Source organism: Ammospiza caudacuta, chromosome 25 (assembly GCF_027887145.1).
Source record: "Ammospiza caudacuta isolate bAmmCau1 chromosome 25, bAmmCau1.pri, whole genome shotgun sequence".
NCBI lineage: Eukaryota > Metazoa > Chordata > Aves > Passeriformes > Passerellidae > Ammospiza > Ammospiza caudacuta.
The window spans coordinates 7738792-7843008 of NC_080617.1; the positions used below are offsets into that span (position 1 = coordinate 7738792).

Sequence of the window (104217 nt, forward strand, 5' to 3'; positions counted from 1 at the left end):
AAAAAGTGCCTATTAAAAATTCCTTCCTAAATAACACAAAAAGACCGTTTGAGGGGCAAAGCGGGGGCCGGGGGCTCACGGGGGCCCCTCTGGCCAGGGCAGCACAAGCACTGCACAGGGCAGCTGGGGGGGCGGGGGAAGGAGGGGGTATTTCGACCAAATTTGGGTAGTTCTCCCTTTTATTTTTTTTTCCTTTTTTGTGAATTTTGCCTTTTTTATCCATTTCAGGGTGGTTTTCTTCTCTTTGTGTGTGTGTGTGTGTGTGTGTGTGTTTTCTCTTTTTTTGCACAACCCACAAAGCTGCACAGAGATTGCCAAACTCTCGAGGGGGGGGGACACACACAGGGAATCTGTGGGAGGAGAGGACCCCAAAGCCCACCTGGCACCCACACACGCACCCACACCCTGAGCTCGTCGCCGCCACCGCCCCGGGGACCCCGGGAAAGGGACCCCCTTTACCCCAGCCCCCCATTCCCCCTCCCCACCAAGAGGGTCTGTGATTGATTTAGTCCTTATTTTTTTACTTTTTTTTTTTAAAGTTTTTTTTCTTCTTTTTTTTTTTTTTTTTTTTTTTTTTTTTAAACTCCTTTTTGTTTTTATACAAATTTGGATCTTTGGGTGTGTACTGCCAAAAAAAAAAAACCCAACCAAAAAAAAAAAAAAATCAAAAACCCGCCTTCGTTCTTCAGAATAATAATAAAAATAAAACTCAAATCATCATTGAATCATTAAAAAAAAGGCAACGGAAACCCAAGGAACCCATGCGGAAGTTGCACACCACAAAACCACAGCAGATGTACAGAATGCAATATACAAGACACGATTTATAATAAAACATTATATACAATAAATAGGTTATTGTCACTTTTTTCTTTTTTTTCTTTTTTTTTTGTTGCTCGATCTGTAAATAAATTTTTTCTCAGTGCATACTGGGGGGTTTTGCTCTTTTCTGCTGCATATTAACCTCTTGGATGCTTTAGACCAGTTCTCCATCATTTTTGGATTCTCCCTCCGGTGCATGATTCTCTCTCTCTTTTTTTTTTTTTTTTTTTGTGATTTTTCAGCTTTTTAATTTTTTTTTTTTTTTATCCTTAAACATTTTTTTTAACTTCTTTTCTTCAAAAGTATTTACAATTGCTGGTTTTGTGCAGAAAATGAAAATTAATCAAATAAAAAATAAAACTTAAAGAGTCCCTCTGCTGCTTCTGGCTGGGAGGAGAGAGAGAACGCGGCGCCGGCGCCACGGCCGAGGCGGGGCCGGGGGCGAAGCGGGGGCGGCGGGCGGGGTCCCCTCCGGAGGCGCCCCCTCCTCTCCATCTCCTCTCCATCTCCTCTGCTCTGCTCCGCTCCGGCGGCCGCGACGGGCGGGGGGCGCAGCGCCGGGGGTGCCGGGGCTGGGGGCAGAGGGAGAGAGGGGTGAGGGTCCCACCCTGGGCTGCCTGCCCGCCCCCGGCCCCCCAGCACCCGCGGAGCGGGGGTCTGGCACCCCCATACCCAGGGGCTAGGGTCCTGCCCACGTCCTTCATCTGGCACCCCCAAACCCGGGGGACGGGGTGCTGTACCCCAAATCTGGCACCCACACACCCGGGGACTGGGGACATGCCTACCTCCTTCATCTGGCACCCCAACACTCAGGGATCTGGGGGTCCCATTCACCCCAACCTGGCACCTCAACACCCAGGGGATCTGGGGTCCTGCTGATCCCAACCTGGCACCCCAACACTCAGGTATCGGGGGTCCCGTTCACCCCAGTGTGGCACCCATGTCCCAGGGGATCTGGGGGTCCCATTCACCCCAATGGGGCACCCATATCTCAGGAGATCTGCGTCCTTCCCATCCAGCCCTGCACTCCGGATTCCTGCTCATTCTTGTCTGGCACGCACGTACCCAGGGTTCTCGGGTCCTGCTGGCCCCATCTGGCACCCGAACAGGGGTCTGGGGCACCCACACCCCCTCGCCTGGCACACCCTGCACCCCGCAGCCCGGGCCCCAGCCAGCCCCAGGCTCTGCAGCCCACAGGGTCCCCGGTTTGGTGCTCGGTGGGACAACACCCAAGGGCTCACAGCCCAGCAGGGCCAGGGGCACCCTGAGGCTGGGTGCAGGTGGGTCAGGGAGCCCACCACGGAGCACCCAGCACAGCCTGGCTGGGGGGCAGAGTTGGCACAGGTGGCACTCACCTGGTGACGGTGGCGTCTCCGAGCCCCGCTGGCGACGCTGCCAAGCTGGAGGGGTCAGCGCTTCAGCAGCACCCATCGCTGTCCGTCCGGCGGGAGCAGCCCCAGGCGACAGCGGGCGGGGAGGGACCAGAACAGAAAAGAATCCCCAAACAGCCTCCCCGGGGCGGCCGAGGGGCCCCGGCCGGGCTGCGGGCAGGGGGCACCCAGCGCTGACCCCCAGAGCCCCCCTGCCCTCCCTGCCCGCGCCCCCTGCGCTCTGTCCGTCCGTCCGTCCGTCCGATTGTCCTGCTGCGGGGCGGGGGGGGCGGCAGTCCGGGAAGCAGAGCCGGAGCTTGGCAGGCGGAGCGGGTTTGAGTGCGGAGGGGGAAAAACGGGGGGTTTCTCTCTTCATCCATTATTATTAATTTTTTCCTTTTGTTTCACTTATTTTTTATCTTTTTTATCTTTTTTTTCTCCTTTTTTTCCTTTTTTTTCTCCTTTTTTCTTTCTTTTTTTTCCTTTTTTCTTTTTTTTTAAGAAAACAAACAAACGGTTCCAATCCCAGTTAAATACAGAACTTGAAAAGTGTTCCAGAAAAAAGTGCTGGCTAAATTACCTCTGAAAGAGAAACACAACATGGAGAGAGAGGGGGACACGATGAGAAGGGCCCTGAGGGTCCCCTGTGTCCCCTCCTGCCACCCTCGCTCCCAGGTTCTCCCCCACCTACCCTGTAACAAAACCTCGTTGTCCCGTTGGCACGTCAGCAGACACTACAATGAGGTGACCGTAAAAGTGTCCTCAGGGTGCTGTTGCTCTACCATGGGTCCCAAAAACCCGCTCTTCTGGCTGGGGGCCATGACGGGGTGCCCTTGGGGTGCAAAACTGGGGTACCTGTAGTTGTCCTGCAGCTGCAACATTGAGTCTCTCGGTACGGGGGAGATGTTCAAGTCATTGATCAAGGGACAAGCGTAGGGTCCCCGGTGGTGGGCCCGGGACATCTCCAAGGGCTCCTTCTCGCCCTTGGAGGGGTGGGTGCTGCTCGGGCTGCCCAAGTGGGGGTTCAGACACGGGGGGTCCGTCCTGCCCATGAAGTCCACCAGCATGCCAGCCCCCGCCTTGCCGTCGTAGGAAGGGCTGCGGGTGCTGGCGTTGGGGGAATACCAGTACGGGGGGTTTTTGCAGCTGGGGGAGTCATAGTGCGCTTGAGGCATGGGGAGGTCGCGGCAGGCCAGGTGCGGGGCGTGGGGCAGGGCCCCCCCCTGCATGCTGTGTTTGAGCGAGTCGCAGGCGGGCAGCTTCCGCATGCTGCCTGCCCGCAGGTCCTCCTTGAAGGCCAGGGTCGGGGAGCAGTTGGGCGAGAAGGCTTTCTGCAAACCGGCCTCGAACACAGTCTGCTGGCCGGGGGCCGCCAGCTGGTGCGGGAGGGCAGGGAAGTGCTTGCTCTCCAAATCCGGCTGCCCCAACCCGGGGGAGTCGCTCTGGAACCCCTGCACAAAGGTCCCATCCGAGGGGGTGGAGGGGTTCATGGAGTAGGGGCCGCTGTAGTCACAGGGGTCCCGCTCCCCCACCCCGAAGCCCCGGGACTGCGAGGGCAGGGGGGACATGCTGCTGTCCCCGCTGTAGTAGTCCAAGCCCAGGTCCGTGCTGTCCTGGAACAGGGGGTTCACCGCCTGCGACTTGGTAGGGAACTTGGCTTTGCCCGTCCCCCTCTCCTTCTTGGAGGCACAAGCCCCTCGGGAGCCCCGGGGCTGCCGGGGTCCCGTGTTCCTCTTGGAGGGGTACACAGAGGAAGAAGAGGAAGAGGAGGAGAAACTCAGGTGGGAGGTGTCGAACATGTCCACCTTCTTCCGTCGGCCTCGACCGGGCTTGGAGTTGCTCTGGAAGAGGACGCTCTGGTTCCAGTTGTAGCCAGGGGCGGACGATGCCTCATTCCAGTCCATCATCAGCTTCTCCAGGCTGGAGAGGCTGGACTGGCCCTCGCTGGAGGACGCCTCGCTGTTGGCGCGCCGGTAACCAGCCGGCTGGTTGAACTGGGTGCTGTCAGAGGAGGACTCTGAGAAGGTCTCGGAGACCGTCTGCTGCTTGGCTTTCTGCGGGGTGTAGTTGGAGATGTCCAGGATGACGTTGGGTTCATTGAGGTGACACTCGAAGCCCGGGTTGTAGAGCTGGCTGAAGGCTTCTGAGCTCCAGTCCAACCCTCCGTAGCCCTGCCGGAAGGCCCACGGCGCGGAGCTGGGGAACTGCCGGCAGTTTTCAGGGGAGGCCTGGAAGGACGCTGACCCCTTGGGCACCATGTAGCCGCCGGGCGAGACGGTGCTGGCGCGGCTGTCGCAGCGCAGGGGCGTGTGCGCGGCGCTGGAGAACTGCCCCCCCTGCTCGGCACTGTTGAAGAAGGCGGCTTTTCCCAGCGGCAAACTGGGACCAGCTGTCGGTGGCGCGTAGCCGGCACTGTGGGCACTGCTGGGCGAGGACGGGAGGCTGCTGCCGCTGCCGTAGGCGAAGCTGCAGTCCTTGCTGTTGGGGCAGTCCTGTGCTGATGGGTACTGCTTTCCTGGCGGGAACACGCTGGCGGGTGCCACGCTCTGCCCGGCGCTGCCGTAGCTGCCATACGGGGAGTAGCCGGGGGTGCCACTGGCTGCCGGGTGAGCCGTGGGCGACCGGGACACGGCCGATGGCGGAGCCAGTTTGGGGAAGGACTCGGTGCCCCGGCACTCGGAGGAGCCCTGGGTGACCCCGTAGGCGCTGGAGGCGCGGCCGGGCGGGAACGCTGGCCGGCCCTGCATGGCCGCGTGGAAGGCCTCGGCGCCGGGGCTGGCCGCCGGCACTTTGCCGCCGCGGGCAGCGTAGGCAGCCATGCCCCGCTGGCCGGGCAGCGCGGCCGGGGGCGCCGAGTAGGCGGCCGCCGATTTGCGGGACTCGGAGCGGGACGCGGAGAGGGCGAAGTCCAGCAGGTCGGAGGAGTCATCGGAGTCCAGCAAGGAGCGGAAGTAGCCGGTGAAGAGGCTGTGCCGCTCCGGGCCGGCCTCTGTCTGCGAGGACGGTGCGCTGCCAGCATAGAAACCAGCGCGGCCGGAGGAGCCCGACTCCAGCCCCGCAGCGTGGAAGGGCCTCGCCTCGGCCCCTTGGTAGCCACCGTTGCGCCCAGGCTGGCCGCCGGGGTGGCCGTGGTGGGGGGCCCAGGGGCTGCCCTTCTCGCCCCCACCCCACTCTGCGGCCGGGCCGTCCCCGAAGCTCTGCCCGGAGTTGGGCTCGGGGAACAGGGCCCCGTTCTTGCGCGCCCGTCGCTTCCGCTTGGGCTTGCCCACAGGGTCGGGCTCCAGCCGGCCGCGCTTGCGGGGGTGCACGGGGTCAGCGTGGAGGGCCGTGGGCGCTTTCTTCTTCTTCCCGATGCCCTCAAAGAAGTCGCTGAAGGAGCAGCGTGCGGCACGGGCGGCGTGGCCGCCCCCGCGCCCACCGAAGCCCCCGGCCTTGCCGCCGCGCCGGCGGAAGCCCTGGACACGGTGCAGGAAGTGGGAGATGCTCTGGGTGTCGGGAGCCTGGTGGATGGACTCGGGCTCGCTGGGGGTCCAGCAGCGGGGCGGCGAGCAGCGCCCCGAGCACTGGCTCTGTCGGTTCAGGAAGGCCAGCTTGGCCAACACATCCGAGTAGTCGGCCTTGCTGTCATTGGTGTCCGCGATGTAGGAGGGCTGGGGTGAGGCCAGCTTCTGCTTCCTCCTCCTCCTCTTCTTCACTTCTGGGGTGGGCTCCTTGGGCTTGGCTTGGCCCAGCAGCAGGTTTTTGGGAGGCCGGCCCCGCTTGCGCTTCAGGATAATGGGCATCTCACCAGGGGGGAACACCACGACCACGTTGCGCCCATTGTTCTTCATCTTGAGCAGTGGCGTGGGCTCCATGGAGCTGCTGGCTGCCAGCTCCTTCCCCTCCAGGTTCAGGTTGCTGCTGAGCGATGACACCTTGTAGGTGGTCTTGTTCCTCCTCCCCAGGGACACGGGGATCTTGGCCATCTTCACCACCATCTTCCTCACGCCCCGGCACTTGCTCTTCTTCCCTGCTGCGGGGGCTTTGGGCATCTCGTTGGGGTCCAGCGTGGTGGGAGGCGGTGGCAGCGGGGGGCTCAGCACCGGCGTGTCAGGCTCAGGCTCCTCGGGCCCGGGGGGCAGCTCGGCGGGCAGGGTGAGGGGGGACAGCACGTGGCTCTCGGGGGTGATGTCCACCCGGCGCCCTCGGCCCGCCCTCCTCCGGCGGCACAGCATCTTTGGCTTATCAGTCCGGCGCAGGGCGTACTTGCGGTGGTCCTCGCCGCACCGCCCGGCCCCCCGGCCCCCGCAGGGACCCCGCTTCACCATGGTGCTCAGGGGACACCCCCCGAGCCGGGGCTGCAGCCCGTGGGGCCGCAGAGGGTCCCCGGCGCCCGGCTGTGCCTCCAGCAGCTCCGAGACGGTGCCCAGTGGCTGCGGCTCCAGCAGCGAGGGCTCAGTGGGCAGCAGCGGGGGCTCCAGCGCTCCGGGCAGCGGCTCCAGGGTCTGCAGCCCCAGAGGCTCCGCCAGTGGCTCCAGTGACTGCAGCTCCAGCGACTCGGACAGAGGCTCCAGCGACTGCAGCTCCAGAGACTCGGACAGCGGCTCCAGCGACTGCAGCCCCAACGGCTCCAGGTTTTGCAGCTCTAGCGACTCTGGCAGCGGCTCCAGGCTCTGTGAATCAAGCAGCTGGGGCTGCGACTCCAGGGACTGGGAATCCAACAGCCGGGATTGGGAGTCCAGCTCTTGGGCTGGCAGCAACTGGGGCTGCGGCTCCATCGCCTGCGACTCCAGCAGCTGTGTCCCCGGGCAAGCCAGGGAGGCCAGCTCGTTCAGGATGTCAGCCTCGGCCAGTTCCGAGTAATCGCTGGCATCGGGCTGGGAGCAGCCAGCTTCGTCCGCCGGGGCTTTGGAGACGTCCCCCACACCCACAGCGTGTCCTGGGGGCTGCGGGGTGCTCCCCCCGCCTCCCTCGGGCTCTCCGTCACGGGCCGGGGGCCGGGGGTGCCGGGACGGGTCGGATTTGAGGAGCACCCCCCGCTCCTCGGGGCTGCGGATGCTGTTGGCCAGGGAGGGCGAGGAGAAGAAGCTGTACTGCAGGTCCCGGTCAGCGGGCAGGAGGCGGCTGTCCTCGTGGGCCCCGCCGCCGCCACGGAGGCTGCCACAGTCCAGGTGCACCCCGCTGTTCTTGAGGTCCTCGGAGAGGCGGTTGAGGTCCTTCATGATGTCGATGAGCTGCACCACAGGGTGGAGGTTGATGTGCCCGTTGCCGCACTTGCTGCGGAGCAAGGCGAGGATGCCGTCTACGTTGCAGCGGCCCGAGGCCAGCGTCGCGTTGGGGAAGGTTTTGGGCGCCCGGTCGCGGGCAGAGGCCTCCTCTGTGCTGCCCCCCAGGATCCGGGGCTCCCCGGCGCAGCCCAGCAGCTCCTCGGCCGCCTTGGTGCCCCCGTGGACGCTGTGGCAGCGGTCGGCCGGGTCCCCGTGCAGCAGCGAGCCTGGCTGGTGCTCCCGGCCGAGCGCGGGGCACGAGCCCTCAGGGAAGCTGAGCACGCTGCAGGACAGCGCCTTCTCGGCCGGGCAGGCGGGCGGCCGCTGCACCGGGTGTCCCGGCGGGTAGAACTTGGGCTCTCGGACGTAGTCGGGCGAGCCACGCACAACGCTGGTCGTTACCACTGGGCCCGGGGGCTTCACGCGCATCCTGACCTCCTCCTCCCCCGCGTGCCGCTTGGCCGAGCAGTTGCTGACATGGGGGTCAGGGAAGGTGACACCAGGACCTACGGCGGCAGAGAGGGGCACAGTGAGGCTCCGCAGGCACTGCCGGCCAAGCACAGCCAGCAGAGCCTCACCCCAACCCCCTGTTCCCAGGGATGAGGTGCCCACAGCCATCCCCCAGCTCCCTCCGCCCTGCCAGCAGCCATGACCCGACTGGCACCGCGGGAATGTGACAGCCCTGCTCATAGCTGGGAAAACGAGGCCCTGGGGGACCTGGTGCCTTCCCCAGCTCAGGAGCAGGGGGCTGGATGTCCTCCCCACAGCAGGAACTCCGGCACACTCCCGCTCCCACGTGAAGAGGGGTGAGGGTCTGGGATTTCCCACCCCAGGGGCAGAGTTTGGGTGGCTGAGGGGAGGGCTGGGGCTGGAACTTACCCTCGGCTTTGCTGCTGCTCCTGCTATTGCACTTGAGCTCTCTGCAAAGGAAGGGGTGTGCAGGGTCAGCCCCACACAAGGGGGGCTCACTTAAGTGCCCCCCGCCCCTGTGCCAGTCCCTGCACGGGCCGAACCAGGGGCTGATCCCCCCGAGCTGCCGCGGCCCATCATCGGGGCACGGGCAAACAGGGGAGGCTGCCTCTCCTCTGGGGGACAGGGGGGCCGGGTTTGCGCCCCCCTCCCGTGCCCAGCAGCCCCTCTGTGGGGCGGGGGTCCTTCGGTGGCGCTGCCACTAGGTGTCCCCGGCGAGCCGCGCTCCCGACACGCGGGGGGGCTTCGCCCGAGGTTCCCGCAGCACCTCCCACCCCGCATCCCCCCGGCTCCCGCCCGCCCCGAGCGCAGCTGCAGCCCCCGCCCGCGGGGACACTGCCCGGGGCCGCCCTCCCCTCGCCGGGACGCCCCTCGGTGGCGCCTGCCTCAGTTTCCCCTCTTGGGAAGGGGGTACAGCGAGGGCTGTGCTGGGGTGGCTCGGGCACTCACGGGTGGGTGCCGGGCACCACCACGTGCTCACTGCACAGGGCCTGCAGCCCCTCTGTTCACCCAAAAATCCCAAGCCGGGAGGCTGTGCAGAGCCGGGGATCCTCCCTCACCCAGGTAGGGATGGACAGAACATGGGCAGCAAGATGTGCCACCAACCCCCCTGGTGCCGCACCCCATGTTTGGGGTGCGCCCCCAGGTACCTGTTCCGGGGGTGTTTGCAGTGCAGGTTCACTCGGAAGCTCCTGCTGTCGCCGTCGCTGCCGGGCTGGCGGGGGCCGGAGCCCTGGGCACACGGGAACCACTCGGCTGGCGGGCTGGCACCGTTCTCCAGTGCGAGGGGCTGGCAGGCGACCGAGCTCCCATCTGCGCGAGAGAGACCCCGCACATCAGCCCAGCCGCCCCCTCCCCCGGGAGCGCCCCTCGCCCCGGCTGCCCTGGGTGGTGCCCAGGGGCTGGGCACACCGTGCGCCGCCCGTTGACGCCTCCCCTCGAGGCCACGGCCCACGGGGACACCCACGGGATTGTGCCCTTGGCCCCGTCACGGGATGCCCAGGGTGGCGTTTTGGGGCAGGACAACCCTTTCCTCCCAACCGTGTCCCTGCCTCGAACAGGGGGCTGCCCCTATGAGATACCCACAGCATCTCCCACCAGGCTGTGGGCACACGTGTGCTCATCGCCACGGATGTGCACATTGCACAGGCGTGTGCAGAACGCTCTGGCCCCCCGCTCTCCTGCAGAGGCACCTCCAGCCGCTGCCCGTGCGGCACAGGGGGGCACGGTGGAGCCCCCGAGCCCCTCGCAAGCCCCCCGTGGCAGCACGTCCGCCTGTTCTCCCTCCCCAGCGCCGCGTGTGAATCCCTGCCGGTTGGCTCCCTCCCCCAGCACACACCCGCAGACACACACACGCAGCCGCTCGGCGTGATCCAGGCTCTTCCCGGTGTCTGGATTAGCGTGACAACTTATCAACAAGGCAGGGAAAGAGAATTCAAACCTGTCAGTCCATCCGCATCCCCCCCTTTCCCCGTCTCCCCGCCAGCCTTTGGGCGCAGCGCTGGCACCGCGGAGCTGCGGGCACCTCGGTGTAAAGTTACACCAAGGGCTATGTGGAGCAGGAAAATATGTGCTAGAAAGACCGGTCTCGTCTCTGCTGAGGCTGCTGGTGTGCCCAGGGAGCTGTCGGAGGGGAGGCAGCAGGAAGGAAACAAACGGGAGGTTTTCCAAAGCAGCCGCCGGGAGCTGGTCCCCGCTGCACAGGCAGCGCGGCTCCAGGGGAGGTTGGGGTGTCCGGCTGTGTCGGGGGTGTCGGGGGTGTCCGGGGTGTCGCGATGCCCCCCCCGGCTCTTCGCCGCCGTCCCCCGCTGTGTCCGCACGGAGCTGCGGCTGCTTGGGCAAACGCTGCGGGACGCCCGAGGGTCCCCCCCGGGTGTGGGGGTCTCTGGACACGTCATCGCCCGCGCTCGGCACGGTCCCCGCTGCCCGCGTTCATCCCCGGTGTCAGGGGATGCCGCAGGCTCAGGTCGCGGCCCTGACCCCACAGCCCCGGTGTCCGGTCCGGCTCCGGTCCCACCGGGGCCACACGTGTCCCGTGACACGCGGGGGTCACTCCGTGCGCCGGGACCCCGCCCTCGCCCCGTGCAAAGCGCCCCCATCGCGGGGACCACCTGCACCCCCCGAGCCCCCACCCACCCTTCCAGCGCGGGGCGCGGCGCAGGTGGGAGCGGCGTGGCGAGGGGGCTCCGCGGCGTTCGAGGGGGCGCACCGGGATGCTCGCTGCGCCGCCGCGCTCACTTTCACCTCCCCGCTCAGCCCCAGGCAGCCGCCACATGTTTCCCATTAGGCTCTCCGGACCTCGCCATTCCTGGCTTCCTCGCCAGGGGTAGGGCCTTTTTCCTTATTTTTTTATTTCCCCCTTTTTTTTTTTAATTTCTTTTAATTTTTTTTTTCTCCTCCCTGGTTACAAAACACCAGCCGAGACCACACAAGCGAGGAGGGACGGAGGGAGAAGGGGAGATAGAGATGGGCGCCGCGGGCGGGGGGAGCCGGCCAGACCGGGCGCTGCGGCGGGGCCGGGGGGGTGAGGATGAAGAGCGGGGGGATGAAGCGGGCGAGATTGCAGTCACCTCCGCTTCCCACCTCCTGACCCCGCAGCCCTGCAAAGATAACAGCCCCCGAAGACTGCTGACTCGCCTCGCAGAAATCCAATATCCTCGCCTGGTGAACTAATCGACTACCTGGGCTCCCACCTCCCCTGCCCGGGCTTAATCCTGCTGCTGCAAAGCTTTAATTAGTTTAACGGTTTCAGGCTTGACGGAGGTTGGCGGCGAGAGGAATCAGAATCATGGAATGGTTTGGGTTGGAAGGGACCTTAAAGCTCATCTCCTTCCAGCCGCCTGCCAGGGCAGGGACACCTTCCACCAGAGCAGGCTGCTCCGAGCCGGCAGGATGTCCTCCCACCGCCCCCGCCCCACCCAGACCGGGCTCCCCTTTGCTGGGAAGGTGCCGTGGGGTGGCAGCAGAGCGTGCAGGGGGCTGCGGGCGCCCCGAGCCCCCCTGAGCTCCCCGAGGCCGCTGGCACCCAGCCCCGGCCCGCAGCGCTGGCACAGGGCGGGCGCGGAGGGGCCGCCTTGGCACCGGCGCGGCGGCGGGGGGATGGAGGGACGGCCCCGCAGGACACGGACGTGGTTTGGTGCCCGGTTCCGAGGCCACCCAGACGTCAGGGTGGGGCCGGAGATGCCACCGGGAGCCAGGCAGGCGGCAGGGACACAGCCGCCACACAGATGGGGACACGCTGGCCCGCCGCCTCCCGCGCCCCGGGCGCCGTGCCCGCGGCCGCAGCGCTGGGGACGGGGCGTCCTCCCCGCCGCCCCCGAGCCTCGGGGCTCCCCGGGCGCCGCCACGCTTTGGGGGGGCCCCAAGTGCCCCTACACGGGCGTGGGGCCGTGTCCGGTCCCGCTGTCACCCGCGTCCGTGGGCACAGCTGGCATTCCCGGCAGGGGTACCCTGCCTGCCCCCAGAGCGGCGCGGGGGTGTCCCACTCGTGTGAACGCGGGGACGCCGTGGCGGTGCCCGTCCCTTGCACTCTCACACACCATGGTCACACTCACACACCAGGGTGGCTTTCCTCCCCATCTGGGGGCACCACGGGGGTGCGGCTCCCCCGCACACCACCTCCCCCACCCCGGGGCATTGGGGAGCCTGTCCCACCCGCACCCCGTCCCTCGCATCCCCTGGGCCCCTCCCCGGCCCCCCAGCCCCCGCCCCAGCAGCTCCCCGGGCCCGTCCTGCGCTGCTGACACCAATGGAAAATCCCCTCCAGTGACAGCTTCCTGGCAGGGCTCGCCGAGGGTTTCCGTGTTCCCCGCCAGCCCCACGGCCACCTCCTCCCCGCGCCACGCGGGGGGTCCCTCGGCTTCCCCCCCTGCACGCCGAGCTCCGCATCCCCCCTAATTCAGCATCACGGAGCCCAGAGCACGCGGGCCCTGCTCCCTCCTCCTCCTCCCCTCCCTCGTCCCTGCCCTCCTCTCAAGTGGGGCACCCATCGGTGCCAGGGGTGCTTGGGGTCCTCTCCGGTACCTCTGGCAGCTCCCAGAGCCCCCACCCACCCTGGGGACCCGCCACCCACCCTGGGCTGGGAGCAGGGCAGGACTGGGGGTTCGGGAGGGTGGGCACAGATGGGTGCTGGGGCACACGGCGCCTGCAGGCAGCCCTGACCCTCCCTTCAGCTGTCACCCCACGGCTGGAGCCCCGCTGTCACATCCCCCCTGCCATCACCACGTCCTCCCGCTGCCCTGACTCCTCTGCCATGCTCTTAATTAGGAGATGGAGCAGATGGCGCCTGGGTTTCATCTTAGGTAACGGGTCCAGACGAGCTGCTTGGCCGCCAGTTCCCTTTGTGGGGCTGGAGAGGCTTTTCTGGGGTGCCCCCCAAGCAGGGAGCTGCTGAGGGGCCCTGTGCCTCCAACGCACCACGGGGATGCTGCAGGGACCCCAGTGCCCGAGGGAATTGGCTGGCATGGGGGGCAAACATCCCTGGGTTCTGCCCTCTCACATCATCCCAGGGTGTGACACCCCCAGGGCAGGCTCAGACACCCGCCCTGGGCCTGGGAGGAGGGTCTGGGACCACTGGGCTATGAACAACGGGTGCCAAAGGTCTTGACACCTCCTCATAACCCAGAGCTGCAGGAAGGTGGCTGGGGGGTTCATTTCCCTGCAATCCCCGTGGTCCTGGCTACAGGGACCCCAGGGATACCCCCATGCTGCTGGGGACGGTGCTGAGTCAGGGACACGGCCCTGAGCCTGGCTCTGGATGTGCCACTGGGGTCTCCTGGAGCAGGGGAGATGCTGGTGGCATCCCCAGGCCTGGGGCTCCTGGGGCTGTGGCACCCTGGATGGGCTCCACCCTCAGAATGTGGCACGGTGCCCTGGAGGTGGGCAGGCCTGGCCAGGCTCCTGTTCCTGCTGCTGCAAGAAACCATCTCCCTGCAAGGACCTTCTCCCTCAGGAGAAACCATCTCCCTGCAAGGACCTTCATCCTCAGGAGAAACCATCTCCCCTGCAAGGGCCATTTCTCCTGCAAGGGCCGTTTCCCCATGAGCCATCTGCCCTGCAAGGACTCTCCCCTGCAGGAACCACGTGGCCTTCAAGCACCATCTTCCCCACAAGGACCGTCTCTCCCGCCATGACCACCTCCCCTGCAGCGATCATCTCCCCCACGAGAAACTGTGTCCCCTGCAAGGACCATCTCCCCCGAATGACCATTTCCCCTCCAATGACTGTAACCCCTCAAAGACCATGTCCCTGTAATGCCCATCTCCCCACAACAACCAACCCCCTCCAGGGACCATCTCTCCCAGCAATCATCCATCCCATCAGTCAGGAGCCCCTTCCCTGGTGCAAGGACCCCCGTACCACCCCCCAAAGGTGGGTGCCCGCTGTCCCCGGGTGCTGGGGGCGCTCCGGGGACCCCCGTGCCGCCGCCCAGCGTGGATGCAGCCCCAGCTCCCTTGGCGGCGGAGGGGTCTGAGCGCCCTGCCCGGCCGGGGGGGCTCGGGAGCGGCTGACAGATGGACGGCAGCGATGGTGGCACCTCGGCCGGCTGGAGCCCAGCGCCGCAGTTCAGAGCTAGCAGGGAGCGGGCTAAATTTAGCTCTTCCCTCGGTGCCAGCTTTGTTCCCCCGCCCCGTGGAGCCGGCGCGGGAGCCGAGCAGCCCCGGGCCCCCGCTCTGCCCTCTCCGTGCCTGCGGGAGGGTTCGGGGCACACCGGCGCCGCTCCCTCGGGGTGCGGGCTCGGGCACCGGGCGCTCGGGCCGGGCCTGCCCGCGGTCCCGGTGCGCCCGCCGCGCCCCGGGGGCTGTGCCCGGGCGGGGAGCGCACCCCAGGGCCCCGCAGCGCGCTGGCAGCCCTGAGGCCGCGCAGATGGCCGCGGCCCCGTGCCCCGCTCCCTGTTATAGCCACGGCGTGAGTCACGGCCCCGCCGCGTCCCTGCCCAGCGCCGGGTCATGTAACACCCGGGCCGCGGAGGGGGCTCCGACGGCCGCCCCCGGCCCGGCCCCGGCCCCCGGCGGCTCAGAGCCCCCCACGCCCCGCTGCAGCCCCGGGGGCCCGCCGCGATGCCCCCCGCTCCCCGCTGCCCGCCGGGGCGCCGCGGGTTAACGCCGAGCGAGCCGGGATCCTGCGAGGCCAGTAACATTTGCAAGGCGCCAGATGGACGCGTGCCCGTGCCGAAAGCTCGCTCGGCACAGCCGTGCTCCCCCGGCTGGGGCTGGGGGCTGCCCGGGCAGCGCAGGGGCGCCCGCCGGGAGGGGAGGATGCTGACAGTGCCCACCGGGGCCCGCCGGTGCCCACGCACAGCCCACGGCGGGCACCGGAGCCGCCCGGCCCGGCCCCATCCCGCCGGCCATCCATGGGGTGACCGCTCCAGGTGCTGACACCGCGCCGGGGGGACCAGGTGGGGACCGAGGGGGGGTCTGGGTGGGGGGAGAGCAGCCAGTTGCCTCCCTGGGCCAATTTTAGAAACTGGCTAGACAAGAAAAGCAGAATGAGCCGGGCAGGATTAACGGCCGGGCTGGTGTCAGGGTGGGTTTTTTCTTTTTTTTTTTTTTTTTTTTTTTTTTTTGTGGGAGGCACACACGAGTTGAGCGGAAACTCCTGGCTGTGGATCCTGTTTCCTGGGAGATGCGGCCGGCTGGGGCCGAGCCGGGGTGTGGGAGCCGCTGGGGACGATGCCAGCCCCGGCGGGATGGGGCAGGGCTGTGGGGAGGCGGGGGCAGCCCCTGCCCCATCACACCGGCGGCCTGGCACCCCACAATATGCGGGCATGGAGGGGGTGGCACCCACTAACAGGCCTGAATGCACACAAGATGGTTGAGCACATGCAGGTGTGTGCACAGGTACACACACAGGGGAGGATTTGCACACGCGTGTGCACACAGGCCTCGCACAGGTGCACCACACACACCCACAGCGCTGTGGGCACACACAGGTACAGGAACACATAAGGAACCAACGGGCACACAGGTGGGTCACACATGTGCCAAGCATGTACAGGTACACACAGACAGGTCCAGGAATATGCACTGGCTCTGGTGACGCACTATCAGTGCACACCTGTGTTACAGGTACACAGACAGGTGTGCCAGCCCCTGGAGGTGCAGCACCCACCTCTGTGGCACAGGATCACACCTGCTTGGAGGTACAACACCCCATGGCAGCACACACGAGCTGCAGGGACCCCCAGGCACCCAGAACACCAGGACAGCACTGCACACCCCCATCCCACACCCTGGTGCAGGCAGGGGAAGCCCCTCGGGTTTGACCCCTAAACAAAATTCACCCTCCCCCCTTGAGAGACCACGGTGGTCCCCCAAAATCTGGGGGTGTGAAGAAGGGGCCTGCCAGTGCCATGCAGCGGGGACATGGATAGCGACAGGGAAACTGAGGCAGGAGCAGGGTGGGCAGCGCCCGGGCGCTGATGGGAACAGGGAGCTGCAGCCAACTGTTCCAGAGGTCCTGTGGTGCCCCAGCCCCGGCCTGGGCTCCCACCCAGCTGCCTCCATCTCCGGTTACAGCACAGCTCAGGCTCCCCAGGGAGGGGGATTGGAGCACCCGGGTCTCTCTGCGCCCACCCACCCACACCGGCACCCCCGAGCCAGCCCCCGAGCACACACACCCACAGACACACCAATGTTTGCTCTCCCCCCTCGCCGGGGAGCTCTCCATTAAAATTGGAAGAACACAACTTGCCGGCAGAGCCCCGGCGCGGATCGTACACAGCCTGTCACTCACACATCACTTTGTAGATGCCCATAAATTGCTTCATTACCTCTTCTAATTGAGGAGAACGCAGCTGCTGTGGGGCGGTGACGGAGCGCCTTCCCTTTGAAGGATGCCTCGCTCGCCAAAGACGGGTCCGGCAGAGCCGCAGAGCCCCACCAACATCCCAATAATAATAATAATAGTAATAATAACCATAATGACAGTATCCACGCAAAATCCCCCGGAAAAGGGCAGTGGGACTCGCATGTGATGGATTCTGCTTGAGGGAGGGGGCTGAGGGGCTCGGTGGCCCTGAGTGGTGGGGAAACTGAGGCACAGGGAAGGATGCACCACGCACATGGAAAGGGCGGGCACGGAAAGCCTTGCATCGCATCGGGACCCTGAAGGGGAACACGGTGGTGACAACATTCAGGGAAAACCCAACCTCAGGGGACTGAGCATCTCCCTACTCGCAGATTTGGGGGGCCAGGAGAATGCACAGCACCACCCAGAACTCCCTGGAGAACTTCCCACCCTGCTCAAGGGCTTCATTCTCCCATGCTGGCTGGCACGACGCCGGGGTCCCGCCACCTCCGGGTGCCCTGTCCCCTGCACCCCATCCCCACGGGGGCCCCCTCTTTGTCTGGCGGCGGCGGGCGGCTGCGGCTGGGCTCGGTCCCCTTGCAGGATACTGCAGAAGGATTTACTGTATTGCAGCTTGTGCTGGCTGCAGCCCAGCGCACAATAGATTAGCTGTAGCCCAGGGCAGCACGTTGCGGGGGAAGGAAGGTGGGATTCATCCGGCTGCAGATTGCAGGGCATTTGCTGCAGTATCCTGCAGGATCCGGACACCCGCTCCGGACACCCCAGCGCCCTGCTCCAGCCTGGCACGGGGCCCTCGAGGGGCTCCTGCAGCCCCCTCCTCATCCCCGCCACCAAATCCGACAGCAGGAACGTTTCTCGTGGCCACACGGGCTGGGGGACACGCTGCTTGTCCCCTGTCCCCATCTGGAGGTCCGGAGGGGCTGCAGTCCCCGATGGCACACGGGGGGACACCGGGGCCCCCCTCGCTGGGTGCACAAAGCTGGTGCAGGGAGGGAGCCGGGGACTGCAAGCAGCACTAATTGATCGCGATTAATTCAGCTCCTACCTCCTCGGGTGGCAGGAGAGATGCTGAGACACAAGCGCAGCCCACAGAGCTCCCCAAACGGGCTCTGCTCTCCCTTGTGCCCCCCTTCCCCGCTGGGGACCGGTCCCTGCGGGTGTGAGGGTCTCTGGTGGGCGTCCAGCTCCTGCTGCTGCCCCAGAGGCGCTGGGGATGGGTCCTTGGCGTGGAGCCACATTCCCTGGGTGAATGTTTGAGGGTCCTGCTCGCCCACCAGCCTGTCCCCCTGAGGCGCAGGGATGGCACACAGGGAGAGGATACTGGGGTGATGGCACAAGGGAGCAGATGGGCCAGGGGTCACTGGTGGCCTCGTGGTGACACCGTGACATCTCCAGCATGTCACCAGCCAGTGGGCGCAAACCAGGAGACGCAGGAGCGCTGCTGCCACCTCCTCCAGGAGCAGATGCCACCCCAGGGGGACATCAGGCACCCCGTGGGCTCCCCGCAGGCGCCGCGGGCGGGGGGACCCCGGTGACCGTCTGGATTTGGAGGGGTTTGGAGCCTGCAGATTCCGGCTCCATAATCCTACGTGGGATGCAGTTTCCACAGCAACAGCGGGTCAGAGGGCAGCGAGGGGAGCCGGCTGCTCCGCTTGGGATTGCAATGCTGCCGCGGCTGCCGAGCGCCGCCGGGCGAGGTGTCGGGGCGCGGTGCCGGGTGCGGTGCCGGGTGCGGGGTGCGGTGCCGGGTGCGTTGCCGGCCGGACCGCGGTGCCGAGGGCAGGCGGCAGAGAGGGGCCGCGGGGGCGGCCGGGCTGGTGCTGCCGGGGAGGCGGCAGAGGCTCAGTGTGGCGTTGTCAGCAAAGATGTCACTAATTGTCTGCAGGAGCAGCAAACTCTCGTTAACCCTTGGGCAGCCGGCGGCGGGAGCGCTGGCGGGGCCGGGGGCACCCGGGCACCCACGGCCGAGGGTCCTGGGGCCGCCCCAGCCCTGCCACCGCCCCCTCGCACGGCCCTGGGACGGTCGCTGCACACACCGGCCCCAGCGTCCTGCTGGGACAGCAGCGTGTCCCCGCCGGGGGCCGTGGGCAGCCCCCTTGTCCCCTGGGTTCTGCCTTTGTCCCCACGGCTGTGGCTGTGCCGCCCTTGGGCAAGCAGGAGCACAGCGGCTGTGCCAGGGCCACTGAGCAGGGTCACCTCCATCCCCGGGCACTGCCATCCCCGGTCACCTCCCCTACCTCCGTCCCTGTTCACCTCCGTCCATCGCTGTTCGCAGCCATGTCCCACGGGCACGCCCAGCGAGCTCAGGGCGTGCAGAGGGTGCCGGGTACCCACCGCGACCCCCTCCCGCCTCACAGCACACTGCACACCCCACGCCGGCTCCGTCCCCACGGGAAAGGGCCCCAGGAGCCCGCGGTGAGCTCGGGCACAAGGCACGAGTGCCCACCCTGCCCCGGGGGGCTCGGCCGGGGCTGGCACAGGCGCACGCACCGGGCCAGAGGCAGGAATGGCTTTTCCACCCCAGGCAGCCCCAGGTAGCCCTGGAAGCGCTGCCGGGAGCGGCGGGGGGAGCCCGGGGCCGGGCCGGGGTCAGCAGAACGCCTCCGGCCCCGCTCGGCCCTGCCCGCGTTCCGCGGAGCTTCTGCTCCCATCCCGCACCTTCCCCAGCGCCTCCTGCTCCCGGGGCTCCTGACAGGGGCCAGGGCAGGGGCCCGTCCGCTCCTGTGGGTTTGGTGGGCAGGATGTGCCCAGCGGGCTCAGGGACCCAAACGGTGAAGGGGACTGGGCACATCCAGCCCCAAGGTGAGGCGGCTGAAGGAGGCTGTGGGGGCTCCGTGTGGGGGATCTGAACGCAACCCTAAAAACCTGAGCCCCAGCTCCCTGACAGCCCTGGAGGGGTGAAGGCGAGGAAGGTAGCACGGCTTAGCATCCCAGGGAGCCCATTCCAAAGCACAGCCAGCCTAGTGAGCTCAGTGAAGGGGATGGATCCTCCAGTAGAAAATGTGTACAAAACCAGTGCTCCCACTGCAGGCAGCCCCTGGGACTGGAAAAATGCAGGCACAGCCCTCTGCCCCCCTTGCTGGCACCCCAACAGGCAGCAGCACGCAGGGACACACAAGTGCGGGCTGAAGCCCATCCTGCACCCGGGAACAGCACCGGGACCCCAGGAGGGAGCCCAGCTCCCCCAGAGCCGCCCTGGTGCCGGGGAGGAGCCGCGCTGGGCAGGTCTGGACACGGCCAAGGACTCTCCCAGCCTCCAAGGACTTTCGGCTGGGATTTCCTGTGAGGGACGCAGGTCTGCAGATGTCACAACGCTCCGGGATTTCTGCTCCGTGAGCTCCTTGGACCCACACTCGTGTCAGCCCCGTGGGTGCCCATTGGTGGGGAGCCCTTTTGCCAAGGCTCCCGGGGTAGCACTGTCAGACTGGCACAGCAGCACCCTGCCCAGCACGGCTCACTGCTCCTGCAGGGCATCCTGCAGCTGGCACTGCCTCCCAACAGCTCCTCAGTGCAGCCCTGCCTGGGGGCCTCCTGGTCCCTGGCATTCCTTCCATCCCTCCCAGCTGCAGTGCAAACACTCCCCTGGATGCAAATTCATCCCACTGCAGTGTGCGAACCCATGGCTGGGTGAACCCCTCCCCTGGATACAAATCCACCTCCAGATACAAACCCACCCCTAGATACAAACCCATCCCTGGGTTCAACTATTCATCCCTGGGTGCAAACACATCCCTGGGTGAAAATTCATCCCACTACAGGGTGCAAAGGCACACCTGGGTGAAAATCCATCCCCGAGTGATAATTTATCCCTGGATGCAAACTCATCCCTGGGCCCAAATCCAGCGCCAGGGTGCTGCACCCATTGCAGTGCCGTTCCAGCAGCTCCCTCTCCTGCCCCGGCCCAGCCCAGCCCCTGTGGCTCTGTCCCCAGCACCGCCACAGCCTCTGCTGCCAGCCGCGCCCTCCGGATCCGCAGACAGGTCTCTCCCCCCAGGCTCCCTGCTCGGTGTCTGGCTGAGCTAAGCGTATTTAGCGCTTTTAATTGTTCTTAATAAATCAATCCCGCCAGCCCCTTAAATCATTTTTGTGGCTTCCCTCGCAGCCGTCCCCGCGGCCGTGCCGGTGTGGAGCCTGCTGTCTGCAGCGCTGCCGGGGCCGTGGCTGCAATGGGGCACTCAGGACACACCCCAGCAGCCACCCCAGCCCGCCCTGATGCCACTCTGGGGCCGTCAGGACACAGAACCCACCCCAGCAGCCACCCCAGCCCACCCTGATGCCACTCTGGGGCCGTCAGGATTCACCCAGCCCACCCCAACAGCCACCCTGATGCCCCTCTGGGGCACTTGGAACACAAAACCCACTCCAGCAGCCACCCCAGCTCCTCTGGGGCACAGGACGCACCCAGCGCTCCCCAGCATCCACCCTGCTGCTCCTCTGGGGCCATCAGGACACAAAACCCACCCCAGCAGCCACCCCAGCCCAACCCGCTGCTCCTCTGGGGCTGTCAGGATGCCCCCAGCCCACCCCAGCCCACTCCACTGCCCCTCAGCCCCAGGAGCTGCCTGAGGGGGGCTCTGCCTGCCGGGCAAGGGGCCCCATGCCTCAGTTTCCCTCCCTGCGTGGGTGTTTTGGGGATGCAGCAGCTGCTCGTCTGCTCCCTGCTGTGTGTTCAGTCACCCCAACATCGCAGTTTTTGGGGACGCTGAGGGAGCACAGGTCCCTTCTCTCGCTTCTCCCCACCTCAGGGCCAGGTGCTGTGGGGACAGAGATGGTGACAGTGGGTGTCACCCGTGTGGCACTGCTGTCCCTGGTGTGTGGAGGTGCCTGGACAGACGTGCCCTGTCCTCCACGCCCCTGGTACCACATGGACCCAGGGACACGTGCCATCCATCCCCTGCCATGCCCAGAGAGAGCTGAGCCCCCGAGGGCACAGGGTGAGGCCAGTCCAGCTGTGACACCCAACTGGGATCAGTGCAGGCCCAGCCCAGGTGATTCGCTGAGGCTGGGATGATGGTGGCACCCAGCTGGACGACAACACTCCTTTTTGGGGTCACATTAACACCCCACACCTCCTGAGCACCCTGCAGCATCTCCCAGCCCCACCTCCTGCTCCATCCCACCATCCAGCAGTGCATCCCCACCCATCCTGCCAGCCAAGGTGCATCCCACCCACTGCACCACTCAACCCTGCATCCCACCACCTCATCCTGCATCCTGCACCATCCCACCACCTCATCCTGCATCCTCCTTCATCCCACCACCAAATCCTGCATCCTCCTTCATCCCACCATCAAATCCTGCATCCTGCACCATCCCACCACTGAATCCTGCATCCTCCTTCATCTCACCACCTAATCTCACATCCTGGACCACCCCACCACATAATCCTGCATCCTGCACCATCCCACCACACAACCCCACATCCTATCCATCACCATCCTGCCAACCACTCAGGCCCTGCTGGCATTTCTCATGGAAAGATGAACACCCAGCACCCAAGTGGGATGAGCACAGCCCCCAGCCCTCTCCAGGCTCTCAGGGCTCAGAGCTGCACAGGGGTGACAGTGACACCCAACTAGATGGCAACAGTCCTATTTTTGGGGACACACTTTGCACCCCACCCCATCACCAATACCCTGCAGCACCTCCCAGGGCACCCACCCCACATCCTGCTCCATCCCACCGCCCAAACCCACACCCTGAAGCATCCCATCCCCTAAACCCTCGTCCCAGCCATCCCAGCAGCCCTGCAGCCCCGCTGGCGTTCTCCATGCAGAGATGAGCACCCAGCACCCAGGATGGCTGCCGGGGGACATGTCACCGAACAGACTGCACTGGCTCTGGGCAAAAAACAAACCCGGCAGGGCTTGGAGGGAGAGAGCTAACCTTGACACAGTTGCAGCAGTCACTAATAGCAGGCAATATGCCTGTTCTTGGGGGACTGTTGCAGTTGCTAAGATACTGGCAGCCGTGTGAATGGAAATGGGTCAGTAAACCTGTGGAGAGATAGTGTGACACTGTAACCGGCACAGCTGTTGCAGCCTACATCGAAATCCCACCCTTTCAATATTTATCACTCTCCGCCTTCGGTTCCTTCCTCCCAGCAATTTTTTCCACGTTGGTTTTGCCCGGGGTTGGTGAAATCACCCCGAAGACTTTAATGAGCTGAGGGGTGGTGGAGCGATGGGATGGGGTGGGAAAGGCGCCGTGCAGGGGGATGAGGAGAGAAATTGAAGCCCCCACTTGGGGTGAGTGCCCGTCCCCCCTCCCCGCCCCACTCCATGAGCAGGATGGAGCCAGTTCTTGGAGAGATTTAACAGGAAACAGGCTATAATCCCCCTGGTAGGAAAACGGGTGAAAAGGTCAATTTACTTCTGTCCCTGGTTTAGGCACTGTGGTGAAATTACACACTCGCAGGAGCCGCTGCATGGCGGGGAGAGGAGGGAGAGTCTGTCCTGGCTGTCCATGTGTCCATCCTGAGCCTTCCCAAGGCACCCCGACCCCCAGCAGCACCCACGAGCCCCAGGGCAGCCCCACGAGTGCCACCCACGGATCCCAGCTGCCCATCCTATGCCCACAGGTGCCCAGTCCCGACCTCAGTGCCCCAGCACCTCCCCACGTCCTCCAGCACCTCCCCAAATGCCCCAGCACCCCCTAAAATGCTCCAGCACTGCCCCCATGCTCCAAATTGAGTCTCCTCAGTGCTCCAGCACTTCTCCAAGTCCCCCAGCATCCATCCAACACTTCAGAATCCCCACCCCAGGTACTCCAACATCCCTCCAGTGTTCCAGCATCCCCCCATGTACTCCAGCGCCCCCATGACAAACGCTCCAGTGTCTCTGTAAATGCCCCAGCATCTCCCCAAAAGCCCCAGCATCTCCCCAAAAGGCTCCAGCACCCCCACAACACCAAGCCCTGATGCCACCACCCCCTGCCCCACACTGGGCTCAGCTCCTCGCTGCCTTTGGTGCTGCCACAGCCCAGCTGGGGTGGGAAGGGTTGGGCTCTGCCTCCCAGCTGGGCCCTGGGAGCTGGGAGAGCCACGGGAGGACGCTATGAAGTGTCCCTGGTCCCTGTCCCCCAGGGTGTGTAATGTCCCTTGTCCCTTGTCCCTGTCCCCCGGCCATGCAATGTCCCTTGTCCCTGTCCCTGGTCCCCAGCGCTGTCCAGGTGCAGGGCAGCCTGCTGCTGCTGCTGCTGCTGCTGCTGCTGGGCTGGGCTGGGACCCGCTGCAGGGAGGAGGGTGAGAACATCTGGTCGCAGGGAAGAGGGACAAGTCCAGGGAAAAATGCCGAGCTCCTGGAAGAGGCCCTCCCTGCCTCGGCTGGGGTGGAACGAGCCCCAGCACCCCTCGTGCGCCACAGCAGCGCCGGGGAAGGGAAACTGAGGCAGGCAGTGCTTTGGTGGGGTCACGAGGCCGCGGGCACCGGGGTCACCCCCGGCTCCCAGGCTGCAGGAGCATCAGCCGTGATTTACAGCCCGGGTCTGGCACCCGGGGGGCTGCAGGGAGCGGGGGGAGCAGCGAGAGCGGCTCCTCCCAAAGACGCTCCTGCCGCCCCCCTGCAGGTGGCTGGAGCAGAACGGTTGATATGGAGACAGGGAAGCACAGACTGTCTGGGTAAGGTGACATTCGACAGATGCCAGGTTCAGACTCGCTCCAGCCAGTATTCCCACCCCCTCCTCCTGCTCCAGCCCCCACGCAAAGGCATCTGCGGGGGGAGGCTGGGCAGGGGCAGGTGGGGCACGCTGCCATCTGCTGGGGGGGAAATGCCCCCCTGTCCCCATCCCGGGGTACCAGCACCATGAGTGTCCCTTGCCAGGGCACGCTGGCAGCCCCCGGATCCCCAAGCCTGGACCCCGGGGTGCCAGCCAAGGTGCCACGTGAGCACCCACCCAAAACGATGGGGACCCTGCCCCGTGCCAGGCAGGCACAGCTGGAAGGTGTGGGGGACACATCTGGGGAAAGGATCGCCCCCCAGCACCCCGATTGCACAGAGGGCAATTAGCTGATGCCTAAAGAGAAATGGCCCAACTTTGGGGGGAGCACAGGCTCGCACCTCCCACCCAGGCAGGCTGACACTGGGCAGGGCAGCCCCTTGTCCCCTGGTTCACTGCCCAGGAGGGGTCCCAGGTGCCTGACCCCTCCCCAGCTGCAGTCCTGTCCCTCTGGCCCTCGGCAGGATCCTGTGCCCTCTGACCCCTCCAGGCTGGAGATCAAAGGGATGCTGCAGGGATTCCTGGCATAAACCCTGCTGCAGGCGGGCAGGGAGGGACAGGGCAGCGGCAGGGGATGGGCATCCCCATACCCAGAACAAGGCTCATTGGACGCGCACCCCCTGCATCCAAAACAAGGCTCATTGCATAGGCACCCCCTCACCCAGAACAGGCTCATTGCACAGAAATCCCCACACCCAGGACAAGGCTCCCGGTCTGCAGGGAAAGCAGTGGGATGGTTTGGCGGCGAGGGGAAGGAACAAACACTGGGTGGGTGGGGGAGCCCCCAGCAGTCTCTGTCAGATCCCCTCTGTCAGTGCTGCACCCCCAGAGCCCGGGGGCTGGAACGGCTCTGGGGCCCACTGAGCAGATGAGGGGGCTGCAGCCCACACAAAGCCCCTCCAGCCTCTCCCCTGGCCCGGCTGCTGCTCCCTGACCCCCTGTGCGGGGAGTTGGGAGCCGCTAATGAGCTCCGAGCCCCGGGCCCGGTGGCCCCGGCAGGTGAGGGGCAGCGCTCAGGGACTCGGTGGTGTGGAGTGCTGGAAACGGGAGGCGCCTGCTGAGGGGCTGCAGAGCCTCCGGCATCGGCGGGATGGGCTCCAGCACCGGCTCGGGCTGCTCTGCCTCCCCTTCCTCACCCTCTGCCTCCCAAACACCCCCCGTGATGCTGGCACAGCCCCAGCTGGACACGGCACTAACCTGGGCACACCCCCAGAGGAGGGGACAGAGCCCCTCTCCCTCCTGCTGTCCCCACTGCATCTCCCACCTTCCCCCTTCTCCTCTCTGCCCTAAAGCCAGGCGGATTTCACCGCTCTGCTGAGCTCCAAACTCCACTTCCAGATTTTCAGAGCGACCTTCTGGCTACCTGGATCCGGCACTGCAAGATGCCCTCTGTGATCTCCCCTCCCCTCCGGCCCCCCAGCATCCCCGGGGAGCCAGGGCTGGATGCAGCCAGGAGCGGGATGCAGGGGGAAGCCAGGGGTGGCCGAGGAGGAGGAGGAGGAGGAGGAGGGAGAGGCCGGGCTGCACCTGGATGCAGGGACCAGCCTCAGGAGGCCTGGGTTGTTGTGTTTAATCCAGCCTGGCCCAGGGAAAAGCAGGAGCACGGTCAGAGGGAGCCTGGCAAACCCGCTGCCCGTGTGGGAGGTTCCTGGGCCAGCCTTTGACCTCGCTGCCCGCACGGAGGGTCCCCCAAAAGGGCCCCTGCTCTCCTTGGGACACCGTTCTGCAGGGATGGGCTCAGTCCCCAGGCTGCTCCTGCCTCCCCAAGCCCGGATCCTGCCCCAGGGACCCCTGCGGTTACCACTGATCACAGATAACCAGGGGGAAGAGGGAGGAAAGAAGGGAGGAAAGACATAAAGCTCACAAAATATCTCAAACCCCCATTCAGGCACATGAGGCACCATGAGGTGTAGAAAAGCAGCAAAAGAAAAAAAAAAAATCCATGGAAACAGCTGGAAAAAGCCCCAGAGCCCCAGGTCACCCCCGCACGCTGCCCCCTGCCCTCGCTGCTCTCCCCGCCGGTTATTTCCAGCCCTCTGCATCCCCCCCGCTCCTCCTCCTCCTCCCGTTCCCTCCCGGCACCCCGCTCTCCTCCGCTCGCTCTTGCATTCTGGTATTTGGTGTGTTCCTCAGCTGCAGGAAATTCCTGATGCTCTCCATCATGCAGGCTGTGCTCGCATCCCCCGCCCTGCCCGGCTCCCCTCCAGAGGACAGACAGCCATGTGCCGGACAGCCAGCCCAGCGCTGCCGCCATCCTCCCTCCAGCCACCGCTCTCGCCTCGCCTGCTCCTTCTCCTTCTCCCTGGGCTTTTCCCCTTCAATTATTCTCAACCCCAACCCTGCACAACTCCCCCTCTCCATCTGCGCCAGGGGCTGAAGCCGCCCAGCTCCGGCCATTCCCCTGCCTGGCTTTTCCCTCCTCGTCTTCCTCTCTTCGCGAGACCGCTCCTGATCTTATTTTAATTCGTCTCAGACGGTGTTGGAGTGTTATTTTAAGAGAGAGGATATGCACAGACATTGTGTTTTCTGCTTTTTCCTGGCCCCAAGCCAGGCTCTCTGGGCTGTCAGCTACCCACTGTGTTGCAGTCACGTGTGGGAAGAGGCAGCCAGAGCCAGCCTCACAACTCCTGGTAGCAACATGGAAATCAAGTGTGCACTTTCTTCCCTCTGTATGTGTCTGTATTATTAATAGCGTCTCTCTCCGTGAGTTATCCATAATGTATCCTAATACCTGTCCGTGGGTAAATGCTGTATCGCGGAGCGCTCCCGCCCTTGGCTCCGTGTGCCACCGAGGGGGGACAGGCAGTGCCACCACCATCCCCGAGGTGTGCCACGGGCATGGGGACAGGACAGAGGGATCCGAGGGGGGACAGGCAGTGCCACCATCACCCCCGAGGTGTGCCACGGGCATGGGGGACAGGACAGAGGGATCCGAGGGGGGACAGGCAGTGCCACCATCACCCCCGAGGTGTGCCATGGGCATGGGGACAGGACAGAGGGATGGGGGTGGAATCTAGCCCCGAGCAGCGCCGGTGTGTCCCAGGCTGCTGGCAGCTTGGTGAAATGGGCATGTGGGGAGCAGCGGGGTGTGCAGGGAGGATGGGGCCAGCTGGCACTGGGATGGCACTGGGATGGCACCGAGCGATCCCTGCCACCGGCCAGGAGGTGCCAGGGGACACCCATGTCCCACGCTGTGGGCACTGAGGCTGGCTGCCACGGGCTCACAAAGGAATGGGGCAGGTCACTGCACACCCGAGGGACTGCAGAGGCCGGTGGGCAGCAGGGAAGGTGCAGGAGAGACACAGGGCATGGGCTGGAGGGATGGACACAGCACAGAGCCCAGAGCTTGGCTTTGCAGGACGCAGATGAGTCCCAAGAGGCTCCACTTTGGAGGAGATGCCCAGAGGAGTCCAGGGGCTCCCAGCCCCAGGAGGCTGAGCAGGCTCCCCCCAGGTCACACACATACACCCAGAACCAGCAGCACCCAGGCCCTGCACGCAATGACAGCTGCTGCTGCCCCTCTCCGGGCTCTGCATCCTGGGGATGGAGACACCAGGGCAGGTAAACAGCCCGGGACTGGGATCTTCCCAGTGCCAACCAGTAATAGAGAGACCACATATTGATCCATACTGTGCCTACACCCCATTACACCTATACAGCAGATGTGCCTGCAAGAGCACACGGGCACGTACATCCCACCCAGCCCTGTGCACCACCTTGACACACAGATGTGTGCAGGTGCTGTTTGACGGTGGGGCTGCCAGCAGCGTCCCCAGGCAGCAATGTCCCCAGCCTGCAGTGTCCCTCCCTGCCTGCAGTGTCCTGTTCCCACAGTACCCCCACATCCCTGTGCCCATGCCCACACACCATGCCCAGGGTGCTGCAGCGTGCAGGGACAGAGGAGCACTCCAAGCCCAGGGGGTGCCCAGGCAGGGCAGCCCTGCCCCCTGCACACAGCGGGAGCAGCGTGGGTGCCAGCACCCAGCTGAGGTCACGGGGAGCAGGAATCCAGGAAGGCAAACTGGAGCTCAAAGCTTCACATTTCTGGATTCTGGTTCCCGTTTCTGCTCCCGGCTGTTTCCATGGAAACTGGCGTCGGACCTGGGAAAATAAGGTTAGGGTTTGCAGTGGAGGCCCACTGCCAGCCTGCCTGCCTCTGCGCCCTGCCTTTCACTGGGGCACACGCCCGGGTACCCCCCATGCCTGCACCCACATGATGCCCAGGTCTGGGGGCTGAGCCACACCGGCACCCCCTGGCATCTTCCAGCACCCTCCGTCCTCCCAGGTGACCCCTGGGAGCCCGGCACACACTGGGTAATTGGGGAACTGGAGCCACCACGCTGCTCCCTGGTGTGCTGGTCAGGGTGGCGAGTTGCCATTGGCACCCACCGGACCCACAGCCCTCCCCTGCCCTCCCACTCCCTTCCCTGTGCTCCAAACATGGCACAGCTCAGCCTCCATGGAAACTCCCCAACAGTGCTGATGTGGCCGTGGCACCCCAGCAGCCCCACTGGGACAGGGACACTGGGACTGTCCCACTACTGCCGTCCCATTTGGGGGTTTTACAAGGACCCAGCCTCAAGAGGAACATCATCCTCCCCTTCCCCAGCTCAGGATCCCCAATTGCTCCAGGGAAGTGGGGAGTTGGAGGGGGGAAGAGAACCAGGACACGACACCTCAGGGGAGCCGTGAAGACTAATGAATGGAGGCTTTTAAAAAGCACTTTGACTGAGAAGTGCTATAGTAGGAACTAATTATCCCTCCCGCCTGCGCGCACCCTCGCACGCCGGCGCAGCCGCGTCCTGCTCCCTCCCGGAGCCACAGCTGCAGCATCAGAGCCAGCCCCAGCACCGAGCACCAGGCAGCCACGCCAGCCAGCAGGCACTGCCCTGCCTGGGGAGCATCCCCTGAGACCCCTCCTGTGCCCCCGTGCGCCTGTGCCCCCACTTTGCCCCATGGACCCCTGGCAAAGCTGGCAGCTGCAGGCTGGGGGCACAGGGAGGTGCGCACCCCCTCCCTGCACTGGGGTTTTGGGGAATGTTTCCTTTCTAATTGAAATCCGCCATTTTGCAGGGATGGCAGGTAGGCCCCTGTGGATGCTCAGGGATGGACGGCACCTGGCACGGCGGGGAGGGCGGCGCAGCTGGCACAGACCCTGTCCCCTGTCCCCTGTCCCCTGTCCCCTGTCCCCTGCAGCTGCGACCCTGAGCCCAGCCAGTGGAGCCAGCCCTTCCCCTGCTGCCCAGCACCCAGCAGCAGCCAAGGGCAGCAGGAAGACGCCCCAAACGCTCACCCCAGCAGGTCCCCACGCTGCCACCCTGGAGCACCCGCAGTTTGGGGTGGTGCTCCCCGTCCCTCTGCACCCCTGGACTGGGATCTGGCACCATCCCATCCCTCCGTCCCAGCACTGCCCGCTGCCCCATTTCGCATTCCAGTGTGGGCCGGCCCCACTGCCCTCTCACTCCCACCCCCACCCCGGGCTGCGTTTCAGCTGTTGTTGAATTCTGTCCAGGCTGGATTCATCACAAGAGCCCTCAAGCGGCTGCAAACAAACAGAAAAAACAGGGAGCAGGAGCGCGCAGAGCGATCGATCGGCGCTGGGGGGGCCTGAGGCCCGTTGGCAACGCCAGACCAGCCTCAAATTCCTCACTTCCAAGAGAAAAGGAGCTGGGGATGAGCGGCAGGAAGAGGGGGATGGAAAGCACAAGAGCCACCAGGCGCTGGACCATGGCGGCAGAGCCCCGGGCACGGTGCTGCGGATGGGCACAGAGCGCTGCTGCCTCTCCCTTCCTCGCCGAGACGGGCTCGAGCCGCTCTGAAACTTCCCTCTTGTGGTTACTGCAGTTAAAAAAGCAAACAGGAGACCTGGGTGCATTAAAAAAGAAATAGGAAACGGCACCAAGGGTGGCAGCACCCGCAGGGATGGGGTTTGCCTGGCGGCGGTGGCACTGGGGTGGGTGTTGGGGCAGGGGGCAGAGAGAGACCCCTCACCCTGGCACTGCAGAGGGGAACGCGTGGCGTGTGACGGGCAGCTGTGGCCGCAGATGCCAGGGATGGATGGTGATGGCAGGGGAGCAAACACCAGCCCCGCTCCAGTGGGAACTGCCACCCCTGGAGCTGCGGGGTCAGGTTGCTGCGCCTGGGTTTTTAAGAGGGGCTGGATAATTTTTACCACCACTAACGATCCCATCTGTGCCTGACACGCTCCAGCTCCGAGCCCAGCATTCCGGCAGGGCTCCCACACCTCCCTGCCAAGCCGCTCCAACTCGCCTCCCCCTGCCTGGCTGCTGACGGCACAGGGCCCGTGCACGGTGCTGCTGGCACAGGGGGCAGCCCTGCTCCTGGCATCCCCTGGTGCCACCACTGCACCCTTCCACAGCGCTCTGGAGGGCAGGGGGTGACAACCATGGCGTGGCCAATGCGGAGATGTGGCAGTGACAGGGATGCCGCACAGCCCGGGGGCACAGAGGAGCCTCTCCAGCTTCAAGGAGAATTTAGCAGGGCTGTTTTTGGCAGTAGTCCCTTGCAGGGTGGCACTTGCTGTCCTCTCTGTGCAAGGACAAGGACCCTGGGATGTGCTGGCACCATTTGCGCTCTTCCTTGCTCCAAACAAAGACCTACTAGAGGATGCTGCTTTTGGGAAGGGGGTTTGCAGCATCTTGCCTGCAGAAGTCCCTGCCAAATCCCATCCAGTCAGGAGCTGAGGGGCACAGCACTGGTGCCTGCAGCACAAGGCTCCTCTCCCTGCAATGTCAACCTGCTGCTCCACATCCAAGGCTGCCCTTGGAAAAGCTGTCGGCTGCGCCGGCTGGTTTGCCAAGCCCAGGACAAGCTCTTTAGCTCGACTCTGCCAGAACAGATGCCTGGGCGACTGTAATTCTTCCTAGCATGGATGGAGGGGGGGATGTGTGGAAAAAAACCCAACCTCATTTAAGCATTGCAGTGGCTGCTCCTCCTTTCCCCAGCATCCCCAGCATCGCAGCCCCACAGAGGGTCCCCCAAAACCTGAGTGGTGAAGCGGGGAGAGGCTGGGGATGATGCCAGGAGGGAAGGCAATGCCCCGAGGGAGGCTGGCGTGGCACAGCACACGCTGGAGCTGAGCAGGGCTGTGCTGCCAGCTGGGGAGGAGAGAGCGACCCGCTGCAAGGACAAGTGGGAAGCGCGAGCTCGGCGTGCCACCGGTGTCCTTGCAAACGCTCGCCTGCTCTGTCTCCATGCTCCCCACAAACAACAAGCCCGTTCTCATGGCAATGTCCTCTCCAAAGAGCGCGGGGAGGGGAGCACGGTGACACGCTCTGCAGGGGCCGTGCTCCTTGTCCCCCCCAGCACAGCACGGCTGCGGGGCAGGAGCCCCAGCCCGGCCACTGCACTGCTGGAGGAGGCCGGCAGCCTTTCCACATGGATATTTTCTTCCACTGGCTGCAGTTTGGGGCTGCCAAAAGCCAAAACAAGAATGGAAACATCCCATTTTGTTGGCAAAAATTCAATGCAGTGTTGGGGTTTTTTTCTTTGGTTTCGGCTTTTTCCTTTTTTTTGTTCTTGTCTTTGGTTATGAACGGAAATTCCCTGCCATGAAATCATGACGAAACCCCAAACCAAAACACAGCTTGGACTGAAACCTTCACCCGATTCCCCGCGGATCCCATGTGGGGCTGGTCCCAGGGCTGGGATCACCCCCACACAGCCCTGGGACACAGGACCGGGCCCAGACCTCATGGCCAGCCCCAGCCCTGTGGGAGGTGAGGGGATGTTGTGCTTTGGGGATCCCTCCAGGGACCCGATGTAATTCCAGCCTTGGAATGTACCACTTCCCAGCCCTGGTCTGCACCACCCTGCCTTGGTGATGGCACCTGGCAGCCAGCACCACGCCTGACAAAGCACAGATTTGTCCAAAGGGAAACTGGTCCCTATGGACGGGGCCAAGCAGGGGCCAGGACTGGGGTGCCAGTGGCTCCAAGCACGTCATTAGAGCAGGGTTTGCTCCCAGGAAGGTGCTTTGCAAGAGCAGTTGCTGGGAAAGGCCTCATCCAGCCCATCCCAGGGAGTCCGGATGTGGCCAAGCCCTGGGGCTCACCCCTGCAGCCTGCCCAGCATTCTCTCCTCCCATCCCCTCTTCCCACCAGATGTTGGGGCTGGAGGATGGAACAGCTCTTCCCACCCCGGTCCCCGCTGCATCTCCCTCCAGCTCCCATTCCGGAGCCTGGATCCGCCAGGCAGGCTCAGCCAGGCCGAGCCTTTGTGCGGCCCCCTCCCCGCCGCGCTGCCCTTATCAGGTCCAGCCCCGCCGCCGCGCCCAGCGCCCGCAGAGGATGGCGGCAGCCCGGCCTGCTGGGGCCCTTCTCTCCTCCTCCTGCTCCTGCCCCAGAGCCCTGCGGCCATGTCACCCTGCTCAGCCCTGCCCGCACCTCTCCTCCATCCCCGCCTGTCCCCAAAACCGGGAGAGCCCCCTGACTGGTCAGTGCTGCGCCCCGAACCACGCACAGCATCACAGTGTCACAGCATCACAGTGTCACAGCATCACAGTGTCACTGCATCACTGCCCTGCTCCTCCATCCCCGGGGGCTGCAGCCGAGCAGGGCTGGGTGAGGCGGGCTCCGGGGCAGCGTGGAGCCGGGTTATCTGTCTGCAGAGCTCCGTGTGCAGCAATTAACCTCAAGAGAGCAGCCGCGGCTCCTGCCAAGAACCACATTAGGTGTGTGTGGCAGCGTCTAGACATGTGAGAGACCAGAGGCCTTGATCCGGAGGAAGGCGGCTCCATCCCTTCCCCCAGCCCCTGCCCGCCGCCCCGCAGGGACCCCCTGGCCGGCTCTGGCCAGCACCGAGCACGGAGCGCCGGGAGGGAGCGGGGCCGGCTGAGCATCCATCCCTCCGTGCGGGTGTGGCTGCAAGAGCTCCGTGCTGGGAGTTAAACCAGGACCCTCCTATTGGGCACGGCATGGCACGGCACGGCATGGCACGGGATCCTCATGGGTGCACGCCCTCAGGCCCCCAGCCATCGCCGGGAGGAGGAGGAGGAAGGTGGTTGCGAGCACTGCCTGAGCCATCTCCCACCCGGAGATGGGACAAATGTCCCATGGAGCCAGCAGCACGCCCTGTGATGAGCCCTGGAGCAGGGATGGTGGGAAGAGACTCAGCTCGCTGCCTCCCCATGCCAACCCTGTCACCTGGGGCAGGTGGGATGCAGCCAGGTGGGCGCCGTGGGGGCTGGGCACCCTCCCTGCCAGTGCCCCTCACACCCATGGCACCCCCTTGCTCTCACCTCCCGGGTGCAGCCACCCCAGACGGCTGCAGGATGCTGGGGAGAAGAGATTTTCCCGACGTTAATTAATTAAAATAAACAGCAAATTAAATACAGCAAAATTAAAATAGCTCCGGAAATTAATTTTCAACAAAACCCACCTGGAAAGGCTGGATATTTAAAGAATTAATGGAGCCCTCTGAGACCATAAAGAACCGCCGAGCTCCCAGCATCCACCAGCCCCCTCCGAGCCCGCCGGGGACGCAGGGCTGCGGGGAAGCCGGGATGGGACCCGGAACGGGACCTGGGAAGGGACCCGGGATGGGACCCGCACTCCTGGCAGCTCCTGCCTGGCAGAGCTGCACATGCCTGCTGCTGGCACACTGGGAGGAAGGACGCCGGAGGGATGCAGGGATGCTCCACACCATCCCAGAGGGAAGCACCGGCCCCAGCTCTGCCTTGGCTGGGCACAGGGCCCTGCAGGGGCACCGAGCTCCTGCCGGCTTTGCCCGGGGGCTGGGGGCAAACGTTGTGGTCCCCGTGTGACCCTCTCACGCTCAAGGATGTCTCCGTCACCCTCCTGGCCAGAGCCCGCTGCACCGAGGGAAACCTTGACCTCCAAACCCCGTCTGCTGGGCGCCCCGGGCCCCCCACAGCTCTCCCCACGCATAATCCCCCGGCCCAGGCGGGATTACCGTGCGAACTGGCCGGACAAAGCTCCTTACCAGGCTCGGCGGGCAGAGCGCGGGGGGCCGGCCGGGCGGCGGACGGGCCGAGGGGCCGGGGCGCATCCCCGCTCCCGCCGGGCTCCGGCCCACGCCCGGCACGGCTCGGCACCCGGGTTGGCCGGGCTGTGCCAAACCGCCCGGGGCCGGGAGGCCCATCCGGCGCCAGCCCTCCCACGGCCCAGGCGCGTTTCCTCTCCCTGCGCCCAGCGTGCGCGCAGCGCGGCGGCACCGGCACCGGCGGGCGAGAAAAGGCTCCGGAAGGAAATGGAGAGGCAACACTAAGCTGGCAGGTGGAGAGCAGCAGGGGCCGCGGTCACCTCCGCCCCGGTGCCGGGTGCCGAGGGGCACCTGGGGGTCCCCACCTGGCCGGGGTGCCCGCTGCGCTGCCACCGCTGGGCTGCTCTACTTCACCATCCGGGGAAACTGAGGCACGGCGGCCGCAGCTTCACGCGGAGCCCCCCCGGCTCTCCCGGGCAGGGATCCGCTCCCCCCCGCCGCGGCCAGGATGACACCAGCTCCCCATCCTCCTCCCGCTCCACCCTGTTCCTGCAGGAACCCAGGAGTCCGGGCTCCGGGCAGGCGGCCAGGGCCTCCCTCCCGCTGCCCGTCCCGCCCTGCCTGCCCCGGCCCAGCCCGGGCCCCGGCTCCGCGTCCCTGCCCGGTTCCCGCCGGCACACACCTTCCCACCGCGTGTCAGGGCGACCTTGGAGCGCTGCCGCGGCCGCTCCGTGCCAGACTCCGCGGCGATGCCCACGGCACAGACGGGGGTGACGGGTCGGCAGCAAGGGGGATTTTTTCCCCCATTTGTTTATTCGTTGGGTGGGTTTTTTGCCTTGCCGGAGACAAAGGCAGGCTGTGTGCCCGGCACGGGGTCCGGGGGTGCCGGCGGTGCCGGGACCCCGCGGCGGAGCCGGGCCAGCCGCGCCGGGGGCTCTGGGTGGCCGGTTTCCTCCGCACACAGATGGCTGTTTCGACTCAGTCGAGCGCTTGACCTAAATCTCCTCCTGATCCACGGGAGCTGCAGTCCCTCAGCAGCACAGCTCAAGGCAAGGAGGAGGAGGAGGAGGATGAAGGGGGGTACCGCGGCCAGCTGCGGACCGGCGGGAGGGTCGCGCCGGAGGGCCCCCACCCCGGGTTTGGCAGCAGGGCCGGCGGAGGCGGCGGTGGAGGGAAGGAGGGAGGGAAAGGGGGGTGGAAAAAAAACTCTCCCACGCTTCGAGCTCCAGCGCCGGCCGCCCGCGCCTGCGTGCTGCACCCACCGGGACCGGGCACCCGCCCCGGCGGGCCCGCCGCCCCGGCAGACCACTTCCTCGGAGAGGGGCCCGCCGGAGGAAGCTCCAACGGCTCGAAAGTTTCGCCTGTGACTCAACCGCTGGCTGGGGTGACGGAGCCGACCCCGCAAAGAGGGGGGGCGGCCTGGGATCCCAGGGGTTCGGGGCATCGGGGTAGGGGATTTTTTTGGGTTCCCCAGACGAGGGTTGTCTGCGAGGCATGGCGCTCCACCCCCAGTGTCGGAGCAGCCCAAACCGGCTTCCCAGCGACAGCAGAAAGCTTTTAAAATCCCCTACGCGCGGCATGACTCACTCCAGAGCCAGTGCCCAAAACAAGCTCCGACACGGAGAGGAATGGCGAGAGCAGGGATGCTGGGGGCGGGCAGGAGGGGCTGGGGAGGGCCGGGGAGGGGGAAAGGGGGAGACAGAAGGAGGGAGAGAAAAGAGAAGAGGCAGAAATAACAGCATCTGAAACTCTGCCTGCTGGAGGCTAATTGGTTCCGGCACAGCCTGGTTTGTTTGGCAATGTTTCCTCTAATCCTTCAGGCTCCGCGCTCCCGGCCCCAGGGACATGGGGACATCTCGACACCCGGCCAGCGCCACTGCGGCACTCCCAGCTTGGACCCCCTCCCACTCGCGGATGCAGATGGATGATGCTGCGACCGGCTCTGCCCACCCCGGGGTGCCCCCGAATCCTCCAAGGCTCTGCACTCCAGCCCCAGGGACACGGAGACATCTCAACACCCCGGGTGCCTCGGTGGCACTATGGCTCGGATCCCTCTCCCACCCTGGGATGCTGAGGGGTGACGCTGGGACCACCCTGAATCCTCCAGGGGCTGCACCCTGCCGCGGCGACATCCTGGGAATGGGATCTGTGGTGACACCCTGGGGACGGGCTCCCATCCGCAGCGCTGGGCGCAGGGATGCTCAGAGGGCTGGGGCGGCACAGGGAAGGGAGGGGAAGGGGAGGGAAGGGGAAGGGAGGGAGGGGAAGGGAGGGGGAGGCCCCCACGGCCCAGCATGGCCGAGCCAGAGCACTAGCCAAGAGTCGGCAGCTTTGTTCCAGGTGCCGGCTCCCTTTTTTTCATTAGGCTAATGGGATGCGGATGCATTATTCCATTCCACATGCTGCTAATGAACCACTCAGGCCAGTGCATTTGCATTAATGTGCAAAGCACTGGAGGAGGGTGGAGTGCTGCATCTGGCCAAGGCTGACCTTCCCTGCACCGCCCAGCCTCCCCAAGCCGCGCTGCGCTCCCACCACTCCCCCAGCACCCACCGGACCCAGGAACTCCTCGGGATGGCTCCGACCCACATTCCAGGACACCGGGACACCGAGCCACCTCATGCTTGCTGCCCACGTTGTCCTCTTGCCCGTACCGTGCCAGGCCAGCTCCACCACCCCTTCCCATATGGATCATGGATGACGCTCCCTGCCAGTGCCCCTCTCTGTACCCTGTCCCCAAAGCACAAGTGACCACAGCATTCCTCCTGCACCCTTCCCTGCTCCCCAGAAAGGGATGACTCCCGCCTCCTGCACAGAAACCTGCTCGGCATGTCCTGGTTATTGTACTGGGACCTCCCAGCAGCACCCAGAGCTCCCCGGGGAGCAGGGGCCCTCTCCAAGCCCCCCCACCGCAGAGCTGCAGGCAGCGCCGGGCGCGGGCGTCACCGGAGCCCTTGGGTTGTTTGTTACGGCTCCCAACTGCCTCTGTCCCCGGAGAGGTTTCGAAGGCGAGTGACCCACGAACTGGAATGCGCAAAGCCTCCAGCAAACAGAGCCAGCTGCCTGCGCCCGCGCAGGGGGGGCGGTGAGGGGAGAGCAGCCGGCCCCGGCACGGCACAGCACAGCACGGCACAGCACGGCACAGTCCTGACACAACTGCACGGCCCCGATGCCCTCCCAACGTGGGCAGCCACCTGGCTGAGCTGAGATAAGAGCAGCCCATTGGTCTTGTCAAGTCCCCAGTGCCATCAGCTCTCGTCAAGGTCCCCAGGCCCCCATGTCCCACTTCCTCCCTTCCTCCAAGCCTGTTTTTTGGCAGCACATGGCCTCCCAGAGCCCTGTTGAGATCGTGCTTTGCCCTCGCCTGCCTGCCAGACACGGGTCCCTGGGTGGCCAAAGGACCTTTAGGACATGGGCCAGTGGCAGTGCCAGAGCCCTGGCCTTGCTCTTTGCCACCTCCCCGGTGCTGGAGGGCTCCTGCTGGAGCCGGGGTGGGTGAGCACAGCCCTGCTTGCCCCGGGTGGGCACGGCAGGCTCTCAGCAGCTCCGTGCCCGGCTGTGTGCGGAGCCCCCTTGCTGGAGCGCGTGCACGCGGGTGTCTGGGTCTGTCACAGCCCGGTGAGCAAGTTAATCTCAGGCTCCCTGACACGTGGAATAAAATCGCGATCCCATAATGGAATTCATTCGTCTTCCTGTCCAGGCAGAGAACAAGCCCTCCACTGCCCGCTGGGGCTGGGCCAGGCCAAGGTGGGCAGTGCCCAGCTCCCAGCTGGGGTCCCTGCCTGTGCCACCCTCTGCCTTGCCACGGGACCACACTGGCACTGCCGCAATGTTCCTGAGCGCAAACCCACAAAGGTGCCAAGCACTGGGTGCCCCAAAGTGTTCCCTTCCCAGGGGACATCAGCCACATCTGGGGGCAGCTGGGGTCACCAAGGAGGGCTGAGCTCCCTCAGGGTGAACTGGGGTTCTGTCCTGCTGGAGGGCAGACATAGCACTCATGAAAGGGAAACGGAAACTGAGGCAGGCAGCGGTTTTGGGAAGGGGCTATCCAGGTGGCACAAAGGGGACAGGGGAAGATGTCCCTCTGTCCTTGTGTCTGTCTGTCTCTGCTGCTCCTTCTCTACTGCAAGTGCCATGGCCAGGCCTGGTACAGAGGGCCCACCCCAGGGACTCTGCAGGGATGGCACCAGCTGGGGCACTCATGGGTGACCCCAGCACAACCCTAAGGACTGCCTCATCCGCAGCCTGGGGTACAAGTAAAGGGGAAAATCTCAGGAGTGTGGGCAGGGCAGGAGGCCACAGGGTTGCCATGCTGCTCTGTGCCTTGTTTTCCCTCTGGCACCCACACTGAGGCCACCCCCAGGCAGGAAAGTGGCCCCGCAGTGGCCAGTAGAAGAGGAGGAGGAGGAGGAGAAGGAGGAGGAGGAGAAGGAGGAGGAGAAGGAGGAGGGCTGCTCCTTCTCGGGCACACAAAGCCCCTTTCATAGGGGCTGAGTTTGGATTTCCTCTGCCAGCCCAGCACCTCGCTCCTCCTGCCCTGCCAGCAGGGCTGTGGTCAGAGGGGGAAGCTGGCGGGTGGGACACCTGGGGGGACACAGGGACCTTCAGGTGGCTTCATCCCTCACCCTGACCATCCCCATGATTTTCGCCTCCTGTCAGCTTTTAATTATACCCCTAATAAAAGTCGTTTTGCAGGGGAACAGGAGCTTTGTTGCTCAGGAGCTCATCTGCTCCTGCTGCTCCTTTCCTGCTTTAGACTGTAATCCTCAGCTGGGGACACTGCAATTAGCCACCATGGAGCTGGGCACCGTGTCACGAGGATTAGGGCTCCCTTCGGAGGGGAGCGGGGGGACCCAGCCCTGGCGGGGGCCGATGGCTCTTTGCAGGATGGGGTCTCCCCACTACAGCCCCCAAAAGAGGGGCACGAGCGTAAGAGCCCCTCTGAGCCAGGCATGCCCCAGCTGATCTGCTCTGGGCACCCGCTGCCCTGTGCCCTGCCCTGCATCAGCGCCACTCGGATTTTTGGGGTGCATGGGACCCTCACAGCCCCTCTGCCAAACCCCTGCAGTCCCCCATGCAGGCAGGCCCAAGCAGATCACCCTGCCGGGGGCCGGGTGGCTCTGTGACTCTGGGGACAACAGTGGGGCTGGGAGGACCAAGAGGAGCCTCAAGCCCCAGCTCTGCATGCCTGTGAACACTGGTGCCCGTCCCCAGGGCCCTGAGTCCCCGAGCGGGGCTGAAGGGGGAAACTGAGGCACAGGGCACCCGGTGCCCACGGGGCACACGCTGAAGCTGGAGAAGCTGCAGTGGCACCGGTGACTGGGGTGACACTGCTGCAGTTTCGGCGGCGGGGGGCCCTCGGGCACGTTTCCAGCGCGGCAGAGGGGTCGCTGGACCCCGGGAAGGCCCCGAAAGGAGCCCGCGCGTGGCTCCCGGTGCCTGTCGCCAGTCAGGCTCGGCACGGGGAGCGCGGGCGCTCGTTAGCAGCCTCTCATTAAGAGCCCTCCGGGAGGATGAAGGTACCGGGGGCACCTGCACCTCGGTTTAATGAGCTGCAGCACCATTAAATGTTGGAGGGGACCTCGGGCACGGTGGGGGTGCTGGTGCGGGGGCTGCCCCCACGCTGACCCCCACCCAAAGCGGGGTGGCCGTGGGAGAGGAGGAACGCGGGGCGCTGAGCCACGGTGACAACTGAGACGGCGGGGGCAGCTGCTGCCAGGGACACCCCGAGCTCCCCACAGCGCCGAGCGACACCCTGGGGACTCAGCCCTCTCCAAGCCAGCACCCACGGGCCCTGCACAGAAACAGAGACCGTGGCCAGAGTGGGACAGCAGCGCCCGGCACCACAGCACCTCTGGAACCTCAGGGCGGGCACCTTCCCACTCGGGGTGCCCCCAAACTGAGCAGGGGACTGACATCCTGTCCCCAGACTGAGCAGGGGACCGACATCCTGTCCCCACGGGCCTCACCAGCACCCAGAGCCCCCAGTGCAACCATGAAACCACAGCCTCACACAGCACCCGGAGGGCACCGCCGGGGGGATCTCCGGGGCACCCGCACGGGCTCGCAGCGTCCCCGGCCCCGCAGGGTCCCCACGCTCGCACCCACCCGCGTGGGGCTCTCCCTCGTTAATGTTTACTCGGGCTCGTTAGCGCCAGCACATCGCCATGGCAACGCTGCAAGCTGCGCGCCGCCATCCGCGCCGCCGCCGTGAGGCTCGGGGACGTCCCCGCGCGTGGGGTCACCGCGGGCACCCACCACGGCCCCGGGCATGGGGGCCGGGGGACACGGTGGGGACACAGCCGGGCTCGCCCCCCCCGCGGGATGGCACGGCTCGGTGTCACCCTGCCCGGTGACAGCACCCGCCGCTCATCCCAGAGCGCCGCCGCCACGCCGGGGCTGCAGGCGGGCGCTGCCAACACGCCTGGGTGCTGCATTATTTATAAACTGGAGAGCAGAGGGCTCGGCAGCAGCTGCAGAGCCCTTGCGGGCCACCCTGCCCGGCGTCACGCAGCCACCGAGCCCGGTGGCACCGCAGCCCCGGCAGCCAGGAGGGACGGCAGGGACAAGGCTGCCTGTGGGGCTGGCAGAGCCACGGGGCACCCAGATGTCACCCTGGCGTCCCCTTGGACATTGAGGGCGGCTGGGGCAGCACGTGGGGATGCCTGGTGTGTCCCTGTGTCCCCTGCGCTGGCACAGCACCCCAACCTGCCTCCTGCCACCCCAACCTGCTCTGAGCCACCCCAACCTGCCTCCTGCCACCTCAGCCTTCCCACTGCCACTCCAGCCTGCCTCCTGCCACTGCAACCTGCTCTGAGCCACCCCAGCCTGCTCTGAGCCACCCCAACCTTCCCACTGCCACCCCAACCTGCCTCCTGCCACTTCAGCCTTCACACTGTCACTCCAGCCTGCTCCTGTCACGACCTCCCTCTTGCCACCTCAACCTCCTCCCTGCCCCCCCAAGCCGCCCCAGCCCGCTGTCCCCCCAGCCTGCTCCTGCCCCTGCACGGCCTCGCTGCAGATGGAGCTGGGTGATGGCAGCAAGGGGTGTCCCCGTGCCAGCCCCCCGGGCACACGGCGAGCACTGCCAGGAGGATGTGGCCCCAGCATTTTCTCCCACCACGGGCTCTGTTGGCTACGGCAAACAGGTTTTCCTTAAGCTTTGCAGAATCCACCCACCTCCTCCCCCCCTACGAGTCCCACCTCCAGGCTGATGGGGAGAAGGAAGGAGGGGGGTGAAAGGCTGAATTGGGGCTTTTAATTTTTCATTATTAATTTCCCATCGACGCCGAGAGGCACCGGGGCTCTCTGAGCCGCCCCCAGCATCGCCCCCCGCGCTCCCGCGCGCTCTCCCGGAGCTCTGCACCGGCTGAAGCCGAGCCAGGCTGCCGATAGGATTAATTCTGCATGACTGCCCATCTCCGCGGGGGGATCTAAGACCCTCAGGCCTGCAGCAATCTTTAAAATTCCTCCAGCCCAACTTAATTCCCTCTTCCTGCAGAGCTGGCGCATCTGCTGCAGTCAGGCACGGAGAGAAGGAGACGGAGGGAGAGGGGGGGACGACGGGCACCCAGCACCGCCGCCGGCTCCGGCGCCAGGCGGTGGCCCTGCCTTGGTGGTCGTGGTCCTGCCTTGTCACCGTGGGGTCACCCAAAGCCGTGCCAGTCACGCATCCCATCCCTGTGGGTGGTTTGTACTGGGGATGGGGGAAACTGAGTCAGAGTGGGGCAGCCCTGGATGCAGGGTTCCCCCCTGTTTCCCCCTAGACAGGGGATGGACACAGCCTCCTAAACTGCTGCCACCTCCCTGTCCCTGCTGGGACTCCCCAAAGCAGGAGATTGATGTAAAAATGGGGTTTTCCACCACCTATGAGCTCTGCCTCTCCAAGCAGGTCTCATTCAGCCCCCCCGCCCACTCTCACCTTCCGCTGTCCCAAAGGACAGACTCCCAGGGTCGAACATCCTCTGGGAGCACTCAGGGAGCAAGATTCCCTGGATCTTGGGATGGCTCATTAGAAACAGAGCTGCTGCTTGGCAAAAGCAGCGTGGGGGAAAATCTCCTGTCCTCAGCCAGAGGACAAGCACCCAGCGTCCCCCGGTGTCACCCAAACCCGTCCCCATCCCCGTGGGACGCCCTGCCCGCTCAGCCACCCCGGGCAGCGTCAGGACAGGGAGCCCGGCCACGCCGGGGGCTGTCCCCCCCTGGCCCCCGCCATGCACCGCGGCAGCCCGGGCACGGTGGCGTGTCCCCGCTCTGAAGGCTCAGCCACACCGAGCCGGCAGCCGGCGGGCAGGGCTAACCTTCAGGGGTGATGGGGACAGCCACGGCGGGATGGAGGCACGGCTGGGGGACGGATGGATACAGCCACCGGGCTCCAGGCCTGCTGCACCCACCATCCGCCCTCCCGAGGCGCTGGGTCCAGGAGAACCATCCCTTCTGCCTTCCTGCCTCCAAGTTGCCCGGCTCACCAGGCAGCTGAGGAGCGCAGCCCAGCCCAGCTGCTGGCGGAGCTGCGGATACATGCATTTAAATCACTTATATCTTTACTTTCTCCTGCGCTGGCTGTGAGATGGGCTTTTTTTTTGCATGCGTAATTAGGGGGTGGAACAGATGGCGGAGGGTTCGTTTAAAGTAATGCATCCATTAAAATAACCTTCGCTGTCGGGGACTGCGCTCCGACAGGGGCCTGTTTCACCGGGGGTGGTGGGGAGGGTGGGGGGGCTTTGTGTGCTGAGGAGGGGGGTGTTGGACATTGGGAAGGGGGACGGAGCGCACATTCCCTGTGGGATGCATCATCCTGGATCATGGGATGAAGGATACGCCAACCCGTGTTGTCATGAGAGAGCCGGGGCCAAACTACGATCAAACTGGGGGCAAACTGGAATTGAACTGGTACTCTTCAGGGCTCAGTTTCCATGGCAATGTGGTGGAAGTGAGATGGTGGGGACGCAAAACCCAGGTTGGGGAGGATGCCAACAGTTCTTGAGGCAGACATAGTGCTCGTGGGTACCCTGGGGTACCCTGTCCAGAGCTGCCCCCGTGGGGACTGTGCCCACGTCTGTCCCCCACCCACCACAGAACCCAAAATATGCCTGAGGAGGGCATTGTCACGCAGCACCAGCCCTCTCTCCTGCTTCAAACCCCAGGTTCCTGGGAGAGGCAGGAGGGCTTTGTTCAGGCACCGGAGGAGCGGAGGCCAGAGAAAGCAGGAGTGCCCTGCCAGCTCTTGTGTTTCACTCCCAAGGAATGCCGGGGAGGGGAGGGGAACGCTGCTCCCCGCCTTCCCGCCCCGCTGGGCGCCCAGCCCGGCTGCAGGGTGCTGGGGCTGGAGGAAGACGAGGGATGAAGGATGGGGAGGCGGGCGTCGCGCGGATGCCGCGGTCCCACCACGTGCGGCGGGGCTGGCAGCGGGTGGGCTGGGGAGGGAGGCAGAGAGGGGGGACACGCGGTGACACACACCCGGGGTGACACACACCCGGGGTGACACACACCCGGGGTGACACGGCCATGCCAGGCACTGCCTCGGCTGGAGCAAATAATGCTGGGCAAGAGCTGCTGAGCAAATGTCACACCCCTCTCTGGAAGAAAGGAGGAGCACCCGCCAAAGGAAAGGAGGGGTACCCACTAAATTTGGGGAGTCCAGAGAGGCTGGGGAAGAGGATGGGGAAGGGTGAGAGCAGCAGTGGTGCCAGAGCCACCCAAGCGTGTTCAAATATTTAGTGTGCACTTGCAAAGGTGCTTCTGCTGCCTTTAGGGCATCGCTGCGTTGGAAGCATCAGAGAGGTGGGAACTGGGGGATGGGGAGCAAATGCCAGGGATGTGCTGCAGGGGGGTTTTTCTCTTCCAGCTGTGCTGGGAAGGCCAAGGCACGGCAGCCCAGGAAAGGCTGGGCTAAGCTCAGCTTTGCCCTGAACCTGGCATCTGCCTTGTTGCCCCCTCCCTGGCCACAGCTCCCAGAGCCCATGGGACTGCACATCCCTCCATTCTCCTCCTCCTCCTCCAGCCCCATGAGCCCTGCTGGTTCCCCACATTCCTGCTCACTGGCACCCTCGGGTGTCCCCAAGCACTGTCATGGCCCAAGGGACAGCTGGTGGCTCTGGCAACGTGGCACGTGACATCCACAGCAGCGGTGAAGTGCCGAGGGAGGCGATGTCAGGTGCTGGGGCAAGGGACCAAGGGGACACGAGGGATAGCAGGGCTTGATGGGGATCCCTGCAGAGGTGCCAGCAGCCAAGAGGGGATCATGGCAGGACGTGAATCATGGGGTGACAGGGGTCCCCAGGCCAGCAAGGTCCCCAGACTCTCCGTTTTGACCTCTCCCGCCCCACACACACATTAAGGATCAGCACATTCTGCTGTGCTGGCAGAATGAGGGACGCTGGGGTTTGTCCCATTCCCACATCGTCCTCCGGCCACCAAGCTCTGCCCCACCACCTGCCCTCCCGCTCACTGATCCGAAATTCCCCCTGCTCACCCCTGTCCTCTCACCTGCCATCACCTCCCCACCAAACACCAGTCTCCCCTTGCCTCTCTGGGCGTTTCGTGAGCTCCCTTTGGTGCACCCCAGCACAGTGAGCTCTTCTCACTCCCAGCCAGCAATCCGCCGGGAAAAACCGGTCCCAAAAACCTTCCCCACATCCGCGCCAGCTCTGCGGGTCTGGGGGGGCCGCGGCTGGCCCCCTGCTCGCCAAGAACAATAGCGCCTTGTTCCAGCCCGGCTCCGTCCTCTCCTCCCCGGGCAAAGCCCTGGCCACTCTCACCTCTACGTTCCTCTCGCTGTTTCCCAGCTCCCTCCTGCCAAATCCCCGCTCCCGAGTGCTTCTCCTCCCCGCGGGTCCATATTAAGCTACATTCTCCTTTCAGCTGGGTGGAAAACAGCAGTAATAACCATGTGGAGAGAGCCGTGCCCCCCACCTCCACTTCCCTCCCACTTTGGGGTTCAAATTTCATTTCAGCAAAAAAGCTTCCCCCGCCTCCAATTTCTTCCCCCAAACCGAGTCGCTGTCGTCGCGTCTGATCTCGGCAGGGGCCGTATGGATGCTCAGCTCCTCCTGGTTCAGGATCTGCTGCCAATCTGGACCTCGCAAACTGGTTGTCACACAGCTCCCGCCTAGCACCTCCCTCCCAGCAGTTATTGTCCCTCCTCAGCCACCCCAACCCAGCTCACTCTCCTGCCACCCTGCTCTCTTGTCACCCTTCCATCCCGTTTCACTGCCTCCTTGCTCCTCTGTCACCCTGCTCCACTGCCATCCTAGCTCCCTGTCGCCCTGCTCTCTGCCACCCCTCTCCCATGGCACCCTGTTCTCCTGCTCCCCATTCATCCCATTCCTTGCCACCCTGATTGACTGTCACCCTGCCACCCTGATCCACTGTCACCCTGCCATCCTGTTCCCCTGTGACCCTACTCTCCCCATCCCCCTGTTTTGTTGTCACACACTCCATGCCACCCTGCCCTTCTGTCACCCCTCTCCCAATGCCATCCTCACTCCCTGTGCCACTCATCTGGTGCTCCACAGGGTGCTCGTGCCCCTGCTTCTGCTGGGCACATCCCGACCAAACCAAACCAAACCAAACCAAACCAAACCAAACCAAACCAAACCAAACCAAGCTGCCGACTTCACCAGGCAAGATTTATTCCTGGCGTTTTCCCGGGGGGCCAGCGGGGCTGGCAGCTGGCAGGGAGCAGAGCGTCCCTGCTGCCTCCAGCCCAGCAGCCTCCCTCTTTCCTGCAGCTGAGGAGCTCATCTCCCTCGCCCAAGGCGCTCCATCCTCCTCCAGATATTTTAGGCCCAGGTTTTGCAAGGAATGTTCAGGCGCTGAGCCCAAGCCGATGCGCTGAAGTCAGCAGGAGGCGAAGAGGGAAGAGGGAAGAGGGAAGAGGGAAGAAGAGAGAAGAAGGGAGAGTGTGCGTGGTGCTTGAGGCCCTGGAGGCGGCAGCTGAGGGATGGGATGGGATGGGATGGCATGGCATGGCACGGCATGGCATGGCATGGTATGGCATGGCACAGCATGGTGCTCCCTCTGCCTGAAGGTGGTTTAGCAGTGGGACGGGCAGAGAATTGGAGCTGGAGGATGCCAGAACTCCTTCCCTCTCCCTCTGAGAGGATCAATACCACATTCTGCCTCTCCTCTGTCTGCCCGCATTGTGCCAGGCCAGGCTGCACCAATGCTCTCCCTCCAGCATGTCATGGGATTTGGAATGGGAAGGGGGATCCCCAACACTGCCAGTCCCCTTCACTGGGCAGGAGAAGGAGATGTTTTTGCCAGGGTGGTCTCCTGCAAACACCTGCCCAGACCCACCTTAGCACCCAGGATCTCCAAGCCAGCCTCATCCCTGCACATCAATCTTTGCCTGCACACCAAACCCTCCCTGTGCACATCAATACCTTCCTCTGTACCAAACCCTGCCTGCAAACTAAACTCTGCCCATGCACACCAATCCCTGCCTTGTACACCAAATTACCTGCACATCAAACCCTGCCAGCCCACCAAGCTCCACCTGCACACCAAGCCCTGCCTGCACAGCCAATGTCTCCCTGCACACCAAACCCTGTCCATGCACCCTACCTGCATACCAAACTCTTCCTGCACAGCCAGTGCACCAAACCCTGTCCACACACCCCACCTGCACACCAAGCCCTCCCTGCACACCAAACCCTGTCCACACACCCCACCTGCACACCAAGCCCTCCCTGCACACCAAACCCTGCCTGCACAGCCAGCACCGCCGACGCTGCCCATGCACGTGCTGACAGCTCCCACTCGCACTCCCCTTCCCGCTGCACCCCCTGACCCCCGGCATCGCCCCAAACACCATCACCTGCGGCACCGGGCATCACCTGGCAGCACCAGGGCAGCCCATGGCCCCCGAGCCCGCTCCCGGCCGAGGGAGTCCCCGGCACACGGCAGCCCTGTCCCGGCCTCGCTGGCAGCCGCGGCCGACGTGCTCCGACAGGTGAGCCCCCGGGGCAGCGTTCCTGCCCGGGCCGGCAACTGTCCCCACCGGGCAGCCGCTCTGCCGGCGTGTTCCTTCCAGCACGTCCCTCCCTCCTTCCCTCCGCATGCAGCCTCTCTCGGCCGGCGAAAGGGGGGAGCCGACAGATTTTAATGAGCTCCCCGGAGGCATCGCTCCGCACCCCCCATCCTCCCGCCTCTTCCCGCGCCCGGGAACCGATGCTCTGAAACACAACCCTCGGTGGCAAGCCTGGAAAAAAACCACAGGGCACATTTCCCCCCGCCTTTTCCCTTCCCTCCTCGCCTCCCCCAGCTTTTTTTTGCTCTCCTGCCGATGCCAAAGACCCAGCCGGGCTCTTGTGCTTTCACTCGCAGCTGCAGCTGCCGATTTTCGCTGTAAGCCCTTGTGCCTAGAAGGCCCAGAGCGAGGGATTCTGGGACGCGGTGATTGAAGACAGCACCAGCACGGAGACCATTGCTCAGACTTTCCCTGTCTGTCGCCCCAACGCTCAACCCACAGAGAGGGAGGGAAAAAAAAAAAAAAAAAAAAAAAAAAAGAAAAACGGAGGGAAAAAAAAAAAAAAAAAAGAGAAAGAAAGATGGAGAAGGGAAAAAAACCCCACCGGACTGGCGCTCGCCCCTTCCCACCCACGCCATGAATGCGCTCGGCTGTGCCAGCGCTGAGCACCGGGCAGGCAGCACACAGGGATGGGCTGGGCCCCCCAGCCCTGTGACACCGAATCCAGCACCAAATCCCACCACAAGCGCGCTGGATCCCTCCCACTGCTCAGCCCACTGTACATCACCCTAAAAACTCCCAGTGGGGAGCTAAGCACAGCCCAGTTATTTCCCTTTTGTGTTATTTTTAAGGAAAATAATAACAAGGCAGCTTTCGAGCCAGTGTCTGCAGCACAAGGTGAATATTGGGGTGTGGGTGCGAGGGGTGGTGACAAATGAGCACGATGCCAGGTCCTCGTGGGAAGCTGAACGCTCACCACAGCACTGTGCCTGCCAGGATGTGCCCCAGAGCCAAGCAAACACCCTGGGAACACGTCCCCGTGTCCCCACTGCATGCAGAGCCCCCTGAGGAACAAGGTCCCCAGCACGCTGGGGGTCCCGACATGCCTGGGAAGGCGCCATGGGATCAAATCCCTGCCCTCCAGCACGGGGCCAAGGCACGGCTCAGCATGCGCCCCGAGGCAGAGCGGGAACAACTCCAGCCGGGACGGACGGACGGACGGACACGGACGGGAGAGAGGGAACCAGGCTGTGACCCCGTGCACCCCAGTGCCGGCAGAGGAGGGGCTGTGCCGAGCATCTCCCGGCCGGCTGAGCCCTCTCATCCCCAAAAGCTCCCCCAGCACCCCCGGCTCCCCCGGGAGCGCGGCCGGAGCGCACGGCGCATCCCGGCCCCGAAGTTTGGCGGGCAGTGGGGCGGGGAGGGGACGGCGGTGGGGGAGGACACACATCTGCGACGCATTCAGGGGCCATCCCGCATCCGGGCCGCCCGGCCACAGCCCGGCATCCAGCCGGCCGGCCCCAGGGGGGAACGCTGCCATATCACCAGGCAAAAATCCCCCCCACATCCCTCCCGCTCCTGTTACCGAGCCCGGAAGAAGGAAACAGCCCTCCCCACCGCTGCCCTGTTTACCAAGAGCTGGTTCCAAGCACTCGGGAGAATAGCAGGAGCATTTCAAGGCCCTGTTTCCACTCGGCTGACACACACTATTTATAGAAGCCCACAATTCTCCCAGAGCTTTCCTCGGGATCTCAGCAGAAATAGCCTGCCCCGGGTCTCTGCTGCCTCCTCTAAGGAGGCCAGGGCAGCGCCAGCCCCCCCAGGCTTCCCGTAACCTTCCATGGGCTTCCATAGCTTCTCCTCTGCCGGCCGCCCCGCTCGGGGATGTCCTTGGCTACCCCGCGGCCGCCACGGCGCCAACCCCGCTCCCCCAAAGCACCTCCGCCTCCTGCCCGGCCGCTCCGGGAGGGAAGCGGGCCGGGGCTGCCGGGGGGACGCGCCGGGAGCCGAGCGAGAGCCACCTCCCGCCTGACTGCATCGGAGCGCGGCAGAGCCCCGGGGGACTCGCACCGGGGATGGAGTTGGCCTATTCAGGTTACAGAGACATGGCAGAGCGGAATTTGGCGCCGCGCCATCCCTTCTCCAGCCCCCCCTCCGCCCTCCTCTTCCACCCCCCGCTCCCCACCACCACCACCACCCTCCCCTGCAAATTCCACAGCCCAGCAGGAGAAGCCAGTGTAAGGGGACACCTGGGGGGGCGAGCAAAGGGGGAGAGGCTTGGGAGGGGGGCCTCGATTCAGACCACGGGGCCCCGGTTTGGACCACGCGCCCCCGACCCAGAGCACGCCGGCAGCAGGGTGGGAAGGAGAGCGGGGCAGGATCCGTGCCCGGCACCCCGGGGGTTCGCTTCTGCTCTCTGTCACGCCAGGATAAATCTGGAGTGACTCCACCGCGCGCTGTGGCACACAATGAGCTCACCCCGCCGCTTTTGGGGGGCTCTCCCGGCAGCCGCGGCCGGGCGCGCTGCACGCACGAGGCCACCTGGTCGTGGGCACGGCCACGTCGTCCCCCTAGCACATAAACAAGCGGGGACTCAGGTGTCTCCACCTGCGCCGGCCTTGGGGACAGCAAGCGCGGAGGGTCTGGCGTCAGCGCGACCCTGCGGGTGACTCCAGCCCCCGTCGAAGCCACCGCGGTCCCCCGTGGTCCCTGTCGCCAGCACCGAGGGGCCGCGCGGGGGGGCGGGGGGGGGGTAAATCAGCTGATCGATAAAAACAAATCAGAGGGGGATGACAGGCACGGGAGTAACAACCGCTCGCCGAGCCCCGCGCCGCGGACCACGCAACTTCACCGGCGGGGCTGGGGGAGCCTCCCGCACGCCCCGGGCCCCGCAGCCTCCGGGGAGCGCCCCCGCGGGCAGCCCCGCTCCCCCGGGCCGGCCCGCCCGGGCACGGCGCTGCGAGGCTGCGCCCCGGGGGTGCCCCCGCGCTCCGGGGAGCCCCCCGAGCCCCCCGCGCCGCTGACAGGCTCTGCCTTCTAGCGGCCGGAGCCGGCTCTGACAGCTGTCACTCACCGCTCGCACCCGGGGGGGCACGGCCGGGGGTGTCCGGGGGGAGCGGCCGAGCCCGCGGCCGCGGCAGCCCCCGCGCCGTGGGGGGCTCGCCCCGGGCCCCCGCGCCCGCGCGCCCCTCCCCACCACAAGTGCCATTAAACTCCGGCAATTTGGCACCAACTCGCCGCGCAACTTCGGCGGAGGGGACGGCGCGGGGGGGGGGACACATGCACGCGACACGCCGCCTCCTCCCCCCCCCGCTCTGCCCAAAGGGGGTGTCCCGAGCGTCCTCCCCCCCTCCCAGCCCCACACAAAGGCGGGGGTCCCCGGTACTCACCCGCCGGCTCCTGCGCTCCGCGCCCCTCGGAGCCCGCCCGCTTGGGGAGGCTCCTGCCGCCCGCCGGGGCTGCGTCCTGACCGGCCGCGGGGGTCCCGGAGCCCTCGGCACCGCTCGCCACCTTCAACGAGAGCATTTCCAGCGCCTCCTGCTCACATTCTCCCCAGGCAACTCCGCTCCTGCCAGCCCGCCCCCTCCTCCGTCCCCTGCCTGCTCTTTCCTCCTTCCCTCTCCCCCCCTCCACCCCTCTATTTTATTTTTTCCGGGATTTTCTCTCCCCTCTACCGCTTAGCTTATTTTTTCCCCCTTTTTTTCCTTTTTTTTTTTTCTCCCCCTTTTTTTCACCTTTTTTTTCCCCCTTTTTTTCCTCCTCTTTTTTTCTCCCCCCCCTTCGCCTCTCACACACACACAAAAGGCAGCGGAGCGGGAGGCGGAGGGGAACCGACCTCCCCTCTGCGCCTCCGCCGCTCGCCGCCTGCGGAAAGCAAAGAAAGACACAGCGCAGCAGAGCCCTGGCTTGCCGCTGCCTCCCCCCTTCCTCCTCCTCCTCCTCCTCCTCCTCCCTCCTCCTCCTCCTCCTCCTCCACCACCACCTCCTCCCTCTCTCTTGCCTTCTGCCGCTCCCGGCTTTGTGGGGGCTGGGATAAAAGGGGGGGAGCAGAGCCGGCGGCCAGGCGCGCCCAGCCCCTCGCTCCTCTCTCGGTGCGCGGCGGGGACCGCGGCTCCGCTCCGCTCCGCTGTCAGCGGCACGGCCAGCATCCGGCACCCCGGGGAGCCGTGCAGCACCGCCGGGGCATGCCGGGCCTTGTAGTCCTTCCTTTCCCCCCCTCTTTTTTTCCCCTCCTTCCTTCCCCCCCCCTTTTTCTCCTCCCAGTCGCTGCGAGGCGCGCAGGGAGGGGCGCAGACGGGCGCGCGGCCGCCGAGCGCCGCCCTGGGAGGGGGCTCCTCACAGACAGGGGACACTTTGGGGGGGACACCCGGGGCACGGTACCCCCCCCGGGCTGCCCCCGCTCGCCGCGGTCCCGCCGGGATGCGCGGGGCGTTGCTGCCCTCTCCCGGGGTGCGCCCGCACTGCGCGCCCCCTCCTCGGGGAGGCAGGGTTTGGGCACACACACAGGGCTCTCTGCAGCCCCCTCCCCACAAACTGGGGTGCACGGGTTCGTGGCTGTCTGCAGGGCAGCCCCCCTGCGCCCTCGCGCACCCCATGGAGCTGAGTGTGCCCAGTGTGCCCATGGAACTGAGTGTGCCCATGGAACTGAGTGTGCCCATGGAACCTGATGTGCCCATGCAGCCCAGTGTGCCCAGTGTGCCCGTGGAACTGAGTGTGCCCGTGGAGCAGAATGTGCCCAGTGTGCCCATGGAACTGTGTGTGCCCATGGAAGTGAGTGTGCCCAGTGTGCCCACGGAGCTCAGTGTGCCCAGTGTGCCCGTGGAGCCCAGTGTGCCCATTGAGCCAACCACATCCGTTTTTCCTTTTCCCCCGCCTCCCCAACTTTTAACTCTTTTTTATTTTCTTTTTTTTTTTTTTTTTATCAAAAGCTCTCTCTGAGTCCTAGCAATATCCCTGCTGTTTGAAAATACCCTGCTCCTCCAGTTTTTTGTGTCCCCTCTTGGCCATGTGATAAAGGGAGTGCCAGGTGGAAAGGTGGTGAGCAAGGCCCCTTGGGACAGGGGTGACAGAGCAGGGATCTGCCTCCCAACTTTCCGAGCACCCCATAACCTCCCTCCCCACAGCTCCACGGAGCATCTCCCCAGCACCAAGTCCCGTCGCTGTTAATGTTCCCGGAGCTGGGTAGATACAATACAATTAAAGTAGATAATACCAGCGATGTTTGTTATGACATCGTGGTTTTGTGAGTGACGAGTGAAGGGTTAACTCCAGGGAATTGGGAATATTGCTTGGCTGCTAATAACACGTGAGTCATCGATGGAATAAGGCATGGGTGCAGGGAGAGACACAGCACCTGGCTTTACAGCAGCCCTTTGCCTCGCCAGTGTGGGGCACGCTGGGGTTTCACGCGTGTTTTTGGATCAACAGGCAGCGAGGAGGGAATCTGAGCTCCAGACACGCTGCTCACCCCAGCTTCACTGCTAAACTGGGATGAGCTGGTGAGCTTGAGATCTGTCCTCCAGCTGGGACCTACTGCAACTGGAAAGGTGCAGCTGCATCCCCTCGGTGCACCCCAGCAGGATCAGCGGGGCCGGGTTTGGGGCCGGCCGGGCTCTGCACACCAGGGCAGGCATGGGGAGCAGGCTGCACTGCTCCTGGGAGCCGAGCAGAGTGCAGGCCTGGGCTCCAGCCCGGTCAGCAGAGGAATCTGCACACGCAGACAGGATCGCTGCAATTGCTGGTGGCTGAGTGAGCAACTTTGCAGGCTTCCTCGTCCCCTCGCCCTGAATGTCAGCTTTGAATTTTCTTGCTATTTTTAGGGATGGTTCAAAAAAAAAAAAAAACCACCGAGGAGTATCCCCTCCCTTCTGGCTTTGCAGGGCTCTGTGCCCCATGAATATTGCAAGGCTGTGGATTACTGTACCTGTGCAGGGATGGGGGGAGAGGGACAGAGGGACAGGGCAGGGAAGAGAGAGAGGTCGTGCAAAACCCATGACATTGCAAGCAGAATGGGTTAGAATGTAAAAGATTTATTAATTTAATCCAAAGCATTAAAAGGTCATGTATTAATCAAAGAGATGCTTAAAACTGTCAAAGTCCTTTGTCAGGTTTGAAGTGCATCTCTATAGTTATCATAAAATATATATACCGGTCTGGCACGGAGCCCCGGGCAGGGCTGGAGGAGGATGAGGATTTGAGTGGGGGGCTTTGCAGTGGGAAGGACCCCCCCAAACTGGCCCTGCCAGGCTCCCGTGGGTGCCCAGCACCCCACACTGGGCTGGGTGGGTCACCCTGCTCGTGCCCAGGCCTGGTTTGATCCCTGCTCGTGCCCTGTGTGGTTTGGGGGTGTTTGGGGTCTGGGTTTGGGGCAGAGGTGGGTTGGCAGCGGGGTCCCCCACTCGTCCCCGTAGGCGCAGGCGGCTCCAGCCGCGGCAGCGGGCACCGGGCGGGCGAGCGGTGCCCGTGCCACCCGTGCCACCCGCGGGGCCCAGCCCTGCCGGGATTTCCCTTCAGCCGGGGCGGGGGCGGCGCGGGCGGGTCCCCGGGGCCGCCCGGGTCAGGGGCGCGCTCCCCGCCGGTGCTGTGTCAGCAGCGTTGGCGTGGGCTAACGCTACCATCTAGCGGCTGCTCTGCCGCCGCCGGCCCGGCCCGGCCCGGCCCCCGCACCGCCCCCGAGCCGCCCCCGAGCCGGGCCGGGCCGAGCTGCCCGGGTCTGGCCCCGAGGCCGAGCCTGGCCGGGTCACCCCCAGAGGCACAGCCCGGGCTGGGAGCAGGGGGGCAGGAGGCTCTGGGGGGCTGTGGGGAGAGCTGGGGCAGGGGATGGAGAGCGAGGAGACGGGGGAAGGGTTTGATGCTGTGCTGGGATACAGGAGCTGCCCTTGTGGGGAGCGCTGTCCAGAGACCCTGATGGGGTCTGGGGTGGGGGTCCTGACCTTCCAAGGTCTGTGAGAGTTGTGGCCAGCCAGGTTTTGTCTCCATGAAGGTAACTGCGGCAGAAAAGCCCAATTGGTGCCTGAATTCCAGCACCAGGCTGCCTGGAGCAGCAGCAAAGCCTTTCCCAGTTCCTCCCAATAAAACCGTTTCCGAGCAGCCCTGAGGCCAGCAGAGCAAGGCTCCACTGTGCCCCTCCCCATCTCCCGTGTTTGCTCTGTTACCCGACCATTCCCACGCCCAGGAAACCTCCATCCCAAGTCCACAGACTGCTGTCACAGATGCTGCTGTTGTCAGTGCACAGGTCTTCCCAATTATCTGTTGTTTTTCCGTGGAGAAAGGTGTCCCCTCACAGTGACTGCTGCTGAGCTGCTGGGTGACTGCAGATAAGTCCATCTGTGCCTCAGTTTCCCCTCTGAGGGGACAGTGCCTGCAGGCCTGGGCTGGCAGGCTCAAGCCTGGTCAAGCCTAAACCCACATTTTTGGCCATTTTCCACTGTTGTCTGGCCACTGCTGCCGTGGAGACGTGGCTCTGCTCCACGGCCCAGGGCTCTGTGGGCTCTGCCAGTCCCTGGGGGCTGGGGGCACAGGGCTGAGCCCCCGCCCTGCTGTGGGTGGGGATGGTCCTTGGGGGTCCCAGGTGTCCCTAGCTGCACCCAGGGGCACAGAGGGAGGGTGGCACTGCTGTCCGTGCCAGGCTCTGCAGCGCCAGCCATCTGCAGCATCCCCACACTGTGCCCTGGCACCAGGGGGGCTCGCTGCCTCCAGACCCCCCCGTGCTAGCAGAGCAGCCAGGCACAGCCGGGCCACCTGGGCCGGGCAGGTGTGCGGGCAGGAACGGGGCAAGGGGGTGGGCACCGTGGGGAGGAGGGTCCCGCAGCACCGGGGGGACCTGGGGGCGCTGGAGGGACCCGCGGGTGCAGGGCAGGGCCGGGGAATGGGGCTGGGCTGCTCTCTGCCCCTCTGGAGCTGTGCAGGGACCGGCCAGCCGGGAGGGGAGGGGGCCAGAGGGCAGCCCCAGCTCTGAGCTGGGCTCTGCCCCTCCAGCCCTTTGGCTGAGAGGGTATTTTCATGGGGGCACTGGCAATGTGCCATTGTCAAACCATGACAAGCCCCCAGCTCTGAGCTGTGCTCTGCTCTTCCCCTCCAGCCCCCAGCAAGCTCTGTAGCAAACCAAGCCTGCAGCACCTTCGGAGGGGTCCTGGCCTCCCTGCCCACCTGCCCATGGCTGCTGGCCGCAGGGTGGGCCCTGCTGGGAGCCACAGGAGCTCTGTGAAGGGCGACCCCGCGCTGTGCCCACCCACAGCTGCCCCTCCACCCCGATCAATACTGCTCAGCATTAACATAAAATCGATGCCCCTCCCTGCCCAGCCTGTGGTCACCCTGCAGCAAAATCCTCTAAGCCCCTCACCCTCCTGCTGGGGGAGGAGGAGGATGAGAGGATGGGGACCAGGACGGGGGTCCCCCCTTCAGCCCCCTCACACAGGCACCTGCAATCTCGGGCCCCACATCCCCGAGGGCTTTCACAGCAATGACAGCAAATGGGGACACGCTCTGGTGACATGGCCGTGGTGGCACAGGGGTTACTGTGACAAATCCACCTGGCTCCTGACCCATTCCTGCTGCTGGCACTGCTGGGGACAAGGGGCTTGGCTGGGACATGGGAGGGTGGCATCACTTCAGGTTGGGCTGGACGGAGAATGGTGGGATCAGCGTGAGCAGGCAGGAATGGGCAGGAGCAGGGATGGAGCTGGGGCTGGGGCTGCTGGTGCCAGCCAGGCCTCTCCTGTCCCTGCCACGCCATCTGCCCTGTCCCCCAGCCCCGGGCAGCCTGCCACCCTCCTGGCTGGGCCTGGCCCTACCCCAGGGCTGGGGCAGCAGGGGCACGTCCAGCCCTGCTCCTCTCCACCACCATGTGCATCAAACGCCCTTGTAGGAGGTGTGAAGATGCCTGGCAGTACCCAGGGATGGTGGCATGCCCCGAGACTCCTGGTATGTCCCCAGACCCCTCAGCATATCCCCACAGCCTCTGGTAGGTCCCCAGACCCCTCAGCATATCCCCACAGCCCCTGCTATGTCCCCAAACCCTGCCCCCCTCCCCATATGCATTTTCCCCATAGCCTGAGCCCCCTGGCTGGGGTGGGGGCCAGTCCCTCCTCCCCATCGGTGCTGAGGGATTCATTACCGGCACAGCTGGGCCCTGCTGGGGAGGCCAAGCTGCAAGGAAAATTAACCCCTTCCTCCCCAGGCTGCCAGCACAGGAGCCCTCCCTGCCACAGCTGGCAGGAGGGACAGTCCCCTCCTGCATGGGGGCAGCTTTGCAAACCCCAATGCTTCCCAACCCAGCTCTCCAGGCTTTTATTCACAAGGGAAGCTGGTGTGTCCCCTCCCCACATGGCCCTTGGGGCAGGGGGATTTCTCTGCTCCCCCCTTGGAGGAGCCCCCCAGACCTGTGCCCTGGGGCTGGAGGGGGCAAGGGGGCATCCCTCAGTCCTGGCTTGGCTCCTGGGAGCCCCCCTGCCCCCGGGATGGGTGTCCCCACCCCAAACCCTGTAACTCAGCGTTGCCCCCAGCTCTGAGCACCCCCAGGGCTTTTGCCCTCCTGGGGCAGGGGCAGAAGGACCCGGGCTGCCCCCAGTTTGTTAGAAAGGTTTTATTTCTCTGTATTTACAGACTTCATTAAAAAAAATAAACAACAAATCCCTGCCCTTCCTTCTCCCCATGGCACTGCCCACCCACAGCCATGCCCGGGGGGTGGGGGGCGTTACTGGCCATGGGGCACAGGACTCCAAACGGGGGTGCGTGGAGGGGCAGCGGGCAGGGGGGTACCCTCCATTCACACCGACACCCCCCGGAGCCCGCGATTCCTGCTGCAGAGGGCAGAGCCGAGCTGGGGCTGCCCCATGCCGTACCCTCGTCTGCCCCACGGGGCAGGAGGAGCAGCCCCCGGGGCAGAGCTGCCCGCCGCCTGCTGGGCCCCCCAGCACTCCCCGTGTCCCCCCGGCCCCAGGGCAGGCACGGTGGGCCTTTGGCTTCCAGGACGTGGCTCTACCACAAAGCAGAGAGATAAGGGGGGGGACAAGGGGGTCCGCCGAGCACTGGGAGACCTTGGGGGGGGTCGATGGCTGCTTGGGGGAGGCGTATAAAATCTCATAAATTAAAGGAGACACCGGGGAGGGAGGGCTGAGATGACCTCCCACAGGTCGGTGCCGGGACTTTGGGGGGCTGAACCCCCCCAGCTGTGCTCCCAGAAGAGATTGGGCTGGCAGGGGGAGCTCCCCCCTTGCCCTCTGCTACTCTGTGGGTCTGGGGGTGTCCGGGGGGTTCACAGGGCTCCCCACAGTCCCCCCTGCAGCCAAAGCCCTCCTCAGGTTCCAAGCTGGGTGTGAAGGCAGTAAAGGGACTGGGGTAGGGGGGCTGGGGCACACAGGTTTGTCTTCTCTCTGAGTCCGGCATCCTTGTGCAAAGCCCTGTGCCCGCCCTGAGCGCAGACAAAGGAAGCAACCACCTCTAAAGAAATAAAGATTCCCCCAAAGCCACCCCGGAGGCTCCCGGCAGCGCCAGCAGCGGGTCACTGGTTGTCCCCGGGCTGGTACTGGGGCTCGGTGGCTGTGAAATAGTCCTCGAGGAAGGACTGGAGGTACTCGAAGGTGGGGCGCTCCTCGGGCTCCCTCCGCCAGCACTGCACCATCAGCTCGTGCAGGGAAGGGGGGCAGCTCCCCGGGCACTGCATGCGGTACCCCCGCTCCACCTGCTCCAGCACCTCGCGGTTGTTCATCCCTGCGGGACAAGGACCCTGTGCTCAGGGACAGCACCACCTCGGACACGCCAGAACTGAGGGGGAAACTGAGGCACACAGCGGCACTGTCCTGGGGTTTGGGTGGGAGCCCAGTTCAGCACTGGTCCCTCTGAGGGGGAAACTGAGGCATGGGAGGAGCCTTGCTGAGGAGGTCAGCCCCTGTGTGTGCCCTGCCCGGCCCACCCCGGGGGTGCACCTGCCCCAGGGGCCGTACCTGGATAGGGCACGCGGCCTTTGGTCACCAGCTCCGTCAGGAGGATGCCAAAGGACCAGACATCCGACTTGATGGTGAACCTGCCAAAAAGCGCAGCCTCCGGAGCCGTCCACTTGATGGGGAACTTGGCACCTGCAATGGGACACAGGTGAGCCATGGCTGGGCTGCACCGGCACCCAGAGCACCCTGCACCTGGTGCACTCACCTCTGGGGACAGCCCACACCTGGACATCCCACACCAGAGGTGCCATCGCCTGAACTGCCCCTGATGAGAGTGTCCTGCCCCCGGGGTACCCTGAATGTGGGGCACCCTGCTCTAGGGGCACCCCCTGCCTGGGGCAGCTCCCACATGGGACACCCAGCACCCAAGGCACTGGGGATACCCTGCCCCTGGGGTTCCCATCACCTGGGACATCCACCATCCAAAATACCCACACCCTGGGCACCTTGTCCCTGGGGGTACCCATTCCCTGGGGCACCCATTCCCTGGGGCACCCATACCCTGGGGTGACCCAAGGCATCCATCACCTCAAATACCCATAAATTTGGGGTGTCCATCACCCCATTCCCTGACACACCATAACTTGGGGCATCCAAGCCCCGGTCACCCAGCCCTGGGAGGGCCATCTCCAGGCTAGGGGACACAGCAGGGGACACTGCGGGTGCTCCCACCCTGCCGAGCCGTGTACTCATCGTCCTCGATGAGGCGCGCGAGGCCGAAGTCAGCGATCTTGCAGACGAGGTTGTCTCCCACCAGGATGTTGGCAGCACGCAGGTCCCGGTGGATGTAGTTCATGCGCTCGATGTACGCCATGCCCGCCGCAATCTGGGGGGCACGGAGCGCTGGAGACCCCCAGGACACCCCAGGGCGCCCCCCACCCTGCAGCAGCCCCCGTACCTGGGCAGCCATGTCCAATCTGATTGGGCACCTGCCCCAATCTGGGGGTACAGAGCAGTGGAGACCCCAGCACAGCCCGGGGCGCCCCCCACCCTGCACCAGGCCCTGTACCTGGGCAGCCATGTCCACCAGCTGGGGCAGCTTCAGGTAGCGCCCGTCCCCGTCCTTGAGGAAATCCAACAGGCTGCCTGCAGGCAGAAGGAGTCTGTCAAAGACCCCCAGACCCACGGGTGCCCTCCCTGTGAGCCCTCCAGGCAGTGCCCCCGCTGACCCTGGCTCATGAACTCGGTGACGATGTAGATGGGCTCCTCTGACACCACGGCATAGAGCTGCACCAGCTTGTCGTGCCGCAGCCGCTTCATGATCTGGGCCTCCTCCAGGAAGGCCTCGGGGGACATGGTCCCTGGCTTCAGCGTCTTCACTGCCACCTTGGTGGTGCCATTCCACGTCCCTGCATTGGGGACGCAGAGTCACCGTGAGCCCAGGGGACAGCCAGCCCAGGACAGAGGGCTGTGTGATGGAGAGCTGTGTGCGTGCATGCCTGTGTGAGTGGATGGATGGATGGATGGATGGATGGATGGATGGATGGATGGATGGATGGATGGATGGATGATGGATGGATGGATAAGGAATCAGGGCAGGGCAAGGCAGGGATCCCTGGGCAGGGATTGTGATCCCACTGCATCCCACCCAGGACAAGGAGTTCCCCTCACCCCCGTACCAACCTCACCCCATTCCCAAACCCTTCGTGGATTCTGTGCCAGTTTCAATCTCCCCCACACAAGCAGGTACCTCCTGGCACCTGTGGTGCTCCCAGCCAGGACAGAAGGAAGCTTCTCCTGCCCGCTGTGCTCCCCAGCCCTGGCCGGCCGGGCCAGCCTTACCCATCCACACGTCTCCGAAACATCCCATGCCAAGTTTCCTGTCCAGGGTGACGGATTCCCGAGCTATCTCCCAGGCGTCCTTAGCTAATCCCAGGGTCTGGGGCTTCACGGCAGGGCACGGGTGGGTGAGCAGATGGCACAACCCGTCATTGTACTCTGCAGGGGATGGGGGGCAGGCAGGAAAGAGGAGGGAGGGGATGTGATGGGATGAAGGCAGCATGCATGAGTGGAGGAAGCAGATGATGCCGGAGGAAGAGGATGACGAAGGTGGGACCCCCTGGCCTGGTGCTGTGGTCCCATCTGCAGTGAGGGTCTGCTTGCCCATGCAGAGGTGGCATGGGGCATCCTGGGGGACCCATGTGAACCCAGAGCAGGACATGGGATAATTCCTCATGCCAGCAAATCGGTGTCTCTCAGCCTGTCCTGGCAGGCACGAGCTTTTCCCAGTGGGGTGCCAGGCCTGGGGGTACCCCCACGTCCCCCCTGCCTCTTGCCTGGCTTGCCCACCAGGCCCTACCCATCCAGACTTCCCCGAACTGCCCATTCCCCAGCTTCTTGAGGAGCTGGAGGGACTCGCGGGGGATCTCCCACACGTCTTTGGTTTTGACTGAGAGGTCGGCCAGTTTGGGGGTTCCCTTGTGGCACGGCACAGCCAGGCGGCAGCACAGCCCAGCCGCCCGCTCTGCAGCACGGGAGCAGGGAGGGGACAGGAGTCAGAGTGGGCACGGAGCCCCCACCCTCTGCTCCCCTCCCACCGCCCCAGACATCACCGAGGCTCCTGTGTCACCCACTCACCCCCAGCACAGAAATGCACCCCCTCCACCTGCCCCAGGGACAGCTCTGCACCCCCTCGGCTGGGCTGGACCCCCAGTCCCCCCAGCTGCACCCGGGGTCATGCCCACCCACCAGAGACAACGGGAACTCCCTGCACCCTGGGCATGGAAAAGGGACCCCCTAATGCCACCAACATAACAGGGACACTCAGGGACCCCCTAACGCCACCAACATAACAGCCCCCTCCTTCCCCAGCTCAACCCCCTCAGCCCCATCTCTTACCAAAGGGTCTTCTGAGCTTTCCCTACCCCTCCTATTGCCCCACTTGTGCCCCTCACCCCACCCTACCTATATAATGCTGGACCAGCTGCTGGACGGTGCTGAACTGGGCACGGGTGGTGATGTAGTACCCCCCACTGTCCAGCTTCCGAATCTTATAGTGCTTGACGTGGTCTCCCTTGGCCTCATCCCAGTCCCGGATGGAGAGGGAGTAGGCACCTGCATGGGACACGGGTCAGGGAGGGACGTGGGGCACAGCCCCCGGTGCCCCCAGCCCTGCCCCTGTACCTTTGGTGGTCTCACTCTCCCGGATGAGGAAGGTGCCCCTGGAGTTGCCGTGGCACAGGAGCTGCCGCTCCGCGTCCTTGCGCCCGATCTTCCCAAAGTACCACCTGCCACAGTGAGGGGGCTTAGCGCCAGGAGGGGATCACGGAACCCCCGTGCCAGCACTGAGCACTGCCGGGGCTCACAGGGACACCTGGGCCCGGGGCAGGTGGGGTTGGGGTGTGTCTCCCTCCCTTGTCCCCACTACTCACTCCTCCGCCTGGATGGAGTCCACAGGGGCCACGTAGTTGCTGGGGATGTAGCCCGTGGCTCCCGAGCTCAGCGACCTGGCCTCCCACCAGTCCCCCTCCCTGGGCAGGGAAACAGGAGAACGTGGAGGAGGAGGGACAGACAGACAGACAGACAGACAGACCCGCCACCGTGTGCATCCCCACCCTGCACGCAGCACCCCGGACCCTGCTCTCCCCCACCCATCTCTGCTGAGAGCACCCAGCTCACGGCCCTGGCCCTGGCGCTGAGTGATGGAGTCCAGACACAGCTTGGGTCCCCAGCCTGGCTCCTGGGGGGCTACCCGAGGCACCAAGGCCCCTCCCCGGGGTGGCAGGGGGGTGCTGGGGTGGCAGGAGGTGCGGGGGGCTCACGTGTTGTTGATGATGTGGAATTTCTCCCCTTTCTGGAATGTCAAGTCATCCTCCGTCCTGGCCTCGTAGTCGTACAGGGCGATGAAGAGTGTCACCCCGCCGCCTGCGGCACACGGAGGGGACGGCGGTGACCCCGGGCAAGGCAGGACACCCCTGCCTGCCTCCCTCCCTGCCTCCCTCCCTGCCTGCCTCCCGCCCCTCGCCGCCCCTCGCCGCCCCTCGCCGCCCCTCGCCGCCCGCTGACCTGAGAGCGCCCCGCTCCGCGCCTGCAGCCCGCCGCAGGGGAAGGCCCCGGGCTCCGCAAAGGACGGGCCCGAGGGCAGCGCCGGCCCCTGGAAGTTGTTGAAGTCGGGGATGCGGGTGAAGATGGCCCCCGGCTGCGTGGGGTCGGGGTCGTACTGGGAGGCAGGGGGCTGCAGGGAGCCCCCCTCGCCCCCCGCCTGCCCCTTGCCAGCCCCCCTCTCTTTGCAGGGCACGCAGCCCATCCTGGGCACCGCCTGTGGGACAGAGGGTCCGTGAGCCCCGCGCCCCCCTGGCAGGGGCACACACGGGGCCAGTGCACACATGGAGAGGCCCTGGGGCACCCTGCCACCCCCCAGCTCGCACACTGGACAGCAGGGGGACACGGGGTCCCCGTGGGCCAGTGGCACTGCTGCAGGAGGGCTGTGCTGCCCGGGGGACCCCACGATGGTGGGTCCCCCGGCACCCGTGGGTGCTCCACGGCGGCCCCACTCACTGCGACGGCTCCTCTGGTCACTCCAGCTGCTCCATGGCACTCCAGGGAGGAGAAGAGTCGCCTGTGGACACCAGGGAGGGCATCAGGTGGGGGCAACACCCTTGCCGGGGTTCAAACACCCTTGCCACGGGCTGTAACACCCCTCCATGGGATAAAATCCCCCTGTACAGGCTGCAACACCTCTGCATGGGCTGAAGCACCTCTTCCAGGGCTGCTGCACCCCTGCACATGCTGAAACACTTCTACCAAGGGCTAAAATACCCCTGAATAGATTGAAACACCCCATGACAGGATGCAACACCCCTGCTATGGGCTACAACACCTCTACACGGAGTGCAACACCAACGGCACGGGCTGCAACACCCCTTGCATGGCTGTAACACCCCTGCCTGAGTTACCACACCCTGCACAGACCAAAGCACCGTGCACAGGCTGTGATACCCCTGCACGAGCCACAACACCCCTGCATGGGCTACAACAGCCCTTCACAGGCTGCAACCCCCCTGCATGAGCTAAAATGATCTGCATGATCTGCAACACCCCCACAAAGCTGCAGCATTCCTCCGAGGGCTGCAACACCCCGGTGTGGGCTGAAGCCACATCCTCCAGTGGGTTTTTCTCTCACTGCGTCCTCACCACACTGCTCACGTCCTTTCAGGCCATGTGTGTCCCAAGGCTGAAGGGGAGCCAGACCCCAAAGCGTCCCCATCCCCACAGCCTCTGCTTGGTGGGTGTGGGTGCTTTGGGGAGTGAGGTCCCCGCTCACATCGCTGTGGTCAGCACAGGCTCTTCCGGCCACATGTGGGGAGAGACAAGGTGTCACAGAGGAGGAGGAGGGGGAAATCAGACCTCTCCTGTCATGGCTGTATGGAGACGTCCAACCCCAGCCCTGTTATTGCCCTGGCTGCTGGACAACCACCCACACCAGTCTGCAGCATGGCTCTGTCTCCAGCTGAGAGCAGAGGCAAGCAGCAGGAAGGTGTCCTGCCCTCTGCACTCCAGGAGCAGGAGGAGACAAAGGTTTGGGGTGGATGAGATGTTTCAGGCAGGTTTTTCCAGTCATGGTTATTGATTCCCTTTCTTCTCTCTCAGTAGGGGTGGAAAGAGCCCAGCTCTCCCCTTCCATCTCTGCTTTCCACACTGGTGGTGTGGCAAGGCTGCAGCCGTTGCCAACAGGGCAGAGTTGCCAAATCTGAGGAAACTCGGCTGGTTGGGGGTTTTATTCCTGATAATTAGTGGCTATTTAAACTGATGAGCAACCCTGGCTCTCACAACCCTGTCCCCCCTGGGTGGGAATCATCTCCTCTACACATTCAGAAACTTGCCATTTTGCAGAATTTCAGCGCTGACCAAGCAGTGGAGCTGCCACAGGTGCCAGCAGGGACAGGGATGGCAAGGAGCACCTTCCAGTCAAGTGGAACCCCCTGTGCCCCATGGAGAGTTTAGGTGATGTGCAGCAGCATGGCACCCAGGCTTCCCCTTCCCTGCACACCCAAGAGCCCCCGAGCTCACCCCGGGGTGGCTCCATCCCCTCGCTGCCCACGGGGAGGGGACGCAGCTGGTGCCGTGTCCGATGGCTGCACGGCGGTGTCTGGCTCCGGCTCTCCCCAAAAGGAGCTGCTGGAGCTGGGGAGCAGATGGCAGCTGAGCCCTTCCCGAGCTGCCAGGTCCTGCCCGCGCTGAGCCCCGGCCAATTCCTCACCCCTGTCCCGCCGGGCAGGGCTGGGCACGGAGCAGCCACAGCCCCGGCTGCCCCTCCATCTGTTCCCCGGGCCCCTGGGACACCGGGCAGCTCAGCCCCATCCCCAGCTGCTAGGCAGGGCACAATGTCCCTTGCGCACCCCATTGTCACCCCACATATACCCAGAGTGCTGAGGTACCCCTGGGGTCACCTCCCTGCCCTGCACCATGGGGTAAGTCAGGCTCTGGGGGGATGCAGCCACATGGAGCCATGTGGGGTGCTGGGAATGCCACACCCCGTGCCGTGGGGACAGCCATGGTGGCATTTGCTGGCCTGAGGGGCCCACGGCGCCCTGGGCAGGAGGTGGCTGCCAGAGGAACTCACGCAGCAGCCAGGCAGTGGGAAGAGGAAGCAGCAGGAGCACGGTGTGGGCTGGGGGGAGGAAGAGGATGGTGCTGTGGCCAGCAAGGGCCCACAGGACGGGCAGGACCTGGTGCCCTGGGGATGGTGACAGCCGGGAGGGTCAGGCAGGGAGGACAGCAGGGCTGCAGCCCCCTGGCTGTCCTGGATCCCTCCGTGCCTTGTCCCACACTGACACCCTGCATTGCTCCGTGCAGACCCGGCTCCTGCTCCCTGGGAAGAGGAACCGAGAGGGCTGCACAGCCCAGCCTGGTGCCACCGAGGTTCCTCTGTCCCCCTGTGGCTCTGGAGCTCCCTGGGCCCAGCAGGAAAATCTGGGCATGAGGCAGCTGCAGGGCAGAAGGGGAAGGTGGATCACTGGGACACAGGACCTGGAGCTGTGTCACCGTCCCATGCCCAGGACCCCACAGACCTGAGGACGGGACAGGAGCCCACATCTGCTCCTTGTTCCGGCTCTGTGGCTGGTGGCGGTGTGTCCCTGCCCCTTCCCCACTGCCCCCAGCCCCAAGGCCACCCCGATGATACCTGGAGTGGAGCCCTGCTCCAGCTCCAGCCCTCCCAGTTCACCCAGTGCCTGGTGAGCCCCCTGTGGCTCCCAGTGGGAGCAGGCTCCTCCAGAACAAGGGGTGCACGGAGGGATGGCCCCCATCCCCTGCATGCCCACAAGCAGGGCTATTCCCTGGGATGAAAATTGAAGGACTTGCCATCCCCCAAAGTGATCTTCTGTGCAAGGCCACCTGTCAGCCACAGGGCCCACGGCAGAGGGGTCCCCTGCCCCCCTCCTTGGCTCAAGATGCTCAGTGCAGAGGGAGCCCCCCTTGCCCAGGCTTCCAGCCCCATCGCTGGCTGGGAAAGCAGGATTTCCGCTGGAAGAAGAGCAATTCCCGGATCCAAGGGGCTGCAGGGGCGGAGGGAGGGAGCCGGCCAGGGCTCCAAATACAATGTCCCGGGAGGAGCGGGGTGGGGAGGGAATTGTGCAGGGCAGGAAGCAGAGAGTTCCTGTCCCTCCTTGGGACACACCAAGGATCAGGGACGAAGCAGAGCTGCACGGACCGGGGGGAGCATCCGCCCCGGCCAGGGCCTGAGCCCCTGCAGCTCCCCCAGCCTCAGCCACGAGAGCTCAGCCTGCAATAAAGCGCTGGCTGGGCTGGGAGCCCACGGGCACCTGCGGGGACGGAGGGCACGGGTGTGTGTGTGCGTCCTGTCCCCTCCCCAGCCTGCGGGTCCCGCACGGTGAGGGCTCCATGTGCTCCGCAGGCTCCCCGACGTGGTGTTAACCCCAGTTAGTGCCGGGATGGTGAGCTGGAGCTGGTGGGTGCCCCGGACCTTCACACGCACCCCGCAGCCCCCAGACCTTCACACACTGACCTGCTGCCCTCGGTATGGTGAGCTGGAGCTGGTGGTGCCCCGGACCTTCACACACGCCCCGCAGCCCCCGCTGACCGGCTGTCCCCGGGATGGTGAGGACGGGGGTCTCCTCCCACCCCCGGGCATTCCCAGGGAAGCAGGGAGGGCACAGTGAGAGCAGCCCCCCAGCAGTCCCCACCAGTGTCGCGGGGCTCTGTCCCCCAGCTCAGGGGCCGCCTCCCCCGGGACCCCCGCACACGGAGGGGGCATCTCCCAGCAGCGCAGGGCCAGGGGATTGAGACCCCCGCGCTGTGACAGGGCTGAGCCCCGCACCCTGCCCCTCACAGCGCACACGTACCTCCTGCCGTCAGCGCTCCTGTCCGGCCGGCATGGACCCCTCCCCTCGCACGGGGCTCCCTCCGGGACCACCGGGCAGCCCCGCTCGGGCCGCGCCGGGGCTGCGGGGGCGGCGGCCGTGGGAGAGCGGGAGCGCCCGGCCGAGAGCTTCCCCTGTCTCTGCTCGGCTCTGGCAGCCGAGCAAGAGCTTCCCCTCCCCTCGCCCCCCCTTCCTCCCCGCGCTCGCAGCAATGGTTCATTGTACCAGCCGGCCCCGCCGCTGCGGATCGCCCTCCGGGTCACCCCCGGGCCGCCGCGGGCACCGCAGCCACGGCGGGAACAGCGGCAGGGGCTCTCGGGTCTCCAGCAGCACCGGGAGACACCGGCGGGGATTGCCGGGCTCTGCCTGCGGGGATTCACGGGGGATGTGCGGGTCCAGCCCGTGCCGCGGCGGGGCCGCCCGCACCCGTCCCCAAAACCGGGCACAGCCTCCCCGAGACCCCCGCCCATCCCCAAAACCGGTCACAGACTCCCCGAGACCCCCGAGGGAGCGTTCCCGGCAGGGCACAACAAAGGGACATCAAACTGAGCACAGAGCGCTGTGGCCCTGCAAGGACAGGAGCAAGGAGCCCGTCTGGTGGCAGGACACGCACAGAGCCACCCGTCCTGCTGGCACAGGCTCTCGGGGGCAGTGAGCAGCCCACCATGCCTAGGGAATGGCAGGTAGCTCTGGGTTGTGTTCCAGGGGCGTCCCACACGTCCCCCCAAGATGGGGTGCAGCTCCTATGTGACTCAAGCCAGTCCTGTGTCCATGGATTGCCCCCTAGACATCAAACCCCTCATTTACCCCTTGTCTTCATAAAGTTGCTGGTGGGATGACCCCAGGATTTGGCATCGGTCACACCAAGCCACAAACTTCAGTGAGCTCTGGGATTGGGGTAGACCATGCAGACCTCTGAGTGCCCCTGCACCTCCCCTGAGCCCCTCCCCATCCTGTGTGATGCTCCTGCACCCTGTCAGAGCCTCCCCAGCCCTGCCTGAGCCCCCTGGAGCTGGCTTTGTCCCGGCTCTGCCACACTGTCCTCCCTCACAGCTGGAGTGGGATCCTTCCCATCTCTCCAGAGCCTTCCTCCTCCTCCTCCTGCTCCTTGTCCTGTAGCTAGCCCTCAACTTGTCACCTCCTGACTCATCCTGAGAGGGAAGGAAGCCGGGCTTGGGGGTGCCCCACACATCCATCCCTGCACCCACCCCGAATGCGGCTCGGGGCGCTCTGGGGCTCATCCCGCATCCCCCGCATCCCCCGCGTCCGCGTTGCTCCATCCCCGTCTGCGGGGCCCTGCCGGGACACGCCGAGCCCGGGGTGCCCGTCCCCCGCAGGCACCACCCGGTGCCGGCTCCTTCCCTCCCCGGGGAGGGCCCGGCCGCCGCATTGGCTCCGCGGGTTTCGCTTAAAGCCGCCGGGGAGCCGGGATCGGGATGGGAGCGCTCCGCTGGATCGGGGTCTCTGCCGGGGCTGGCATGGGGGCGCTCCGCTGGCTCCTGCTCTCGGCTCTCTGCATCGCCGTCCGGGGTGAGTGGGACCCCAGCCCGGCGCTGGGGGGGGAGGCGGGGGGACCCCACCAGATCCGCTCCCGCTGCACTGCAGGGCAGGCTGGAGTCTGGGGAAGTGGTTTTACTGCTCGTTGGTTGGGCCCCAAAATTTGCAGTTCCTCCAAGACACAGCTGAGACGGGCGGCAAAGAGGGCAGGTGCCTTGAGGGCTTGGTGGGGCTGGGGGAGTGAAAATAAAACTTATTTAAGGCATTAACCCAAGGGGTTTAACCCAACCAGGCAGGACAGCCAGGTGTGAGGGGACAGAGGTGGCAGGGCGGCCGTGTCCCCGTGGGACCCCCCCTTTCTGGGTGCTGATAAAGCCCAGCAGGGCCGGGAGGCGGCTGCAGCCGCTGCTGCCTGTGGGTGCCCCGGGATGGCGTGTGGTGGGCACCATGGCACAGCCGGGGCTGCAGCCGGGGGTCTGTCCATCCCCGCCTCCCCAGAGCCGGGGGCAGGGCTGCTCCCGGCCCTCCCGGGCGGGGCAGGCGCTGTCTGGGTCCGGGCAGGTGCTGCCGCTCGCTCCCGGCGAGGAGGGAGGGAGGAAGATGCTGAGGGAGGGAAGGGCTCGTTCCCAGCACTTGTGTTGGCGTCGGGTTGCACAAGCCGGGAGCCCGGGGGGAGGCTGGGGAGGTCACTGGAAGACGCCAGGCAGGACCGGTAAGGTCCCTGGCACCCCTCAAACATGCCCTGTGTGGGGGGACAGCTTGGCTGGGTGCCACCGTGGAAATATTCCAGGCCAGGGCCACCAGTGTTGGGGGTGACACTGGGGCGTCACCCCAAGAGTCACGCAGGAGCTGGGGTTCCCTGGGGGTGCAGTAGTGCAGGGCTTGCTGCAGTGGCACGGCAGGCTGTGGCATGGCGCTGACCCTGGAGGGTGTCCGTGCCTCAGTGTCCCTTGGATGTGCCTTTGGATGAGCTCAGGAAGCTCTTTTGGCCAAGGAGGGAAGCCCCAGGCTGCAGAGAAGGGGGGCACTGTCCTGGCAGCCTCCCATCCCCATCTCAGCTGGGGGACACACACAGAGACCCCTCACCCTGCCCTCTCTGCCTTTCAGGACAGGACCATGGGCTCTCCCACCCACCCCCTCAGTTTGGCTCCATCTACCATGTCCGAGGTAAGAGGACCCCACTATCTCCCCATAAGGTGGGGACCCCCAGCCCTGGGGGGGAGCAGAGGATGCTTAGCACGGGTCAGACTTTGGGCAAACCGGGGCAGGCTCCCTCAGCTGGGTGCCCTTCCTGCCCCATCACCCCTGGGGCACTGTCTTGGTCAGCTGTGGGGCTCAGGGAGGGATGCCAGGGTGCTGAGGCTTGGGCTGAGCTGTGTCCTGTGCCGGGGGCTCCTGTGCAGGGGTCATTAAGCTGCCCTACGCCGAGATCGAGGAGCCCTTTGAAGCCTGGTACAACCTGACGGGGAACAAGAGCCGGATCCAGTACTACGGAGGTAGGAGGTGGCACCCAGCTGCGCCCACCCTGCACCAGCAGGGCTCTGTGCCTCAGTTTCCCCTTGCCTGGCACAGGGCAGGTGATAACCTACCAGCTGGCAGCTGTGAAGCCCTATGGGATGAGGTACAAGATCACGCCAGAGACGACCGAGAAGGAGGTGAACACCAGGAAGTGCTTCCAGCTGCCCGGCTCCAAGGAGGACGTGGTCACTGCTCAGAGCGTCTTCCCCAGCATGAGGGGCTTTAAGGTGGGAATCCTCAGAGCCCAGACCTGCCCTGCCTCCCAAAGCATCTCCGGGCTCTGGGACGAGGTGCTGGGAGAGCTCCTCTCTGTCCGAGGCCTGCAGGGTGCTGGGGCTGGCCAGGACCTGTCCCCGCAGCCTGGGGTGCAGGGAGGGTCACTTCCCCACCCGCATCGGGGCCGCACTCCTGGCTCCTTTCCCAGCCCCAGCAGCCGTGTTGGGACGTGTCACATCCCACACAAACGCTGGCATTTCAGCATGGTTTGGGCAAGCCTCTGCACGGCAGCTCAGCTCCTGCTGGCCCCAGCCCGCGTCAGGGCTGGGCACAGCACGTGAGCAGCGGGGACAGCAGCTTGTCGCTGAGCTGGACACATGCCTGCATGGCGAGAGCTTGGAAACACACAGGAAAAACCTGAAATCTCTTCAGGTTTTTGGAGAAATGGTGCAGCCAGACTCCCTGCTGTGGGTGCACAGATTGCTGTGCACAGTGGAGTGTCCCCAGGGCACCGCTGAGCCAGACGGGGGGGTCTGCCCTGTGTTGCACCCCATATCCTTCCCCCAGTTTCCATCCCACGCATGGCTGTGTGCCAATAGCCATGGAGTCACTGGATCCAGCCAGAGAGCACTGGGCTGCGCAAAGGGGCTGGCTGGTGGCCTGGGGGAGGTTGGGGGCCCCTCCCTGAGGCCGTGTCCCCCCAGTTCCTGCGGGAGGAGTACTACGAGGGCCGGTACTGCGCCGTGTGGCAGAACGTCACACGCTGGGCGCAGAAGAAGAACGTCTACACCCTGTGGGTGACCAACTCCAGCTGTGGGGTGGCCCCCGTGCACTATGAGATGCGGGGGTACAACAGCCTGCTGGGCTCCCACTACGACAAGTATGAAATTGCCTACACTGACTTCGACAACAGCTACCCGCCCTCCGTCTTTGACCTCCCCATCAATGGTGAGCCAGGGAGGAGCTCCCCGTCCCGTCTGTGGGGCTTGGGCTGACAGGGCCCTCTCCTTGGTCCCCCTGTCCCATCTGTGGGGCTCGGTTGACAGGGCCCTCTCCTTGGTCCCCCTGTCCCATCTGTGGGGCTCAGGCTGACAGGGCCCTCTCCTTGGTCCCCAGAGACCAAGTGTGGGGTGCTGCCGGGTTCGGTGGCGGAGCACCGTGTGCTGGCAAACCCCATGGAGGACCTGGTGGGCCAGCACCAGCCTTGGGCCCACCGTGTTTTCCACGAGTACCGGCGGCGGCTGGGGCGGCGCTACGGCTCCGCGTGGGAGCTGGAGCACCGGCAGAGCATCTTCGTGCACAACATGAGGTACGGCTGGGGGATAGGGACCCTCTGGGGGTGCTGTCACTCTGAGGGGCGGCGGCAGGCCCAGCTGGCGCTGTCCCCACCGTGTGCAGGTTTGTGCACTCGCGGAACCGCGCCGCGCTCTCCTACTCGCTGTCCCTGAACCACCTGGCCGACCGCACGCCGCAGGAGCTGGCAGCGCTGCGGGGCCGCCGCCGCAGCGGGACCCCCAACCGCGGGCTGCCCTTCCCCACCGAGCTCTACGCCGGCATCATCCTCCCCGAGAGCCTGGACTGGCGCATGTACGGTACGCGTGGGTCAGGGAGCACCAGGGCCACGGAGCCCCCTGCTCCCCATCACTGCACTGAGAGCCTGTGGGACTGGGCTGTCCTTGGGGTGCACCCTGTGAGGCTGGTGAGGCACTGGAGCAGGCTGTGCAGAGAAACCAGGGCTGCCCAAGGCCAGGATGTCGAAGGCCAACCTGGGACAGTGGAAGGTGTCTGTGCCCATGGCAGGGGTGGAACCAGATGCTGTTTGAGGTCCCTTCCAACTGAAACCATTCTGTGTTTCTAAGACTAAAGGCAGCTGGGTCAGCACTTGGCCCTGAATTCACTCTGGTGCCCTAGGGACAGATGTGACATCTGAAGCAACATCTGCCTTCACCCATGTCCCCTTCAGCTGGGAGTGACACCCCCAGAGCTTGCCCCTAGCCAAGGGTGGGGTCCCAGGTTTGCTAGTGCATTTCCTCCCTTCTCAGTCAGCACTGAGATCTGGCTGTGCTGCCTCTGGACCTCAACTCCTGCCTCAGTTTCCCTTCCACCTGCCTCCATCCCTCGGTGCCAACTCAGTTTCTCCTGCCCTGCCCCAGGTGCTGTCACGCCCGTGAAGGATCAGGCTGTCTGTGGGTCGTGCTGGAGCTTTGCCACAACGGGAGCCATGGAAGGAGCCCTCTTCCTCAAGGTGGGAGCGGGGCTGAGCCCCACGGTGTGGGATGGGAGCGGGACTGAGCCCCACGGTGTGGGTTGGGAGCAGAGCTGAGCCCCACGGTGTGGATGGGAGCAGAGCTGAGCCCCACGGTGTGGATGGGAGCCTGCAGGGGGCCTGTCCCCATCCCTGGGCTGTGTCCCCCCTGCAGACCGGCGTGCTGACCCCCCTGTCCCAGCAAGTCCTCATTGACTGCTCCTGGGGCTTTGGGAACTTCGCCTGCGATGGGGGCGAGGAGTGGCGAGCCTACGAGTGGATCAAGAAGCACGGGGGCATTGCCAGCACCGAGTCCTACGGTACCTACAAGGGCCAGGTGAGGAGGCCCTTGTCCCTGGTGGCCTTGCCAGCATCTTGGGGCTTTAAAGCCGTGGTGGGACCCACCTGGATGTGAGTCAGAGCACTACCAGGCTCTTGAGATGAAGATGTCACCTCATCCCCAAGGCACCAGGCTTCTGTGGCTCACAGTACTGTCAAAGCCAAGCCCCAGGGCTCATCCAGGCTGTTTTGTCACCGTGTTCCTCAGTTTCTCTTCTTGCAAAACAGGGACAAGGCTCCTCCACCTGTGCGTGGTGCCATGAGTCACTCCATGCCCCGGGGTACCAGGGACAGAGCAAAGCTGCCTGGGGATGGGGACGTGGCAGCAAGATGCAGGCAACAGCCCTCTGGGGCTTTGGGTGCAGAGCCAGCTCCCCACCCTGTGTCCTTGAGCAACTGGGAAAACAGCACCAGCACCCTGGGCTTGGGAGGACAGCGGGGTCAGAGCCAGGGTGCTCTCGCAGCCCAAATTCCAGATCACTGCCTGCATCCGCAGGGTCAGGCCGGGGGGCAGGGTCCCAGCGAGGGGTCCTGGGGGTCCTGGTGACACCGTGTGTCCCCTGGCTGTGCAGAATGGCCTGTGCCACTACAACCAGTCCGAGATGCTGGCCAAGATCACGGGCTACGTCAACGTCACCTCGGGCAACATCACAGCAGTCAAAGCTGCCATCTACAAGCACGGCCCCGTGGCCGTCAGCATTGACGCCTCGCACAAGAGCTTCTCCTTCTACTCCAACGGCATCTACTACGAGCCCAAGTGCGGTGAGACCGGCAGCACTCGGGCAGGACAGGCCCTGGGTGCCCAGGGAGATGCCACAGCACCTGGGAACCCCTTTTGGTCAAGGGAGGGGTGGAGAGGATGAGCCCTGAAGTCCTCTGTAGTGCTGGGGGTAGCCCTGGGAGCAGGGATGCTGTCTGGACTGGGATTACTGGGCAGGGATCTTGTCCAGGCAGGGATGTCTCCAGAAAGGCATGGTCTCTGTAAAGGGAGTCTCCCTGGATGCTCCCCAGACAGGGGGGCCCTTCAGTGACCCCTCCTGTGTCCTTCCCTGCAGACAACACTCCAGGATCTCTGGACCACGCCGTGCTGGCCGTGGGCTACGGGGTCCTGCAGGGAGAGACCTACTGGCTCATCAAGAACTCCTGGTCCACATACTGGGGCAACGACGGCTACATCCTCATGGCCATGAAGGACAACAACTGTGGGGTGGCCACTGAGGCCACCTACCCCATCCTGGCCTGAGCCACCCCGGCATGCTCAGCGCTCAGCCCTGCACCAGGCCCCTCCGTGGAACCATCAGGGAGCTGGGACTCAGTGGGACAGCCCCATTCAGTGCTGGACGCAGGGCAGGACGGGGGCTCAGCACTGGGCTTGCCAATAAAGACACTGGAAAAATACCGGATGGCTTCTACAGGAGGGATTCAATTGCAGCTGTGCCCCCGTGCCCCAGGGACACAGACCCTGTCCCCAGCCTGGATCCCTCGGTCCTGTGGGAGCCCAGGGGCTCCTGGGGAGGGACAGTCCCACCTGGCAGAGCCAGCTGGCTCTCAGAGCCAGTCCCAGACACCCGGGGCCAGGGGAGCGGCTCTTCCCGCTCCAAGGTGGAGCACAAACAACAACCCCGGGGATTTCTGCTGAGATGAGGAATTCCTGGCGTGGGGGAAGGCTCCTCCACCCCGTGCCCCACTGCCCGAGTGCCTGCTGTGGCTGCGTGGGATCTTTGTCACCGGGGTTTGCCAGTGCCACCAGCCTGGCCCCTTCACGGCTGGGGCTGCTCCCTTTGCACCCTGGCTGTGGCTCAGCTGGGCTCCCGTTCTGGGCTCCAGCCATCCTGGAGAGCAGGATCAGAGCACAGGGATACTGAAACAGGCTGGACAGTTCTCCCTGCCTGATCCTGGTAGTCTCCCACCCTTTTGTGTGTGGGGTGCACAGGGGGTTTTGGGGTGTGGAGGGATAGAATGTAAGAAAATAAAGATGGTGCAGAAGGCAATCTTGCCCCTGAGGAGTTGCAGCTGTACTAACTACCAAGGATTAGGAACAGGCCTGCCCTTAACAGGCCACACCTGTGACTAGTAAGGAAGAGTGCTATAAAGGAGTGGGTTAGCCGGTCCAGAGAGCCGGAGTTCTTGGCTGTGCTGTGAAGCAGGAGTCAGTGCTGCATGGAGCTGCCCACGAGACATTACCGAGAAGCTATGAGAGCTTTTGAAATATGATGGCAATGTTGGGGTGCTCCAGAGCTGTCATGCTCCTTCCATCTGTTCTTGCTCCAGAGCTTCGCCCCAAAACCTCACAGCCATGGAGAAGCCTCACCCCGAGCCGAGGCTCTGGTGCTGTTCTTGGGGTGTCCAGGCCACAGGTCAGCACAGTTCTGAAGGTTCAGTTTGGGGGTTCTGGTGCCATTCTGGTGATGCCCACCCTGGGCAAGGGGCTGGGTTGGCAGCTGCAGTGGGCAGCCCAGCGAGAGCTGCTGGCACTGCCAGGCTCTGCTCCCCAGTTCAAGAGCCCAGGTACAGCAGGCAGCTGGGAAGGGAGCCTTGAAGAAGGGAAATGCCATCCCTGATTTGTAGCTGCATCTGCACAGGCTCTACCTTCCCCCAAATGGGGCTTTGATAGTTGAGAAGGGACGTCCCCATGGCTGCACCCCAATTTTGTACGGCAAACCACAGGCTGCACTCCCCTCCAGGTGACACAGCTGCTCTCATCACTGTGGCAGGTCACCGTATTCCCTTGTTTTCTTTCACTTGCTCACCTGCTTATTTGACAATTTGCTGATTGTTGAAGGGTCTTTAATCATTCCCAGCAGGGAGGTTGGCTGGAATTCGTGTCTGGGAGAGGAATGATCACTGCACAGGAATAATGTGGTTTATGCCGTGGGAGTCCAGGTCTCCAGGCCTTTGATTCTCTTGACTGCAGTCAATAAAACATGCTTTGACTTTCAGGGAACCGTGACTTTCAGGCTCCCCTTGGATAGGTGATGTCCTGAATTTGCTGCTGAACACAGAGCTGCAAGTTTTGTATCCCCAGGAAGCATTTACTGAAATTCTGCATTCATGGCATTAGGCATATCACAGTCCTGAGCGTGGGTAGTTCAGATGGCTGGGAACTTAAAAAACTATCTATTTATTATGTTTGAAAAAGGAAAAAATAAGAAAGTGCATACCTGAAGGGAGGTTTGCTGTTTGCAGAGCCAGATGTAGGTTCTGGCTCCCAGCCCAGCTGAGCTGTGACCTCCAGACTTCCCTGGACACCCAAACCTCAGAGTGGCTCCAAGTTTTGCAGAGCACAGCAAAGCACAGGCACTCTGAACCCTGCTACTCATTGGAAGAAAAGCTCTGCATTTAAGGTTCCCTTTGGGAGAGGCACCTTGCAGGAAACTCCCCAAATGTGATAAATTGGTGGGGAAATATCAACGGAGGTTGATGTTTAATGGAGTGAGCAGTGTTCAGAGTGGGAGCTGAGAGATTGGGACCCACCTTGATGGGAGCCATCTCCCCCTTAGTCTGTGGGGTGGTTTGGGAGCTGCTGAGATGAGCTGTGCTGGGCTCCAGCCCTGGGATGGGGATGGCAGCTTTGGGGTGATCTCAGCTCTGTGCTGGACTCCAACCCAGGCCAGGCAGGACATGGGGAGTGAGGCAACACAGAGGTCACCACCACAAGCAGCTCCTGGGAGGAGCTCTGTTTCCAGTGAAACAGCTCCTCTGTGAGAGAGAGCATCCAGATCTGTGGGATCAATCTGTCCACACATGCAGAAACCCAGGGTGGGCTGAGTTTGCCAAGCTGAATTATTCTCCGAGGAAGGGCGGCTGGGATTTCATCTGGGTTTGGTTTCTCGCCCTGCCCTGGCTGTCCTGGATACAGCATTTCCCCCCGGAGGCAGCTGCAGACCTCTGTGCAGCAATGCCAGGTGGCCAGAAAATGTGCTCCAGCCCAAAATCTGGCTGCCTTTCCCTGCTGGATGAATTATCTGTGAAAACCTCTCACGGCTCGCACAAAACAAGGTAATTATTCAGCAGGCGGGGGATATGCAGAGCCAGAGTATGAAATTATTATCTGTTAGTGATTTACAGGGAGCCACAGACGGTGTCAAGGAACAGCAGCTGAACCAAACTTGCTTTGGCAACCTCGTGGCTCCCAAATGCTCCAGGCGACCCAGAGGGGCTGATGGAGAGCTCACAGATACTCCTGTGCCAGGGGAAGGGGCCCTGGGGGTCTCTGTCTGCCCAGGTGCTCCATAAAGGGGAAGGATGTGCTTTACGTAAAACCCTGACATCTCGGGATGGAAAAGACCACGATCCAGGGGAGACTTTTGCTGTCTCACACAGTAACCAGAGATTTTTTTGGGCAACAAATAGATGTCCCTGTCCGTGGCAGGGCATTAGAGAGAAATAATCTTTACAATTCCCTCCAGCCCAAACCATTCCATGGTGAAAGGGTGCATCTGATGGATCAGAGCAGCCTTCTAAACTCTGAGGGCTTGGAGCTGCCTTGCTGCCAGTGTGGCTCTGCTGGAAAATCACTGAGGCAGAGCCTTTCCAAGCGTTTCTTCTCACACTTCCTTCAGTAGCAGCTTTACAAACTCCCTTCCTCAGCCAAATGCTTCTCCCTTGGCACCCGTGGCTGCTCTGGCAGGTTTGTTGCTCACATTCCCAAACCATTCCTTCTCCTTCAGCCCCAGCTATTCACCACTCCGTACCCCCCTCCCTGATCTTTAGGTTGTAATTGACAGGATAAGGGGGAATGGATTCAAACTAAGAAAGGGGAGGGTTAGATTTTATTTTAGGAAGAAATTCTTCGCCGCGATGGTGTTGAGGCCCTGGCACAGGTGCCCAGAGCAGCTGGGGCTGCCTTACCCCTGCAGGTGTCCCAGGCCAGGTCGGACAGGGCTGGGAGCGATGCGGGACAGTTTGAGGTGTCCCTGGGACAGTTTGAGGTGTCCCTGCCACGGCTGGGGTGGCACTGGGGGCTCTTTCAGGCCCCTTCCCACCCAAACCATTTCGGGAGCCCGTGATTCACCGTGGCAGAGCGCAGGCGGCGCTGCCCTCTCCAGGTGCGCTGTCAGAGCCCCGAACCCGAGCATCCCCAGCCCTCCTCCTCCTCCTCCTCGTCCCGCAGAGCCGCCCCCGGATCGTTCCCGCACCCCAGCTCTGCCTCCCGCTTCCCACCGACGGACATTTCCCAATCACAGCCCGGCATCCAGCACAATGCAGCTCCTGTCATGAAATTAAGGATTTCTCCTACACACAGCACATTTGCCCGGTGATTAAAACGAGTCCCCGAGGTAGCCAAGCACAGCAGAATTCCGGTTCATTATGCACACCCACGCAGCCAAGCTAAAAACCCAAGACACTCCCCCAGCCCTTCTTGGGAAAGCCTGAGCAGCTCGGATTTCAGCTCTAGCGCTTGCACCAGCCAGGACCGGGAATGCTCTGTCATCTGGTGTAGGAAAAAGGTAAGGACAGAAGTTTCCCAAAGGTTTAAGGTATCCCTTAAGGTGTGAGAAAGAGAGAAGGGTGTAGGAGCACAGGAACATCCAGCAAATGGAGCAGATCACACAACTGTGAGCAGTTGCTGCCTTCTGCTCATTCCATCTTGGATTTAGAATGAACTTTTAACACCAAAATGCCTTAATTTCCCCCATTTCTCAAAGCACCTGTTCTGTGTCACGTTGTACAAAATGACAACTACTTGACGAAAAAAAGAACAGTTATTTCACATGTGCAGTGTATGATCTGTCCTTGCTGCAGCAGCTTGGGTCCAGCCTCACTCCCAGAATGGAACGGGGCCAAATCTCCTCCCTGTTCCCGCCTGGAGCTCTCCCAGTCTGCGGTGTGAGCACGGGGAGCTGCAGTTTGCTCTGTCCTGCTGCCCACGAGGGCGGGTCCAGCTGTGGAATCAGCCAGGCTGCGCCATGGGGCAGGTCCAGCTGTGCAATTGGGCAGGTCCAGCTGTGGAATTGGGCAGGTCCAGCTGTGGAATCAGCCAGGCTGTGCCATGGGGCGGGTCCAGCTGTGGAATTGGGCGGGTCCAGCTGTGGAATTGGGCAGGTCCAGCTGTGGAATCAGCCAGGCTGCGCCTGTGCCTGCTTAGCCCGACTTGGCTCGGCCCACCCAGCCCTGCTTAGTCCAGCTCGGCTCAGCCCTTTCTCCCAGCACTGTCCAGGCTCAGCTCAGCCCCACTCGACACTGGCCTAGCCCAGCTCAGCTCAGCCTCTTTTCCCAGCCTTGGCCCACTTCAGCCCAGCCCAGCCTGTTCCCCGGCCCTGTCCACCCCAGGCTCTCTGTCCACGTCCAGCCCTGTCCACCCCAGGCTCTCTGTCCATCCCAAGCGCTCTATCTCCATGTCCAGCCCTGTCCATCCTGGGCTCTCCGGCCATGTCCAGCCCTGTCCATCCCAAGCGCTCTTTCTCCACGTCCAGCCCTGTCCACCCCAGGCTCTCTGTCCACGTCCAGCCCTGTCCACCCCAGGCTCTCTGTCCATGTCCAGCCCTGTCCACCCCAGGCTCTCTGTCCACGTCCAGCCCTGTCCACCCCAGGCTCTCTGTCCATGTCCAGCCCTGTCCACCCCAGGCTCTCTGTCCACGTCCAGCCCTGTCCATCCCGGGCTCTCTGTCCACGTCCAGCCCTGTCCATCCCGGGCTCTCCGACCATGTCCAGCCCTGTCCATCCCGGGCTCTCTGTCCACGTCCAGCCCTGTCCACCCCAGGCTCTCTGTCCATGTCCAGCCCTGTCCATCCCGGGCTCTCTGTCCACGTCCAGCCCTGTCCACCCCAGGCTCTCTGTCCACGTCCAGCCCTGTCCATCCCGGGCTCCCTGTCCACGTCCAGCCCTGTCCACCCCAGGCTCTCTGTCCACGTCCAGCCCTGTCCATCCCGGGCTCCCTGTCCACGTCCAGCCCTGTCCACCCCAGGCTCTCTGTCCATGTCCAGCCCTGTCCATCCCGGGCTCCCTGTCCACGTCCAGCCCTGTCCACCCCAGGCTCTCTGTCCATGTCCAGCCCTGTCCATCCCGGGCTCTCTGTCCACGTCCAGCCCTGTCCATCCCGGGCTCCCTGTCCACGTCCAGCCCTGTCCACCCCAGGCTCTCTGTCCACGTCCAGCCCTGTCCATCCCGGGCTCCCTGTCCACGTCCAGCCCTGTCCACCCCAGGCTCTCTGTCCATGTCCAGCCCTGTCCATCCCGGGCTCCCTGTCCACGTCCAGCCCTGTCCAAGTCCATCCCGGCCATGTCCGGTCCCGCCTCCCCGGCCCCGCCTCAGCCCCGCCCCTTACCCCAATCCCCGCCCCCTTCTCCACTCGCGATCTCGCGCGACCTCCCCCGCGCGTCGCGTCACGCGGGACCGAGAGGCTGCGTCACGGCGCTCCCCGTGACGTTAACGCTTCCCCGGCGTGCCCCGCCCCGCGGCTGTGAGTGACGGTACGCTCGCCAATGAGAAGCGGTCAAGGCGTGAATGATGCGGCGCGCGGCCAATGGGCGGCGGTCGGAGGCGGCGCCGCGCGGGCCGGGCGGGAGGGCGGGCGGGCCGCGCCTGTCAGCGGGGCGGCGGGATGGCGGCGCTGTACGCCTGCACCAAGTGCCACCAGCGCTTCCCCTTCGAGGCGCTCAGCCAGGGCCAGCAGCTCTGCAAGGTCCAGGAGAGGGGCTGGGGGCGCGCTGCGAGGGGGCTTATGGGGGCTAATGTGGGAGGAGGCTGATGGGAGAGGAGTCTGAGGAGGGCTCTGAGGGAAGTGGGGGGTGATCTGTGAGGGAATTTGAGGGGGGTGGTCTGTGAGAGGCTTTGAGGGGTCTGAGGGGTAAAGGGCCTCCTGGAGCTTGTTTGTGAGGGAGAGCAGCAAGGTTTTTAAGGGGTCTGCAGTCTTAGAAGAACTGAAGGGCTGTTAGTGGGGAGATCCTGGGAGTATTTATGAAGAGTGGGGCCTTGAGGTGTGTGTTTGGGGTCTGTGGGGTAGCAGTGGGAGAGTGTGTGAGGGCCGGCGAGCTTTGGGGAGGTTTTGAGGGGCTGGAGCATGGGGCTAAAGCCCTGAACCTGCTAGGGGGTTGTGTTGAAGGGCTCTTTAGGGGAGCTCATTGTCAGGGGGGCCCGGGGGCACCGAAGGCAGTTTGGAGGTGCTGCAGTGGAAGTCATGGGGCTGGTGTGGGGAACAGAGGGGAGGTGGGAGCTGTTCCTGAGCAAAGGCCTGAGGGGATCTGGAGACCTCTCTAGGAGGTTTGATGGTGTCCTGAAAGGAGTAAGGTGGGTTTTGGAGACAGCCTGACAGGGTGGGGAAGAACAAGATTGGGTGAAATAGGGAACATGGAACAGGAACTGGAGTAGCCTGGGACCACTGAGGCTGGGACAAGGCAGGTGAACGTGGGGAAATCTGGGGAAGCTGAGATGAGAGGAGAGCACAGCCAGATGTACAGGGAACTGGCGAACACCTGAGGCAGAGCTGTGTGTTCCTGCCCTGGGAGCCGGGCTGCCCCGTGACCCTGCTCTGTGGGTGTGAGGCACACCTGGCTCCCCTGTGACACACGGCATTCCCAGCACCCTTCCTCTTCTCTCAGCATGACTGTACAGGGAGGGAATGCTTGCAAATGTGTGTATGTGGTGGGAGTGGAGGGCAGCAGGAGATCTGGGGCTTGGGGAGCAGCACTGCAGCTCATGAAACACCTCTGTTGTTGCAGGAGTGCCGGATTGCTCATCCCATTGTTAAATGCACTTACTGCAGGACTGAATTCCAGCAGGAAAGGTAAATGCTTGAGCTGGGGAGATCCAGGTTTCAGGCAGAATGATCACACCTCGGGAGCTGTAATGCTCCACACCTTCAGTGACTGAGCCTTAACCTGTAGATTGTTGCTGTGGAGAACTTGGGAGACCTTTGGCCACCTCCAAAGATCTGCTGGGCGAGTTGCAGTGTCTGTAGTGCACTTGGATCACACCTTTTGCTTGGGGTTTTTTTTCAGTCAGAGCTCAGATGCATTTTTCCATGAGTTTTCCTCTTGCCTGATGTCTGGTATCTAACATTTATTTCCTGCTGTGTGTCCTCCAGCTGGACTCATGTTTTTTTGTATTTTGACAAGTTGTGAAGCTGTCAGAGGGAGGATTGGTAAATCCCAGGGCTGTGTGTGGCTGTTGTGTGAGGTGTTCCTTCCTGTGTTTGTTGGACAAATATACCTCTGCCCTCTCCTGCCATGACCTCCAGAGCAGAGCCTGCCCTGATGCTGAATCACTCATGCTGCAAATTAGTCAGTGATGAAATCCTGTGTTTGTATGGACAAAAACCGGGTGTCATCTGGAGATGCCTTAATTAAAAGACACCTCCTTTGTAATTTTTGGCCATTTATCCTCAGCCAGATGGGGATGGGAAAAGCATTTTGGTATCTGAGTCGCTAGAGAGGTTGAATCCGGCCTCACCACCAGAGGCAGAGCTGAGAGGAGGCTGGGAGCCTAAGCAGGGATCCTGGGATCTGAGCCAGGCACCCTAAACACAGAGGTTTCATTTCTGTTGGAATGTGTTGATAGAATGATCTGTCCTTCTTCACAGCAAAACCAACACGATATGCAAGAAGTGTGCTCAGAACGTGAAGCTCTATGGCACAGTAAGTGAGGGGCTCAGCCTCCCCAGCCTCTCTTCCTTTCATCTCTCTTGTCTTTGTCCTGCTGAAATCTCAGAGCAGTTTATGGACTGGCTCAGCTGTAAGAGCATGACTGATCAATAATATGGGTCACTTAAATGGCTTTTACTTTTTCTATTCTTTTGGCACAAAAAAGAGCTTTGCATCATTTGAGGCCAGGAAGTTATCTGTTTGACACCCAGTAGAAACAAGACTGTGCTTACACAGACTGAGATTGCTGCAGGAAGCAGTGTTAAATCTTTATTTCCTGCTTGTCTGAAATCTGAAATAGAGATTTTGATTGGTTCTATTTTGTTATTTTTTGTAAAGGTTTCATAGCACTTGATAAATGGTCTGAGTGCCATGGCTAAATACACTTAGCTGGAGGCTAGGGATCCAAATGAAGTTTTGTCTCCTGGATCAGCATTATACTCTGTGTAGAATAAGGAAATAAAAGTTTGAAATTATGGGGAGAATGGGAACAAGCAGTGTACTACTGTAGTTAGAAGGCTATAGCAGTTGTTCTTATTTTTTAAAGCCAAAACCCTGCCAGTACTGCAACATCATAGCAGCTTTTATTGGAAACAAGTGCCAGCGTTGCACCAACTCAGAGAAAAAGTACGGCCCTCCTCACTCGTGTGAGCAGTGCAAGCAGCAGTGCGCCTTCGACCGGAAGGATGACAGGAAGAAGGTCAGTATTTGTGTTAAAGAAGACTAAAAAGGTAAAAGGGCTGATCACATTGATCCTCTCTCCATCTTCTTTACATCTTCTGCAGCGTTTCTGACAGGACATGGGCAAAGGCTTCCCACTGCCAGATGGCAGGGTTAGATGGAATACTGGGAGGAAATTCCTCCCTGGGAGGGTGGGCAGGCCCTGGCACAGGTGCCCAGAGCAGCTGTGGCTGCCCCTGGATGCCTGGGCAGTGCCCAAGGCCAGGCTGGACAGGGCTGGGAGCAGCCTGGGACAGTGGAAGGTGTCCCTGCCATGGCAGGGGGGACTGGGTGGGGTTTAAGGTTGCTTTCAACCCAAACCATTCCATGATTCATATCTCTTGGTTATAAAGTGTTTTCTAGAGTTGAGCTTTGCTCTGGTTTAGAGCTGTTTAATCTTTGAACCCCTGTGTCCCTCTGCCAGATCTTCTAAGAAAGATCTCTTGAATTTGGCCCAAGAGCTGGCAGAGAAGCAGAGACCTCTGAATGAAGTGTGAGGCTGTGAGGAGAGGGATGGAGAATTATATTTGTTCAATAGCCTGAGGACCTACAAGTGTCATACCTCCACCAGGAAACCCCTTCATGGTTTCTGTACACCCTTTGCTCAAACACCCTGAGTGCTGTGTAGGAGCTGTGTCTTCTCGAGGCAAACTGTAAACATCTGTTGATCTGTTGTTTGGAGTGCTGCAGCCATAAAGGGTGCCCTGCTGAGCATCCTGGAGCAGACACCCTTGCTGTTTTGGTCTCCAGTGACTGCCTGTCCATTCAGAGGATTGAGTCCCTGCTTGTTCATATGCAACCCTAAGCCTGAAGGTGCTTCTTGTCTTTTCTGTATTTGCTTTGTGGGCAGAAAAAAGACCAAAGCTTCTTTCTGTCTCCTGTTCCAGGTGGATGGAAAGCTGCTGTGCTGGTTGTGCACACTGTCCTATAAACGAGTCCTGCAGAAGACCAAAGAGCAGTGCAAACACCTGAGCAGTTCTTCCCGAGGCAGCCTGCAGGAGAAGGAGCAGTTCAGTAGGCTCAGCAGTGGCAGCCACTATAACAGGTAACCTTAGGAGGGGTTTGGGCATGGTCTGAGCTCAGGACAGTCTGGCTAAGTCACGCTTTGCTTCACTGTGCTGGTACAGCCTTGTGCTTCTTAGTGATCCAACTTACTGAACTTGTACACTGTGAGAGCAAAGTTGCATTTGTAAAATTTAATGATTAAAATGTGGATTTTAAGCAGGAGTTCTTCACCTACATACTGCTCTGACTCATTGTTTTCTGTTTATTTTTAGTCTCCAGCTACTCTTCAAGGAATGATTTTTTTATCGGTTTAGCAATGGGAAATACTGTTTTAATAGGATCAAAGTGGGTGGGAATATTTATCTGCCTCTCTGTCTTAGACTGAAAGTCATTCAGGTTCTGACATACAATTTCCTCCTTTTTCTAGCCAGAAAACCTTATCCACGTCTTCCATTCAGAATGAAATCCCAAAGAAGAAAGCCAAGTTTGATGCCATATCAGCCAATGGTGACAGGTGAGCCTGTTACATGGGGAAATTGTGGGCGAGTGGTTTGTTTGCTGAGTTTATGTAAGGCAGAGCTGTGTGTGAATAACAGGAAGCCCTTATGCTAGAGCAGAGGCCTTGGGCTTTAAGACCTCGAGGGGTTGTCCTAGAACCTGGCAAGGCAGTGCTACTTGGAACCTAGACATAGATTTGAAGAGGAAGAGAATACTGAGTACCTGTACCTGCTTGGATGGAGCAGGACCAAGGTGGTGTTGGCTGAGCTCCCCAACTGTCAGGAAAACTGCAGCCAAACTAACTTTATCATCTCTCCTGCAGCCACAGGGAGAGAGGGGCTGGTGAGGTCTGCAGGTTTTGTGCTTTTAGGTCTGTCAGACTGATCTGCAGGGAGAGCCTCAGAGGACAGGAGAAGATCCAGACCCACTTCCTATGTCCCCTCCTGCTTTTGGGGGAGAGACAAGCAATCAAACAGCTTTGCTTGAAAGGTTGTGGAGTCCCCATCCTGGTGGTGTTCCAGGCCAGGTTGGATGTGTCATGGAGCAGCTTGGTCTAGTGGAAGGTGTCCCTTCCCATGGCAAGGGGATGGAACAAGATGCTCTTTAGGATTCGTTCCTGCCCAAACCATTCCATGGTTCTCTGATTCTAGCAAAGCATCCACCCCATTCTGTTGTCACACTTGATGCTGGATCATGTTGATGCTGGCCACCTGTGCAGCAGAATGGGAGTCACTAGCAGAAACAGGAGATTGAGATGGATTTGTATTTTTATGGTCTTGTGCATGCATATTTTCATTCCTGCCTTTCCTCTCTGATTCTCAGCGTTCCTTCCTCTCCCGAGATGCTTTGCCCCCTTATCCAGAGGGCCCCGTCCACGTTGGCGCAGTGGGCTGCTTCCCAACAGACTCTCGGGGCCCACCATTGTCCTGTTGCTCAAGGCATTGACATCCTGAAGTGAGATCACCCATTGTTTTCTCCCCTCCCTCCCTGGGAACTGCCTCCTACACGGGAACTGCCCCTCTCAACAGATCTCTTTCTGAACAGCAGGGATTTGGGAGCATGGACCAGAGCACAGTTGGTGCCAAAGGGTTTGTTAAAGACACTGGTCTGGTAATTAATTAATCGCTACCTGCCTTCAGTGTCTCTGAGATCACAGATCTCTCCTATAGGTACTGTTGACACCTTGTCACTGTAAAATGCTCCTGTGGGAAATGCCCTTCCTGGAAGTGTTCATGGCCAGATTGGATGGGGCTTAGGGCAGCCTCATCTAGTGGAAGATGACACTGCCCGTGGCAGGGGGCAGAACAAGATGAGCTTTAAGGTCCCTTTGACCCAAACCATTCTGGGATTCTATGATTCTGTGAAATAGAACTTTAATAATTTTATAGGGCAGTGGCACCCACGGAGAGGTGTGAAATACCTTTTATCATCTGAACAGCATTTTCAGTTAAAAGCTGGAAAAATTTAAGGACTAATTGTGACTTAGGAGCCGTGGCTGAGTGTGGAGGGGTTAGAATTCCATTGCCTTCAGTGCTGGTGCAGCCTGAGGAGAGAATGGAAACAGGGCCCTGGTAGAACTGGTGCAGCCCGTCAGAGAGGCCGCTGCTCTGGGCTGTAGGACAGCATCAGCTGTTTTTATCTCCTCATTAGATCCTGGGCTGAGATCTCACAACTCATTGTAACAGCCCTGCTGGCTTGAAAATACCCGAAAAGCAAAATGACCTGTGCTCTGGGTTGGTCAGCCGTGTGTTTGGAAAGCAGGAGCATGTATTGAAGGAATCAAGGGCCTTCCTTTTGCTCTCATGACAGATATTGTCAGTCTGGCTCCTGCCAAGGCTGTAGGCCTTGCCACAGGCTTTTTTTGATGAGTTCCAGTAACAAACCAAGTGTAAATTTAGCAACTGAAGAGCTTCAGCGACATGCAGGAGAAAAGGCAATCTGAAGCTGCCTTAAATAGACAAATGGCTGCACGTCCTGAGAGGAGTAATAATGGGGGTTCCTTAATGTGGGTTTGGAGTGGCTGAGGGTTCTTTTATGAGAGTGAGCCCCCAAATCCCCCCCCTTTATACAACTACCAGATTGTCCCTCCCAGAGTCACACTGGTGTGTGGGACACATCCTGAGCAGAGAGTAAAGGTCTGCTGCAGCACAAGGGTGTTTGCAGCAGCAGAGTCTGGAGTAAACTGACTCAACCAGCACCTCCTCCCTGCTGAGATCAGCCCCAACATCCTGTACCCCAGCTCCAGCCAAACCTCTGGTGTAGCCCTCAACTGGGCAAAATTTGGGCATGTTTGAGCTCAGTTGACTTTGGCAACACCTTCAGTCAGGGTCCAGTTTCTCTGAAATTACTGCTTCTTTTTGGATATGGTAGAAATTCCTTTACTGTGTCATACTGAATTCCCTCTGTTTACATATTTCAGCATGATTGTTGCTCACAATAGCTATGATATGTGGACAGGGTGATTTCCAGCAGTCATTTAAAGGATATTGAATGGTTTGTTCTGGGTGAGTTCTGGGAGGAGCAAACAGCTCTGTTGCTGCTGCACTGGGAGTAGTTTTCTCTCCCAGTGACTCGCAGCACATCTTGCAGCAGACTTGGTCTTACTAATCCTTCTGTGCTGCCAGTGCCCAGCACACTGGCTTCACCTCCAGCCCCTGCAGCTCTGCTGGTCCTAACTGGGGCAGTCTTGGTGTCCCCATTGTCTGTGCTAATGCTGGCAAAGTGTTTTTATGCTGCAGACTCTGCAGATGAGCACACTGCAGTCCCTTCTCCTGTCACTGCAGACAAGCTGCTAAATTGTACTTGTAACACCAGGCAGTGACAGCACTGCTGGCAGGGGGAGGGCAGCAGTGCCTCAGGATGCTCAGCAGTGAAGTTCATTTGTAAAAGATTCTTATTTGCATAGGAAAGTCCTGGCATAGTTTAAAGCTCTGTGACTTGGGCTGTACTGCACTGAGTGCACTGATTCTATGAAAAAACATAGAATCCCAGAATGGTTTGGGTTGGAAGGGACCTTAAAGCTCATCTCATTCTGCCCCTTGCCATGGGCAGGGACATCTTCCACCATCCCAGGTTGCTCCAAGGCCCCTCCAACCTGACCTTAGACCCTTGCAGGGATCCAGGGGCAGCCACAGCTGCTCTGGGTAAACTCTGCCAGGGCTTCACCACCCTCACAGGGAAGAATTCCTTCCCAAGGAATCTGTCCCTCCCTTCTGGCAGCAGGAAGCCATTCCCCCTTGTTCTGGCACTTCAGGCCCTTGTCCCCAGTTCCTCTCCAGCTCTCCTGGATCCCCTTTAGGCTTTGGAATGGGCTCTAAGGTTTCCCCAAAGCCTTCTCTTCTCCAGGCTGAGCACCTTCAGCTCTCCCAGCTCTTGGAACATCTCCATGGCCTCCTCTGGGCTTGTTCCAGCAGTCCCACATCCTTTTGATGTTGGGGGCTCAGAGCTGGAGGCAGCTCTGCAGGTGCTTTTTGTCTAAGGTAAAATGTGGATGCTGGTTTAGTGCCTGGTCTCTGCTTCTTCATGCCAGCCTGACTTGAATAGCAAAATCTTTAATCTTGGCATTTGCCTTGCCTAATTTCTGCCATTTAACAGGTGTGGAGTTTAAGGCAATCGATTTGGTTTCTGTTCCAATCAATAGAGAGAGGCAGGTGCCTTGGGAACAGCTCCATTTTTGTCTTCTGTCTCTGCTAAAAACAACAGGAGCTCGTAATTTCCCTTTAATTAACAGTGTGCCTTTTAGGCTGTTCAGACATGGAGAGCTCATGTCCCCCTGACCTATCCCAAGGGGCTGGATCTTGAGTTTATTTGTAGAGGAAATGGCTTTTTTTTTGGTTGGTTGTTTTAATTCTTGATCTGTTTGTTAAAGGAAAAGACTAACTTGTGTATGGCAGTTTTCCTTCAAATTTTGGAGTCACAGGCTGCTTCTGTAACATGGGGTTTAAGACCGAGGAATCTTTCATTACTATCTTGTCAGTCTTTAAAAAAATACCAAGGAAGAGGAAAAAAAAATCTGCTTCTTTATTTAGCACCTTAACGCATTTGAAGGGGCATTTTGCAGCAGCTGGACAGGAAAATACCAGTCTGGTATTTTATACCCGTCCAGGAGGAGGTCTCAAGCTGGCTCAGGTTCCCCTCTGGTGGATGCAGAAGCCCCAGGGATGGTGCTCTGTGCAGGCTGGTGGCCCTCCTGTCCCTTCCGTCTCCCGACTGGGTGGCAGGGCTGGCTCTCGCCTTCCTGGCTTTGCTGGGCAGCAGCAGTTGCTGGGCAGGGAATTTTTTCATGCTGGAGCTGCTCAGGGAATTGTGGGCATCCCCTGGCACTCTTTATCACCCCAGGGCATGGCAGGAGGGAAGCGTGCCTGGGCAAAGGAATGGTGTGTCTAGGGATTGTTTTCAGCCAGAGGGAATTAGTGAGGAAGCCTCTTTTCTCTGTGCTGTTGGTTACTGTTGTTGTTATTTTTTAAAATTTATTTCTCTCCTCCCCAGCATATTTGCAGTGAGTGGGAAATTAAAGCTGCTGTTAATAATGTGCTTGCACATAGAAAGTTGCTGGAGCACACAGCATCATCTTGCACAGCCTCCACTTGGGAAAACTATTGGGAAAGCTTTAAAATGGGAGTTGTTCTGTGCTAGTGTGTGGGTATGAACCTCTCTGCCTAGCCCAGAGCTGGATCCAGTGTGCCCAGAGAGCTGCCACATCTTAGTGTGGACTCTGCTGTCAGCATGTTTTAGCCATGCAGGGCTCCTCTGCTCCGGGCTGTCTCCTGCAGACCCTCAGTTCTGAGTTTTCCTCTGCCAGGTTTTCTCTCCCAGTGCCTCAGGGCCATCCTCTGGCTCTCAGATCTGGGAAGCTGCCTCTGCTTTGTTTCCCTCTGCAGATCCCCAGCACAGTGGGGAGCGAGCCTTTTCCCCTGCCACATCCTTACTAACGAGTCCTGTCGCAGCAGACTGTAGTGCTTTTAATTAGAAAATGGATCATTTCCAGGTGCTGGTGGAGACCCCGTGTGAAGTGAGCAGCAAATACTCTCTGCCTTAGGGTACAGGTTGGGGACTGGAAGCTCAGAGGTAGAAACATCCTGGAGAGAGGCAGAATTTTGGGTTGAGACCATGCTTGTTCCACTCTGCTGCAGCTCCCAGCTTTAAAGCTGAGTGTTGACCTACTCTGGAAGCTTTTAAAAAAAAAGTCAGGCTTTGGGTTACCCTGATGATTTATTTCTATTTATCTGATAACAGCCAGACTTGAAGTAATCTTCTAGGTGGAGCTTTGTTGTCTTATTACTGTTCAATTTTTATATAGCAGTTTCAGGTGCAAGTGGCTGGGAGTGTGCTGCCCACTTAGCACGAGGAGGTAAAAATCAGCTTTAGGGATGGAACAGAGGGCAGGGAAAAATCAGGTGGGCTCCCTGGGTCTTGTGGCTGCAGCTTGTTGTATCTTATGGTCTGCATATTCCCATAGCACAGAACTGCATGTGCCTGCCTGGGTCGCTGGTGTCTCCTAGGGAGGTTTGTGATTTACCAGTGCAGCAGTGACTCATGCACAGATAGTTCTGCTGATGGTTGCTCAGATTTAGAGTACCTGGTGGTGTACAGGTGATGTGCTCAGCTAGTTCTCTGTCTTCCTGGAGAGTTTTTCCTACTCTGGAATAATGAAGCTTCTCCCTAAATTGCTTTATCATGGCAGAATCATATTACGAGGTCCAGTATGTTTTTTACCCCTTTTCCTTGCTCAGAAAAATTTAGCTGTTTCCTTTTGCTCTGTTTGTTGAACTTGGAGATTATTTGTTTCTCTTTCATGTCCCCTCCTTGCCAGAATATTTGTTTTCATTCAGTGGGAAGTTCTGCAGTGCATCCAAGGACTGCTTGTGAGCAAAGAGACTTCCAAAGGGAAGTGTAAATTTTAATTATCTCTCTGATTGCTGTCTTCAGCTCTCTGGTTTCAAAAAGGGTCATGAATGATCATGAAATGATTCCCACTCTCCTTTGAGAGCATCCGTGGGAGTTTCCCTGCCTGGTGAAGAGGAGAGTTTTGTTGAGGGCCTCTCCCTGTTTTTTGCTGCAGTTTTTCTCCGGACCTCGCCCTGGACTCCCCTGGCACCGACCACTTTGTCATCATTGCCCAGCTGAAGGAGGAAGTGGCTACTTTAAAAAAGATGCTTCACCAGAAGGATCAGATGATTTTGGAGAAGGAGAAGAAGGTACAGTCCTTGACTTGGCTGACACGTTCTCACAGATCACACTCTGACACAGCCTGGCTTTTTATTTTGGAGTTAACATGTCTGGCTGTTTCCAGGCTGCCTCCTTTCCAAAGCCAAAGAGGCCCTCTGGACCCACCCAGGGGATCTCATTTCATAAAGGGTCATTTCCTGACCACTTTCTTGGAGACCTCTGTGTGTGGGCAAGACTGGGAATAAACATGCTGCTGCTTGGAGAAATGCAGTGCTGGCCCTTGCAGTTGCTCTGTGCTCTCAGTGACACAGTTCTGGTCTCATTGCAGTCCCTCAGCACTGCCAGCATGTCTGTGACCTCAGCCAGTCTCACACGCCTTCTGTAGAGACACTTTCCACAGCAGAGGGTTCTGTGGGGAGGGCAGCTGTTGCCTCTTCCAGCTCACTTGCTCCTTCCTGGTTTCTACACAGATCACGGAGCTGAAAGCTGACCTGCAGTACCAGGAATCACAGATGAGGGCAAAGATGAACCAAATGGAGAAGACACACAAGGAGGTCATGGAGCAGTTACAGGTGACAGCATTGTCAGTTTAACTGCTGAGCTGTGTTGTATCCAGGAGTGACTGAGGACATTCCTGAGCTGTGTCCAGGAGGGACTGAGGACACTCCTGATCAGGACACCCTGTGAGCTACTGCACACAGAGCTCTGCTAATGTTTCTCAGCCGTGTCCTACAGCCTCTGTGCTGCCAGGCAAGCCCCTCCTCAGCTCTGCATTGCATCCCAACCACCATTTTACACCTACCTTGCTGCTCTCTACTCAGGCTCACACTTACTGTGTTTAAAGTGCTATGTTGTGTCCCTTATGGACTAGACAGGAGCCATTGGACTCATTTTACTTATTGCCAAAATCAGGTTTGAACCTGTTTCTCCAGTCTGCAGAACCTTTGTCAGCTCCCTGAGCCTCTAAATCACCTCCCTGTGATTTGTGTGAGCAGTAACCAGAGAGAACAAAGGAACAATTGGCAGTTCTTTTCACCCTGTATCTCTAGTCCAAATAAAGAAGTCCCTGAGCTGATGGAAGCAGGGAGAGCAAGATTCTTGTCATGGCTGGAAACACAGCAGACTATCAGTATGAATAGCTTGAGCCACCGAAGGGATCAGGTCAAAGGGGAAGAAATCAGACACAGAAATGAACTTTGCGCCGTTTAATTACTTTGGGTATACAAAGATCTAAAGCCCCAGCAATGAGAGCTGGGAGGGGATGAGACAAAAGGCTTCTGTTGCCCCTGAGGAAACAGCCCCTCCTCCATCCACACCCACTCTGGGGAAGTATCCCAGTGGAAGGCAGGCTGGAGGCCTCCAACTGTCAGAGTGCTGGTGCCTGCCAGAATCCCTTCACAGGGCATGTGGAATGCTGGGATGTAGTGTGGAGAGGGCTGGGTGTGCTGTTTCTGAAGGTAAAGGAGCATCAGATCCAGGAGCAGGTGTGTCCCAGCCACTTCCCTCTCTTGGGGCTTTCCATGTCTGTGCTCAGCTCATGCTGGGACTGCCCTGAACTCTCTGGTGTCCAGATGTTTTATTTCTGCTGCTATTGGTTGAGTCTCTGGAAATCTTTTTCAATGGCTGCAAAATCAAAGTTCAGATCCTCTCAGTGTATTGTAGGTACTTTGAACTGTTCATAGGATAAATTTTTGAACGGTCTCGTGGGTTCTGTCATTTTGTAGTTGTCTTTTCCTGTGGGGCTGGGATGGGAGAGCCCTCTCTAGGAGGTTAGAGGTGAGCTCAACATCTGTGCCCCCTTTCCAGCTGTGTGCAGGATGTCAGCAGCTTCTGCACAGGGATCCCAAGAGCTAGTGATGATCCATGCCACTAAATACCCATTTCCCCATTTCCAGGCCAAGAACAGAGAACTCCTGAAGCAAGCAGCTGCCCTGTCAAAAGGCAAAAAGCCTGAGAAGTCAGGAGCAATAACCTCCCCTTAAAGCCAAGCCCCCAGCCTGGGAGCTTTCCCCTGCACTAGCCGAGGAGTGTGGGAGGCCTGCAGGATGGCTGGAAGCCCAAACCTCTGTCTTGTGGACTCCATGGGATTCCTGGTGCGTGTTACCTTCTGACAGCATGCTTGAGTGTGGCCAGTTTCAGTCCATGGGGAGAGGTCCCAGCTTTCCTAAATTCCCCCTGAAGTACTGTTTTCTGGAAGAAATCTTTTCCTAACCAGTTGCTACCACTGCCAGCCCTTTCCATGAGCAAACAGGAACCTGCTGCATTAGTGGCTCCTTGCTGGTTCCCAGCCTGCTGCTGTGAGGGAATTGCCATGGCCAGTTGTTCTGCAGATAAAATGGGAGCTGCGTGTGGTGGGAGCTGAATTTTTTTTCCCTTGAACTGTTCCTTCTTCAAAAGAGAGCTGAGAACTCACCAGCCCAACAGGTATTCCTGGAAGGTTGTGCCACTGCTGACAACAGTTGATCCAGCTTTTTGAAGATGCTTCCAAAATGGGGGCCATGTATTTATCTTGGAAGATTTTTGTGTTTTGTTTTGGTTTTTTTCTTATTTTCTCTGTCAACTTGGCAAACCAAACTGCCCGGTTTTGTGTTTCCTTGTTTTTCTGATCAGAGCTTTTGGGTTGGGAGCCAAAGTGGAATGATACAGCCCCCAACCCACCTAGAATTCCCCCACCCGCCCAGTGCCCTGGTTATGTGGTGACGTCTGGGATTTTGATGATTTCTGCAGCTTGGTGTGATCAAGTGTCTCTTACTCCATTTCTTTACACAGAGAGTTCAAGGCTCGGATATTCCCTCTCTTCCCCCTTTCCCTGCCCCTTCCAGATGCAGGGGCCAGGTTGGCTCCAGGAAAGCACTTACTCAGGCAGCAACCCAAGCCAGGGAGTGTTTTTTGGGGCACTCCAGGGATTTTTCTCACTGCTGATTCCAAACCAGCAGGATCAAAGGGCTATGAGAGTTCCCTGTACCAGGGATGTGCTGCCCCAAAACAGCGCGGCTGCCACTGACCCTTACAGCCAGACCAGCTGGGCTGGGTCCCCCCAGGCACCTCTTTTGGGGTGATGGTGGTGGATAAACAGCACTTGGAGGGGGAGCACCACACAACTCCGGGCTGGCAGGAGCTCCTCGACATCCCGAGCGCCAGTCAGGGCGTGGAGAAACATCTCAGGGCTTGGAGACCCCCGGCAGGGGCTGGAGGTAGGTAAGAGAACTCACGCTTTTGCTGCAGGGCGGCTGCTCCGTCAGGGCTTTGATGAAGCTTTTAACTAGAGCTTGTGATTACTTTTTTCATCCTTTTGTTTCTTATTTGTTACTAAAGTTGATTTTACTCAAAGGCACTTTTTTGGGATGATGTTTGCTTCTGGCATGGAAGGAGCACATTTCATTGGACACTGCCATGGGTTTGTTTTTGGTTTTTATAAGAGACTTTTCATGTGAAAACAAGCAAAACCAGAAATTGTTACACTTTGCCTGAGTGTGGCAAAACTCACCCAGTTTTATACTTTTAGAAAATGAAGTGCATTGGTGGGAGTTTTTTTAACTGTGGGCTTTGCTTTTTTCCTTCCCTCAACATAAAGAAATAAAAAGAGGGAGAAAGGCCCTGTAAATACTGTTCAGTAGGGTTTTTAATCGTGATAAATTGCTCCTGCCGTTGCATAGCTGATTTGTAGCACCAACATCGTTTCTTTGTATGTTTGTAATGATGAGATTTTCAAGGGATGCTTTGATTTGTACAAATGACACCTGTAAAAGTGGTTTAAAAAAATCCTCATCTGTGACTGATACTTTGTTTGCTTTGAAAAGGGAAAAAACCAAAACAACCAAAGTACCTCGCCCTGCCTGGAGCTGATTTATCTCCTGCTCTAGGGTTGGGAGTTTGGGGAGTTTGGGGAGACAATATTTTCCCGTTGTTTGCTTTGCTCCTACTTTTTTTTCTATCTTTAAATCCTCCCATCAAGCCTGTTGCTAGGATCCTGGTTACTTGGTTACATCCAGCTTCCCTGGGCCCATCCGGCTGTATCTGACGAGATGTATTCCTGATCTTGGCAAGGGGATACAACTGGCACAGACAGAGGGACCTGCTCCTTTGGCATGGAGGCTTTCCCTTTTCCCATGAGATTTCCATGAAGAAAATTTGGCTGCCTCTCATCTTTTTCCAAGGAAATCTCCAGAGGTCTGGGAGTCTAAAAGGGTTTTAGCTTTGACTGTTTTCCTTATTCATATCCAGTCTCCTGGCGCACATGGAGCATGCTGATCTTTGAGCCGAGCATGTAAGGAAAGGAGACACTGAAACAATCTTCCATGTCTACCTGCCCCAGGTGTTCCCTCAGTGTACCTGTATGGTCTCAGCTGCTTCCCTTCCTTCTCAGAATCTGGGCTGCCCAAAGCCACCAGCTGCTGAAAAAAGCAGGAGTTGTCCCCAGCCAACCTCCCTCCAAGGTAACACACCTTGAGCAATTGGGCTTCCCTTGCTGTTCAGCTTTCCTGGAGCACCAGATTTTTCCAGTCAGCAGGATGGTAACCAGAGCACTGTCAGTCCCAAAATAATTACCCACCCTTGCTTGTTTTTATGTCCCTGGAGAGATTTAAAAGCCATGCAGATGTGGCACTTGGGGACATGGGTTAGTGGTGGCCTTGGCCATCCTGGGGTAATAGTTAAACTCTATGATCTTAGAGAGCTTTCTGAACAGAACAATTCCATGATTCTGTGGGGTGCTGAAGCTGTTTTGCACTGGCCAGCATGGCCTGCTCCTGGCTCCCAGCCTGGGAGGCTGCTGTGGCAGGAGGGAGATGCTGCTGACAGCCCGAGCCAGCAGGAGCCACCTGGGAAAAGTGCTGCAGGTAACCTCGTGCTTGGTGGGCTGACCAGGGGTGAGGGACAGATGGGGGATCCCGTGCTGCCCCAAAACCTAGAGTTCTGTGCCCGCCCAGCGGTGCTTGGCCCCTCCTAGCCCTGCTCAACATGCAGGACTTGTCTGTGGGACAAATGTCCTCCTGGCACAGACCTTCATGTCTTCTGATGGGATATTTTTATATTAAATATTTGGCAGCATCTCGAGCCCATCTCTCCAGCTGGATCATCGCCTGATGCACACCCACAGCCCTGTCCCTCTAATATCCAGAGCTTTTTGGGGAGCAGAAAGGGGAGAACAGAGGCAGCCTCCCCCTCTCTGCCACCCCCACTTTGCTTGCTCCGTGTTGCCTTTGCTGATGCAAAGGAAGAGATGTGTTTTTTTCCCCTCCAGGCTGATGTGTTCAGCCAGAGCAAACACAGAGCTCATGGCCTCAGGTGGAACTGCAGAGTCATCATGGAATGGTTTGGGTTAGAAGAGGCCTTGAAGCTCATCTTGTTCCACCCCCGCCATGGGCAGGGACAGCTCCCACTGTCCCAGGTTGCTCCAAGCCCTGTCCACAGCTTCTTTGGGCAGCCCCAGGGCTGGCTGGTGACCAGCAGCACCTCTGCAGCTCTGTGGGGTGTGACAGTGCTGAAGGAGCAGGTGACAGAGCTGGCCTGGGGTGACAGAGGCTAAACCAGCACCTCTGACCCTGATCAGTGAGGGGCCACATTCCCTCGGATCACATGAAATGAAGCCCCCAAATTGTGCCTCTGAAATGACACAAATGGAAGACAGAAGTGGAAACCTTGAGGTGGCCAGAGGCACCCAGACTCCACAGCCTCAGCACAGAGCCATGTTTGCAAAACACCCTAAAAATAGCCCCAGGAAGGGACAAGGACAAGGAGCAATGCCCAGGGACGTTTCTAAGTGGCCGTGCCCTCCTGCATGCAGAGGCTGGGCCTGTGGGCTGTGCCGAGGGTGGCTGTTCCAGCCGTGGGCTGTGCGGCTGGCGCTGCAGTGCCAGGGAGCTCTGACGTTCCCCTGCTGGCAGGAGCTCAGCCCGGAGCCAGAGGAGGCTGTTGCCAGGAGAATCCTGAGTTGTTTGTGCAGCGACTCCTGTGTGCTGGGCTGTCAGGCAGCACCCATGCTGTGTCTGGGACAGCCCATGGTTGTGAGGGTGGGATTTTATCCCTTGTTTTCATGTTTTGTTTTTTCTTCCGTCCCTTTGGAGAAACACCAAAGCCAGTAAAAGAGTCAGAGAATCCAAGACCTTTTTGATTGGAAGAGATCTTAAAGCTCATCCGCCCCCCTCTGATGGGCAAGGACACCTTCCACCATCCCAGGTTGCTCCAAGTCCTGTCCAGCCTGGCCTTGGACACTTCCAGGGATCCAGGGGCAGCCACAGCTGCTCTGGACACCTGTGCCAGGGCCTGCCCACCCTCACAGGGAAAGATTCCTTCCCAATATCCCATCTATCCCTCCCTTCTGGCAGCAGGAAGCCATTCCCCCTTGTCCTGGCACTTCAGGCCCTTGTCCCAAGTCCCTCTCCAGCTCTCCCGGAGCCCTTTTAGGCTCTGGAATGGGCTCGAAGTTTTCCCCCAGAGCCTTCTTCAGGCTGAACCCCTTCAGCTCTCCCCGTGTTTGTCCAGTGGAGAGGGTCTCCAGCCCTCTTTGGAGCATTCTGGCCTCCTGGGCTCACTCGGGCGGTTCGATATCCCTGTGATGCCCGTGCCCGGAGCTGGGGTGTTTGCCTCAGGCCGGTTTCTCTCGGGCCCCGGCTGCGGGGTCGGGGAAGGGCGCCCGGCCCTGGGTAGACCTGACGGCTGCGCGCTGGCCACGCCCCGCATTGTCATTGGTCTGATTGTTGCTGGGTGGCCCCGCCCCCAAGCTCCCATTGGCGGAGGCGGGCGGAGGGGCGTGTCCCCGCCCCGTGCTATGTAAGCGTGGCGGGCGCGGGGTCCCGGGGTCGCTGCGGGGACGGGGGGCGGCCGGGGCTGTCCCGGGCTGTCCCCGCCGCCCAGCCCCAGCGTGATGCTGGTCGCCGGCTCGCCGTGCAGCCCCGCGGGGCCGGAGGAGCACCGGGGCTGCGGGGCCCGGCGGGACGGCCAGGTAAGGGCTCCCGGGCTGTACCGCCCCGTCCCCGGGCGCGCACGGTGCAGCCCGCACGGGCGTCCCTCGGAGAGGCGTGGGGTCGTGCCCCGCTGCCCGCCCCGCCCGCCTGCAGGGAGGCGAGGAGCCGGAACATGTCCCGAAAGCGGCCGGGACAGGAGCAGCCCTTTGGCCGCACACGGGAGCTCTAGCCCCGAGGAGTGTGGGGCAGAAAGGACCCGAACCCCGTGCTTGGAGCAGGGGCAGCCCTGCCAGTGTGCGGGGAAATCGTGATGTTCAGTGGCGTTTTGTGCCCAGGGAGGGTCGGTGGGACCGCGGAGCGGGCCGTCGGCACAGTGCTGCTCCCGCTGCCCAGTGCCGTGCTGTGCCCGTTCCTCGCTGCCGTCCCGTGGCGGTGGTGCCCCGCGCTCGGAGCGGTGTCACAGCCGGCTGTCCCGCTGTGTCACACAGCGCAGCAACATCGCAGCCCGGTTTCATCAGGCGCGGCCAGCCTGACGCACAGGGTGTGGGGACACGGCCCCGCGGCCCGTGCCGGTGTCCGCCTGAGTCACCCCTTCCGGTGACGCCGACGGGGATGTTCCCGGGCTCCGCTGACTCCCGGCTCTGCCTTCCTTCCTAGGAAAGAGGAGTTGAGGCTGCCCGGGAGCTGGCGAGGGGCCCCAGCGCCTTCATTCCCCTGGGAGAGGTAAAGCGATGAGGATTGGCTTGGGTGGGGGTCTCTTTCACCCTTCCCTGCTGCGGGAAGGATTCCCAGCCCTCCTATTCCTGGTGCCTGATGGGGATGGGATGCTGAGGATGGGATGGAGAGGGGTCACCCACCCCAGGAGGATCCTTGTGGCATTGGGGGGGGGGTCGTTCTGGAGATTAGGGGAACAGCTGTATTTCACCCTGGTGTTTGCTTGCCCTGCCTGTGCCTCAGTTTCCCCACTCAGTCAGACACATCTGTGTTTCCCCTGCGATGCAAAGACCCACACCCTTGCCCTGCCCGACCCCAGCATTCTGCCCTGACATCCCCAGGGCACCTGGGCCCTATCTCAGCGCCCACATTCACTGCTCCAGATGTTCCTCCTCAGGCAGAGATAGCGCCGTGGTTTCGTCACCGCGCTGGGGGCTGACCCCCATCTCCTCCTCCCTGGCACTGCAGAGCCCAAACAAACAACCCAACCCACAGGCCGAGCAGGACGGGCTGTGTGGGTTCTGCCATGGAGACCCCCGAGCCCCCCGTGCCCCCCGGGGCTGGCAGGGGGGGCACGGGCAGCGGGGGCCCCCGGCGGTGTCCGTTCCGGAGGCAGGGCGCTTCCACTGGGGTGAGGATCCAGCCTCGGTGCTCTTGGGCTCCTGCGTGTTGGGGGGCGTCTCCGTTTAGGTTAGGGAAGGTTGGGAAGGGTGGGAGCCCACAGCTCGCAGCCCTTCACTTCTCTCCTCTCCTCCTCGCGCAGATCCCGCGGGAAGGCGGGGAGAGCAGCCTGCACCAGCTCCTCGACGCCTTCGTCTCCGCAGGCAGGGTGGACCACGTCGCCATGGTCATGGGGCTGCACCCCCAGTACCTCAGCAGCTTCTGGAAGACCCAGTGCCTCCTGCTGCGCATGGACGGGCCCCTGCCCTACCACAAGCGCCACTACATCGCCATCATGGTGAGCAGCGGGGCCCTGGGGGTGCTGTGGGGACACAGGGGCTGCGTGGGGTCCCAGCACTGCTGCTCAGGAGGCTTTTGGGACCCCAGAGATGGGCCCCTTTCTGATCTGACATCCCAAACCCCTTTGGGGCTGGTGCCCACCCAGGGTACCCCAACACCCTTCCTCCAGGCCCTCTGGAGCACTGGCACTGATAGTGAGGGGGAAAATCCCCCTGTCTGGAAGTCACATCCCCATAGAAAACCCTCCAGGAGTGACGTGGGATGCGTGGGCTCCCTGCCTTGGCTTCTTCGGGGGCTTGTGGCAGGGTGGGACCCCAGGCGGGGCTGGGGCTGACCGCTGGCTCTCCCCACAGGCTGCAGCCCGGCACCGCTGCTCCTACCTGGTGGGGCTGCACATGAGGGAGTTCCTGCAGATGGGGGGCAGCCCTGCGTGGCTGCAGGGGCTGCACTGTGCCCCCCAGAAACTCCGGAACCTCAACGAGATCAACAAGCTGCTGGCGCACCGGCCCTGGCTCGTCACCAAGGAGCACATCGAGGTGAGAGCTGGTGCTGCCAGCACAGATCCCCCCAGAACACACAGACTGATCCCAGGGGTCACCTCCTGTGTGCACGGCCCCCAGGGTTTAACCCTTTCAGGGCTGAGGGAGGCAGTGGGGTGGGAAGGGGTGACTTGCCCCTGACAGGTCTATGGGTGAGGCACTTCCCAAACACTCCTGTATCCCTGCCCCTGGTGTGCCCCAGCACTGGGCTGGGGTGGGCTGGGGGGTCCCTCCGAGCCCTGCTGTGTGTCACAGGCACTGCTGAGGCCGGGGCAGGACAGCTGGTCGCTGGCAGAGCTGGTGCAGGCGCTGGTGCTGCTCACCCACTACCACTCGCTGGCATCCTTTGTCTTCGGCTGCGGCATCAGACCCGAGGGGGAGCAGGACGTGGGGAGCAGCTGCTGGGCCCCCTCACCCCACAGCAACAGCAGCCCCGCCTCTGGGGACAGCATGGGGGGCTCTGGGGTAAGAGGGGCTTTGCCTTGCCGGGTGTGAATGTACCCTGGGATGCTTTATGGGGCTGCCCCTGGGAATCACAAATTGGCTTGGATGGGAGGGACCTTAAAGCCTGTCTTGTTCCACCCCCTGCCATGGGCAGGGACACCTTCCACTGTCCCAGCCTGCTCCAAGCCCTGTCCAACCTGGCCCTTAACACTTTTAGGGATGGGAGCTGCTGGAATCTGGGCAGGACCAACCCAGAGGGAGATGCCCAGGGGTTCCCCCAAGTGCCAGCAGATCTGGGGCTGGGAGCCCCTCTGGTTGACCAGGGGCAGGGCTGACCCTGCCCTGTGCTTCTCCAGGGCACAGATGCCATGCAGGAGTTGGATGTGCTGATGGAGAGGATGAAGCTGCTGCAGGAAAACCAGCTGGAGGAGGACGGAGTCACACAGGAGGAGATGGCAACACGCTTCGAGCTGGAGAAGACGGAGAGTTTGCTGGTCCCTTCCTCAGGTGAGGAGGTGCAGGGGGCAACTCTGGGGGCAGGAGGTCCCCGTGGGCCAGGGGAGCCCGAGGGGGGGAAAAGAACCAGAACCTGCCTGAGGGAGAGGGGGATCAGCTCCCCAGTGCAGCGCTGACTCCATCTGGGCTCATGGCTCTGCATTGGTGCCTTGTAGATGTTTTGGATCCCTCGCTGCAGTCCAACATCCGCTGCTTCCTGGAGGACCCTGAGTTCGGATACAAGGACTTCACACGCAGGGGGGAGCAGGCCCCCCCCACTTTCCGTGCACAGGTGGGTGCTCAGCAGTGCCTCAGCTCTGGGGGTGCCTCCTGTTTATGTCAGGGCTGTTCCCAGGATTGAGGATAGTTCAGGTCGCCTGTCCTGGCTGTGCTCCCTCCAATTGGCAGAGCCTGAAACAAGAGGAATAAAGTCCTTGACTCAGGATAAACCAAATTTAGCAAAAAATCCAGACCATCAGTGTGTTACCAACACCCTTCTCATTCCAAATCCAAAACACAGTGCTGGAACAGCGACTGAAAAGAAATTAACTCCACCCTTCCTGAAACCAGGACAGAGGGATCCCCCTTTTCCCCACCAAACCCCTACCCTAGCGTCCTTTCTCCACCAGGATTACACATGGGAGGACCACGGCTACTCGCTGATCAACCGCCTGTACCCAGACGTGGGACAGCTCCTGGATGAGAAGTTCCAGGTGGTTTACAACCTGACCTACAACACCATTGCCATGCACTGCGGCGTGGACACCTCCGTGCTGCGCCGCGCCATCTGGAACTACGTGCACTGCGTCTTCGGCATCCGGTGCGTGCCCGGAGGGGCTGGGCTCTCTGCTCCTCCTTGGGAAGGGCCAGGAGCAGCTCCTGCATTAACCTGGCTGGGCTCTCTGCTCCTCCTTGGGAAGGGCCAGGAGCAGCTCCTGCATTAACCTGGCTGGGCTCTCTGCTCCTCCTTGGGAAGGGCCAGGAGCAGCTCCTGCATTAACCTGGCTGGGCTCTCTGCTCCTCCTTGGGAAGGGCCAGGAGCAGCTTCAGTGACTTGTCTGGGTTAACCTGGCTGGGCTTTCTTTCCTGTCTTGGGAAGGGTCAGGAGCAGCTCCAGTGAGTTGTCTGGGTTAGAGCACTGCTGCTTCCCTAAGGCGAAGTGGTGCTGGTGGCGGGCTTGGCTGAGGTTCAGAACAACCCTGGGAAAGGAGAATTTAATACAAAATTACAGTAAGGATGGTCAGGCTCTGGCAGATTTTGCCCACAGAGGTGGCAGAATCCTGGAAGTGTCCAAGGACAGGGCTTGGAGCACACTGGGACAGTGGAACGTTTCCCTGCCATGGCAGGGGTGGAACTGGAAGGGCTGTAAGGTCCCTTCCCACCCAAAGCACTCTGGATTCTATGAGTGCACAAGTGTCTGCAATAACACATCCTCCTCTCTCCAGCTATGATGACTACGACTACGGGGAGGTGAACCAGCTCCTGGAGCGCAACTTAAAGGTCTACATCAAGACAGTGGCCTGCTACCCAGAGAGGACAACCAAGCAGATCTACGCACAGTTCTGGAGGCACTTCAAGCACTCGGAGAAGGTGCTGGCCCCTCCCTCCCCCTGCAGGGTGCTCAGGTGCTGGCCCTGTGCCTGACCCTGCTCTCCTGTAGGTGCACATCAACCTGCTCCTGCTGGAGGCACGCATGCAGGCAGCTCTGCTCTACGCCCTCAGGGCTGTCACCCGCTACATGACCTGACCTGAGCTGCTCTGCTCCTGCTCCTGTCCTGGCTGTGCAGGAACAGCCAGGGGGCAGCTGGAGCCCTGGAATTCCACTGCACTGTCTCCCTGCTTCACGGGCCTAGAGCTGTGGAAGTGGGAGCTTCCCTGCGCTTTCTCCCCAGAGAGGGGAGCCCCAGGAAGCTGCTGGTGCTGGAAGACCCCAGAGTGCTGCCCTGGGCCTGGCAGAGCTGCGAGGGCTCTGCTGCTCCGTGCCTTTTTGGGGCTGGCCCGAGCGGAGCCAGACTGGGATGTCTGTGGCTGCAGTGCTGGTGTCACACCCTGTGACGTGTCCTGGCACCAAGGCTGCCGCCGAAGAGGACTGTCCCCCTGCCCGAGATGGCCAGAGGATGTCACGGCCTTCACCCCTGCCTTTTGGGTCCTGCTGTGCTGGGAGACACAGCTGCTGGTGGGGGTGCTGCCCTGGCACCCCCTCCCCACCTTTCTGCCTCATCACCTGCAGTTTGGGACGTGAAGTGCCTTTAACCTCAGTGCCAGGGCAGGAGCAGGGAAAGGGTAAGAAAACCTGAGTGTGTTTTACACCTTTTTGCAGTTTTCCAACCACTGGCACATCTCCACTGCCTCAGCTTCAGGGGCTGAGGTGGGGAGCTGTGCTGGGGCATGAGGCTCCCTCAGCCCCTCTCCTGTTGTGAGGGTGGCATGGGCTGCCCATGGCTTCACCCAGATCTGCCAGAGCATCCCCAGCAGCACACAGAGGTGCCTCTGGGGAGCAGGATCCAGGGCCAGCAGCATCGCCACCCTTGGTTTGGCTGTTGAATGATAGCTCCAGTTAAGTTATTTCTATTTTTTTTGATGTATTAACTTCTGACTAGGCATGGAAATGCCTCTGTAACTCTGCTATTGATCTTGTTTGAAAAAATAAAATAATTATTTTTTAACTCTTTTTCCTGTTTCAATTTCCCCTTGGTCAGCCCAGGGGCTGTTCCTGTGTGGCAGGAGTGGAGTGCAGGCTCTTGCTGCTCTGGGGGTACCCAGGGGCATCCCCGAGCTGTCCAAGGGAGGGTGCGGAGGTCTGAGTCCTCCCCATGCGCCCGAGAGGGATGGGTTTGGCTTCAGTAAACTCTCCTTGTGGTGGCACCTTCCTGGGAAGGCACGATGGAGGCACGGCACTCACCCCGTGTGTGTGTCCACGGGATGCTCTGACCCTCTGCAGTGGGGCTGGGGGGCAGCAGGACACCCCAAGCCCACGATGGGGAGCCCAGCTCTTATCAGGGTGTGGGCAGGAGCCCCTGGGAGCTGCTGATAAGATCCCTGGGGAGGGGCCAGCGCTGCAGGGAAGGTGTGTGAGCCTTGAGCCTTCCCTGAGTGCCTGAGGAGCCAGGTCTGGCTCTGGGGCTGCTCAGGACCCTGCAGGGAGAGGGGGACCCACCGTGCTGCCCCTCGGAGCACGGGGAGGGCAGGGGGGGCCTGAGTTTGCTGGGGATGCTGGGGCAGAGTCTCTGTTTTGGGGGAAAGAGGTTTGAGGGCAGCTTTTCTGGGGAAACTGAGGCAGGGGGACTGGGCTCCCTGGGCTGTGCTGGTTGTGCCAGAGTTCCTGGTGGGGATAAGAGCAGAGCCCCCACAAAGTGCTGTTCTTTCAGGGTGTCACCCTATAGCTCCAGAGAGCACTGGGGGGACCTGGGGGGCTTGGGGAGCTGAGCCAGCCCTCGGGTCTCCTTTAGCCCCTGCCCTGGCTCATTGCATCACTTCAACCCCCTTGGTTTTTTCAGTTGGTCACAATTATAAACCAATAAATTCTTCATTCAGTGCATTACTAAAGCCTGCAATTTGTGTACACATCTATAATTTATCCACAGCTTTCACTGTTCTCTTGCAGGGCAGGTGTGTTAATAATCTCCCTACCTATAGCTGATAGTTATGATCCAAATAAATGCCTTTTTTTTTCCTCACTGCAATTGCCCTCAATTTAAAAACATAACGTGTTAGTGGTGTTTAACACACATCAAAGAAACAGGAAATAATAGTAGCGGTGGCAGTAGTAGTAGTAGTAGTAGTAATAATAATAATAATAATAATAATAATAATAATAATAATAATAATAATAATAATAATAATAATAATAATAATAATAATTTGTGCTGAAGGAACATTTTACAACTGATGGAGCCCGAAGTGCTTTGCAAAGGCGGCATCCCTGGGGCTGAGCTGCCCTCGCTGTGCAGGGTTCACGTGAGGCTGGAGATGAGAAACACCTGAGTGTGGGCAGGTGCAGGCAGACACCTGGATCCGCTGCACGGGCTGAAGTGAACAATCACAGAGCCCAGGCGGGACCGGCCCGGGGCCGGGCCTCCGGACCCGGTGCCAAAGCCCCACAGTTCGCTCACGCCCTGACCCCAAAATCTCATCCTCCCACCCCAAACCCCCATCGCCAGTCACTCCATGGCCTCAGAGCCGCCGTCCAACCTCTCCCAGCACCTCATCATCCCCCTGGCCCCAACGCTCCGAACGCCCCC

General features: G+C 61.9%; 6 protein-coding genes across 12 annotated transcripts; 4 read left to right on the forward strand and 2 right to left on the reverse strand.

The window, feature by feature from the left end:
* Positions 1-1033: 1033 nt before the first annotated feature.
* AHDC1 (AT-hook DNA binding motif containing 1) lies at positions 1034-50432 on the reverse strand. The gene is made up of 6 exons (XM_058819903.1): positions 50258-50432; positions 9058-9220; positions 8318-8358; positions 2884-7944; positions 2178-2774; positions 1034-1394 (listed from the first exon to the last, which is right to left on the reverse strand). Exons 1-4 carry the CDS (start codon positions 50391-50393, stop codon positions 2927-2929), a joined length of 5358 nt encoding a protein of 1785 aa, XP_058675886.1. The 5' UTR covers positions 50394-50432; the 3' UTR covers positions 1034-1394; positions 2178-2774; positions 2884-2926.
* Positions 50433-51052: 620 nt separating this feature from the next.
* On the forward strand, positions 51053-53489 carry LOC131567879 (proapoptotic nucleolar protein 1-like). The gene is made up of 4 exons (XM_058819640.1): positions 51053-51064; positions 51132-51356; positions 51992-52110; positions 53279-53489. Exons 1-4 carry the CDS (start codon positions 51053-51055, stop codon positions 53487-53489), a joined length of 567 nt encoding a protein of 188 aa, XP_058675623.1.
* Positions 53490-56436: 2947 nt separating this feature from the next.
* FGR (FGR proto-oncogene, Src family tyrosine kinase) lies at positions 56437-66275 on the reverse strand. 3 transcript variants are annotated; one of them, XM_058819911.1, is made up of 13 exons: positions 66115-66275; positions 62309-62369; positions 61817-62069; positions 61573-61675; positions 61183-61281; positions 60935-61038; positions 60716-60865; positions 60111-60275; positions 58981-59160; positions 58821-58897; positions 58484-58637; positions 57812-57943; positions 56437-57578 (listed from the first exon to the last, which is right to left on the reverse strand). In XM_058819911.1, exons 3-13 carry the CDS (start codon positions 62055-62057, stop codon positions 57370-57372), a joined length of 1614 nt encoding a protein of 537 aa, XP_058675894.1. In that variant the 5' UTR covers positions 62058-62069; positions 62309-62369; positions 66115-66275; the 3' UTR covers positions 56437-57369. The 3 variants fall into 3 exon arrangements, with proteins under 3 accessions (XP_058675894.1, XP_058675892.1, XP_058675893.1); XM_058819909.1 differs by having other exon boundaries at positions 61817-62369; positions 66115-66271; XM_058819910.1 differs by lacking the exon at positions 66115-66275 and adding an exon at positions 65778-65829 and having other exon boundaries at positions 61817-62369.
* A 1262-nt stretch (positions 66276-67537) lies between these two features.
* On the forward strand, positions 67538-73224 carry LOC131568050 (digestive cysteine proteinase 1-like). The gene is made up of 11 exons (XM_058819912.1): positions 67538-67662; positions 68737-68796; positions 69033-69125; positions 69202-69374; positions 70068-70311; positions 70480-70672; positions 70762-70955; positions 71517-71608; positions 71784-71945; positions 72520-72709; positions 73003-73224. The coding sequence occupies exons 1-11, from the start codon at positions 67569-67571 to the stop codon at positions 73188-73190; spliced, it is 1683 nt and encodes a 560-aa protein (XP_058675895.1). The 5' UTR covers positions 67538-67568; the 3' UTR covers positions 73191-73224.
* A 6250-nt stretch (positions 73225-79474) lies between these two features.
* Positions 79475-93713, forward strand: FAM76A (family with sequence similarity 76 member A). 3 transcript variants are annotated; one of them, XR_009275691.1, is made up of 10 exons: positions 79475-79571; positions 80608-80672; positions 81468-81522; positions 82076-82228; positions 83136-83293; positions 83681-83767; positions 89813-89948; positions 90390-90491; positions 91815-92012; positions 92151-93713. XR_009275691.1 is itself a non-coding variant. In XM_058819927.1 (10 exons), the coding sequence occupies exons 1-10, from the start codon at positions 79491-79493 to the stop codon at positions 91899-91901; spliced, it is 1056 nt and encodes a 351-aa protein (XP_058675910.1). In that variant the 5' UTR covers positions 79475-79490; the 3' UTR covers positions 91902-93713. The 3 variants fall into 3 exon arrangements, 2 of the variants coding, with proteins under 2 accessions (XP_058675910.1, XP_058675909.1); XM_058819927.1 differs by adding an exon at positions 84574-84705 and having other exon boundaries at positions 91815-93713; XM_058819926.1 differs by having other exon boundaries at positions 91815-93713.
* Positions 93714-96696: 2983 nt separating this feature from the next.
* On the forward strand, positions 96697-102642 carry SESN2 (sestrin 2). 3 transcript variants are annotated; one of them, XM_058819917.1, is made up of 10 exons: positions 96697-96862; positions 97482-97547; positions 98302-98496; positions 98852-99034; positions 99293-99502; positions 99838-99988; positions 100153-100268; positions 100606-100796; positions 101422-101566; positions 101637-102642. In XM_058819917.1, the coding sequence occupies exons 1-10, from the start codon at positions 96785-96787 to the stop codon at positions 101721-101723; spliced, it is 1422 nt and encodes a 473-aa protein (XP_058675900.1). In that variant the 5' UTR covers positions 96697-96784; the 3' UTR covers positions 101724-102642. The 3 variants fall into 3 exon arrangements, with proteins under 3 accessions (XP_058675900.1, XP_058675902.1, XP_058675901.1); XM_058819919.1 differs by having other exon boundaries at positions 96751-96862; positions 98363-98496; XM_058819918.1 differs by lacking the exons at positions 96697-96862; positions 97482-97547 and adding an exon at positions 97959-98169.
* Positions 102643-104217: the final 1575 nt, after the last annotated feature.

Coding starts and splice junctions, on each gene's coding strand:
- LOC131567879 (XM_058819640.1), top strand. Junction 51,357..51,991: donor CCCCTCCTCGGGGAGGCAGG/GTTTGGGCACAC, acceptor CCCTCCCCACAG/CTCCACGGAGCATCTCCCCA. Junction 52,111..53,278: donor TGTTATGACATCGTGGTTTT/GTGAGTGACGAG, acceptor TCGTCCCCGTAG/GCGCAGGCGGCTCCAGCCGC.
- AHDC1 (XM_058819903.1), bottom strand. CDS start 50,393: ATGCTCTCGTTGAAGGTGGCGAGCGGTGCCGAGGGCTCCGGGACCCCC. Junction 9,221..50,257: donor CGGAGCGCAGGAGCCGGCGG/GTGAGTACCGGG, acceptor TCTCTCGCGCAG/ATGGGAGCTCGGTCGCCTGC. Junction 8,359..9,057: donor TGCAAACACCCCCGGAACAG/GTACCTGGGGGC, acceptor CTTCCTTTGCAG/AGAGCTCAAGTGCAATAGCA.
- FGR (XM_058819909.1), bottom strand. CDS start 62,138: ATGTGTGCACTGGCCCCGTGTGTGCCCCTGCCAGGGGGGCGCGGGGCT. Junction 57,944..58,483: donor TGAGTACACGGCTCGGCAGG/GTGGGAGCACCC, acceptor GTCCCATTGCAG/GTGCCAAGTTCCCCATCAAG. Junction 57,579..57,811: donor AGGCCGCGTGCCCTATCCAG/GTACGGCCCCTG, acceptor CTTGTCCCGCAG/GGATGAACAACCGCGAGGTG.
- FAM76A (XM_058819927.1), top strand. CDS start 79,491: ATGGCGGCGCTGTACGCCTGCACCAAGTGCCACCAGCGCTTCCCCTTC. Junction 84,706..89,812: donor CAAGGCATTGACATCCTGAA/GTGAGATCACCC, acceptor TTTTTGCTGCAG/TTTTTCTCCGGACCTCGCCC. Junction 90,492..91,814: donor AGGTCATGGAGCAGTTACAG/GTGACAGCATTG, acceptor CCCCATTTCCAG/GCCAAGAACAGAGAACTCCT.
- LOC131568050 (XM_058819912.1), top strand. CDS start 67,569: ATGGGAGCGCTCCGCTGGATCGGGGTCTCTGCCGGGGCTGGCATGGGG. Junction 69,126..69,201: donor CCGGATCCAGTACTACGGAG/GTAGGAGGTGGC, acceptor TGCCTGGCACAG/GGCAGGTGATAACCTACCAG. Junction 70,956..71,516: donor CCTGGACTGGCGCATGTACG/GTACGCGTGGGT, acceptor GCCCTGCCCCAG/GTGCTGTCACGCCCGTGAAG.
- SESN2 (XM_058819917.1), top strand. CDS start 96,785: ATGCTGGTCGCCGGCTCGCCGTGCAGCCCCGCGGGGCCGGAGGAGCAC. Junction 96,863..97,481: donor GGGCCCGGCGGGACGGCCAG/GTAAGGGCTCCC, acceptor CTTCCTTCCTAG/GAAAGAGGAGTTGAGGCTGC. Junction 98,497..98,851: donor GCCACTACATCGCCATCATG/GTGAGCAGCGGG, acceptor CTCTCCCCACAG/GCTGCAGCCCGGCACCGCTG.